Source organism: Actinia tenebrosa, unplaced genomic scaffold, assembly GCF_029948245.1.
Source record: "Actinia tenebrosa isolate PJP-AT-01 unplaced genomic scaffold, QUT_ActTen_1.0 PGA_scaffold1__47_contigs__length_23844297, whole genome shotgun sequence".
In the NCBI taxonomy this organism is placed as follows: Eukaryota; Metazoa; Cnidaria; class Anthozoa; order Actiniaria; family Actiniidae; genus Actinia; species Actinia tenebrosa.
Window position 1 is genome coordinate 15,318,300 of NW_028292578.1, and position 143,448 is coordinate 15,461,747.

The window sequence follows — 143,448 nt, forward strand, 5'->3', positions numbered from 1 at the left end:
TGGAACCATCAACACACAACTAGGACCATTGATGTATGAAGTCAAAACAGAAGCTGGAAGTTATTGGAGAAGGCACACAGACCAAATCCAAGAAAGGAAGCATGATGAAAATCAAAGTGACCCTCAACCAAGACCAGCAGAAGATGTCTGCCCATCAGCAGTAGAACAGCCATCAGTCAGCACAACCCAGACAAGCAAGAAAATTACCCCCGCTAAGAGCAACATGACGCAAGAAGGACAAGGCAAAGGACATCGATACCCAACAAGGCACAGAAGCCCACCAAAACGTTATATGTATGAACAATATTAGGACAGTCATAATAGATATGAACATTCAGAGACATTATTATTGAGTTATTTTTTCTATCACAGTGATTCATAACTAAGAAGGGAGGAAATGTTAGATTTGCATTGATTGACATGTAATTATATATGACGATCGTACATAATAAAACACAAATACACCACAGCTAAGATCCTGCTTCGTTCTATTATTTGACACTCAAAGGTCCTTTAATTTTGGTCCAAGAAATGCTAACCAAGTTTGAAGGTGGTACTAAAGTTTCTATACACTGTGCAATTTCCACTTGCTGAAATTGCTGAAGAATTGCACAGTGTAACAGAAGTTGTCGCTTTTTTGTTTTTGTTTTGTTTTGTTTTTGCGTAGCGTTGCACGAAATAGAACTCAGTTCTACTTTTCGCAACGAATTGCAGAGACTGGCAACGACATTGCTTAGTGTATCACCTCCTTCTACAACGTTTTTTTTCTTCGCAATTTTAAGGCTCTTTTTGTGCAAGCGCACATTTCTCATTTCTTTCCGAGCAGCCAAAAAATGTTGCAAGTTGCTGAGATCGCGTTGCTGTGTAACACCTCACCTCGGCAACTTGCAACGCTACATTTTCAAGCATTGCGAGACAAGTTGCTGAGAAAATACTTCAGTTTCGAGTTCTCTGTGGCTCAGCAAATAATATTCAGCTATTCAACCAAAACCAATTTTAATCAACTCGTATTGTTCCGTAATGCATACATTCCTTTCTATACAATGGACCTTGTTAATCGAAGTATTATGATCATCCGGGTGGGTGTAGTCCTGAGAAGGACTGTTTGATGTGACTGACGTTTCGACAACCATGGACCAACAATGGACCTTATTATTATTATAATGAGTCGAACTCGATTGAAACAATGGATAACAAGGCGGTCTTCTTTGGTGTGATAAGGTTCGGCTCATCTGAAGTTCGACATTTGACCTGAGACTAAGACTGAACAAAAGGGGAACTCAAACTGAGAGTATTGCACAGTGTAACGGGACCTTACAGTCAAACCACCTCAAGCTTGAACACGTAAAGGTCATTAATGACCTTGTTTTTGGATTCTTGATTTCATTATTGATTCTTGATTTCATTATTTCGCTGTGATACGACAGCGAAAAGCTTTGTAGATTTTTTTTTAGATTCGAACATTCATTGAACTACAATATTTGCATGTCAATGGGTAATTATGGGGATTTTAATTGAGGATACTTTTGTTCTCATAAACTTTTCTAAGGCTCAGGTCGAACTTCACTGATCCCGAACCAAATTGAAACAATGGATAACAAGGCAGTACTCTTTCATGTAATTAAGTTCGGCTCATGTGAAGTTGGACGTTTGACCTGCGACTAAGATTGCGACCGCTTTTATCATGGGATCTTCAGTTTAATTTTCTTTTTCATACGTCTAAAAAGATCATTACCAAGTTTTTAACAATGTTGTTCCGCTGTCTCCGTTCACTGTCTTACATACTTTCTAACTTTTGACGACAATTTCTCGTCGTTATCGTGAAAGCCTGACTTAGCAACACAAAACAACGTGTCTGCCTCGCACGTTTATTCCCTACACAAAATATGTAGAAAGATTTATTCATTAAAGCGGTATTGTGTTCTATTATACAAGGATGTATAATCGAAACGCGGTATGGAGTATATACAAGTCACAGTTTCTAGGCAACATTTAACCGAACCAAAGAGAGTACGTGTTCAGCGCAGCCAAGGTAGGTGTTTTTCAGTTTGAATTTAAATTTTTTTAAAAATCTTTTGTGCTTTACTGGCGTCCAGCTAATTTAGTTGATTAAATCTGGAAAACGGTTTTATTCTTTAATAAACTACATGGTCAAGATCTGCAGATCAAAGGTAAAAGGTGGATAATTCAACCACGCTGAAGTTAGCAGAACATTCAGCAGCACATTCGGATTTCGCGCCTGATATCCCAAACTAAAATGCCAAATCTCAAACTAAAATGCCTTATTTTTATGGAGAATTGTCATAGGGAAGTGGAGTCCTTACTTCGTGCGCCATGCCTTCCAAGAGAGAGACGGTGGCGATTTGCCAAAGTTATTAACTCCCAACCATCGAATAAACGGAGAAAGTTTAGAAAATGGAAGGGTTATAATTTGAAGAGTTTTCGAAGATCCAATTTTCCAGTAATTGCCCCGGTTATAATATATGAATATCAATTTTCATCTGGATTTCGGTTTCGGCATATATATAGTGATCCAGATGAAAAGTTATTTGTAGAGTTCTCATCGCCTTGTTTCTATGGGGTGCCATTACCGCCAATATTCAGCTAAACCAAGTAGTTCACTAGTCTCCCTCGCATCCGTTTTTAGTGTCGGTCGTCACGCATTTTGTAAAACGGTGCTGTAAAGATATGGAGCTATTTTTATAGAGCTTTTCAGTCTTTTTATGCAGCCTTTTTTATGTAGCAGTCTGGTGACTACTTAGGCCCCGTCCACACGTATCCGGAAATTTTTGTATCCGCGAATTTTTTTAATTATAAGTGCCTCGGTCGTCTAGTATGCGGGGGAAAAACGGGGGAGTGTTCATCAAAATCGAAAACACTTTCAGATCCCTATGACAATTCTCCATAAAAATAAGGCATTTTAGTTTGAGATTTGGCCTTGATTGGGATATCAGGCGCGAAATCCGAATGTGCTGCTGAATGTTCTGTCAACTTAAGCGTGGTGATAATTCATGGCTTCTCACCTCTGGTGATTCGATTCCTGGACTCGGCATCACAAACATGTGAGTCGTAGAGTTTGTTTAGGCAAGCACTAACCCTAGAAGTAAGCTTTCCATTTTTTTTCCATGCAGTTCATGACAAGAACAAATCGAATAATGGTTAATCAACTCCTGCTCGGTTTTCTCCTGACTTTGACAGCATTTCATTCAGCAATGGGTGCTGGAGTCGGTAAGTCTCTCTCTACACTACCTCTTGCTATGGATTTTAAGGGGTTGAAAAATGTGCCTCGAAGGAGATCCAGATTATACTTAATTTAACCTAAATAAATGTTTTATTCTATAGAATACTACTTAGGCCCCGTCCACACGTATCCGGAAATTTTTGTATCCGCGAATTTTTTTTTGCGGATACGAAAATGTTTGCGTCCACACGCAGCGTATTCGAATCGTTTTCACCGTCCACACGTATCCGTTTTCGTAAAATTTGAGGATACGGACACAAAAATTTGCGGACACGTGTGACGCAACCCGTATCCGTAAGAAAATTATTGCGGATACAAAAATTTCCGGATACGTGTGGACGGGGTCTCAGATACAGAAACGCTCTTACAGAGCACTTGCATGTTACATCATTGCCGCCATCTTTGTTGACGATAACAAAGCATTCCTCATTAGCTTCTCTTGTTAGATCAACCAACATGGCGGCTGTTTCATAGTTATTCATACCTCAAGGAATTTTGAGTCACATGGTTGCACACACTCTATAGAGCTGTTAAGTGTGACGTAATTCGAACGAAAAACGACTCTCGGGTCCAAATTAATAATTACTTCTACAGACATTTTTCTGTTTTGTTTTTTTCTTTCTTCATAGCAGAATTTTCTATTCATATATATCTAATTGTTGAAGGTAGAAAATAAATCCTGGGAATAAGTTGTGGCGAGATTTTAGCGATATTTCGTGTGATTGGACCCGGAAATACGTCACCACTTAACAGGATTTTGTCGGCCAAACCCATTCGACCTGAGTTAGTTTTAGTTTCAGTGGTTTTAATGCTTTGCACTTGTTTTATTTTCAGTGTACAATTATCATTCATCTGACGTTACATACGGTAAGTATCTTACTATAGTCCCTATAAATATAAATCCGCCCTTCCTATACTTTAAGCTTCCTAGGATAATTACTCATTGTCAGCTGTCACAAATCCAAAATGGCGGACGCTTGATAGCTGACATGCGCAGCCTTGGAAAAGGCTCGGAGTTATCTTTCCAAAATAGCCGAATCGCGTTTATTTGTTTATGAATCTGTATTAAGTCGAGTGTTTTTCATTAATGCTGCTGAAAAATTACCTGGCTCGTGGACGTATTGACCATTCATCAAGTGCATGTTACGTCATAGCCACCATGTTGGTTGACGATAACAAAGCATTCCTTGTCAGCTAATTCTCTTAGATCAACCAGCATGGCGGCTGTTTTATTGTTATATATATATCTCAAGGGAATTTGAGTCATGTGGTTGCACCCTAGGAATAGATTTACCGAGGATTTGGCCAGGCTACTCGCGATCTGAGAAGCACTTGCGTGACGTCATGCCAAAAAGCGAAGAGAGTCGCCTGGGAAAAAGGCTGGAGTATCCTCAATACTCTTATCGGGACTTGAATACCACGCGCGCGTAATTGGAATCGGCGTCTCTCCTCCTATTAGCCCACTGCCGTGTTGTCTTACTTTGATCCGTATTTCTTTAGGTCCTTCTGGCTGGGATAAGACTTACCCGCAATACTGCAATGGCTCCAAACAATCACCGATCGACATCGATACTTTAAAGACCAACTATGATTCTACTCTTAGTTCTTTTACTTTGAGCGGTTTTAATAGCACACCAGCCGGAGCTCGATTCTCCGCCAGGAACAATGGTAATTCCTATGGAATTTTCTTTACACCCAATACGTTCTCAGTGTCTGGAGGAGGACTGATCGGTAGCTTCTCTACTCACAATATTCACTTTCACTGGGGTGGCGACAACAACAAGGGATCTGAACATACCGTAGATGGAAAGAAGTATCCGGCTGAGGTATGTATAATCTGAGTGACGTGATAATTACTATATCCAACCATTTTCCTTTATCATATCTAAGACGTCTCCAAACTTTTTACTTGATGTTTCTAAAAGTTTCATTTTTCACTGTTATTGTATTAAACACACACACGCAGTCCCGATACCAATCTCGTACCCACAGCCTGCTTTTTTTCTGGCCTGCGGTGAAGAACGAGGGCTCTGGCATAATCCATCTTTTGAGACCAGGATTTCTTGGACTTCCGGTATAACAGCGCACGCGTTCAAAGACTTGCCAAAAATTAAAATTATTTCCCCCTATTTTTACTATGATTTTTACTTTGATTTTGACTTCCATTTAATTATTGCTTATTTTGATTGTTTCGTATCTCACTTTCCAAAAATTGCGCATGCGCCAAGATATGGATCATGCCAGAGCTCTCGTTCTTCGCCGCAGGCCAGAAGAAACGCAGCCTCTGGGTACGAGATTGTCCCGATACTAGAGAACAACGTTTGCGCATGCGTGCATTTCAGCACGCTTTCTAAGAATTTTGAAGAGTTTGAGTGAGAAAATAAATGTCTGTTTTCTCCAAGTACACAAAAAAATTCGCGAGTGTACTTTTGTCAGACCAAGATGTTGTATTAACAAACAAGCATTGAAACGTAAATTTTGGCATTTTGTAAAGTCCAATTTATCAGGCATGTTTGAAAGTCAAATTTACAGGCAAGTTTACAACAGCATGAAAACGTTTTGACTAATTTGTTGCATACGGACTACGCAAACGTGTTTCAATCGTGTCCGCCGTCCAAACTAGTAACCACTCGTTTTCATTTAAACTTCAAATTAAACTACTGATTGTTCACTTTGATTCGAATTCCACAAGGTCTAAATGGGTTTTCAATTATTTTTAGGCTCACTTTGTTAACATCAACACCAAGTACGCAAATGTTTCAGAGGCTTTGAAACACGCAGATGGAATTGCAGTTTTGGGGACGTCGCTTCAGGTAAATATTAAACACGTTTTTAGAGTTTGGGTGCTGCCGGTTTATCCCATATTTAGTTCTATTATTATGATTATTATTTTATTATTACTAGGAATTAATGTTCAACTTTTACTTTTTAGGTCGGGGATGAAAATCCAGCTTTGACAAGCCTTTTGAAATACACGGCAAACGTGTCCATACGTAAGTCACATTGCGCATGACCAGCAATTACCAAAGGGAACCCACTTTAGAGAAAAAAGAATGAAAAAAACTGCCTTTGATTGGGTTTTTATATTTTGAGCAAAAGATTCTGTTCTACATGTTTAACAGGAAAATCAAGCACATCTTCAGCGAAAAACTCACAAAACTATGATATCTAATGTGATGGGCTCCCTGTATCTTAAGTATTTGTATCCAAATCTTTGACGGGTCAGAAAAGGAGAATACTTAACGGAGGTGCAAAACTTGCAAGTGTTTTTTCCATAGCGAGGAAGGGATGAGTAGTTAAGGTTATTAAGTAACCCTCCCGTTCCCTCGCCCTAAGAGGAGACATTTTGATTACGCATACGCAGCTCATCAAGACGTTTTTCTATTTATTTGAACAGCATCGAGACCAGATATTGAGAACATCACCTTGACTCACACACTGGCTTCTCTCTTACCACCAAACATCACGGATTTCTACCGGTACAGCGGTAGCCTCACCACACCTGCTTGCGCGGAAGTTGTCACCTGGACTGTGTTTAGGAACCCCGCTAACATCAGTGCCAATCAGGTAATAACCGATGAAACAAGTGAAACGACCTGACGAGCAAACTGGGGAGGCAGGGGACGGAATCAGGGATTGTGTAGCGATGAGGCTGGGGCTTCTAGATCTTAGGGGAGGGTCATTAGTAAACTTTTAATTATTATTTTTTGAGTTTCAAACCTTTTTATATTGATGAAAGCTGTTTCCTTGTTGACTTAATGCCAGCTAATCTGAGAGAAAATGTTAGCCAATCAGAATCAAGAAAATTTTCAAAACTGAGGTGTCACATTTTACCTTGAAATGATGGATTTCCAGGCCAACAAACGAAGTAAAAAAGTTAATAAGAGGTTGATAACAGTATCTTTATTGCAATACAGGCTTTGTGACACCTCAGTTTTGCAGTGACGTCATTTCTACGTCACTATTTCAGATCAGCCGGATAGGAAGGTCATGAATTTCTTAAGGCCGATTTAGACGGTACAATTTTCGCCTACAACTATCGTATACAACACGCTCGCGTCTGTTGTAGGCGAGTTGTAGGCTTGATTTACACGCTACGACTCGAGTTGTAGGATGGCGCGAGCGTGTTGTATACGATAGTTGTAGGCGAAAATTGTACCGTCTAAACCGGCCTTTACTGTGTGAAAGGGGAGGGCTACAACTATTTTTTAAAAAGTTGACTGAAAATCTCCAGCCCCCTTCCCCCCTCTTCAATAAAAACGTTCCTTTTCTTAGCTCGTGTGAATGCACATTGTAATTAGTTAACTTCGTAAACGGAAAGGTCCCACCCAGTAATCTTCTCAATATTTCTTTGACTGTAGTTGACTATGCTCCGAAGTCTAATGGAATCTGACAACACCACGTCTCTGGTAAACACATTCCGTGCCGTTCAACCAATCAATTCACGAGTCGTGAAGTCAAGCTTCAAGCCTTCTTTAAAAGGCCCAGATAATAGTGCTTATCACGTGACAAACACCTTGACAACCATTGTCTCTGTTGTCATGTCAATGGTTTTGTGTCTCCACAGCTTGTTTTAAGTGCTTTCGTTTGTAGGGCGTTTAGTTTTCAAATCGCAATTTTCGCATATTTTTTAAACCTGTTTAAACAATAGGACGTTTGCATGATGGCGTAATTTTACCCCCACTTCCCACTTATGAGAATACTAAGACAATTGGTGCTAATTAGAAGAAAGTGTACAAGGAAGTCTGGTAGCGGAGATCAATGACGCCATCATGCAAACATCCTATTACTTTCGCCTCTTAGGAGCTGAGCATGCGGACTAGAAAGAAAGTTGTTGAAATAAAACCTTGTTCATACTAGCGTCTCTCACTCAAAAACTACGCATATTTTTTCAAAACGTGTTAAAATGTCTTTAGCCACTTTTGGGCAAAAAGTACGGTATATAGCCCATGTTTTTCATCGACTTTGGGCCATTTCCAGACCTTTTCAAAAAATATCCATTATTCATGAAGGATGCAGATTAGGTCATTTCTGGCCATTTTTCGGCAAAAAGCATGGACTTTAGCCTATAGTTTTGATGGATTTTGGGTCATTTTCACACCTTTTCAAAACATATGCATAATTTCTGGAAGATGCAAAATAGGTCATTTTTAGCCATTTTGGGCAAAAAGCATCCACTATAGCCCATGGTTATCATCGATTTTGGGCCATTTTCACACCTTTTAAATAAATATGCATAATTTATGGTAAATGCCAAATAGGTCATTTTTAGTCATTTTTGGGCAAAAAGCATGGACTATAGCCCATGGTTTTCATCGATTTTGGGCCATTTTCACACCTTTTCAAAAAATATGAAATATTTATGAACTTTGAAAAATGGGTGTTTTTGGGAAAAAGCATAGACTATAGCCCATGGTTTTGATCGATTTTGGGTGCTTTTCACACCTTTTGAAAAAATATGCATAATTTATGGGGAATACAAAATAGGTCATTTTTAGCCACTTTTGGGCAAAAAGCATAGACTATAGCCCATGGTTTTGATCGATTTTGGGCCATTTTCACACCTTTTGAAAAAATATGCATAATTTCTGTAAGATGCAAAATAAGTCATTTTTAGCCATTTTTGAGAAAAAAGCATGGACTATAGCCCATGGTTATGATCGATTTTTGTCCATTTTCACACCATTTGAAAAAATATGCATAATTTCTGGAAGATGCCAAATAGGTCATTTTTAGCCATTTTAGAGCAAAAAGCATGGACTATAGCCCATGGTTATCATCGATTTTTGGCCATTTTCACTCCCTTTGAAGAAATATGCATAATTACTGGAAGTTGCAAAATAGGTCATTTTTAGCCACTTTTGGGCAAAAAGCATGGACTATAAGCCGATAGTTTTTATGGATTTTGAGCCATTTTCACACCTTTTAAAAAAATATGCATAATTTATGAGGAATGCAAAATAAGTCATTTTTAGCCATTTTTGTGCAAAAAGCATGGACTATAGCCTATGGTTTTGATCGATTTTGGGCCATTTTCACACCTTTTTAAAAAATATTCATATTTTATGGTGAATGCAAAATAGGTCATTTCTAGCCATTTTTGGGCAAAAAGCATGGACTATAGCCCATGGTTATGATCGATTTTTGGCCATTTTCACTCCCTTTGAAAAAATATCCATAATTACTGGAAGTAGCAAAATAGGTCATTTTTAGCCATTTTTGGGCAAAAAGCATGGACTATAGCCCACGTTTTTGATCGATTTTGGGCCATTTTCACACCTTTCAAAAAAGATATGCATAATTTCTGGAAGATGCAAAATATGTCATTTTTAGCCATTTTTGGTCAAAAAGCATGGACTATAGTCCATGGTTTTCATCGATTTTTGGCCATTTTCACTCCCTATGAAAAAATATGCATAATTACTGGAAGTTGCAAAACAGATCATTTTTAGTCACTTTTGAGCAAAAAGTATGGACTATAGCCCATGGTTTTGATCGATTTTGAGCCATTTTCACACCTTTTGAAAAAATATGCATAATTTCAGAAACATGCAAAATAGGTCATTTTTAGCCATTTTTGAGCAAAAAGCATGGACTATAGCCCATGGTTTTCATCGATTTTGGTCCATTTTCACACCTTTTGAAAAAATATGCATAATTTCTGGAGAATGCAAAAGAGTTCATTTTTAGCCACTTTTGGGGCAAAAAGCATGGCATATAGCCCAAGGTTTTTATCGATTTTGGGCCATTTTCAAACCTTTTGAAAAAATATGCATAATTTCTGGAACATGCAAAATAGGTCTTTTATAGACATTTTTGGGCAAAAAGCATGGACTATAGCCCATGGTTTTGATCGATTTTGGGCCATTTTTACACCTTTTGAAAAAATATGCATAATTTATTAGGAATGCAAAATAGGTCATTTTTAGCCATTTTTGAGCAAAAAGCATGGACTATAGCCCATGTTTTTGATCGATTTTGGGCCATTTTCACACCTTTTGAAAAAATATGCATAATTTCTGGAACATGGAAAATAGGTCATTTTTAGCCATTTTAGAGCAAAAAGCATGGACTATAGCCCATGGTTATGATCGATTTTTGGCCATTTTCACTCCCTTTGAAAAAATATCCATAATTACTGGAAGTTGCAAAATAGGTCATTTTTAGCCATTTTTGGGCAAAAAGCTTCTTCTTTATTTATTTTGCCACGGTAAAAACATCAGTCGATTGCCTAAAAATATTTAAAAGTAAAGATTTACGATTAAAAAGCTAGTTACTGTTTTACATGTTTGCCGTGGAGCCCTTAGTTACAACTTTTCTTACTGTACAAACTATCAATTTCCGTTTTAAATTTTCGTACTGACTTGACCTCTTTTATATTTAACGGTAGGTCATTCCACAATTTTGCCCCACTATAGCTGAATGATCGTTTTAGATATTCAGTGTGTGGCTTAGGTATTGACAGTTTATGATCATGATTTCGAAGGTTGTATTTAGTATGGTAGTCGGAGAAAAGGTTTTGTAAGTAAACTGGTGTACGTCCCTGCATCGTCTTAAACATTAGTAGGGCTTTTTGTTTTTTACGACGAACTGCAAGTGTATCCCAGTTTAATTGGTCAAGGAGATGGCTAGATCTTATGTCATAGTTAGATCTTGTGATAACTCTAGCCGCTCGATTTTGACGCTTTTGTAGTTGAACACATAGTTTATCACTTAATCCATCCCAAACTGCACTACAATAGTCCAGTTTGGGTAGAATTAAGGCTTCGTAGATTTGGATGGCACTATCGGTCGAAATAAATGGGCGAACACGTTTTAGAGCCCCTATACTTGAAGAGATTTTCTTCGAAATGTTGTTAACATGTTCTGACCAATTAAGGTTTTTATCGATAGTGACACCCAAAGATTTGGTGTGATCAACTTGTTTAACGCTAGCTCCATTAATCGCAATATTAATAGTGGAATCGCATTGCGCTGTGAACTTTTGGCGGGACCCAATAATCATAAATTCCGTTTTCGCTACATTCAAGCTTAGCTTATTTGCTAACAACCACTGATGTATATTAGTGAGTTCAGTGTTGATGCTTGGTTCCAAGTCTCCTACATTTTTACCATGAACGCTGATGCTGGTATCATCAGCAAACATTCTTGTTATGGCTTGCGCCAAACAATTTGGTAAGTCATTAATATACAGGAGAAATAAAAGTGGGCCTAAATTACTGCCTTGTGGTACACCGCAGCTCACAGTACAAGGCTCAGACAGACTTCCGTTAACACTGCACAGCTGAGACCTCGTCAGTAAATAAGAACGGAACCACTTGAGTGAGCCTTCATCTACACCATAATTCGATAGTTTGGACAAAAGAATTTCATGATCTATGGTGTCGAAGGCTTTTTGGAGGTCTATGAAGATTACTCCGTTAAGTAGTCCCTTGTCTATATTAACTGACCATTCGTTCGTTGCTTCGAGCAACGCGGTGACAGTGCTGTGCAGGGAGCGAAAGCCTGACTGGCATTCCGTCAATAACTGGTTTTCATTCAAATAATCGTATAGTTGATCATAAACGATCTTCTCAAATATCTTTGAAGCAGTGGGAATGACCGAGATTGGGCGATAATTGTTTAGGTCAGTTTTCTCCCCTTTTTTAAATATAGGCGTTACTTTCGCTATTTTCCACTCCCTAGGAAAAATGCCCATTTTAATAGATTGTCGAAAAATCACAGTGAGAGATGGTCCCACTGTAGAGGCGGACATTTTTAGCAATTTGTTGGGTATGTTATCTAAGCCTGCAGCTTTCTTTTCCTTTATACTTCCTAACAAGTCGCAAACAGTTTGCTCACTTGGAGGTTGGATAGCGAAAGTTTTACCAGTTGTAGGTTTCAGAAATGATTCAAATTTAATGTCAGATGGAGGTAATTTATTGGCTAGAGTCTGGCCTATACTTGTGAAATGTTCATTGAAAATCTCGGCCATCTCACTTGGTGAGGTTACTGATTTATTGGCAACTTTAATTTCGGAAACGCCGGAAAATTTGCTAGCCTTTCGAGCACTTAGATCATTAAGGAGGTGCCATGTTTTCCGAGGATCAGATTTATTTAGTGCTAAATTTTCCGTAAAGTATTTTTTCTTCGCTAATCTAATTTCGTTATTAATCCTGTTTCTCGATTCTTTGTATTTTTTCCAAAATAAATCACTGTCAGTGGAAATTGCTTTCCTTTTCAATTGGTCACGTGACCGCATTTTCTGTATTAGCTCCGTTGTGATCCATGGTGAGTTTTTCCTTCCCACACGCTTGTGGCGAACAGGCAGGTGGGAATCAATACACTCGGTTAGCAAGGTTTTCCAGCGAATCCACATATCATTCGGATCATCGTAAGACTTGATGTCTGACCATGGCAGTTGTTTGAGATCACTCAAAAATTTGTCTTGATCGAAATTTCTGAAGTTACGTACCTCAATTTTGCGAGCCTTTGACGGCTCGTAATGAATTTTTCTCGTCATGAATACTAAAGAGTGATCACTGATGCCAAGATGATACACACCTGACTTACTAATTTTGTCGGGAGTGTTTGTCACACATAAGTCAATTAATGATTTAGTGTTATGCGTTACACGTGTTGGCTCATTTAATAGCTGATAAAGCCCATAGATATCCAAAATATCAATTAAATTAGATGAAGCTAGGTTCGTTCTCGTTAGTTCTAAGAGATCGCAATTTATATCACCTAACAAATAATAATCGAGATTTGTCTTATCAATGCTATCTATGAGCTTTTCAAATGTCGTGAATAACTCGAGGGGTGAGTTGGGAGGGCGATACCAAGTACTAACTAAGAATGATTTTGATCGTGGCTTAAAGATTTCTATAGTGATGAGTTCTAAGATCCCATCATCAAAGTCGTCGCGTCTTTGATAACTCAGGTTGTTTCTCATGTAAATACATACGCCTCCTCCGTTTCTACCATTCTGAGATCGATCTTTTCTGACAATATCGAAACCCTCTATATGTAACTCAGAATCCATAATGGTAGAGTCTAATTTTGTTTCATTGATTGCCAGGACATCAATTTCAGGAGATGCGGTGAGAAACACCCGTAATTCATCAATGTGCGCAACTAAGCTATTAATATTTTAGGAAGCCATTGTTAAACCACGACCAAATATTTTGTCTAAATTACGTGACTTACCCTTGTTCCCTTTCCCTTTTTTGTTCATTTTCACACCTTTTGAAAAAATATGCATAATTACTGGAAGTTGAAAAATAGGTCATTTTTAGCCACTTTTGGGCAAAAAGCATGGACTATAGCCGATAGTTTTTATGGATTTTGGGTCATTTTCACACCTTTTGAATAAATATGCATAATTTCTGGAAGATAAAAATTAGGTCATTTCTAGCCATTTTTGGACAAAAAGCATGGACTATAGCCTATGCTTTTGATCTATTTTGGGCCATTTTCACACTCTTTGAAAAAATATGCATAATTTCTGGAACTTGCAAAATAGGTCATTTTTAGCCATTTTAGAGCAAAAAGCATGGACTATAGCCCATGGTTTTGATCTATTTTGGGCCATTTTCACACCTTTTGAATAAATATGCATAATTTCTGGAAGATAAAAATTAGGTCATTTCTAGCCATTTTTGGACAAAAAGCATGGACTATAGCCCATGGTTTTGATCGATTTTGGGCCGTTTTGAAACCTTTTGAAAAAATATGCATAATTTCTGGAACATGCAAAATAGGTCGTTTTTAGCCATTTTTGGGCAAAAAGCATGTACTATAGCCCATGGTTTTGATCGATTTTGGGCCATTTTCACACCTTTTGAAAAAATATGCATAATTTCTGGAAGATGCAAAATAAGCCATTTTTAGCCATTTTTGTGCAAAAAGCATGGACTATAGCCCATGGTTATGATCGATTTTGGTCCATTTTTACACCTTTTGAAAAAATATGCATAATTTCTGGAACATGCAAAATAGGTCATTTTTAGGCATTTTTTTAGCCATTTTAGAGTAAAAAGCATGGACTATAGCCTATGGTTATCATCGATTTTTGGCCATTTTCACTCCCTTTGAAAAAATATCCATAATTACTGGAAGTTGAAAAATAGGTCATTTTTAGCCACTTTTGGGCAAAAAGCATGGCATATAGCCCATGGTTTTGATCGATTTTGGGACATTTTCACACCTTTTGATAAAATATGCATAATTTCTGGGGAATGCAAAATAGGTCATTCTTAGCCATTTTTGAGCAAAAAGCATGGACTATAGCCCATGGTTTTCATCGATTTTGGGCCATTTTCACACCTTTTGAAAAAATATGCATAATTTCTGGAAGATGCAAAATAGGTCTTTTTTAGCCATTTTAGAGCAAAAAGCATGGACTATAGCCCATGGTTATGATCGATTTTGTTCCATTTTCGCACCTTTTGAAAAAATATCCATAATTACTGGAAGATGCAAAATAGGTCATTTCTAGCCATTTTAGAGCAAAAAGCATGGACTATAGCCCATGGTTATCATCGATTTTTGGCCATTTTCACTCCTTTTAATAAAATATGCATAATTACTGGAAGTTGCAAAATAGGTCATTTTTAGCCATTTTTGTGCAAAAAGCATGGACTATAGCCCATGGTTTTCATCGAATATTTCACACCTTTTAATAAAATATGCATAATTTATGGTGAATGCAAAATAGGTCATTTTTGGCCATTTTCGGGCAAAAAGCATGGACAATAGACCATGGTTTTGATCGCTTTTGGGCCATTTTCACACCTTTTGAAAAAATATGCATAATTTGTGTACTATAAAAATAGGTTATTTTTAGCCATTTTTGGGCAAAAAGCATGGACTATAGCCCATGGTTTTCATCGAGTTTGGGGCATTTTCATACCTTTTGAAAAAATATGCATAATTCATGGGGAATGCAAAATAGGTCATTTTTAGCCATTTTTGGGCAAAAAGCATAGACTATAGCCCATGGTTTTGATCGATTTTGGTCCATTTTCACACCTTATGAAAAAATATGCATAATTTCTGGAAGTGGCAAAATAGGTCATTTTTAGCTATTTTTGGGTAAAAAGCATGGACTATAGCCCATGGTTTTGATCGATTGTTGTCCATTTTCAGACTTTTTGAAAAAATATGCATAATTTCTGGAAGTTGCAAAATAGGTCATTTTTAGCCATTTTTGGGCAAAAATCATGGACTATGGCCCATAGTTTTGATGGATTTTGGGTCATTTTCACACCTTTTGAGAAAATATGCATAATTTCTGGAAGATAAAAATAGGTTATTTTTAGCCATTTTTGGGCAAAGAGCATGGACTATAGCCCATAGTTTTGATCGATTTTAGGCCATTTTCACACCTTTTGAAAGAATATAGACAATTTATGGGGGATGCAAAGAAGGTTATTTTTGGGCATAAGAAATAGAATTAAACGATGATTATTTTTCTATTAGTTTATGAAATCGCACGATCTCGAGTACAATTTAGGGCGAGTGCAATTATGGAACTTTCAAAACATTACGAGTGTCTATTAATTCCAAATTGTACGAGAAGATCGTGCGATTTTTTGTATATAGTTCACTCAACAAAATTTCAGTAAAAAATGCGAAGCGACGCCGTTTATCTTTGTCTATTTGGCGGCCGATTTTCAGTCCATGCATCGCGCAACTGAAATGCATAAAAAAGATTAGTTCTTACGGCTTTAAAAATTTATTTATATGTTTTTTAAGTACAAAATGATAGAAAATAATTGTTTTGATTTTGTTTTGGCCGTGTTGCCATAGCGACTTAATTCGGTACTCTTACGGAGTACAATTAACGCTATAATTGTACTCCTCTCGACCAATCAGAGTCGAGTAATTTTGTTGAGTGTACTATAAGATGTGAATTAAAATGAGTTTGAGAAACATACCGTATAATTATGCGCGGTCCACACTTGAACCAATACTCCATTTTACAGTTCCGTTCCGAGCCGAGGCTGGAGTTTCCGCGCATGATAAAAAGTATAGTTTTGCTATGCGCGGAAACTGCAGCCTCGACTTGCAACTATTATTCGTGGTCACTCGAATGGTACTGTAAAATGGAGTATTGGTAACAAGTTTGTTTAGATAAGTGAATAAACAGTTAACATTCTGCTTAGGCCTAGGGCAAACGTCGAACTTTCCATGCGCCGAACTTAATTACATCAAAGAATGCCGCCTCATTATCACGTTTGCCCTAGGCCTTACATTGCGTAGGGATTGTTTAATCGCAGTGCGATCTCAGTAAATTTGTATTCGATTGTTGCGAACAGGTAACAAATTGTCTTACAAAGTTAGAACATTCCCGAAATTTGGTTCAAGTTCAACACGGGCCTTATTGCTTCGTGTTCAACGGGGCGGTTCCAAACATTTTTATTAATGTAATAATATAATGAATGCAATAATATAATTAATAGGATAATATAATAAATATAATAATGTTATTATTTAATATATAGAGGATATTACATGGGCGCGCGGAGATACGAAATTTATCTTCGAGTGTTGAAAAGATCTCTCACAAGTGAGCGACGCGAACGAGTGAGAGATTTTCAACACGAGAAAATAAATTTCGTATCTCCAAGCGCCCATGTAATATTCTGTTTATTATATAATTATCCATAAAATCAACTTAACAAGCTTTTTATTGTTATAAAAAGTTTTTATTTATAAACTAATAGCTTAAATACACATGGTAATGATATTTTCACATGTGAAAATATCAGTTTTTCGAAAAGGAGAAATATAGGTATTTTATGGATAATTATATGATAAAACGATATAATTAGTATAGGAAATCGCACGATCTCGAGTACAATTTGGAAATTAATAGACACGAGTAATGTTTTGAAAGTTCTTGTAATTGCACGAGCCTTTAGGCGAGTGCAATTAAAGAACTTTCAAAACATTACGAGTGTCTATTGATTCCAAATTGTACGAGAAGATCGTGCGATTTTTTGTTTATAGTTCACTCAACAAAATTTCAGTAAAAAATGCGCATCGACGCCGTTCACCTTTGTCTATTCAGTCCATCGCGCAACTGAAATGCATAATAAAGATTAGTTCTTACGGCTTTAACATTTTATTTATGTTTTTTAAGTACAAAATGATAGAAAATAAATGTTTTGACATTGTTTTGGCCGTGTTGCCATAGCAACTTAATTCGGTACTCCTACGGAGTACAATTAACGCTATAATTGTACTTCTCTCGACCAATCAGAGTCGAGTAATTTTGTTGAGTGTACTATAAATATAATAATATCTTTATTTCTATAGCGCTTTTACATCAGATGCGCAAAGCCCTTTACAACAACTAATCGGCTACATTAAGAAATATTTAAAATTAGTAGTTAAATAAAGATATCGATTACTAACATCTCTTTGGTATTATGAATAACTTGATTTAAACAAAATAAATAAATAATTAATACAAAAACTTAAAAACTAATTATAACATATAGTGTTAGAAAAAAAATGATGATAATAATAATAATAATTATTATTATTATATGACCGTGAATCTTAGAGCCTGGACACTAGCAAATCGAGCAATCTGATTGGATAGATCGCATCGCGGACTGGTCTAGATTCTCCGGTATTAACCGGTCCGATCGCATATTAATCTTACGGTGAAAACATTTTGTCCTTTTCAATGAAAAGTGATCATATAATAAAACTCTTATCAACCGAGCTTGGTCGGTCTGTACGGGATAATCTTCACCTCGATCGGGTACGGACCTCAGTCAAGATTATCCCGTACAGACCTCCCGCTCGGTTAATAAGATCTGATTATTGATAATAATTATAATAAAAATTGTCCTAGATTTTCTAGCGGGTTATAAGAAACAACTTGTACATGATATGGAAAGTGTAGGCATAGATGATGGACAAAACTTGATAAGACAATGCCAAAAATGGGTGATATCGCAAAACTGCGAAATAGTTAAGGCATTCTACACCTTTGAATAGACATTTGTTAGTGGCACACTAAGGATATAGCCTAGAACTATAAAAGTTCTGCTTTATTCTTGTAAAGTATTACGCATACTGAAAGTTTAAATAAACGAAGATAATAATAATAATAATAAATCAAATATATATCGCGATTCACTAATTAGTCTCTTAGTATTGTCGTTTCTGATTGGCTAGCTAACGCGCGACGAAAAGGAAAGCTTGAGCGCGCGCGCGCCAAATTATTACGCTTGTTGCTTGCGCCATAGCTCGCGCTCGTAAGGAGAATTTCGCTTTTAATCCGTCGCTTAGCAACTCCGCCCAATACCGAATATATTTTCTCCCAACTAGCCGTCAATATTTCATGGTATTGTCGTCTCAAAATCGTAATTAGTTTTATAATATATATGTATCATATACGGTATGAGTGGCCGTGTTGTATACGATATACATACAATACGGACATGAATATTGTATATTGTAACAAACGTTTAAGTTAGTTCCTTTGTGTTTCAATAAAATTTTCAAGATAAAAGTGAATCTGTCCAAGAAAATCCAAGTTAAAGTTTATGCAAACAAACATGACTCTGTATCAGATTTACAACACTCTTTGCGGTCATGATTTCTATTGTGTTTTCCTCATGAATTATTAATGAGCTTATTAGATATATATTATAACAACTAGTAATAAGCTTCTCTTCTCTTAAAACAATCCAAACTAGTAAACTGCCTTACATCCTGAGGGAGTATTCCAGAAAATGTTCCATCACGTTCCTTACGATCAATGTCTCAGAATCTTTTAGTAAAGCAATCTTACAACCTGAAACAGTATGGTAGAAGAGTCTTCTCTAATGCGGCCCCTGAACTATGGAACAATCTACCACAGAACATAAGATCCTCTGTTTCAATATCACAGTTCAAGCAAAGGGTCAAAACCTGGCTTTTTCAACAAGCCTTTTATTAGTAGTTTTATCCAGATTTGTTTTTACTTTTCAACAAACTTTAAAAATGATTATTATTATGTATAATAGCCAATTAATGTTGAAAGTTATTTCAGTCATCGATTCAAATTTCTATCAAATATGTATGTATTTATAAAGTTGTTTGTAATTATTGTTTAAAGATTTTAATGTATACCTCTAAACCACAACTAAATACCTATATAGTTATATTTTTAATGTTTTTTATCTGATCTTTTTGTAAGGCGCCGTTGAACCATGGGGATATTAGCGCTATATAAATCATAAGTTATTATAATATATTATTATTATTATTATTATAAAAAATGGCCCACAAATAGAAAAGGCTTCAGCGCCATATGTTCGTAATTTAAACTTAGTATACTATTAAGCAATCTTTTAGAAGATGAACGTAATGTGATGGAACGTAAGGAGAAATTAGATCAATAACACAAGTAGGCGCAATGCATTGTTCGGGAAGTTTCGCCCGTGGCGATTCATTGTTGGTGCTGCCATTTTTTTACTCTGATTTGCATACCCTACAAGCATTTCTCAAGCGCAGTCGTCCTGAGAGGTTCTGATATAAATAATTGGTTTAAGGGATCTGAGGTGAGTTAACTCTAATTTTTGTATATGACTATCAGCGTCACCTTTAACCAAAGTAAGAGAGGATACTAAATATATATTTCAATATTACACATTTAGAGTTGAATAATATTCGGGCGTGTGTTTAGCCGTGAAAAGAAAAGCCCCCATCAGTGAAGTGAATACGATAGGACTTCACAGCAAAATAGAAACCGTCCTTTTTGTTATTTTATCGACTCTAAATGTGTAATACACAAATTAATATACTACAAGATCTTGATATCTCAAAAAAGTATCTCAAAAAACAACAATCAACTTTTATAACGTAGCATCATAAACGGTTTGTATTACATGTAAGATATCGCGTACGGGAGCTCAAAATATTCGAAGTGTGGTTAAGCAGGAACAATGATGTTTGCGAAATAAGGAATAAGAAAATGATAAGTAAACTACGAAGAGAGAAACCTCGTACAGTGTTTTCTTAATTAACTAGCGAAACGAATTAGAATATTTTGCATTTTTTAAAACCAAATAGAGTTGTCCGTTTTAACGGATCAACGGCCCAGTTTAGCACATATTAATCTTCCGCATTGTTTTATTATTTTTATTAAGTCACTAATATAACAATTAATGTAGCACATGATTAAAGCAAAACGGTCTACCTGAAACCAGGTAGTAATCACTAGCTATAGCATATTTAACTGCACGGTTAAATAACGCATTATCACTTTGCCATTTCTTGTACCAATGCCGCTAAAACAGACAACTCTATTAGGAGAGTGAAGAGTGAGAGTGAATCTATTTCACGGTTTAATTAATTAACTCCCTAACGCTAACTAAACAATAAAAAACAAGAGGAATTAGCATAATTTAGACTGAACTATTTATGTTACATGCTTTTAGTGTTTGAACTTTTGCGTTTTTAAGGAAATAACTTACACGATATAGCCTCGTAGAGTGCATACAGTACATAACTGTGAAACACTTTGTAAGTAATTGCAGAACTTTGCACAAATTAGTAAGTTCAGTACACTTCAGTATGCCGCAGACCTGAAAAGCGTTACACTAATTAGTACAATTTTGTGAGTTAACTTTTTCACAGATGTATAGTATGCACTCTACCAGGCTTACACATGTAATAAGACAAACACTTTAGGGGCGATCAAATTAAATATTAAGAGAAAAGAAAAAAAATCAAAGGAAAAAAATGAGCACGAATATTTGCCACATTGTCTGTACACTGGTCATCCATCATTGCGCGTATGTACTTCTACTAATTTCAACAAAGATAGTTTTCAAAAACATGCAACGTCAGATTGCGGTGAAGATAATGGAAAACTTTGAATGTTCAGCCCAGAAGAGTTTTCCTAAGACAATAAGTTAAATGCAGCTTGATGATGCTTTCAGAAGGTGAAATTAAGTGCCGATAGAATTCGAGATTCATGATCAATAGTTATTGTATTTGATTACAATCGTAATGCAAATGTAAAGATTACTAGCTGACAAGACTCTGTCGCTAGTCCGTAACGGAGCTTTATTATTTATGCATGCATGGTTGGTTTTGTTTGGCCGGCACTCCAATCAAAATCATTACAAATGGCTATTTTATATATTGAAGGTGCATTTAACACTGACTACGCGCCTTTTTATGTAGTTTTTTTCAGCAGAACGGTATCGCAGTTAAGGATGTCAAGCACACTCTTCATTTTCCTATCAGCAGCACTTTTTCAAGTCTCGCTGAGTATTGGTAAGTCTAAAGGCGCGATTACACGAAGCGATTTTCAATGATGCACCATGGAACTTTGTATGGAGCATTGCAGCGTGTAACATACAGCGAAATTTAAAGAAATGTTGCCAGACAAGTTGCAGCAGTCGTTGCGAAAAGTAAAAAGTACCTAAAGAGCTCAACCCACTAAAAATAACTAATGCAATATCGGTGGACAACAATGCTCTCGGACATTCCACAAGGTTAACTTCGGGATAGGTTGGGCAGAATATCTGCATAAACACAATGACATTGAAGGTGCATTTGTCGTTATGCAAATATTCTCCCGAACGTAACCTTGTGGAACAAATTTTCCGATACTGGAAATGGAATACAATATTGTTTCATAAATTATGGTGGCTGAAAATATGGCACGTTAATTGGCTGAAAATATGGCACGTTAATCTTTATGTTAGTTCATTTATCGGGGGATGAATGGCGTCCCAAGCATTAGCTGCGGTGACATCACAGGCGTGACGCCGATATATGGGAGCAGTTGAATGACACACTTTATACAGTTAGGTGCAACATCTCATGCCCGTCCATTCCCTATGGCAGGGATAAACCATCAGCTTCAAAATTCAACATCTTATGTCGATACTCGTTTTCTTATTTCTAGAGTACAATTATAACTTTTCAGACACCACCAATGGTAAGTAGAATGATATAAGCAATATTGACATAACTTAGAGAATATATACGAAAGGAACTCCAACACAGGTCGTGTTTACTCGGCAGGCCTATCGTTGGTGGCAATTTAATACAACGTTGTCATCGCAAAGGCGATAGGCGATAGGCAATAGTTAATAGGTCATTCCAATTTGCAAGATCCAAGAATAGCTGAAATGACTTGTGTTTCTACTTTTCATTCTCGTCAAGAACGTGGACCTTAGTGTTGAAAGTGACTTAATGTTGTTTGTAGACGCCGACGAAACCATTTCCATGTCGCAATGTCCTATCACCTTTGGCGATGACAACGGTTTTTGAAATAGGTCTATACGGAATATATACAGCTTTTTCAAAGAATGTTGTTTGTGAAGGTTGGGTTTATGTCAGATACCAATCCCGCAATGCATTGTGGACGATGTGAATCCAATCGGCAAAATATGAAATTCTCATAAACTTTGTCTACACGTTATTTAGACATGAATTTAACACGAATAACTCAAGCTTCGAGTATGCAGCATGCAAAAGAACCTTTACCAATGTTTTTTTCGCACTGTTATCCAATGAATTTATCCACTGGATAAGATCTAACCGTCGGATAGCGCTATCCACCCTTCGTACAACCGGGCCCTGGCCGGCAAATAACGTCTATGTATATTCGTGCACATTGTAGGTACTGATATTATTTATTATTTATAAAACTACTTCTAGGTCCTCTTGGTTGGGCCAATACCTTCCCGGTTTCTTGTAAAGGCTCCAGACAATCACCAATTGACATTAAGGCTTCAGAAGCTAGCTATGATGACTCCTTGGGTAAACTGACCTTCACCAACTATGACAACGTTCCTTCAGGATCCATGCTCAAGCTCGGTAACAATGGCAAATCCTACAGGGTGTTTTTTGAACCCAACACGTTCTTGGTGTCCGAAGGAGGTCTGCCTGGCAAGTTCTACACTCACAACATTCATTTCCACTGGGGGGCGGATAACACCAATGGATCCGAGCATACGATTAATGGAAAGAAGTTTCCGCTTGAGGTACTCAGTGTTCAGACTAATTTGATTTAGCTTTGTCAGGTATACACTTATTTCAATAAAGTTAGTCACCTGAACAGCTATAAAGCTGAGGCAGACAAGGATTATGGGTAGATTCATTTTACACGTTCAACCGCTTGATAACTGTTCATGGACTTGCGAATCTTTTACCGGTTACAGTCTCACCTCTTCTCAACATCATCGGGCTGCAGTTTGTATCAAAAAACCTTTGTATATATCTGCTTTTTTGATATGAAAAGTTTCCCATGATGCTCAGTGATCTCAGCTTTCTAGGTTTTTGGTGACTAACTTTATTGAAATAAGTGTATAAAGACTTTGCACCATCACGTGATGGCTACCATGACATGAGGCACAACAGCCTTTGTCTTGAACTAGAGGCACTGTGCATGAGGGATAGGAGTTTTGTTCGGTAAGCACCGACAACCGCTCGACTCCTTAGCGGGTCTCCAAGTGCACAGGATTCAATTCGATTCTTCGCGAATTCCTGCGTGATTACTAACAATGTCTTAAAATTGTAATTCATGAATTCAGCTCCATTTTGTTAATGTGAACACAAAGTATCCAAACGTGTCAGAGGCGTTAAAAAACGAAGATGGACTTGCAGCACTTGGCGTCCTTTATGAGGTAAACAGACCAGGATTATCAAGGATGTAGACCTTTCTGAGATAGCGATAATGGTGCATTGTGGTCTAGCTTAGGCATAAATTTTTTCCCCCATCATGGCTTATATGGTGTTGTTAGTAGGACCGAACTTAGACCACAATGCATCCTGTTTATCGAACTCAGAAAAGGCCTATGGAATAGACCTACTTACCTCGGGCGTAATGTTTTGTCCATCAGTTCAGACCACGTGTCATTTCCTTGAGCATCATTTCTATGTTTGGATGCAAATGGGACAAAGAAACCTATTCTCAAAAGGAATGACACATGGTCTGAAATGGGCAAAACATTACGCCCGAGGTAAGTAAGCTAAAAAGGTATTTTGTTAAAGGAAATCCGTGGCTGCTATTTTTTCTCTCAGACTGATTATATATGTATTTGTTTCCCACGCTGCAACGGTTGCGCGCAACATGCTAGCGACACGAATTGCTTCGTGTGAATAAACCGAAATCGCTTACGACTGTGAATCGCAACTGAAACTTGGCGTAAACATGTTGCGCGCGACACTGAAGGAAAATCGTACCGCTTAAATCGGCCTTATCTTTTCTTCTCCCTAAACTACATAACTCAAAATGCCTTTGTTTGAATTATACTTTGCTATCTTCAGGTTGGAGACGAAAATCTGGCGCTTAAACCTTTCTTACAATACACAGCTAATGTGACTTACAGTAAGTAGAACGAATAATAATAATAATAATAATAATAATAATAATAAAGAATTAATGTCTCATTTAGTGAAGTACTATACTTATTTACTGCAACCGGCACGCCCGTGAATGGGAAATATAATGGTGTAGCCCCTATCAATGTCTTATCGTTATCATACACAGCTGTTTCAAAACGGTTCGTGAAGGTTTTGTTACATGTTGCATACCAGGTCCGCACTGCACCATGGACAATGTGAATATCACCAGCAAAAGATCGCAACAATAGAGGTTTTGCACCATCACGTGCCGACGCTTATACTACAGCTTGGGCTGCCTGTGGTTAGATGGCACAACAATAAAATCCCTTTGCTCTTGGGATTTGAATTCTTTCTCATATAAAGCAATTGTATTGTTTCTGCCATCTAACATGGCTGCCGTCACGTGATGGTACAAAACCTTTATAGTCATGAAATTTCCAACAACAAAAAAAGTCATGAAATTTTCCTAAACTTTGTCTACACGTTTTTCCGATATAATTTCTTGTGCGCTGATATATAGCATTATACCTACGAATGCTGCGTGCCTCAGTAATTATCTAGTATAATTATTGTTCTTATCAAAATCCAATTGTTTTCTTTCTAGCTTGTTTATCATAGAAACAAAGCCAATAATGAATGAACTAAATATGTCTGATTTTCCTCTATGCATTCGTTGGGATAATGCAGACTGAAAACAATGGATTTTGATAAGATCAGTAATTATATATTATTTACACAATACAGTCCAAGTTTGGTAAACAACATGCAGCATGCAAGCTTTTTTAAATTAGCTGTATAAATCCATATCTTATAAGAATTTGAATGGGAGAAATATTTGGCTTTCAATAGGCCCATATTTACACTTCTTTTTTTATCTTTTTACTAGAAGGCCCAGATATCTCGAACGTGACCATGACCCAAGCTTTGCACTCCCTTCTTCCCCCAAACACTAGTGACTTCTATAGATATGATGGCTCTCTGACTACACCAAGCTGCCAAGAAGTAGTCACATGGACTGTGTTTAAGAACTATCTAACAATCTCCCAAGCACAGGTATCGTACTTATCAAATAGTCGACCTCTTATATATGGCACTTCACGCGAGGATTTTAGTGTGAAGTTACTGGTTTTTTGAGATTGTGTACTCACGCCCCTGCTTCTATTCTTCGCAGTGCATGCTAATAAATTGAAATTTTAAATTGTAAATATCTCCCATCAACGAAGACCTTTTATTGACGGAGATTTTCTCTCTTTTCTGTTTTAGCTGAACATGCTTCGAAGCCTTAGAGCAGACAACACCACTATGCTGGTGGACACATTTCGCCCTGTTCAACCTCTAGGTTCTCGTGTTGTTAAGAAAACATTTAAAACTGCGACCAACAGCCATGGAGAAGCGTCTCACGTGACTAACGCCATGACGATAATTATGTCCATTGTCATGGCAACGGTTTTGTCCAAGTAGTGTACCACATTTTCTGTTCAGTTTTTTGAAATAGTGTGCAAGCTTTTACAAGGCTTTTTTAGTATTAATACATAAGTATTTCAAGCGTTCTTAAAATTTTTTAAGCCAAAACGTTTTACGTTTGCAGAAATAAGCACAATTTCAGCACTTCCATTTAGCCACGAAGCCTAATCATTTTTTTAAATAAAATAGACTGCGTGATGATGAGCTATGCTAAGCGAAATACTGATCGTGAATAATTGATAAAAACATACCCACCTTTGCAATAAAATATGTAACTCATTAATAATGGCGTCACTTATCAAAAGCTTATCAGCAACGCTGCTCCCCCCTCCCCCCCTAACGTGATGGCCTGAAAATCAATAATTTTAAGACTAAGGAAAATTGAGAAAGAGTCTTGCAATTTTTCTCGATTCTGATTGGCTAACATTGTTTTTCTCAGATCAGCTTGAAGTGCAGGATGTATAGAAGGGGAGGGACTGGTAATCCATTTGTAAGGACAATGAACCGTTTCGAGCATGGATATAAGGATATTAGCTATTCAAAAGCTGAGGACCAAACTGTGTCGAGTTGACATTGCAGTGCATTATGGGACTCACCTACAATATTCCCATGATGCACTGCAATGCCAACTCGACCCAGTCTAATCCTCAGCCTCGGAATGGCAGATAGGCCGAATGGAAAGTAATGAGTTTATGATATTTTCCATCAGTATTGTACGATTCCGATTTGATTAGTATAGAACAAATTCTCCCCATGGGCACCAATGATAGTCAGAACAAGCATTAGCCTAACCATTCTCAGTATATAGACCCTTTAAGAAATTTATTGGGTGAGCGAACAGGAAAATACAAAAACGAAAAGATCAAATTCCATTGTTCTTCATTTCTTTTGTATTTCCTGTTAGACTTGCATCCATGAAAATTTTAAAAGCGGTCATGGTGCTCAATAGCTAGATCTAGCGAAAGTTATCAAGTACATTTCTGACTTATGGTATGACTGGCATGGTTCGACAGAAAACTTTATTCTATAAAAAAAAAAACGAAAAAAAAAATAAACAACTACACATGCAATATATGCACGAAACATTGACATTGGCATAAAAAGAGCAATAATTATCCACATTCATTGTCCACCGCCCCATTTGTACGAGAAATGCTTTGCCATTAAAAAACTTAAAAAACAATAACAAAAAAGTCGACCGTTACATTTGAATGGTAAGATGAAGAAAAAAACCAACTTTTTTTATATATTGTCGTATCACAATGAATTAAGTTCCAAAAGTGCCAGCTCAAAGATCGAATTTGGATGATTCGAATATCTCTCGAATAACCGGATAGAACTCAAGTATTAAACTCAATGAAATCGAATAGACCGGTGAATATCAATTAGCGTTGAGTGACGACGATGAGAACAGCTAAAAGTGGCTGTACCGTGAACACGATCGGTGTTTCAGTCATAACTCATCAGTTATTTATACGTAGATTTCCTTAGTTACAGTTTGTCACATCTCATCATCCACTCCAATAAGTGCGTAAACGTGTTTGAGCAGACTAATCATGAAAGTGTGATACACAAGTGGGATTAAAGGGATATTCATCAGCCTGAAAGTCTATGACAGATTTAACCTTTTCTTCCCTATTTATCCATCGAACAAATGTGCCAGACATGGACCGATTTTTAACACGGATTTTGGTCCACTTGGGGCTGAAAACGATTTGCCCGTGGTCGACACACCCATCTGCAAATATACCAACATGAGGGTTCTTCATAAACGGGTTCAAAGCCATTAGAGTTTGCTGTCTGAAGTTCTTGACTGCCTTCATTTCTTTTCTGTCGCATTTGTCAGGTTTGTAGGCGCAATGAATACCTACAACATTTGCTAACTGCCATGAATCATGAAGGGGGTTGACAATAAACAGAGGAGTTTGGATATATTCACCAAAATAATAAGGAAAAAGACACTTCCACGCACTCTTCTCGCCTTGGTGGGCTTTACATTTAGGATTAATGCTTCCAGACGACTGGTGCAACTCGTAAACGGCTTTCATTGAATCAGCAAACAGGGACTTGCCTTTCATGTCGTTTACATCGAGAAAGACTCCAGAATCCGCCAGCGAGTACACATTCACCTTTGTGGGAATGCGGCTACGAACATAGTCTGCGTTTAAGAGTACTGCTAGCCCTCCTGCAGAAGTACCTGAGAAGACTACTTTCTTTGAATGACTTAATCCATGAGCCAGTAAGTCATCTAACAGAGCACTTAGAATTCGCTTGCCTCTGAAATAGATCATTCTTTCTTTGACAACGATTGGGTGTGACCGATTCCCAGTGTACGATGCTCCATCGCAGTAAGGCACATACACTGCATTCCAATTGTAAAAGTCTTGATTTTTTGCTTCGTCTCGGGAAAGGAGGCCTTCGGCATTGTGTAGATGGGTGAATTTCAATGAAGAACCAAGGTTGGATTTACTTCTCTCATAGCAGTCCTCCTTGCTATCGCACCAAGCGCCTCCCTGCAGGTAAATGATCCATTTTCTTTCGCCACTTCCAACTCCTCTTCTATAAAAGTAGCCCGGGGTTGAGCCATCCAGACATACGGCACCCTTCTTTTCAGCATCTTTGATACTTACGTATATGTATTGCGGTGCTGTGTATTGTGGCATGTTATACTGGATCGGTACACCGTATGGATATTGGACGACATACGAGGAATGTTTATGGGTTTTTTTAAGATGAGACTTATTGCGCCACAGTTCATCGTTTTGGTCTCCTCTGTAGGTGAGTTTCTCTTTAGATTGTATTCCATTGCTGCTACTTTCCTGGGACAAATCTTCCTCTAGACCTTCTAAGATTGTTTGTGTCTTAGAAGAACGAAGCATGTCTTCACCGGAAGCCTCGTCTTCAGGGCTGTTGTCCCGCACGACTGTCTCGCTAATATCCGCATTCTCGTCACCGTCATAAGCAACAGCCTCTCCACTTAAGCTTCCCGATGCTTCAGCTTTATCATTAAAAGAGGCAGCAGAAGCTTCTTCGTGATCGTCATGGTTTTTGTTCATCGCTATTTTGTGTCTGTAAGATCCCATTACTTGGTCTCCTTGAGCGTCAATGTATGAAGAAACTGAATCCTTGTCCATCTTGGATGGTACTTTGTCTTTTACTTCGCTTGCGGCCGCCGTTATGTAAGAATCCACCGAATCTCTCCGATCTGAATTTGTAGTCGAACTGTGTTCATCTTCGCTCTCCTCTATTGTGTCTCTAAGGTTTCCTTTTCGTTCTTGCTTGCCATTCCATCCAGTGTATGACTCAACTGGATCCCGTTCATCAGACATCTTGTCGGGTTTGATGACATCTCTTGTTGTGCCACTTATTGAATCAGTCTTCTTGAATGCAGCAACTGGATCCCGTTCATCAGACATCCTGTCGGGTTTGATGACATCTCTTGTTGTGCCACTTACTGAATCAGTCTTCTTGAATGCAGCAACTGGATCCCGTTCATCAGACATCTTGTCGGGTTTGATGACATCTCTTGTTGTGCCACTTACTGAATCAATGTGCATGAATGCAGCAACTGGATCCTGTTCATCAGACATCTTGTCGGCTTTGATGACATCTCTTGTTGTGCCACTTACTGAATCAGTGTGCATGAATGCAGCAACTGGATCTCGTTCATCAGACATCTTGTCGGCTTTGATGACATCTCTTGTTGTGCCACTTACTGAATCAAACTTCTTGAATACAGCAACTGGATCTCGTTCCTCAGACATCTTGTTCACTTTGATGACATCTCTTGTTGTGCCACTTACTGAATCAGGCTTCATGAATGCAGCAACGGAATCTCCACTAGAACTAGAAATCTTTGGTTCATCAGGCGCGTCTTCATCTCCACTTGTACTTTGCTCTTCACCTTGATAATTACCAGTAATATCATCAGTACTTTTAATATCCTTGGTATCTTCTGATGAACCACTACCATCAGAGCCATCAATCATGTACTTCGAGTATTTTCCACTTGCATTGTTTTCGTGTCTACCTGTTTTGTCATTACCTTGGACGTCTTTGCTGGTATCTTCGTGTAGAGAGATGTCAGGTTCATTTCCGTGTTTGTGTAATTTTTGTTCGATTTTTACCCCCGATGCTGGAGTTAAGTTTCGGACAAGTTCTAAAACATTTTCCCGCCGATGGCCTGGTTGGTTTGTAAAGAGATTTTCTACATCCATCGATAGTGGCTTTGATTCCTCATTCTCCGACGTTGTACCGATGTTGCTACGTCGAGCCAACTGCCGTGGAGCTTGTTGCGAAAGACCACATAACAAAAACAACACCAAAAAGCAGGCAATCTCCATTTAAACAGACGGAGGCAAACCTACCACAGTAACAGTTGGATAGGCAAGGTGGCAATTCTGTTTGGTAACTAGCTTGCTAGTTGAACAGTTCTCGAGTAGCTAACATTGACATAATTTGATCTCATGAATATACCTGTTGCAATGTTTTCAAAACTTGGCCATCTGTGTCGGGCTATCCTGCTGTCAAGTACAATTTTGTATCCCTAAAATATTGCAGAACGTATCCCTATCTAATGTAGTAGGAATAGAAAAATGACCAAAATAAGGTTTTCTAACTTAGTTTTTGAAAAGATTTTGGTTTGAAATTAATTTTTAAGGCTTGGGCCAAACCAATCAAATATTTCACATGGGTGAACACGGCAATTTCTGAAGCCTGCTTTGTTTATACAAAAGAAACTGGTACTTTTCATATGGATCACTTACGGGTGGGTGGGTGACTGCAAAGTTTATTTAGACCTCTAGTTTGGATAGAAGTATTTCAGTATAGTCTGTGGCCATGCACCTTCATCACTCAGTTCGTGTTTTAAATTTCCAGTAGAAGCTAGTTTGAAATTCCAATCGAGATGGCTCTTTAATAGGAAACTCGGTCTCATTTCAATATTTTTTTAAAATATTGTTTTCAAAGTATCAAGATGATAATCTTACATTTCATTAAATACCGGTGGGTCATAAGCCTAACCCATGGTGTTGCGTTCATGGCGTTGATGTCATAAAAGACTACAACGTTTTGTCAAAGGTACCGCAAGGATAACGAGGCAATTTCTGAGGACGTTTACTCATGTTATCCGCTAAATCGAGTATTTGAAATGTGAAATCGAGCGAAATACTTCGAATCCTTCGAATGTCAACAAGCATAAGAAGGGCACAGGGAGCCCGATCTCTGAAAAGTGCAATTAGTATCCACGAGTTCGCCAAAGGCTGTTTGATTCTACCTCATACTGCAGTAAGATGCCCAACTCCCTCTCTGCCGCACCGACTTTTTATTAGTCAAAGTATTAATTAATTTGTAGAGTAGATTTATGTTTTGATAAGTATAATAGTAAGTATAATAAGAGAAAAGATAACTAGCTAAAAACTAGTGTGAGCTGCGTCGGTGTTTCTAATGAAACAGTAATGATGAAAAGGTAAATTATACACCGTGAAATGATGAAAAAACTTACTGACGTTTCGGACGCTAGTCCTTCGTCGGAGTAAAAGAGCGACGAAGGACTAGCGTCCGAAACGTCAGTAAGTTTTTTCATCTTTTCATGGTGTATAATTTACCTTTTCATCATTACAGTAAGTATAATAGTAAGTTTAATAAGTATAATAGTTTACCGTGTTTAAATAAAGCATCAATCTATCTCTCTACGTAAGTCGATTGTAATTGAATTTAAAAACTTTACTGAGCGAGTGAGTATCCAAAGTCCTCACAAGTGATTCGTTACCCCGCTTCGAGTTAAAAAAACACTCATTGATTGTTTGAAATAAAGCTGTTAAAAAATGGTTGGACATAAATCAAGATTATCAGGCCGACAACTGTCATGTCATCACCCTTTTAGTTTTTTAATAAAAGTGATAATAATAGCATAATCCTTTAGTTAATGCCAGCAATTATGACGGTTGAAATCGGTTCAAGTGGCCATCTTTGTCGCCTGAACCACATTCAAACGATAACATACTGACTGTATTGATCAGACTAAGAATTGGTGAGAAAGCTGTTTATTTAGAGTCTAAACTTTTCAAATAACATTAAAGTCAGCCACAAAAAGAGTTTTGAGACGATAACGAACACAAATATTTTTCGAAACAAAAAGAAGAAAATAACTAGTTACATTTTAATTAAGAGTTTGTTTTTTTAGTCAGCTTTGTACTTTGTACACTCCGTCGCTTTGGCAATGCACAGATGCTCAGTAAAAGTGCTCTTTATAAACTAGAAATATTATCTTAGAAATATTCATAGAATATTCCTAGTCCTTCAGGACATGGGGTTGGTGGTGCAACTTGAAAGAAAAGTTTGAAATAAGTACCAAAAAATAACTATCAGTACTACCCGACATTTTGAGAAAAATCGAAAGGTCGATTTACAAGGTACGATTTTCCCTTGCAACTGTCGTGTGCAACATGATGACGATACAAATTACTTCGTGCAAATCGACCGTGCAACTTGGTTACGATCGTAAACGGCAGCTACAACTTCGCATAAACATTTTGCGCGCGACAGTTGTAAGGAAAAAATCGTCGTGTTTGCGCAAATACTTTTGAAGGCTATTCAAAAATTACCTTTCCAACAAGGCACACCTTTGGCGGTTTATCACACCTACACTCACAATGATCGCTATCCCATCGATTTCCTTCAGGACATGGGGACACACCTACACTCTTCTGGTTTCCAAACCTGAACCGCTGTACAGTCACTAGGTTTAGCAACACACTGACATCCACATTGTGTATGGTTGACCAATTGAATTGTACGTTGGATGCTTTTTTTCAAGTCGAAGACAGTAATCGTTACGTTTTTAGTTTCTGTTGCTACGCAACTCTTGATGCTGGGTTGAATGAATTGACACGATCCGCCACAGCGATGCAGTTTTACAAAGTACGGGAAATATCCGTAATTAGGATGGTCAATAGGTACAAGTGTTGGGTGTGGGTTACAGAATTGTGCTTCAAGAACAGCGTCTATTAAAAAAAAAGAACAAATCGTATAAGAGTTAATTACTAAATCATTCAAAATCTCTTCCACAGTTAGAGGGATTTCATTTATAGGGGAGGGGGGTTCGGCAAAATCACCGCCCCTACATTCCTCCATGGTAGAGACAAACATTGCATAACCCCCTTTTCAATATCCTGCAATAGTTGTCAACCCCCCTCGATATGTGATAACCCCCCTAACCACTTTCATGCGTTAATTGATGCGCGCACAATCGAACGTTCAAAAGTAGGCAGTCACCTTAATCGCCGCCTACAAATGTTGCGGTTTATTGAGTTGTTCAACTTTCCGGTGGAAGTGATTCATTTCGTAACATTTCCAGCCTTACTTAGAATTCTATTGTACGGCACTCAGTCTTAAGGGAACACAACGAAGCATAGTATAGCGGCTATTTTCCAATACCATACCCAGAAAAACTAAAAAAGGATCTTAGAAAAGTTTTTCTTAGCTTTAAAAAATCCTGATATGATTTTGTTAGGTTACTAATAGATAGATAATAATAGATATTATATAGCGCCATATCTAAGACTCTATGGCGCTTCACAAAATACTTGTTTAAATACATGCAAAACATTAAAAAAAAACTAATCCAAAAACATCTAAAGATAAAACTAGAGGATATAAGTTAAGAAAAGAATAAATAAGATAATAAAAACAACTTATATATAGTTATAGTGGGTGGAGAAATTAGCGATCATTACGTAACGAAAAATATATTTCATTGAATTGTTTGTCAGTTTCCAGCGTTTTGCCTTGCCACATAGCTACGAAAATAACGTTTGATGTTGGAGCTAATTACTTCATTAGAGAGTTTTAGATTGACTTTTTTTTCTCCCCGCAAACGGCAAACGTGACCACGTTTTCATAGTTTTCCTTTATTTTACTTTACCTTTTACAAACCTTCTCACCAAGCGCAAATACTCTTTCGTTTGTCTAATACTTGGACTTTTTGCGATTCTTTTTCAGTAATTTAAAATAATTTTTTATTGGTCAACTGACGTTTCACGTTTGCCGTGAACGTAAATCTAAAACTCTCTATTATCACCTTTTCACGTCAAGAAGGCGGTTAGATAGGAAACACGGCCCCTTCCGGGCTTAAGAATGTCCTTGCTAAAACAATAACGCACCCAAACCATGCTTACTACACTTCCTCTCCCAGGAGATTAGTAATTCGATAACTGAACATTTAGTGGTAACTCGTAACCTCCTAGAGTGAATCCAAGATACTTCACATACATGTGTTTAGCAACTGGTGAACTATTACTTTGAAAAAAAATATACGACTTGCTCTTGGGGAATTATTAGCCTGTGACTTAGCCAATACCCTTTGATTTACCTCCACAGTGATTGTATTTGTACTTGTCTAATAGTCTCCGCATCGAACTTTACTTTATATATTCTCACTATAATCTTGTATTGGGTATTATCGGTTAGTGACTTGAGGCAGTGCCTACTGACTGACATCATTTATAACAGTTATTTCATGATATATAAACAAAGAATTACCTGATCCACAAAAGAGGGGAACCAAGAGCAGCAAGACCAAATGGTATTTCATATTTAGACAAGAAACTGTTTCCTTTAAGGAAGAACCAACTATATTCCCTTCTAGAACACTGTAGAAATACAGACTAATGCGATTTGATATGGTACAAGGGTTCCTAAAAAAAACATAAAAAGAATAATGTCAGCTTTACAAAAAGGGGAAAAAACAATATCATTTAGTGACAATAGAGATTGTAGTAATAAGAGAGTCATACTCACCAACTCAGTAAATAAAGTCAGGATATCAACGCCAATAGAACTGACTTTTCTAGTACCTCTGGACGATATTGCTACCTATTAATGACTTTTGCTTTGTCTTGGCTTAATACCCAAGCTGATAACAAGTTTTGTATATGTCAAATAATTCGATCGAGACTCGGTAGTTTAGTTACCATCAAGCATGACACGCTTTATAGTTGTCCTGAACTGCTGGATCATGTTGGCCTGTTATACGTACAACCAAGTCGCACCCTGTCGCCATGACGTCACAAAATATGCAGACAGCATGTAGAAAGAACACATGGATGTGACGTATCTACAAAACACTCCTCGCTCCCCATTGTAATCCCGCGCGTTCATGGATGACCAGAGCAGTCTCTAAGAATGTTTCTTTATTCGTCCAGGACTCTAGGCGCGCGGTCATGTTAGGGATTGATATTTTTTCAAGTCAGAAAATCATGCATTGCGCGCTTTACGAGATCACCTGGAATGCATGAGTCAACGAAAACCCCGACCCCTCCCCCCTCCCACACCGAGACAATGTGGGGCTTAGAGGGGGATAGAAGGGGAATAGACTGCCAATCGCCCCCCGAGGTGGGGCATTTTTAGTAATAAAACTGGCCCGTGGGGGTTGGGCATAGGTGGGGTATTTATACTGAGTCTGCAATATCGAAGTCAGCGGCTGTGTACAAGAAAGATAATTCACGTAGTTTTTGATCGTAAAGATGACAGCTTTTGTTATTCAAATTGTTTTTTTTTTATTGAAATTAAAAGCCGTCCTTGCTCTATAAGCATGTAAAACATCAAAAGAATATTGATGTACAATGTATGATGAATTTTTTCTTTTTTTTTTTCCTGTGGTCTTGGTCGGTCTTATATCAGTGCCCAAATAGCAATATACTCAGTTTGTGGGATTGTCGTGATTTTGTTGTTATATTAGAAACACATCTGGTTTTGACAACTCTCCATTTCCTATAGCTTTTTATTCTATCATGGACTAGAAAATCTTTGCCGAAAAATGCAAGATTCCACAAGACTTTTCAGAGGGCCAACATTTTTTTTCTAATCCCCACCTTGCCCCGGGGTGGGGGAAGGGAGGGGTCGGGGTTTTCGTTGACTCATGCGCGAATCTACACTATAGATTTCGCTCGAGACAACTAACTCCAAATAAATAAACAGTAATTTACAGACTTGAATGAAGACAAATTAAATAGCATTTCTAAAAAAATTTCTACAAAATTTTCGCTTAGTTTACAGTGTAAATAAATAGTTTCATGTGAAAACTTCAGGCAACAAATCGATCGTAAGCGCCGTGACCCTTGAAGGTCAAGATAAGTAGTAACGTAAATTAACGAAATACGCATAACGCAACGAGTTTTGCTCGCTTACGGGAAAAGTTGCATCGCAAAAGAGTTTTAAATTTACCTTACAGGACGAAGGAAAAATTGGAGTAAAATTTTGATATTTCTTTCCCTGTCGGGGTGCCGGAATGAATCATTTTTAAAAGGTCGTCATTAACCCTAGGAATGAAAACGTTTTTGTTTTTTTTTGCCGGGAAGGACAGCAAAAGACAAATAACCACTGGGGTCGTCCTAACTTACTAAAAATAAATGAATGTGATATATTAATGTCTGGCTCGTTTGCTTGTCAGACAGAGGAAACGGAAAGATTGTTTGCCCAGGTCACTTAACAGAATGTTATGTCAGTAAGGAATATAGTAATAACTAAATAAAAAGAAAATGCTTGATTTGAGTACCTATCTGTTTGATCAGGGACATGACGTGCTCAGGCTTAAATATTCAAAAGGATTGCCACGTTACAGAAAATTCGCAACATTTAAAATGAAGAGAGACCATCTAGTTGTACGTGATAACTTATTTTCATCTTTTTTTTTCAATATAATAATAATAATGTTGATGATGATGATAATAATAATAAAAAATTTTTGTAATTGTATATGGATGGATGTGATCGTTTATTTTAGTTGAACATAGGTGGAATGTATGGACTAATTCTCGATTATTTGACGCGATGAACAAACGTCAATCTACAGGTCTTTCTCAAAATAATGCTACTCACTCAGGCAATCACATTATCACATCTATCGTGTAAATTTAAACTTTCATGTTTCTAGGAGACCTGTACTAATTCTTATCAATTACACCTTTTACAAAGCTTTCTGATAAAGCTCCCCCCCCCCCCCCCCCCAGATTTTAGAAACCCCATCCCCTGTTCACACAGCGGTTCCCATAAATCAATGCAGATTTCTATCAACTCTAGTTTCTTTTTAAAAAGCACACTTTTGCAAAGCAAGCATGAGAAAGATGAGAGTTTGGATTCTGTTAATCATTTTGGGATTAGTTTTGTCAGGGAACACCAACAGTGTTACTGAGAAACTTAATAAGAAACGGGTACAGAGAAGCAATTCGCGAGCGCTTACCACGATGATTCAACAAGACCAGACAAGTTTAAAAAGTGAAGAAATTGATATAGTAACAGAACTATTCAACGTCAATAAGAAATCTGCTGATTTGATTCTGGGAAATTTGTTAGCGAAGCATAGACGAACCGCATACAAACCACGGGAGAGAAGAGAAAATATGAAAGAAAATGGGTTTGGAAAAAAACGCGGAAATGGATTTCAAGATTTTTCAAGACGTACGAGCTCGATCTATTATAAAGAGGCACGTGTTGACGAAGCAAGGAAAATCTGTAGGAGTGATGCTAACACAGATTTATATACTTTGAAAAGATACCCGAAACCTCTGGAATATGAGCGGATCATTTTAAAGGATGCCCGCTCAAGTAAAGCCCTGTGCTTAGATGGTACACCGGCAGTGTATTTTCTCAGAAAAAGCAAAGCCAGAAATCAAGGAAAACGATGGATCATTTTTTTCCCCGGTGGTGCGTGGTGCTCAAGCAAAGAACCATGTTTTACTCGCTCACAAACAGATCTTGGATCAAGCAAATATTTTCCTTCTCTCGCCAAGCAAGGTGGCATTTTATCAAGCAACCGTTCCAAAAATCCCTATTTTTACGACTGGAATGTTTTATATTTGCAGTACTGTGATGGTAGTTCGTTTATGGGGAACGTTGAACAGCCTGTATTGCATGGAAAGGTTTATCTTTACTCTAGGGGATTTACAATTCTGAATGCTTTCCTGGACGAAATTATTCCCAAATATTTATCCAAAGCCCGTGAAGTAGTCGTGGTTGGCATATCTGCTGGAGCTCTTGGTGTTTTGGCAAATGCAGATTTGATTTCGTCTCGCATTCCACAAGCCATAAAGGTACATTTCGTATCAGATGGTGGGTTCTTTGTAGACGTCCGTTGTAGAGACAAACAGTATGTATTTAGTCGCTGGATGAAAAGCTTGCATGTTTTTCACAATATCACAAGTGCTCTTCTTCAAGATTGCATGGTAAGCTTTAAAAGACAAGAATGGATGTGTCTAATGCCAGAGAACATTCTACGTTTTACAAAATCTTCAATAGCGATCATCAACTCCATGACTGACGCTTGGCAGCTCGTAAATCTTAAAGGTGCTGAATGTGGTTATGCGCCGCGTTCTTGCGACAACTACGAATTAGGCTTAGCTCAGCAGCTGCGTAATTCTATGACGAAGTCACTAAATCCAATTACGGGCATGGAAAACATTTCTTTATTTCTGTATTCTTGTATAAGGCATTGTATGATTCACCAGTACAAGTCATGGCGGTTTTTGAAGGTTGGGTCCATGACGTTAGAAAAATTTGTTTATGATTTTGTTAGCGGTGAAAAAAATGTTCAACTAATTGAAGATCGTAATGGCAATCCAGTTTGTACATTGTAAGACCTGTCTATTTACTTGTTTAAAGCCCGGTGCTCGCTAGCCGACGCAACTACAAGCCGCCGCCGTCGGCTAGTGCATGTCAGTTCTCACTATAAAAAGAAGCGAAGCAAGCGCAAACGCTAGAGCAAGAGAACGGAAGATCATTACTACCCACTGCCACCAAGACTAGATTAATTATGGCCCTAAAAAACACCACTATTACTTTTAATAGTATCATTATATTATCAAAGAAACGGAGCTGAATAGGTTAAAGGACGACGCCGTTTAAAAAAAGAAAATAAACGAAACTCGTGAAACAACCTTTCTACCAACGATACTACGAAGATTTATTAATAACACGTCATGGCGGTTACTTTTGAGAAGTTTGAAGAAAGACTTCGGTTATCGAAAACGAATAACGGCTCGACAAATCACGTTGCTAGACATCGAAGTATCATCAAAGGATAAATGGATTAAAATGGTTTTTAAATGGAATTTTAACGCGACCTTTAAGTAAACAGGGAAAATGGTTAAATCCACAACGATTCTGTACATTTAAAAATAAGTTTACATATCATGACAAAATAAAAGGGTTTTAGTAAAACAGAATGACAGGTCTACTTTCTGTTTTTTTTTTACAGACTGTAACTAAACGCCACCACCATCGATCTTAATCCAGACCCCCCGCTAGTTATTTTCTTCTTTTTGTTTCGATTTTTTTAAAAAATATACGTGTTCGTTATCGTCTCAAAACTCTTTTTGTGGCTGACTTTAATGTTATTTGAAAAGTTTAGACTCTAAATAAACAGCTTTCTCACCAATTCTCAGTCTGATCACTACGGTAAGTATGTTATCTTATGAATGTGGTTCAGGTGACAAAGATGGCCACTTGAACCGATTTCAACCGTCATAATTGCTGGCATTAACTAAAGGATTATGCTATTATTATCACTTTTATTAAAAAACTAAAAGGGTGATGCTAGTATGACAGTTGTCGGCCTGGTAATCTTGATTTATGTTCAACCATTTTTTACTAGCTTTATTTAGCTTTTTTTTTAACTCGAAGCGTAGTAACGAATCACTTGTGAGGGCTTTGTATACTCACTCGCTCAGTAAAGTTTAAAAAAATATTAAATGATTTTAACTGTGATTTAAACAATTACAATCGACTTACGTAGAGAGATAGATAGATGCTTTATTTTAACACGGTAAACTCTTCAATATTTACAATTAGTAATAATAATGATAATAATAATAATAATAACAAACTTACTATTATACTTATTAAAACATAAATCTACTCTACGAATTAATTAATACTTTGACTAATAATACGTCAGTGCGGCAGAGAGGGAGATGGGCATCTTAGTCAGTATGAGGAGTAGAAAAATGACCTACTGCCTAAAGAACAGTAAAGTAAACCAGAGTGAGGGAAGAGAGTAACTTTTTATTGATGTACTAATAGTTGGTTATCTTGGTTATTTAAGAAAACTCTTGGTGATCGTGCTTTCTAACGCGCTGCGCTTAAGGATGGAGCCTACTATTGTCAGAGCGCACACTTACTGCGCATCTGCATCGAGGGATTCCCGCGGGTTTCAAAAGCAAAACACTCAAAGGTACAGAAAATGACGTCGGCCTTGGAAAAAATTAAGACCAAGAACAACAGCAATAACTATTATTTATGTAGTCAAAGATGGATCACAGAGTAATCTTCAGTAATTCAGGTGTTTTTGGCGAAAAAACATGTTTTTACTTTCTAGAAAAAGCAGTTTCGATGGCCTCAGATTGGTGAATGATAAAATAACTTTTTCAATATTTCCATACAGATAAGCTTAGTTTGTTTTAAAGTTAAATGAAAATTGAAAAGGAATTACACATTACACCAAATAGCAGCCATTTATTTAGCTTTTCCTGCGAGTACAACTACATAGAATAAGCTTTTGTCGTTAGAAGGCCTCGTATTTACATAAACTGTCTCACTAAAAAGTATATTCAAAAACGTTCACGCAAAGAGCATACTGACAAAGAAAATTATTATTTTGATTTATTAAATCTGTCTCTTGCACTTGTGAAGTTAAACTAAATGTAGGTTTGTATTTTACGAAAGTTTTTGCCTGGTTCTTGCTTTGCATGCACTGCCGTGAAACATTCATGAAAAGCAGTCCTTTTTCCGACTTCAAAAAAAATTTTACATACCATTTGCTTAAGAAAATTTTTTCTTCTACACAGGAAATAATTACAGTATTTGTTATTGCTCTTCGAATTGGATAAGTTTTCTGGTACTTTGATGGCTTGAAATATCGCTTTTTTCAGTTTTCCTCCTGCTTGTAAAACCACGAAGAGATGAAGGAGCTGCTGCAAACACGCCAAAAACAGAGCGAGTCACGCTGTTTCGTAACGCCGCGTCACGCTTTTAGCACCCTATTTATCCTCAAAAAAATATTTAAAAAATCATATCTTTTTTAAAACGCGTGAGTAACCCCCATTTTTATTCGTTCAAAGTGTAACAGAAAATTATTTTGTATAATAGAATTTTTAAAATTAAAATGGTTTTGGATGCAAATGTAAGCAAAAGTGTAGCATCCCTTTAGAACCAAATTTTACACTTTTGAAGACAAAGTTTGGTTAAAAAAATGGTTTCTTATATGATACATAAAAGTTTATATATTTGATATAAAGAGCACAAATAGTCGTTTATTTGAAACAAGTTTCAGATAAAATCGATCAAAACAACTTCATAATATGATTTTTTCCCCTTGCGTAAAAAAGTGCTTACGTCATCGGTGTTTAACGTCAATTATCTCGCTTAGATGCGTGGGTACCCCCAATTTTTTTTCGGATTCCAGTGGCCTCTTGGGTGATTTAAATGACTGGCACAATTTGAAAAATATAAAAATGGTTCGCAATAAGTAGGCACCATCCTTAAGTTATGGAAAAAATCTTCCTCTTGAAATTAGAAGTTCCAATTCTGTTTCATATCTTAAGGTGCCTGACTACTCATTTGAACGTTCGGTTTGATCCCACGATGTGCGCTTGCTCAAAAACCGCTGAATAATTTTCATGATTTTATTGAAGAACCATACACGTTTTGAACTTCAAGATGGCAAAACCCTCAAATTTTGCACGGGACTCTATACTTTTTTTGTTATTTTCCGGAATAACAGGTAATATCCCATTATTTTTCAAAGTTTAATACAATTCTGTTGATTAGAACAATGTAAAAAATCGTTTTGTTTTGTGCTCAATTTTTACGATAACTTGCACACCGTGGAACCTGTACAAAAAAAGGTTTTTTCATTGTCTTCAATAGTTTATTAAAACAACTTTTATCAGTATTTTATAAATACAGCGTAAGTTACGTGTTCGGAGAAAAATACTCATGTTTCTTCCTTAGTTTCGGTTTTGTAATTTTTTTTGTATAGAGCTTGATTTTTTCGCTATTTTTCTTCGAAAATTGTACAAACTCATGTCATTCCGGAGTGATTATCTCAAGAATGAGCTCGGGACACCCCATGTTTCTTTGCATTTTGGAAATCAGCATTAAATTTCAGATTAAAGAAGTTTCAATTTTCTGTTCATTATTTACCAAAGTAGTCAGCCACCTTAAATCTCAGCTTAAGACATTTTTATAAGTGCTTATAAGCCTTTACACAATATTTTCAGAATTGATTCTTTAGATAGTAGATAGTTGATTGTGAAAATATTTCGTCATTTGAATGTCGAGTCTTTAAGATACGAAGGTTTTTATTCCCAATATGTTAATGACTATGACGTAACATAAGGGATCATTTAATATACAACACTGCACTCGTTCTGGAATACAGTATTTTAAAAGCATCACCCTTTTACTCGTGACTCACGTAAAGGTTCTTACAAATTTGTTTTCAAAAAATGTCCAGCGTTCAATATTAAAAGTTGCCACAAAATAACTCAAATCCCTTATGTTACGTCATAGTCATTAACATATTGGAAATATAAACCTTCGTATCTCAAAGACCCAACATTCAAATGACGAATTATTTTAACAATCAACTATTCACTATTTAAAGACTCAATTTTGAAAATATTGTGTAAAGGTTTATCGATATATACACCTACTTGCAAGAACGTTGACATACGAAAATAGAACATTAGTGATTTAGTGGGATAGGAATTATATTAAAAAACAAAAGATCACAGAAGCTGAACTTTTTCCTTTGTCTTTTAATGTCTTCCTTTCTCACTAAATTACTAATGTTCTATTTTCGTATGTCAACGTTCTTGCAAGTAGGTGTATATATATATATATATATATAAATATAAAATGATTTAGTTTATTGTCTGTGATGCGTATTTGAATATGTGTATGTAGATTTATTATTATTATTATTATTATTATTATTATCTTTCCCTTCGGTATTAAGAAAGCCAATGCCACATAATGTTTTTGAGGGGAAATTGAAATAAATATTTCAAGATTAGAATCTTAATCAGTTTTATCATTCATAGCCTTAGAATTTCCTCGATTATATAGAATTTTAGCTTGTGAAGTTCAGTAGATATCTTTGCTGGGCTCATCCTCCGCAAAAAAGCTTTTATTATCAGTATTTTTGTCATTATTATTATCGTCAGCATCGTCATTATATAACAATTATTCGCTGAAGGCGAAGTGAATAATATTAAATTAGTGGTAAATATTCTCCGATATTCACTGAGGCTGAGGCAAATAATTGTTTTAGGGTATTCTTTCAAAAAAAAAAAAAAAAAAAAGGAACAAAAAGAAGATAAAAGACATTTTTTCCCGGTAACAGCAACGAAGCGGCTGGCCGCCATTTTGGATTATCGCTGGAGGTGATTATCGTGTGATAATGTGAGTTTCTCGACCAATCAACCCGCGAGATTTTCAATAATCACCTGTGTATTTTTACTTATACACATTATTACTCACCATCTCCCTTCTCATTAGCCAAGAGCTCTCAGCCAATCCATGATATCGTGTGAACTCGACATGATGATAAATGTGTTTTATTATATAGATATCGATGAAATACCAGGTTTTCTCTAGTGTCGAAAACTTGATATCTTTCACCAGTGGAAGATACCATATCTTTCACACGTGAAGATATCGCTGTTGACATAGTAACGTATTTTAATAAAGAATTTTTGAGCTTTTGTTTTATTTAAGTTTCATCGATATCTATATAATAAACAGAACATTACATGGCCGCTTGGAGATACGAATTTCATCTTCTCGTGTTCAATTTAGATATCTTACTCGTTCGCTGCGCTCACTCGTGAGATATCAATTGAACACTCGAAGATAAAATTCGTATCTCCGCGCGCCCATGTAATATCCTCTATTTATTACATGACCGTGAATCTTAGAGCCTGGACACTAGCAAATCGAGCAATCTGATTGGATAGATCGCATCGCGGACTGGTCTAGATTCTCCGGTCCGATCGCATATTAATCTTACGGCGAAAACATTTTGTCCTTTTCAATGAATAGTGGTCATATAATAAAACTCTTATCAACCGAGCTTGGTCGGTCTGTACGGAATAATCTTGACCTCGGTCGGGTACAGACCTCGCTGCGCTCCGTCTGTACATTCCGACCTCGGTCAAGATTATCCCGTACAGACCTCCCGCTCGGTTAAGAAGATCTAAATCTGTGATGATGATAATATTTTAGGTATATCCGCAGATAATACGTTTATCATGTCAAGTTCATGCAAAGTCGCCGAATGGAGATTAAAAATTCGTTTGCTATTTCTTTAAAATCAGAATTAAATCTTTAATCTTAGTTTACAAAATATATAATAAAACAATTCTGGAATTCGGTTTTCGCATGATATCGTAAATTATCAAGACCTCTGCTGTTTTATCGCATTCCCTTCAGCCTATGGCTTCGGCAGTTAACATGGCCTTGGTCTTGAGAATTTACGATATCACGCTCAGCCTCATCCAATAATTGTTTATCTGCATCATCATCATCATTTTTCAGTATTATTATTAATATCATCGATAACAACAAAATCGCATGAGAACTATGAGAATAAATAGGGAAAAGTTGTAGTATGAAAGTGTAAAATAAGAAGTCGCTATATAAGGAACTCCTGGCAGAGTGCAACAAAAGCCAAGAACCAACAACTCTTTCGATCTATTGTTAGTGGGAGAACAGTTGCGTAATTCCATGAATTGTCCTGGAACTGAATTATCTGGAAAAGGCCCGGAGAGCTTTCTGGAATTTCAAGTAACTCACTAGACTCCCTCGCAATCGTTTTTAGTCTCGCTCCATTCCCCAACGGTTTACTTCTCTCCGGGAGAGAGACTGTAGAGACAGTAGGATTAATTTACCTGACTTCGTGGATACACTATGAGAATCAGTAAAACGTTTTGACAGTTATTAAATGTTCAGACGATGAATGTTGTTTTCCGCGCGTACAAGCAAATACACAAAAACACACGCAGCGACATTATACGAATTCTACAGCCCCCGCGAATAATTTTCAACACCACAGTATTTTAAGCTTGTGGTAAAAATAGCATCGAAAGGAAGATAACCTTTTGTGTATTAAGCGAAGAATTTCCACTAATAGCATGAAAAACACATTTCTTCTAGAATAAAGTAACATTCTTCGAATAGCAATGAAAGCATATCCGCTGAGCGGTGAAAGAAAATGACAACATTTTGATACATATGACGTATTTCCGGTATTAAGGAGCTCGCATCTCAAGTCGAATTATAGCTAAAAAAGTGAAGATAAATATTATTTTAATACTATTTTGCAGTACATTTTTGATATTTTCATTGGCGTATTTGATTTGATCTTAGAAAGAATGCTCTGGTCATCCATGACGGCGCGGGATTACAATGGGGAGCGAGGAGTGTTTTGTAGATACGTCACATCCATGTGTTCTGTCTACATGCTGTCTACATATTTTGTGACGTCATGGCGACAGGGTGCGACTTAGTTGTACGTATAACAGGCCAACACGATCCAGCAGTTCAGGACAACTATAAAGCGTGTCATGCTTGATGGTAACTAAACTACCGAGTCTCGATCGAATTATTTGACATATACAAAACTTGTTATCAGCTTGGGTATTAAGCCAAGACAAAGCAAAAGTTATTAATAGGAAGCAATATCGTCCAGAGGTACTAGAAAAGTCGGTTCTATTGGTGTTGATATCCTGACTTTATTTACTGAGTTGGTGAGTATGACTCTCTTATTACTACAATCTCTACTTGTCACTAAATGATATTGTTTTTTCCCCTTTTTGTAAAGCTGACATTATTCTTTTTATGTTTTTTTTAGGAACCCTTGTACCATATCAAATCGCATTAGTCTGTATTTCTACAGTGTTCTAGAAGGGAATATAGTTGGTTCTTCCTTAAAGGAAACAATTTCTTGTCTAAATATGAAATACCATTTGGTCTTGCTGCTCTTGGTTCCCCTCTTTTGTGGATCAGGTAATTCTTTGTTTATATATCATGAAATAACTGTTATAAATGATGTCAGTCAGTAGGCACTGCCTCAAGTCACTAACCGATAATACCCAATACTAGATTATAGTGAGAATATATCTAGTAAAGTTCGATGCGGAGACTATTAGACAAGTAAAAATACAATCACTGTGGAGGAAAATCAAAGGGTATTGGCTTAAGTCTCAGGCTAATAATTCCCCAAGAGCAAGTCGTATATTTTTTCAAAGTAATAGTTCACCAGTTGCTAAACACATGTATGTGAAGTATCTTGGATTCACTCTAGGAGGTTACGAGTTACCACTAAATGTTCAGTTATCGAATTACTAATCTCCTGGGAGAGGAAGTGTAGTAAGCATTGTGTGGGTGCGTTATTGTTTTAGCAAGGACATTCTTAAGCCCGGAAGAGGCCGTTCTTCCTATCTAACCGCCTTCTTGACGTGAAAAGGTGATAATGAAGTAATTAGTTCCAACATCAAAATTTATTTTCGTACCATTTAATCTACCCGCAATATGTAAAGAAGCTTTGTGGCAAGGCAAGTGGCTGGAAGCTGACAAACAATTAAATGAAATATATTTTTAGTTACGTAATGATCGCTAATTTATCCATCTGCTATAATCTAACAAAATCATATCAGGATTTTTTAAAGCTTAAAAAACTTTTCTAAGATCCTTTTTTTCTTTTTTTCTTGGTATGGTATTGGAAAATAGCCGTTATACTATACTTCGTCGTGTTCCCTTAAGACTGAGCACGTACAATAGAATTCTAAGTAAGACTGGAAATGTTACGAAATGAATCACTTCCACCGGAAAGTTGAACAACTCAATGAACCGCAACATTTGTCGGCGGCGATGAACAGGAAGACCATCGATAAACACATAGCTTGTAAAACATGAATACCAAACAGGAATTAGGATTTAAAATGTTCAAACGACAAAAAGAACAATAGAAAAAGCCATAACATATAAAATTAATCTATGAATACACTGTTCTGAATAATTTTTTCTTTGACCGGCGATGCTTTGTTCGAGCACATGGCAAACTGAAACTCAGGAAATATTTTCTTGTCGAAGCGCCAGCTTTTATGTTTGATAAAATTTTGGAAATCGTTAACAGGTACGTCGTTTTCTAATGTGAATTTTTGGCAACAACTAGAGTCATTCGTTTACATGAGCAACAAAGACTTGGCAAATAGATTGAATCCGAATATTAGGAGGCATTCCGAGGTAGGGACTATCTTAGGGGAGAAAACCGACATTATTTTGAAGATATGTCCCATAAAAGCGTCCCACAATGCACTGCAATGCCAACTTCACCCAGTTTTATCTTCAACCTCGGAGCGGCTTCTTTTTTGAAGAATACATACTTTTACACTTGATTTTCAGTGTTAATTGATATTCTAGATAAGAGAAATAACGTTCATAAGAGATTAATGCGTAGCGTATTTGACCCCCATTGATAAGTGTCCACTTAATCGCTCGACTGTGAGTCACACCCATGTACATCAAACCACTCGTAAGATAATAAGAATACTAATTAATCAAATATAGATTATATATACACGGCTATAGTAATCCCTACTTATAGAAAATATGCTAATAAATAAGTAAAAAAAAATTCTATGACTCACAAAAATCTAATGTAGAGCAATAACAGCGCGAACAAGCGTTTACACGGATGTTTTACTTATGTGAAAAAAGTAAGATTTTAAAGCAGAATTAATGTGATGAAACCAGTTGTCCTATCTTAATAAATGATACCTTTCTATAATTGACTGAAGACAAACACTTCTAATCCTTTAACCTCTCACTAGATTATCAATCCGTGGTCCATTTTCTCTCTTAGTGTGCACTTACTCTACTAAGGGGGCTTTTATTAATTAACGCATGAAAGTGGTTAGGGGGGTTATCACATATCGAGGGGGGTGACAACTATTGCAGGATATTGAAAAGGGGGTTATGCAATGTTTGTCTATGCCATGGAGGAATGTAGGGGCGGTGATTTTGCCGAACCTCCCCCCCCTAAAAATGGTCCACATAACTATACATTTGTAATATAATTACGACATAGACCCCTTCGATGAGCGTTACGCTCTTGGGGTTAATGTAACTACAAAATATGTTTAAATAAAAATGAAATCCCTCTAGCTATGGAAGAGATTTTGAATGATTGGGAAAAGTTTTTTAAGACTTGACCTTTCGGTCCCGTTAATCCAAAAAAAGCTAATTTAATAATTACCTTTTACACGATTTGTTATATTTTTTAAATAGATGCTGTTGTCGACGCACAATTCTGTAACCCACACCCAACACTTGTACCTATTGACCATCCTAATTACGGATATTTCCCGTACTTTGTAAAACTGCATCGCTGTGGCGGATCGTGTCATATAATTCAACCCAGCATCAAGAGTTGCGTAGCAACAGAAACTAAAAACGTAACAGTTGATCTCTTCGACATAACAAAAAAAAGCCAACGTACAATTCAACTGGTCAACCATACACAATGTGGATGTCAATGTGTTGCTAAACCTAGTGACTGTACATCGGATCAAGTTTGGAAAGCAGAAGAGTGTAGCTGTGTGTGTAAATACACTCATAGGCCACCACCAACCTCATGTCCTGAAGGTCATCGATGGGATAGCGGTCATTGTGAGTGTAGGTGTGATAAACCGCCAAAGGTGTGCCCTGTTGGAAAGGTAATTTTTGAAAAGCCTTCAAAAGTATTTGCGCAAACACGACGATTTTTTCCTCACAAATGTCGCTAGCAAAAAATTGTACGGTCGATTTGCACGAAGTAATTCGTATTGTCACCATGTTTCGCACGACAGTTGCAAGGAAAAATCGTACCTTGTAAATCGACCTTTCGAATTTTCTCAAAATGTCGGGTAGTACTTATAGTTATTTTTCTGTACTTATTTCAAACTTTTCTTTCAAGTTTCTGAGTTTCCAGAAACAATCGTCGCGGAATACGTATTTGACCAATGCATTCGATTTTCACATCCCCCCAGCCCGCACCCTTATTGAGGATTATATTTTTGTCATCATCGCCCTCTAGATTTCCACTTGAATTTTTATCCCCTGGAAAAGAAACACCTCTAGTAGTATTCCCTGGAGTACGCAAGTTAGGGGTACGAGCTCTTATTAGCTTAGCATGAGATCTCAATATGTTCAAAACGACCAACACGAAAACATGCCAAGGTTATATGTTGATTTATGCATGCATTGCCTTGACTACAGAGAAAAACTTAATCTCATAAAAAAGTCAATTGAATCCAAATACGTTATATCGATATATGGAGTACATTTCTCTGGGCAAAGATTAGACAGATTCCATTTAAACTCAAACTAGATTATATGTTGACCTGTTTGGCTAGATGAGATTAATGTAACGGTTGGGTCAACGCAATTAAATAATTTTTATGCACATTCATCTGAGTTGGGATAAATATATTTTTTACTTTTGATTCAAGGCAAGTAATTCTTGTTCGTGATCTCTAATAACTATTACCTCTTTTGACAGCATTGGAGTCCACGGGCCTGTGGGTGTGTCTGTAGTAGTGACATCGAAAGGTCATGCCGATCAAAAGGGATGATTACCGACGATGAGTGTGAATGTAAAGTCATAGACCTAGAAGCAAAAAAAGGAGACGAGCCAAAAGGTAAATACGAATTAATTCTGCATAAAGAAAGTAAAAATCGTTTTGTATCTGTACTGTCTTATACTGTTAAATCTTTTCCCTCCTAACTCAGTTGAGTCTTTTTTTCCCTGTTTTGGAAGCGTGGAAAGTGGGGGTGAGTTTGAAGCGACACGCCGAGTACTCGCCAATCTCCACAGGAATCCTGGGGGAAAAAAACTCGTCTTTAATGATTCTGGAGGGAAAAGTGGGACTGCTTGCAATCTAACTGTGTCTTAAAAGATCATCCTTGTTCCTCTAATATTTAGTACCAAATCAGAATACTTAAAATGATTAAAAATCCTTCTGTATGTAAAAAGCTTGAACAAGTATTGGCCTAGCCTGCGTGCAGCCGAACTGACTAACTATTAAGTCCGACGGACTATACGAGAGAAAAGTCCGGCTGCACGCAGACTAGTACTGGCCGTGCTTTGTTATTTTCCAAGTTTAGCACTTTCAAGATGGCGCCCAGGCGTAGACGGTGAAGTGTTCTACTTATCCTCGTACTTAATTTCATTTTCGTCTTTTTTCTACAGATGAGTTTAAGATTAACAAACTGATGCTTGTTTTGATGATCGGGGAATTTGCTTTGATGTTTTTCGTATTTGATGCTATTCTATACCATAAGAAGGCTGGCTTGATGCACAGTATCGTAAAAAGATGTAAAGGTAAGATGTCTGATACACTGTTCTTCTATTATGACTAGTATAAATCCCCCACCAGTCTTCCCCCTTTCCCAGACCAAGGGATAGACATCCTCTCAAGAACCTCTCCCTGCCTTAAATTGATCCTCAGATACACAAGAGCGGATCTGCGGGAGATGAATAAAGCATTTGGAATGCCTAAGATTAGAACGAGTGTATAACCTAGAGATATTGAACACCACTTGCGAGCCCCACTTTCGTGGATCTGCCCTCTCGAAGTTAAACCAAAGTGAAGCTAGCGTATAGGATTGGCAGCGTCGGATTCAGATTGATTGAGATTCAAAATCATTTCCGGGGGAGGTCAAACAGGACATGCTATGAAAATCCTCTCTTTTCCTTAAGTAGACATGCAGCTCCTTATTCACTTAGTGCGCCTTTGAGTAAATCTTTGTTTAAGATTATCATTCAATGGACTGTTGTCAGACGGCGCTATGTTTATTTTAATGAGAATCTGAATCGCTTCAATGCGAGGCCAAGCGGGGAAATCTATTATTCTAGTCAACATGGCTGCCGCTTGATAAAGGTCCAACCCATTTAGAAAAGCGCGGGAACATTTTAAAACAGTTTTCTTGTAAATTGCAGGTCAAACAAAAGATGAAGCAGAAGAACAAAAAAGCAATATTAGAAATAGCTACGAAGTATCTTCTGTATCAACGAAGGAAGACTTCGTAGAAAACGTATAAAGGGTAGCAATACTATCTCCGATGTTAGTTTCCACTCAAATACAGCAAGAAAGAATATAAAGACGTCTATAGGTCTTGGTAAAGTCGCTTAAAAAAAGGAACCGTTTACCGCCAAGAAATAAAACAAGACAAATTTCAACAGTAAGACAGACGGGCGCCCGAGTCTGCGGGCGACCATGACGAGGCTAAGATTTTAATAACTCGTGACGATAAAGAAAGCGTTATTTATTTTGACCAGATGAAAGAAAATAGATAGACATTATATATTGAGGTCATTTTTAATCAAAAATAGATTGTAAATATTCAGTTAAATCAAGATATGATGTACATTTTTTTATTCAATCGTACTTCGTTTTGCATTGAAAACAAAGATAATAAAATTTGCTTCAGTACGTTCAGTCACGGTCGTAGCTTATTTAGTTTACTGGATGGGATTTGAAATGGGAATATAAATGACGCGCGAAGAGAGAGTCTAAGAAAATACGGGAAGGATAGAAAACTATCCATCTACTTTGGGTCTTTATTATATTCTATTTTAAGAATCTATAATCTATAATATAATATGAATATATAATAATATATAATAGATCTAATAATCTATAATAATTCTAGTACGATACCGAGGCTCTCCGGAATAAGATTTTCAAAATTGCATTAAACCTCAAAAGGATCAGGGCATGGCTAACTCACAGATCAAACCTGAAACAACCTCTTGGCTGATCTAAGTCAGGGAACGGCTGACTCGCAGATCGAACCCTGAAACAACCTCCGGGCTGACCAAAGTCAGGGCACGGCTAACTCACAGATCAAACCTTTGGGCTGATCAAAGTCAGAGTTTCACTTTACAAGACAATGAGATTCCAGACGCCAACAGCTTTTTTTATTGACATAGTTAGCCATTAATTTATCGTTTCTTGTGGCTAGCGTTAACGACCAGAAAGATGTTCAACTCGACCAGTTGCGTTCAGTCGTAGGTTGCGGTCAGTGACTGAAATCATCACGTAATTATAACCAACGACCGCAACATAAATGAGTTTGTTCCGGTCTGTACAACCAAGAGACGTCCATTGAAATGGACTAAAGGCCGGTTTAGACGGTACGATTTTTGCCTACAACTATCCTATATAACACGCTCTCGTCTGTCGTAGGCGAGTTGTAGGCTTGATTTACACGCTACGACTCGAGTTGTAGGATGGCGCGAGCGTGTTGTATACAACAAAATACGAAATACGGTTTACCACAGGGAGCCTAAGCTGGATCTAAGAGGCTGGGTGATATTTGTATAATTCTGGTAGATGTATTTATTTTTTTTGGCAACGATGTCTTGTTTTTTTTTTCGCTTTCGTCGTGGTAGTCGAGTGTCAGCGCTATTGCAGCGTTTTCTAACGAAAATACCCCTGAAAGGGAAAGAAGGTCACCAGTTTGTGGAAACTCTTGGCTTCAAACAGCAAAGATGAAACATGGGCAACCATTCATGTCCACTCAACTCATGCATACACAAGGGTGTATCCAAGGGGGGGGGGATAATTTAATTGGGTGACTAGTTCCCTCTCCTTGGAGTTGAAAGGTTATAAATAATAAGAATAAAGGATAAGGCAAGACCTAAAAAGGACGCTATGTGATGCATTCTTAGGTAACAGTCAGCCCCCTTGAAATCGTTGTATCCACTGCTGTTGCTTTTTAACGGGGAGCACCATTCGTCGTCAATATTTAGAGATGGATTGCTTATTTCCTTTGCAGTTTTCTGCCTTTTGCGACAAATCGACGAAAGTTTTTAATTTGGTCTAACGTAGACGACTCGTAGTGGCTTTTTTAGTTATTCGATCAAGGCTACAAAGACTTGATGACGTTTGTATCAAATAAGGGTGAGATCCAGGATGAAGGTTGTGGAGGTTGCAACCTTTCTATGAGAATTTCGATTACCTTTTAACCGAATGTACTGTTTTTTGTTGTTTTCTTTGTTTTTGTTCGGTGTCCTTTACAGGTGAATTAGCTTCGAATGGAAAACCCAGTAAAAAAAAATCTTGGAACCGCCACTGTAAATTATAGTAATATCGCACAATACTGTTAATTGTGATAACTACATATGGCCATGTTCAAAATAAAATGAATAAGGAAAGAATAGAAGCACACCGGAAGCAATGGGGAAAAAGGGGGAGGGGGAGTAAAAGAAAAATAGAAAAAAGAAATAAAGAAATAAAATATTTGAAAAGCTTCAGCGAATTTTAATTTAGAGGCCCTTATCCAGGAAGTATAGTCTGAGTATAGGAAGTATAGTAATTCATGACAGAAGTTTGGATCGATTGCGTCAGTTTGTTTCACTTATACATTGATCATGTGAGATGACATAAACACACACATCAGACGAAATTCAAATATTACCTAGGCCTACGTAGCCAGATGGTAAAGTATCATGGTTAACCAATATTCACTGATTCAGTAGAACTAAATTATTCTGGGCAAGAAAACTGAAATCATGACAGAAATTTAGTAATCTTACGTCAACTTGTTTAGCTGAACAGGAAGACGCTTGAAGCGCAAACAAAAGCAACTCATTTAAACCTTCCTCGAAACATTCTGCAGATCTACTGATAAGCACCGGGGACCAAAGATTATATTAATAGAAGGTTGAATAGCAAAGGAAGCGCTCAAAGGTGTCGCCAAGATAACAAAAATATTTGGTAAGTATTTGGTGGTGTGTGATACATACGACTGTTTTTTTGTTTTTTGTTTTTCGTTTATTTACTCTATTTACTCTATTAAATTTTACTTCATTTTTTTGGTTATTTTTTGTTTATTTTTTCTTTCCGTTTATATTCTCCTATAAAAGCAGTTGGAAATTGCTCTTTTACAGCCGGATCCTACTTTTCTTTTTTATTTCGGGCGCACGCCCAATCTACATAATGATTTTTTATTTTTTTTGGAGCAGATCATCCAATGCAAATCACTCTCAGATCGTAATTAATTTATTCCATAATTTCATCAATTTCTCAGTCTTAATCATTAGATAAACTGATACTATTAATTGAGTAAAGACCGAGGACTGAAATTACAAATGTCAAGGAATATCCACCCGACATAAGGTAGCATAAATGTATAAATGTATCCGAAACTATGCAGGATTTTATAAGTAACTTAATTAAAACAAGTTGTTACTAAACTCTGTAATTTTCGAGCATTTTTAATTCCTCTCCAAGCTAAACATTTGCACTTGTGTTCATTGTGTACATTATAAAAGAACTGTTGCCAATAATTACTATTGCTGCACGAGTAAGCCTCCATTCTTTTTCTAGAAATAGAGTGAAGTCATTAAACCCGTGAAATAGATATTAGACTAATACACATTAGAGTGAAGTCATTAAACCCGAGAAATAGATATTAGACTAATACACTTTAGTAGACCCTAATTCCATTGTCTTCTTTTGTGTCTATTTGACTCAGTATTACACGTTAACTAGTATTTTTTATTTCACGGGTTATATGCCTTCACTCTACTAACGATTGCTAATTATCGAGGCAAGGTTCGTGTTTCATGATCAGATCCCTCACAGCTCAAAACTAAAACAGTTTTTTTTATTACGAGGAATGTTATCCGAAACTAGATATAAAATCTGCCAGGACATATCTGGAATTTTTCATATTGTCCTCTTAATGAAATGAAAATGAAATTACAAAATATTCAAAGCTGTTTACTTTTAATAAGACAGTTATTTCTAAGGCTGTCTTGTCGTCAAATGATTGATCTATGAATGAGTGTACATAGTGGAATGCGACGTACAGAAAGGACAGTTGACCTACGATATTTGATGAAAATATGTTATCTTAGGCTTAATGTTTATTTTTCAACCCCTGACAACTCCCTCATGAACAAAGTTATTTCGCCCAACACATTCCAAACTATATAAACATTAGTAAAAACTGTTAACACCTATACTAAATTAGGTTGGGAAACAAACAAAAACAGTATACGTACAATACAGTATACGTACAACACAGTGTTCCGGTCATTCCACATCTATTCTTCATGCACCACAACCATTCTAAACATGGTTCAAAAGGCGCCCGACATAAAGCATTAATCATTTTTGCTCATTGTTAATGAATGAAATTCTTGAAGTTATATTAAAGGAAGTCATTTTCTTTGTTCCTTTTTTGTGAACAAATTAAAATAACCACATACACCGCCTACGTAGTCGCCTAATTATCGTCAAGTTTTCAATTCCAATTGATCGAATGTTGATCTCACAAACAATAGTTTAATTCTATAGGCGTTTATCATTGGCAATCAAGCAGATAAAGACTATCACAGGTTAAGAGCTTGATATCGTTTTTATTCACGAGTTTTTTCTATCATATCGCAAACGAGCCGAGTCCTTGAGCGCTACGTAAGCGATGTTATGGAAAACGAGTAAAAAAGAAAACAGGCTGGCTCTTATAAACAGGTAATAATTTGATTAGTGCCAATATTATAACGATAGTTACAGTTTTAAGTTTACTGTGAAGTGATATCGTATCACTTCACTGATATGGTTCATTATTTACGAGTTTAAACACGGATATCGACTTTAAATGTGTAATAAATTACTTATTCCTAAATCTGGGTAACAAGTATTATATAAAGTCGTTACGCGCATCATAATTCTTCATAAAGCTCTAAATCTGGGTAACAAGTTGCAATAAAATAGAACATCATATTATTATTGTAAGAAGTCGTTACGCGCAAGTCTCATGATGTAACGCACAATTTTCTTTGGAACACTCTTGCATCACTTATTTTACTTTCGATATTAAGCGTGTCTCGTTTGATTGAAAACGTGAAGCCAGGCATCTACGCCCTGTAATTAATGCGTGTTAATAAATATCGGAAAACCAGTAATTAGAAAACATGAAACGTCTCTCCCACTCAACACAAACAATGTCTATTTATCCCGAAAACAATGGCTTAATAAGTAAAGGAAATGAAAAATTATTCACAAATTAAACCATTCAAAGGAATTATCGCAATTAAGGCGGATAATAGAGTCGGTAATGGGATAGGTCGTTTGGGTCTTCGAGACTCTTCGTCACTCCCCGGCCTAGCATCGGGTGTGATCGGAATCCTTCGGCTTTCCGAAGTTTTGCAAGAGAGAAGTGACGTCTCTTTTGTAGTCAGTAGTGTATTGATGGGACCGGAAATGTAGGCAGGAGGTCAATAATAGGGAATTTCGAGCAAAGTTGTTTTGAACCATCTAGAAAGCTGCATATATAAAAAAAGAAGCGTGGCTACCAAAATCCAATTGACATTGCAAAAAATAGCCTCTAAAGCAATAAAATAGGCGTTTTTAGCCCGAGGTGGTAGGCATAAGCTAATCGAAGATTCCGGACACAGTTCTTCGACTCTGATTAATTGTTTCCGTCTTGTTTGATATGACGTAAGAGTGCGTCTTTATTGCGTTACCAGGCACGGGATAGAACTGTTTATCAGTTTCTCAGGTGTATAGCCGTCGCCCGGAGAATGTAGATGATGGGCATTTAATGTAATCTGAATAGACCTGGGAAATGTTTTCGGAAAATTAGTAAAAATTAAAAAATAAAAATTCAGGTTTCTATTTACGTTCATAAGAATGGCTTTCATGGGTAGCGAGTAGTGACCACCACGCCGTGTTAAAGGAAGTCATGCAAGTAGGCGTTGAGGTCCAACCATTCTTCAGATTTTTAAATTTTACTATATATCTGAGTACTAAAGGTTTTCTTTATTTTCTCTATATCAAAGATATCAAAGAATTAAAAAAACAACAACATATTTTGCAAGTGCAATCACCAGTTAAGATAACGTGTGTTTTGGACGGATATACCTTGGACTGTTCTGAATATATCAGTTTGTTCGTCCGATAGTACACGGTTGACGCGCTAAAATCAATGAATGACACGGGATGAATGAAGACAACACATTTTGGGCCTATGATAATATGTGAGGAGCTACTTTTAGCAGGAGAGTGTACGTGGACTTTCTATTAATTATTGTCTTGGTAATATGTAGGACTTTTGACTTTACTCGAAATAAACAAATATTTTGATCGAGAAACATATTATAGGGTCGGTAAGGGTATATGTTATTAGAAAGATAGTAACATAGGTTTCAATTTGATCTGTGAGTTAGCCTATGATCGGCTCAGAGGTTGTTTAATGGTATCGATAAAAACTGAATGATTTTTTGCAAGAAAAATAGAGAAAACTGATTAAGTTATTTGAATATTTACTTGATCTTTCAAGCTCAATAGATAAAAGGTTACGCACGAGTACTTGAAGACCTATAATTTACCATTTTTCGCATATTTCCTTATTTCCTTTATTTATTTGTTCAGTACGTCAGCTAGACTGCCATTCATATTGATATAGCTGCAAAATATCATATCATGGCCAAAGTCGCAATTTGGTTTTCGCGCCATTTTCACGTTGTGTGGTTGATAGCGATGAAAAACAACTTGGTCGTTTTTATCAATTAATACAGGAAATAACAGATTCCTGGCTTGGAAGGGTCGTGTTACAGATTTGCTTTGGTATCTTTTATCTCAAGTAGTTAGTAGGTCAAGCTCTCACTAAAAATGCAACCCAACAGAGGAATATTTCCAATATCTTTAGCGACAGCAGGGAGACTGACTTCCATTATAATCACTGCTGAAATTTTCATTGTCACGAGCAGGGCAGCAAGAAATCATAGAATGATTATTAAAGTAGTTCGTTAAGATAGGAAAACCATTGGTGTCATTCAGCAGTATGCACTTGAGCGACAAGTTCCAAACGAACATGCACCTAGGCACACATAAGATGAAGTTTACCGATGAAAAAGAAAGAAAGACAGCAAAGATTTTTCCAGCTGCACACACACACCTTGTGACTACCGGGCTTCAAGCAGAGATCATTGTGCAGTAAGGCTAGCACTGACTCTCATTTTCAATATATCAATTTATAGACATATGAATGCCTAAGATAATTGGGTAGGCTGGAAATGCGATTAATTTTACTAGACAACCCTGAACACTGTCAAACTCTCGGCAGCAAAGTTGTTTCATCACGCTAACTTATCATACATCTATAGGCGTTTGTCTTCAGGGACGTTTTTGCAAGGAAAACATCACGAGTTTCTTCGAAAACCAGTACGACGTAATTTAATAGATTTCCTAATGGTGCTAATGGATGAACGATAATGCTAACGTGAACGATACTTTTTATATGCCCTTAGGGTCTAAGTAAAAATAGAAAGGAAAAACCCGGAATAGCATCCAATTTATATTCTGTAATTCATAAAGAAAAAAAAGTATTTTGAAGACATGGCTTGTATGTTTAAAGCATTATCATTTACAAAGCCGATCCCTGGGAGGTCAATGCTAGGTCTATTTCCTGTGGACGATATACGTTATAAGAAGTTTGTTTGTAAATGACTGTTGAGGTGTGACTAGCTAGCCTACATTTGACATGATTTTAATCCTGTAGCATAGTAAGGCCATACTCAGGTTTTATACCCTACTAAACCTTGAATCACACAAGAAACGTATTTAACTCTAGATATTTAAATGGGTTAAAATATATTTGCATATAACGATTGAATACTTTTAAAGAACAGATGAAAAGTATTTCTAATATTCATTAAATATGACACAAAATGAAATGATTCTGTATAGTTTTGGATTTCAAAACTTCTTAATTTCATTTTTTTCTTTTTCGTTAAAAATTGAGTTAATATTTACGAAGTAAACTTGTCTTAAATCTGGAAGTACTTTTGTTCCTCATCGTTATGCTATTCAGTGATTGGCTATTACGTAGATCAGAGGCGTGATCACGTCAAGAACAATCACACGTGTTGACATTTATTGTAAGTTCCGTAATCTAAGTACATTTTGAAATTTTGTCTTAGCAGTGGAAGTCATACATACTGACTTGTCTGGAATAACTGTACAGCAAGTTTCAAGATGAAGAATATTTTCAACCAAGATGCAAGAATCGTCAAAGTCTTGACAAAGCCGATCAACTTATTAGCCGTGATTCTCTTTCTATCGAGTAAGTACATCATTATTTAGTAAGCTATCCCGAAGCAATCTTCTTGGTCACAATTAAACAAAATCCAAGCAACTTCAAAACAATCTCATATTACTCTCGCTTTGTCGTAAACCATAAACATGTACCGTCAGAATTTTGATTTTAAATTGTATTCTTAACATAAATCCAAAAGTTTGGGAAGTTTGTATGATATACGAGTTATCATTCCGTACAGCTTTATTATTCTAAATCACGAGACTTAAACAAACTTCTGAAAGTTAATTGCAACTTGTATAAATATTATTACTTTATAGGAAGTTTTTTCCTCTTAAAGAGTTCTCTCATTGAATGAATGAAGTCAATTGGTTATTTTTACTACCCAGCAATCGGTAGTACGGAAGAGCAGGCATATATGTTGGGTGTAGTTTAGGTATTATCATAGGAATGAAAATGTTTCGTAACTTGAATTATTTTCCGCAATAATTGACGCGTAGGAGTCTTAGGTGACGAATGTGTTCTAGAGCCGGGTAAAATGTCAGTCGGTAACACCTTTTTCGCGAAAATTTATAAAGATTGTACTTAATAGTATGTTAGCTTGTAATACATTATTCATGATATTGATGTTTGCATGCCTTAACTTCCGAAGTCAAGGCAATATATTATTTAAACGATGCATCTGGGAGAAAAAATTAAAGAAAAAAAAAAGATAATAATAATAATTAATAAATAAAATATAATAATAAAGCAATAAAACAAAGAAATTGTAATAAAGTCATTGATTTGTAACAAAATTTGTAATTTTAAGAAATTCGTTCTAATATTGACATACTCAATCATGCATGCATATTCTCTACTTATTATACACCCATATATTATGTCTAGTGTAATCATCCCTTTGTCAGTAATAATCATAAATTTTCACTTTTTCTATTTGAAGTCCTGTTTCTGGCAATTGTTTTCTTACTTTGGAGAGGAGAGAAGAGGAGAGGAGAGGAGAGGAGAGGAGAGGAGAGGAGAGGAGAGGAGAGGAGAGGAGAGGAGAGGAGAGGAGAGGAGAGGAGAGGAGAGGAGAGGAGAGGAGAGGAGAGGAGAGGTGAGGTGAGGAGAGGAGAGGAGAGAGGAGAGGAAGATTTTTTAACACTATGCTTTGCTGCTTCCAGAAGCACCCACAGTATATATAAACAGCAGTTATATTTTGCACGTAAATTATGAATCACATGAATCTCTACTTTTCAGTTTCTTTAGGTTTTAATAAATCGAATTTTAAAACTTTTCTTACCTTGCACAGGCTCATTAGTAAATACACAAGCAAAGAGAATGGATGAAGCTACTTGTAGCCCAAGACCAGTTGCAGTCGCAGTGACTAAAGGCCATGAAGTGCTTCCTTATCATGTCCTACTACACCGCTGTTCTGGAACATGTCATAATACTTCTCCCCATGTCAAAGCTTGCAACGTCAAGGATTCTGTGGAGATTGACCTTGAAGTCACGGATATCAACAACCAGAAAAAGATTGTTAAAGTGACTAACCATACCTCATGTCAGTGTAGCTGTAACTGCAAACCCAATGAGATAACTTTGAATTCTGACTCCTGCAAATGTCAGTGCATTGAGAACTGCGTGCCAGATCTTAAAGAACCTGTTTCAGCTGGAGCAAGAAAAAATGGTATGTTATTTTATAAAATATGCAAAGGATAGATGCATGGATAAGCTTAACTATTATGAATTGAGACTAACAATATGGTGGGGGGAGGGGAGGGGGTGAATAGGTCTGCAGATGTACAGATTTTGAAAATAATTGAAACCACATTACAGATCCAAAGTAAAATCACAGATCCAAATAGTCTTCAAAAATGAAGAGGCAAATATCAAATTCTGTTTGCACATTGGATCTTTTAAAAAATTCTCTCTGATGGACGGATTTGTGCATTAATCTTAATGGTTAATGATTTTGCATACTATTCTCAATCCTAATATGGTTCATGTTTCAAAATCAAAATAATAATCACCATGGGTTAATGTTTTCCTTTCATTGCAGTTTTCAATATTCTGCTAATTACAAGCTGTATGCTCAAATCTGGTTTTTGGCTGCTGTCAATCAAAAATTATCAGTCAGTACCTTTTATGTTCTTGACTGGCGGCAGTGAAAAAACAATTTCACAACAAACTATTTAAATGTCTGAGTTCACAGAATATGGAAAACAACAGTAATGTTGAATACTTAGACAAATTAAAAAAATCACCTTTCAAATTTCTACAGGATTATGATTTCATTTGCGTTTTCTCAATGAAAATACTTGTAATAATTCATAAAGCAGAAAACAAACCGGTCTATATCTACGTATTTATATATATGTATGTGTATACAGCCATTTGCAAAAATTATGGCCACTTCCATTAAATATACAAGTATATCAAAAGCATATCAAAAGTTATCGAATATCACCCCTGATTTTTTTTTTTGAGTTGTCATAACTAGGGCTTTCTGAAAAAAATATCAAGAAAGATATCCCCCTGTGTCTGATATACTTTCGATATACCTGTATGTATATTTGAAACAGCCATAATTTTTGCAAATAGCTGTATGTATATATATATGTATGCATTACTTTACTTTTGATTACTTACTAATTGAAATATTTTCTTTTTTTTCAGACGAGCAAAAAGCACCCATACCATACTTGATTGCAATAGTCGGTGTTGGTACTTTTGCTATAATTGTTTTTCTCTTTGATGCCATAATGTATTTCAAGGGGAAAGGATTCTTCCACTCCATTAGACATCATAACTGTTGCATCAGTAATCAGGAAAAGAATGAAGGTTCAATGCTTGAACAACAAGGTAAATTCTCATCTTTTTTTCCAGATGTTCAAAACCTGAGAATTAAGAAAATATATAAAATAAATAAATAAATAACATAAATAAATTGATTTGTCATTTTTACAAATCAGCTCTTCATCCACTGCGTTTACCACTCCTGGGTGGACGGCTTAATGAATTCCAAATGAAATTGATAAAATACACATATGAATGAAGGAACGAACGAACGAATGGATGAACAAACATAAGAATGAATGAACCAATTTTTACAAAGTAGATTTTCATCCACTGAATTCCAAATGAAATTTAGAATTCGATTTTTGTGGAGGGAGGAAAACTGGGAGAAAACCCATTAACCAACAAGTACACTGTATCTCTCCTCAAACATGACAATGAGTCGGGGAGTAAACCTGGGTCACCTAGTTGGGAGGTGAGCACTAGCACTGTTATGCCACCCGTGCTTGCTTCATAAAAGGTACAATCTTGCAACCCCACCCTTTTCCAACATTGAAGCATTGAAGCCCCCCCCCCCCCCCCCTCCCCCCGGGCCATTGGTTTTGCTTCGTTCACTTAACAGATTTCTTAATCTTAAATAAAGTCCATAAAAATTCTCAGCGTATTTGGTTGAATTGACCTATAACATTATGACGTCACAGCTTGTTTACATGGGCAAGAATGATAGGAATTTAGGCAAAATTTTCTTTCATTCGGGATATTTAGTACAACATATATCTGTTATCACCTTTTCCCGTCTATTTAACCATTTCTTATTGTGATTTAATTCGTTTTGCTGCTATTTTGCCCCCTTTGTTTTGATGTGACGTCATAGTGTTATAGGGCAACTAAAACTCTAGTTTGAACTATCAGCGTGTCTACATCACAGGAAGCCCAAGCTCTGTATCTGTACGTTATAAAAGAGAATGTATGGGGATACAGTTAATAAAATCAATAAGATAATAAAGATAACATAACATTGTCTATAAAATCATCTATATCATTTTCAGTCATTCCTTTTTTATCTGTGAAGATAAGAAGCAATTTGGTCAAGAATTGAGTGATTTATAGCTATTGCAAAATTAACCCTTTCCCTCCCCTCATGACATTCTCTTATAATAACGTGTCTACAGATTAAAAGCGATGATTTAATTTTGTTATTTCAATCACTATAGTCCTCTCATGCCCAAGCTGTAATGGTAATTGCAAGCATACAGAGGTTTGAAAGTAAAGAATTGCCTACTATCTTCCCACACGTACCAGTAGTACTTATTTAAGCAAATGGTTAACAAGTCCCAGGCAAATTGGTGCACACTAATATGGGATTCCCGGACAGCATATCAATCTCAGGTGTCTAAACTTTAGAGTTCTTTATTAGCTAGAGTTTATAGCCTTAAAACGGGGGGTACTCCCTTTGTTTAGGTGGTAGGGGTGATCGGCAGTCAATTTTTAAAATGGCCCCTAAAAGGTAGGCATGATTAACCAGCCTGATTTCAAAACCTAAAAGGTACAGCTTTATTTCAGTAATTTACTATTAACCCCGGCTATCAATGCCAGTTTAAGGAAATGACAGGACAGCGTATAATAAGATCATAACGATGATCAGCGGCATAGCATGGATAATGCGCATAATAAATGACCCCAAAAGGTACAGAGTTATGTTACATGATTGACTTTTGAGCTGAAACCCCTAAAAGGTCCACATAGGGAAGATTTTCAACCCTTAAAGGAGCGCCGATCACCCTTACCACCTGAACAAAGGGAGTACCCCTCCGGGCCTTAAAATAACCTGCCAGTAATTTGCTGTTTATGATCACAGGACAAATTAGTTTAGCTTAGTTATACTAATACCTCATTTCTGTCTTTACATTACTGGTCAAAGTGACCGGCTAGGCAAAGATTTGACCAGACAAGTCCCACTTCTGGGCAGACATTGTCCAATGTCCAGCTGCTATTTTAAGCCCTGGATTATATACTTGTTTTTTATAAAGTTATTCATAGCACGGCATAGCAATTTACATCCCGGAGAATTATTGCACATGCTCTGATCCTTGTTGGTCTCACCTAGCTATTGGCTTGTTTCTTGGTGACTGATACCAACTTTATTGAAATAAGTATATATTATTTACTAGATGTATATATATTTTTAATACCTATTCTGAATTACTATCAAACCCGGTCTTCACTGGCAAGACAAGCATGAGCATAATATGATCAAATTTTAGATATTATCTCAGGTAAACTGAATGTTTTGTTTTATAGAAATTATTTCAATTGTAAGTTAGCAATATTAAATAGTGTTTGCATGATAGCGTCATTTTACTACAACTACCAAAATGCTTTGCAATTTTCTTTCTTATTCAAATTTGTATTGGGGAAAAACAATTGATGCTAATAGTCCAGCTTCGAATTCCAAATTACCGCTGTGTTCCTTGATTACAGACTCATTTCCACAGGGTAGCCTCGTATCAGTGTTTAAATATTCACAAATACCAACAGTAAAGTAAAGAATGCACAACTTCAACAATACAAACACTTTGAAACTCGACGGACCTTGACTGGAACACGTGAATATTCTGAACAAACTCGAGGCTAACCCTGTGCAAATGAGTCTGTAATCAAGAAACACAGTAGTAATTTGGAATTTGAAACGGGTCTATTAACTAAACGAAAGAAAGTGTGCAAGGGGTACTTTTAGTTGTAGTTAAAATGACACCATATTGCAAATGTCCTATTAAATTGTGAGATCTGACAGTGTGCTTGCGGCTTGCATATGCTATTACTTAACTTGCCTGTGAAAACTACATTAATGAGTTCATTTATTTGTGTAGTTGATAGAGACTCCCTCAAAAGGGAGCAATTCTGAAGGACTAATATACTTTATGAAAAGTATGTTTCAATATATAAGACATTCTTACATACGTACATGTTTATTAATCGTGCAAATTGTCTAAGAAACCTTCAGTTGAAGATTTCTACTTTCATTTTCTGCAACATACTTGCAAAATGTGTCTGCCCAAGGCTATGTAGAGTAGTTATAATTAATGTTTTACGATTTTTTCAATGAGACAAACTCCATGACATAAAACCACATGTAACAGCAAATGCAGCTTAAACATATATTCAATAATTGCAAAATCATTGTTGGGTTAAAAAAACATAAAACATCATAGATGAAACTGAAATGGTACATGGGAAGCATATTAAGAGATGTATCTAGTGAAAACAACGTGTCGAATGTTCATAAATGGTTGCACTGACAGAAAACATGTATTTAAAATGAATACATGTACATCAAAGGAACATTATGTTTCCCAGCATACGTTTTTATGTCCTATGTTTCTAACCTGAGTGATTTTATGATTTAGTTTAGATAAGAATTATTTTCCCAAAAATATGAAAATCTTGTGTGTGTTTGATCTCGCATAAAGCAGACACTAGTTTTTTTTTAACATTTTGTTAACTATTTATAATTTAATAATGTCTAGTTCCAAAAATTATCCATACCCCCTCACAGAGGAATTTTTTAAAGACACCCCCCTACCCCCCAGAAATTCCAATTTTCTTCCATACAAACTCTGTAATTTTTGATCTTTCTCTAACCCCCCTACTCTTCGGAAATTCCAAATTCCTCTGTGGGGTGGGTATGGATGATTTCTGGAACTACACAATTTTTAGTATGTACTGAATAATATATAAATATATAGAATAATTGTATGAAAATATTTGATCATACAAAAAATAGGGACAATCTCCTGTGCGTGCATTATAGAGAAAAATAAATGGTTCTATTTGTAGGTTGTAGAACAATATCCTAAGATACAAAAATTTATTATATAAAATGACTGTATTTTCAACTTGGAAAGTTTAAACAATGAAAATTTATTAACGAGTATAAACTATAAATTATGAGTGCTCTTGAATTAATAATCATTATATAGGAGGCACGTGCAAGATGGACATTACCAGTACTAGTTGGCAAACAATGTAAGAGTGCAACCATATATCCGTGAAATAGTATGTCTAACTATTTAGTACAGAATAGCACCATGAAACAATGGAAAATAAAAGAAATAGATGTGTTTAGTGCTATTTAGTTTTCTTTTCTATTTCATGGATATATGGTTTGCAATCTATACGGTATACATTAATGAGACATATCTTTCCATTAGATTATTTGAATACAATAAAAAAATTAAACATTACTTGTTAATTTGTACAGGTAACATAGAGTTTTCTTAAAACCACGCTTAAATATTAATTGCAACTGATCATGATGAATAAAAATCATATATTTACAGTGAGGAAATCCTGAACACTTCTGTTTTTTTTTTTTTTTTTTTTTTTTTTTTTTGTCACCTTTTTAAAATGCATACTTTAAATCATTGACCCAATTAATCGGAAATAATATTTATTTTGATCACTAGGCCACTTCCAACTTGTAGCTTTAATTTAGAGGGTTTGAAAGAGTAGAAAAACTAAAAAAAAGCTCAAAGTGTTCATGGTTTGATTGTCCTGACTGTAAAAAATTATTGACCTAAAGATATAATGGCATTTGGATACAGAAAAATGGAGAAAAAATTAAACCAATAAACCTCCTGTATGTTTTCATGTTTAAACCTGTACGCAAACTAGAAAACTTAACAGTTATTTTAACCCCCAGGCTCGTCTTTTTTCGAATTGTAATTTTTGAATCAAAATTGTTAACATAATTGATTTTAGAAAATGTCATGTCTCAAATATACTAGAGAGCAATAAACTATATTGTATTGTATTGTACGAATCTTCTTTCTCCTTCCTTTTTCTCTTTCCTGGTTCTTCTCTCCCTATTCTAGCTTTTTCAATTTTTTTTCCTCTGTTCTACCTCTTTTTTTTTTTTGCTATTTCAAGTATCCCCGATTCGTCCCTTTTCGCTCTGTTCAAAAAGCTGGAAGATTTCTGGGGCAAATATTGATTGATAACACAGAAGAATATCAATCAAATTTAACTGAGCACCCTAAGGTGCTGACACACGTTGCAATATTGCAACATTGCAAGCAACAAATTTGAATCGGGGTGACACACATTGCAACAAAATCACACAACATGGCTTGTGTCAGCCTGCTGTGTTAAGATAATTATTTGGTCATCAGTTATAAATTTGGTGCAAGCTGATTGGCTGGAAATTTTTAAAATGTTGCAGGTAATGTTGCAGCCATGTTCACATGATGAAATTTGTTTCGCGCAATGCTGTAAAAGTAGAGCACAGTTCAACTTCAAATTTGTTGCATGCAACTTTGCGTGCAACAAGTTTGGGGAAGACACACACTACAACAGTCCTGTTGCATGCAATGTTGCACATATGTCAGCACCTTAAGTGGAAATACAGGGCTCAAATTAAGCTAGTGCTTTTCTTTACTTGAAAAAATATCTACTAGCAAGCATTTGCAAGTAAATGTTTCCCACATCTGTCCATTTATTCATTAAGAAACAGAACTTCAAATGTTTGCTAGAAGACAGAAAGGTTAAGATCAAGCCCTAAACCTATCATTTAAGGCCTACAGGTGTTTGGTCATTTTGATAGGGTTATGGCTCCCTGACCTTCCTTTGTGCCACCCCTGGAAATAACACACACACACACAAAGCTGCTGCTCAATTAATATTCGGACAAATTGATCAAAAATAAATTACTTCCATGTAAATTATGTCAAAGAACCTCAATTTGGACAAAACAAAAGAATTTCAATCTCTTGAGAATTCTCCAAATTAAGCTGCATTACGACGTATATAATAGATTTAGATTGAAAGACACTTAAGGAAGAAGCTTATATAAAGTACTTTTCAGCTCGGTTTTACAAGTTAGCTAAATTTTTTTTTACCTCTATTCGATTCATGGCTTGGCTCCATTTTGCAGCGATGAATTTGTTGGGGAAATTCCAGCAGGAACTCGTATGTTTGGACATTCTTCAATATGTTCTGTGGCGAATAGCGACCTCAAAACTATAACTTTTCAAACAAAAAATAATATATAGTAAGAGGCCTTATTAGTACATGTTAAATTTCGTATAATCAACTTATTATAAGTCATTATATCATTATATAAATATTAAATAATACTCACACTTTATAACGTTCTGCCTCCAGGTTGTGCGTGTGCGTGCGTGCGCAGACTTGGAACTTGGCGCCAAAAATTATAAATAACGCTGATCATATGCAGGGAGGGGCTCAAGGCTTTAGGGGTGGGAAGACAGCCAGGAAAAACGGAAAAAAGCGTAAAAGGTATTTTGTTTTTATTTTTAAATTTAATTTGGTTTGTTTTGATAAGCCCGGCAAACATTGTACGTCTTAGATGTTATTTTTTATTTGTTTCTACCGGTTGTAATTCTATCTTTATATATATCGCCCTAATTGGCAATAGGTTCAAAGTTTATCTCAATCAAAGTAGCGCTGGCATGGCGAGTATCGATACTATGTGCCAAGAGATAAAACAATGTACCATTTGACATATAATGATGGCAAGGGAAGGGAGAATATATATTAAATCAAAGGGCGGGATTTGAAAGAAAAAAATTCGAATCATTTATGCATAAGTTGGATGGGAATGGAGGGGGTGTCACTTTTGTTTGAACTGTTATGGGAGATAACAAACGTCTTTTCTATCTTCCTTCTTGTGCTTTCCTTATGTGAAATACGAAGCACACGTCTAGCATTAAAAGGCAACTAAACATGCAATATATCGCGTTAAAATCTGCAATAGAGTGGAGTCATTAAACTCGTGAAATGATCTCTTTTGTGTCTATTTCACTATTAAATGTTGACTAATAGTTTTTATTTCACGGGTTAAATGCCTTCACTCTATAATACAGTTGTACGATCATATACCACCAATGAAACTTAGCTGGTTAGTATAAGGGAGCGTTCATAATTTATGGGTTGGGTTGGCCATGGGAATTTGGAGGGAGCAACTTTATCCGGTAACAATTTGAGAAAGAGGGGGGAGAGGAGGGGGATATCGGTACTCTGAAAATATATTGTGTATATATTGATAATATATTGAGTACGAGTGCAAGGAGGGGAGGGTTGGGGGCGCACCCTAAAATACAATTTCAAAATGTTAATTCCCCGTAGCTTCATAACCCCATAAATTATGGCTGCTCCATCAGAGACAATGTACGGTCCATAGGAGGGAGGGCCTGAGCATGTCGAGAATGACTGAGACCCGCAATGACATGAGGGGACATGAAATATATACTTTAAATATTTACAGGAGCAAAACCAGAAATCGAAGAATTTCGATTTCTGGGACTACGACGTCAAAGGAATCTCTAGAAGACGCTATAAGGGGTATTTACTCAATGCTTATATCATCAAGATATTTACTTTCAGTTGACTTTGACGATAATGTTTATTAAAATAAAGAATTGCCGCGATGCACTCAGGTGATGGTCTTTTCTCGGTGGCCATAAGTTTTTGCAAACGGTTTTCTTATATATCCTACAACATTGAAAATACAGCCAAAGCGGGAAAACCAATTAATATTCAGCGGCATTTTTCACCGTTACGTCCCTTCAGGCATTGCGGTGTTTTTAAATTCTTGACAATAGAATTGTCCTATTTCACTATGACGTCACATCAAAACAATCTATTGTTTAAGCGCAAAGGATTATGGTCGTCGGAGGGGGTCAAATCAACGCAAATTCACCGAAAATTGTTCTAAAACCTGTATCAATCCACGAAGAGAAGTAGAATAGCCAGCAAACGCTCAGAATATTTTTTGGTACATATTAACACATATTATATCTGAAAACCAGGCCATTTTAGATTAAACGGTTTCGCTAGGAGCAAATTTCGTTGAATTTTCTATTGGATTTGGCGATTCTATCCCCCACATAAACAAGCAGTGACGTCATAGTGAAATAGGGCAATTGCGTTACTCCACACATAGAGTAAGATAGTTCTACAATGCTTACTCATGATACACTATGGAATATCTCACTTATCACTTGTTATTTTATTAGTATACTACAAAACACAAGTGCCTTGCGGGATATTCCAGGGTTATCCACTCAAAACAATTGTAAAACTTCTCTCCCTCCTATTCAAATAACAAAGGGATCGTAAGAACTTTGTAAAAAAATACATCGTGGAATTGAACCAATGAAATAAAATCTCCAAATTCATTTTTCTGTCATCGACAGTTCGAGAACACGTTGCAATTCTTCCTCTTCTTGCCGCCTTCTTCTTTCATCTTCAGCAAGTTGCTGCTGAGAGAGCGCCATCACGAGTTTCAGCTGATCTTCAGCATTGTTGTCATCATTTTCTTGGTTATTTTCACTTGGAGGAGTGTTAGAGGGCCCTTCTGCTATCCCACACTCCTTCATACTTTCTCTGATTGCTCTATAAGTTAATACATTTATGAAAAAAACTTGTTATCGCTATTTTCCACGGCAAGTACAGCAGTTGAGCAGGTCAACAGGGTCGAACTGCGGCAATGTAAAGGCGCCTCTGACAGCCGATTTACAGATTGGACATGTTTTGTTTGGAAATCAGGTGAGAGGTATAAAGAGGTACAGAAAACGTAAGGCGGTCTAGGGAACTGAAATGAAAAAAAAGGAATATAAAGACTGACCTTTGCAGCATCTTGTCCTCATCCTCGTTGTCTACCAGAGACTTAACAGCAGCTTTATCCCCAGGGCTGACATTGCTGTACTCAAGGAGGCTTTGCTGAATGGCAAGCTGTAGAAGTTCGTCTTCTTCATCTCGTACGGGAACTATTAACGAAAACACAGAGATTTCAAATAGATATTTTAAACAGTTTCTTGCAACACTTGAAATAAACAGGGACAAACAAAGGTGGTTTAAAACTTTGGCAGATGCAGTTATAAAAGCATTAATATATAAATAAATGTTTGCAATTCTAAATGAAATATCTCTGGCTTGGAATCAGTATCGTAAGATGGCAAAATTGTGTCAGTTTGGCTCCGCCACAGGTAGCCCAATCAAAGACTAAGACATACCAGGATGTTCCCCGGCCCTTAGCAGTCGGTACCCCGATGGTGCTTCGAAACACTGTGAATCGATGGTGCAGCTTTGAATAACAGGTCTACTCGCTGTTTCTCCTTCCTCTTCCTTCCCGCCTTCATTTGAAGCAGCATCAGGGGGAACGTATAAACAGTGAACTCCAGTTACCGTCTTGTCTCTTGAATCGATGTTGCCAAAGGTGATCTTGGCATTCAGCACATGGAAAAGTGGGATCTCTGGAAAATAGTTAGAATGATGAGATACTATAACTACTTAACTTTCAGGTGGGATTCTGTATCGGTCTTACACGCCTGTTTTCACTACTTAGATTTTATGTACCTTCAGCTTTATCACTCAGTGTTTTCATTGCTATGCGTTGATTGAATTGAGACAGCGCACAGTCGCGACAGGGAAATCAGGCAATACACTGCCGTCAATCAGAGTATGTAAAGGTACCAAAAAATTTCATTTCATTGATGGCAATCTACTGCCAAAATTTCCATGTCTTGACCTTTGAGTGGTCTTGATCAGCGTGTAGTATTAAAAACAGTGGCATATTCTATTTATTGTCTCTCCGAGTTCGGGTGAGTGAGCGCGGAAATGAGACCCTGTTGAGTCCTTCCGCAATCCTTTCCGCAGTATCTGGGCCTATGACGGCACCATGGCTGAAAGCATTGGCGGTTTGCAGTGCCTGCATTGCCTCTCGTCATGGGTTCGATTCCAGAACTCAATGTTGCTTGTCTGCTTCAAGGTTTTTTCTCCGGGTTTTCCAGTTTCATCCCTCCGCAAAATTTCCACTGAAAATTCCAATTCCAACATTTCAAATTCCAATTCTATCTGTCGTTGAAAGCTTAAACCCAAAAATCCCTGGTCATAGAATATAAATGATAGGTTTCTTTTATCAAAGGTTGTAAGTTAAAATACAGATTAGTATTATTACCTATTTTGACCGGGAATCCAGCTGGCAGATGCAGCGCAATAAAATCTCTCAGCTTTGCAAAGTGTGCATTACTTATTGCCTAAAAGTAAAAAGGTGTCAGTAGTTTACACTAAATTCATTGTTAACTATGGACTGGATAAAGGTCCGCGTCCGCTCAATAGCGGTGTCCGCTTAATAGAGGTGTCTCCTTAAAAGAGGCGTCTGCTTAATAGTGGTGTCCACTTAATAGAGGTGTCCACTTAATAGAGGGTGTCCGCTTAATAGAGGTGTCCACTTAATAGAGGTGTTCGCTTAATAGAGGTGTCTCCTTAAAAGAGGTGTCCGCTTAATTGAGGTGTCCACTTAATAGTTGTCCACTTAATAGATGTGTCCACTTAATAGAGGTGTCCACTTAATAGAGGTGTCCACTTAATAGAGGTGTCCACTTAATAGAGGTGTCCACTTAATAGAGGTGTCCGCTTAATAGAGGTGTCCACTTAATAGAGGTGTCCACTTAATAGAGGTGTCCACTTAATAGAGGTGTCTCCTTAAAAGAGGTGTCCACTTAAAAGAGGTGTCCACTTAATAGAGGTGTCCGCTTAATAGGTGTCCACTTAATAGAGGTGTCCACTTAATAGAGGTATCTCCTTAAAAGAGGTGTCCGCTTAATAGAGGTGTCCGCTGAATAGAGGTGTCCAATCAATAAAGGTGTCTGCTGAATAGAGGTGTCTGTTTAATAGAGGTGCCCGCTGAATAGAGACGTCCACTGAATAGAGGTTTGTTTTACAGTAAATATGGGGAGAAAATTTTGGAACCTGAGCTAGTGTCCGCTTAATAGAGGTACTATACTACAAATGCTCTTTCTCTCTTCTTGTTGCAATGCTTAGACAATGCTTCCAACAAACTTTTCAGCAACAGTGATTGCATGGGAAAGAGATCAAACTCTGGAAATCACATTTCTGATGGGTTTTCAAAAACAAAATATTTTGTTGCATGTCGCTGAACCCCCTAAACTGCCTCTGCTTTTGCTGTCCATTTGCCTCAGTAAACAATTCCGTCTGGCTATGGCCCTGGAGATAATGATTTCCTTATAGTACAAGCATCAACTCACCAACAGTTTAATAATGGGTAGAACTTGCTGCTGTAGGGAAAGAGGGTGAGGATCGGCCATCGAAATTGTGGCTCTAAATTTTTGCCTTTTGGTTGACATTTCTTTTAATCGTCCAATATCTTAAAGAAAAAATGACAAACAAAACAAATTAACGATTTTAAGCTCTAAGCTCTGAAAAAAATAACGATACAGTGGAAGGTTCCTCTCTCCTCTCTATGGTACGGACCCGAAAGGCCAGAGAAAAGTGTCTGCAATATAGAGGTATCTATAATATAGAAGTTATGTTTACAAAGAAGGTATGGAGATTTTGCAATGACGTAAAGACCTGTCTGTGATATGGAGGTATCTGAAATATATGTAAGTAATGTAAACAAAGAATGTATGGCATTTAATATGCCGGGACCTAAAGAGCTGTCCGTAATATGGAGGTGTCCATATCATAGAGGTGTCGGGAGGTCCCACTCAGTGGCGGATCTAGGGGTGGGTTTTGGGGGTTGCAACCCCCCTATGAGAGCCATCATGATTTTTTTATTTATTCATGACAACACCAACAGCATCGCGAGTTTTATTAAAACAGGGGTGCCGAACACATTTAGCTCACTTTCTTTTTCTATACGCCGTGTGTGGGACCTGAAACGCAACCATGGTCACCTTCAGCAAATAATCGTCTCCCTAACCCTTTGGTCTGCTATATCTCTCCACCACCTCAATCAATGCTACAACCCCCCCTTTGAAAAAATCATGGATCCGCCCCTGCCACTGTACATGCAATATGATTAGGACAGAGAAAATGTAACACACAGGAAAAAAACAACATTAATAAAACAAACACAGAAGTACAAATATAAGAAGAAAATAAAAGACTGAATAAAAAAAAGATTAAAAGTTGTCTTGATTGTTAGTACCTCGACCTTGTTTCGATAAAGATGGATTGAAATATTCTTCAACAGTCATTCTATATGGATTGGTAGATGTTGGATCAACCAGGTCCTGCTTGTCTTCATCCTGTGCATGATAATGATAAACATATTTAATTATATAACACTCTAATAGTAATAACAGTACTGTGTTTTTAAACTCGGGGGAGGGTTGGGAGGGGGGGGGGGGGGGGGGGGTCACAGGAAGCCCAACATAAACTTTATTCATTGTTTAATAAAGTGGTTATTTTTCGATAAGAAAACGAAATCAAATGGACCAACTCCACTTGCGTGTAATGTTTTGCTCATTTCAGACCACGTGTCATTCTCTTGAGACTCAGATTCTTTGTTTGATTTGTACCCATATTCATGTGTCTTCTCATGTGCAACCATTAAATAAAGAAATAATATTTACAACTATAATTCAATTTATTGCATATAACTCCGATGTAAATTTATTTACATAGAGGCAATAAAATATCTTGTATCTTGTATCTATCTAATACTCTAAGGGATGGTCTGTAATGGGAAAACAGTGGATTAGGTCTATTCAAACACACATGGCTAGAAGTTTGAACACATGAATAAATATCAATGAATCAAATAAGCTCAAAAAGTATTTGTTTTCATATATTTTGAAAATAAGAATAAAAATAAGTAATAATATCAAGAATCCTTTACCTCAAGGGGGTTGGTGGTTTCATCTTCTATGCCAAGCAAAGTATGTAAGCCACTGCCTGCAATTCCTTGGGGTACTGGGAATGCTGCAAGCAAGTATTCAGTAATAAATAAATAAATGTAATATTCAGAAGTAGGTAACAAATCATCAGATACTGCACAGGGTTTTTGTCAAGTTTCCGGGATCAGAGAATCAATCACTTCGGTAACTAATACTAATATTTTATGAAATGTGCTCACTTGGTCACAAGGACTTTCCGGTAGTTCATGATCTTCTCCAGTTATTTCAAAACTTAATGAAAATCCTGTACTGCGTATAAAACATGATATATGTAGGTAATGTTTCAAATGTTTTTGTAGCATACTTTCAACATTCTTTTTGTCATCTTCAGCCAAATGTTCCACTCTTGTTTTGGTTACCACTTCTACTCCACTTCCCGTATATACTTTACATTCCAAATTATCTATTGTCTCTGTTTTATCTCCTCCCCAACCCCACATCGTCTTGTGCCTGAAAACATAAAAATACTGGTCTTTAAAAATAAACTGGAGATAGATTCATTTTGCCTGTAAGGTTGAACGCTGTGTAAGCTGCTTGATTGTGCCTCACATATATTGTTGCACATCAAAATAATAAATTAGAATTAAAATTATTCTTAAAGAAAAAATCAGAGACAAAAATATTGGATGTTTCGACGACCTTATTTCTTTATTCTCAACAAAATTTATTATTAGAATGATAAAGGAGGTCGTCAAAAAAAACAATATTTTGTCTCGATATTGTATGTCTGGAACTTTGTTTTTGCAGGAGTTATCATTTGGTTTACTCATTTCTTTGGGAATATACTCTGTAAATGTTCTTTTGGATAAACGTTTTGATCATACTTTGTTAGTCTTCATCAGCATTTGGTGTTCTTGAATATCTTTTTCAATATTGCTTTCCAAGGTTCAAAATTTGCGCAGGTGTTTAGTTGAATATTTTCGTTATTAATTAATCTCATTGTCTCTATTTTCTCTAAGAATTTTCTTTTTCAAAATGATATTACCTGGTAAAAGCTATATTATCTGTGTCCAGATAAGTTGTAACAATAGGTGCAGACATTCTTTGGTTCAAAACATCTTCAGATACCTTAGTGGATGATACATCACGAACATCATCCCTGAAAAATATAATCATTTATAGATTCTAGTAATCCAGATAAATATATTATATATTATTTATAAGTTTACAGTGGACAAGAAATCTATATTCAATAATAATCATAATTATAATAATTATGATGATGATAATGATGATGATGATATTATTAATTTATTATTATTATTACTATTATTGTATTTAGCATTTGATCATATCATGTTGCATGTTAATCTACACAAAATAAATAATAATCTTTTGAATGATGATGATAATTATTTTACAAAATGCATAAAAAACTTTTCAATTTCCACTGTGACCGTCAGCGAACTTGTCATGACAAATGTATCATCTTCAGAAAAACCTCCAGAACAATACATTTATCATGTCAAGTTTGAAAATGATATCAGGGATTACCTTATACTAAGTGTCTCTTTCCAGACTCTACCTCTGTCATGGTCAATTTCAAGAAATACCCCTCCATTTTCTGTACGATAAAAGATGTAGTTGGTTTATAAAGTATTAATAACATGAAAACGGTCCTATAAAACTTTAAAGGTTAGGACACAGAATGAGATTCTTCAGAGATCACACAGTGTGACCACCCATGTGATTTTGTCCACACATGATGAGATTCGTCGCAAGTAGAAAAGTATAACTCTTTTCCTTTTTTTATTTTTGCAACATCATCAGCGACATTGCATGCAGCGTTTCACAGGTGGGCACAAAGCGTGATCTCTAATTTTTGGGACATTACATGAAAAATTGCAAATCTGCACCTTAAGACATGTATAATATAATGATTTGAAAGCCATCTCCAAAAGAATTCATGACTTTATCTTTTGATTGACTGTCTCACTAACCTTCCCCCTTGAACACATATGTTCTGTTTCCTCTCTGCCAATCATTTTGATCAAAACCCAAGAGTGTAGTGTCCACCCTCACAGCAGCTCCTACACAATAACGATAGTAAGAACGTAATTAATAAATAGTTCTAACCATGATCAATCTATAGACCTAATTCGTCTTGGTGTAATATTTTCCCATTTCTGACCACGTGTCATTTTCTCGAGAATAAGATTCTTTGTTTAGGATCCATATTCATGTGTCTTCTCATGTACAACTGTTAAACAAAGAAATGATACTCTAGGGAATGACTTGAGGTCTGAAATGGGAAAACATCATACCAAGAAGAATAAGGTCTATCAGGTAAGGATTCATGAATAGAAGGTATCGGGGGGACTTGAAAGTGGAGAGGCGAGATAAATAGTTTAATGAACCTTTGAAAAAGTTGTCAATGAAAGAGTTAAGGTTTGAAAAAGTTACAAGTCAAGCATCTTACCACCAAGCCATCCTTACAGTACTCCATTGTCTAATTAACTGTGGTAATTGGCTGTGGTATGGCTGTACTATAAGTTTTTTTGTTTTTACAGTTTAGTATATGGAGTATTTTGGTCTAGGTACATTTATCAACTTACCGCTTTTGTATATCTTGTAAGTGTCACTTGGACACATTCTTGACATGAATGGCACTATAACCATGAAAAATCAAACATTCATGAATAAGCAAAATGTACTAGAGCAGTTTTTGTATGACTTTGGAACGCTCATGACACAAATGAGGTCATGGGTCACCATAAGGTATATATATACCAGACCAATCACACTGCACAAGAATTTACTCTCCATCCAATCAATTACCTGAAACAGGGCATATTATTAAACAAGGCACAGGGTCTACATGGTCATGCCGATATGAAAAATTCAGCCAATCAAAATTCATGAAAACATTATGGTCATGGCATGGCAAACATGTTCACCATTTTCAATACATCGGTTCACTGGTCAAACACAAAGCGCACAAGCGAGGTGCCAAGGTACTTTCAAAGGATTATTCAAATTTGAGCCTTGCAACCTCAACTGAATGCTTTGTGTTTGACCAGTGAACCAATTTATGGAAAATGGTGAATGGTACCGAGCTTTTCACAGTTATATGAAAACAGCAACTCTAAAACCCTCTTGCCAAGAATTTAAATAAAATAAGACATTGAACTTACCCCAACTGGTGAACTCCCACTTCATTTCCACATAAAAATCAGGTGCCTTAGAATTTGAAAATTTGAAAATATTATAATGAAATGGAGAAAATAAGTGGAAGAAATTGCTAGGTTATTGACCTGGCGTTATCAATTCAATGATTCAGAAATCAAATTTAATGGAACCAATCATATGAATGGATTGGATTGCATTCAGCAATAGACCTCCTCGGCTCTGGAGCGCTCGAGCGTAATGTTGTCCCATTTCAGACCACGTGTCATTCCCTTGAGAATAAGATTCTTTGTTTGAGTTGTATCCATATTCATGTGTCTTCTCATGTGCAGCCGAGCGCAAACTTTAAACAAAGAAATGATACTCTAGGGAATGACACGTGGTCTGAAATGGGAAAACATTACATCAGAGTAAACTATTATTATTTATATCTGTAAACTATTGAGCACAATAAAGATTGATTGATTGATTGATTGGAGAATTGAATGCTAAAAAAACAGTGAATTTGATTGCATTCAATTTCAATCAAATGTAATTGAATGCACAATCTAAGGTAATCGAATGTTTGATTGCACTTGAATGACTCCAATTTTTTTATATTCAATTTCATTAAATCGCCTAATGTAATCGAATCCAATCATTTGATTCGATTGGATGTAATTGTTTGATTTCATTCAATTGATTATGCCAGGCATTGACGACGACAAATTCTTACAGCTTTCAGATCTTCCAGTAGTTCTGGGATGCCAGCCAGCCTTTGATTTCCTCTTTGAAAATCTCTGTGCTGTAAAACTAGTGAGGTAATTTCTGGATTACCTGTACTGATTGCCTCTTGCAATACTAAAAATGCATTAAAAAACATTATTAACAAAACACTCATTTATCAAATTGTAACAAATAAATAAAAATAGAAAAATATAAATACATGTATAAATATAAATATATATAGAGGATATTACATGGGCGCACGGAGATACGAATTTTACTTTCGAGTGTTGAAAAGATCTATAAATCTAGATATTTTCAACACGAGAAGATAAAATTCATATCTCCAAGCGGCCATGTAATATTCTGTTTATTATATGATTATCAATGAAGTATGTTTTGGCTTTTTCAGGCAATTCATGTATTTTTGAATAGCCATCGCAATGGTGTTATTTTCACACGTGAAAATAACATGTTATTTTCACATGTGAAGCTATCAATTTTCCGAAATAGAGAAAAATAGATATTTCATTGGTAATTATATGATAAATATAAATAAATAATATAATGTAATATATTAATAGAAAATTTCTTTTAGCCACCATGGCCAAGCAAGCAATTTCAGCTTTACTTCAATCAGATGCAAGAATTACAAATGTCATATGAAAAAGTACAACGTTCTAATCTAGCAAGCAATTTTTTTCAGAATGAAACTAAAAGTATTTTCGTGTGTGATCTGAAAAATACTTAACATACCAAACGATGATGTAATGAGACGGATTCAGACTGAACATTGAATTTCTTTGCTTCATTTCAGTTCGTATTTCTTTCATACTCCATAAGTCTAAGGACAGATATTTATAAATAGGATAGAAATACTATATACATAAAGAATACCATTCCATCCATCCTTGTTGATAGCATTAGCATCACATCCTCCATGGAGAAGAGCCTTCACACAGTCAACGTAACCCAATGAAACCGCTAAATGAATGGCTGTTCTGCCTCTGGTATCTGTCTTTTCCTTGTCGTTCTGTATTCGGTGAAGATCATGAAAGATAATAAGGGAGAAACTAGAGAAAAATGTTATTATATTCTTACAGCTGAGAGAGCAATCGATCAAATGCGTGGACACTGGGAGTGACAACTTTTCGACTTCTCTTTTATATCGGGATAATAAGCACAACTTCTCACCCTGGCTAAAGCGAGTTCTTCTTCGATGGATGAAGCGTCTTTGTTCCATACGAACCAGTGAAAAGGATACTCAGAGAGGATTTGATCACAGGTGATTTGCGACGGTGGAGCGACCAACACATCTTTTCCCACCGTCGCCATTTTTTTTGCTGTATTAGTGTTATTTTTTGGGAACTACCGCTGACCGGACAGGGTGTGAGTAGGACCGAGAGGACTGGGCGCTATAAACAAATATTAAGGTCGCTCTTAGATAATCCCCGTGAAAGAAATTTTGCCAATAACTTTGTCCTGAAACTTTGCATGGACATTTATTATACTATGGACATTTATAAACTGCATTAAAAAGATGGGGTCGACATTCTCGTTTTTTCGTTAGATGCTTTCCAAATATGTCAAATTATGAGTTTCTTAGTGAAATGCGGTAGCAACCACGGAAGCTGTAATCAAGAATCTGTATTCACAATTAAAAGTGGGCCACAAGAGGGCCAGGGGGGCCAGGGGGGCCAAAGGAGCCAGGAGGGCCAGGGAGTGCCAGGGGCAAGGGGGGCAAGGTGGGCAGGCCAAGGATGGCTAGGGGTGGTAGAGATAAATCGCCACAGGAATTCCAACTAGTACGTAGCCACGTAGCCATACAGCCTACCTTATTATCAATGGCTACTTGGCTACTTGCCTTGAAATCGCCACAGGACGCCCAATCAGTTAAATCGCCAGAAGAATCCCAACCAGGTACGTAGCCACGTACGCAGCCGTCCATGTAATCTAGATCAAACACAAATTCGCCAGTAGTGTTCATAAGGAAAAAAATCTTTATTTTCATTCTACTTTTGGAGAATATATACGAGCAATCTATGAATTGGAGCAAACATCTAGCTCAGTAGAAAGCCATTAAAATCGCCACAGCAAGCCTACTTTTGAAGAATATTCGAAAATCTGTGAATTTGGAGCAAAAATGACTCAGCAGGAAGCGATTACAATCGCCAGAGGAAGCCCAACCCACTCACACAAAAAAGTTTATTGTAGGCTACGCAGTAGATATCTAACACCAGGGTCATAGTATGGTTGTTCCGGTCTTAACCGCACCACCTTTTACCTTAAGAGCCATTTTTTTCCCTCTCATAAAAAATATTAGTTACATTATAAATAATAAAAAAATTACAAAAGTAAAAAAAAAGGACCACCCATTTTTAAAAACCAGACCTCTTTTACCCATCAATGATACCCATCAATGAAATTGAAATTACAAAGAAAGAAATTCAGCATTGCAAGCCAAAAACAAAAATAAGCATCAGTATGATGGAAATGTTTCCTCAAGAAACAATTTTAATCGATGTATACTCAAAGAATTAAAGAATGAAAAAAATATTTATATATATATTGTATAAAGAATACACAGGGGTGGATCTACGATTAAGAATTATAGGGGTTCAACTCAGAATCAACCAAAGTCTTTTAAAAGGTTCTGGTCTCTTTTACATCCTGTTTCAGTGTTGTCACGCCATGCAGTCCCTCACTGTGACAACACTTTAAAAATCAACCACACCCTAAATCCATTGTTTGATGTAGGTTCTTAATTCTTTGGAAAACCCAGATTCTTAAAGCCGGGGGCGGAACTGATATCAACAGGGGAGAACGGGGCCAAAATATAAACCCAGGATAAGTTTTTAATTACATGGATATATTGTAAGCACTCTATTTCCAAAAGAACAAAGCAACAGTAATCTACCTCTCTGAATTCAATATAATTTAGTATTTCATGTTTTGCATCGAAACAATGGAATTTAGGGCTTAGTTGATATTTTAAACCAGTTCAAATGCATGGGCTCAGTTTTGCATTACGATTCAAAACCTTGCCCTAGTGTTTAAAACTTTATAATATATAACACTATTTTCAAAATTTCCTGTTTTCATGTTGTGCTTTTGAACCTTTTTAGTAGTATGGAAGTAAAAGAGTTTCTGGGTAACAGGGAGGTGCACAGGTACCCAGTGAACCTACCCTCTAGATCCACTTCTGATAATAGACCCCTTGCATGTGACATCAAAGGAGCTCAATTTGCTGGACAAAAGAAAATAATCTCCTAAGAATTGGAAACCTATTGTTCTGCCTTCCAAATAGACCTCTTTAGCTTTGTATGCAAATTTCCCATTTCAGATCACATGACATTCCCTTGAGAATTGTTCTTTTATGACAAACATACTAAAGTATTTACACATGAAAGAATCAACTCGGACCAAGGCATCTCGTGAACTGAAATGTGCACAACGAACAACGAAGCTAAAGAGGTCTATTGAGCTGCGTTCCGACGTACTGCATCATGCATGCCAACTGTGTGTACATTATTGGTTGTCCACTGTGTTCACAGGGTTACCAAAGAACAATAATTCAAATAGGGTTCAGATAAAAAGCCACGCTCCTCATGATCATTTGTCATGTGATTTTGCAGTATCTATTTGTTAGATCATAATATCATGATACTCAAAATAATCCTAAATATCTTTGTTTAGCTCTATGTTTACTGTTTTTATGTATACTTTGTTTATAATATAACATCTATAGATATCCTAATGATTAAAAAAACAGACTCTAGTTCATAAGAAGCATTGACAAACAATGGAATACTAGAATCAAGCATCCATCATACGTGTGAGTTACTTCTAGAGCTGCTTCAACGAATTTTTCCCACATGGACTTCCTAAGACTAGACATGTTAAGACTAGTCGAAGTAAGATAAATGGGTTTGTGATAAATGTTCTATAAATCCTTTTTGGTTACTAATATAATCCGTGTTTAGTTGAGATATCTCCCTTATCTTGATAATAGATAAGCAATTGATGGTTATCACGTCCGCCATGTTGGATGAAGTTAACAAAAGATTCGTCATTAGTCTCTTGTGTTATATCATCCAACATGGCCAGCGTGTCTTTTGTATTTACATTCTCTTGGGAATGATTGAAAACCAGCAATATCTCCTATTACCTTTACCCTTGATTAATGGAGATCAGAAGACTTATGAAATCAAGCCTAGATTAATATACATATGGTTTGAAATGGGTTAACTTCATGCGCAAGTTATTCACCTTTTCAAAGTTCAAATGGTTATAATGATGTTGTGGAAAGACAGAACTAGACGAGTAAACATTCAACAACTAAACCATGGCAAGGTTGATTACTTATCTTATTTTGCTTCCAGTCAGATATGTCATGTAAAAGTATTCAGGAAATTCGAATTCTGTGTGCAAATGGGAAACACTCATGTGTCTAGTTGTACTCAACAACTCTTTGGATCTATCAATTATTCAGGTTCTCCAGAACTACGTAATACCAAAGCCATGTTTACTCAACAGAGAATGTAGTTACGAGTTGTTTGGCAGCCTTGGCTATGTCATATGCACACTGGATAACTTGTTGTGTAAGGAATGCCATGTCTACGGTGTTTCCAGGAAGGACTGCACTTTTGCATTCCACAGACAATCGCGATGCACTGTTGGCCATTAATTGTAACGAAACCCTTACAGCATCAGCATCTGGATTCTGACAGGCAAAAATAACATGGTTGATAAATTTTAGTATTAAGGACAGTTAGGATGGAGCAGGCGAAGGGGCTAGAATATGTATATACTGTATTAGAATATACATGTATTTGAGACATATGAGGAATTAGCATATACCAACTTGTGTACTTCCTAAGAACGCGCATGCTCATTGGTTAATTGTAGGTGAATATTGTACTGATATTCACCTCTGAATCTCGGAATATTGAGTCCGCAACAAAATAGGAAATTTGCCATAGGAAATTGAAAAAATGAAAGTTAATGCCATTCCTATCAATACTAAAAATGCAATGAAGTATGGCCTAAAAGTTTTGCTAAAAGTTTTGTGTGAATTTGTCATGCAGACTGCAAGTTTCTGTTTGTTTGTTTTTATTGAATTATTGTATATAAAAATAAGTTACTCTGTACACAAATTGGTATATACTATCTAAATATTCAGTACACACTATCCAGACTGTCCCATTTGTGTTATTTCTCATAATAATCTTACAAGCTTACCTCTGGAAATAACGAGGCCATGTCATTCACAGCAGAGTTTATTTTATTCGAGCAAGGAATAAAACTAAGAATAAACAACAGAGTGATTCATTGTTAGTATTCTCAACTGTGTCCTTGAAATTATCAAAAACCTCAATCCCACATGGAGCTTTTTCATTTTCGTAAAAGAAATTCTCACTAACCAGCTATGTTTCCCTGCTTGAGCTGCTAATAAGAGTTCTTGGATTTTCTTGGTGATTTGTTCGGTACATCTCACCACATCTTCTTGGGAGGGTTCAAATTCCCTGGCGGCAGCTTGAACTATTCCTTCTGCCTCACTCAGAACTCGTTCGGCTTCTTCGTCGATTTGTTGGTCAGACAGTCCTGTTATTGGGAAGGAAATAGAACAGAGTTCACTCATTAGTCAAAATTGTAAGAAACAAATTAAATTAAGATTACACTACAAGTACCACAAAAAAGGACAACAACAACAACACAACTACATGACAAGGAAAACAATGAGTGAATATGCAGAGTGTCTGGGCTTAAGATAACGACTGATCATCGGACAATGTCTGGCCACAATAATATTGTAACTTGTCCGGTCAAATCTTTGGGCCTTGCCAGTCATTTTGCCCAGTAATGTTAAGCCACAGAAATGAAATATAACTGAGCAAAACCTAATTTTCCTGGTCATCAGGGCCGACAACTGACCAGCCATTGCAAGCCCTGGGTGTATATTAAAAGATTTCAAGTTTTAATTAAAAAATCATGCAAACAAATGATCAAATAGCAAGTGGCAAGATTATCTTTCTCACCATTTTTATACGCCTTTTCATCTTCACCCCTATCAGGTTCCTCCTCATCTGGTACATTATCGTAAGGATTGACCTTTTTCTTCTTTATCTCACCATACATCTGGCTTGTACCTAAGGCGCTCTGATTCTGTTTAGCCCTATTCTTTAGTAGCTCTCCTGGACTTGCATATGGAGTGATTTCATCAATATCAACATGATCATCATCGTCTTCATCATCTCCAGCAGCCATGTTGTTCATTCTAAGCATTTCAGCATTCATGTATTCATGGGGACCATTTTCAAATGAAAACACTGAATCTGACATTTGTTCCTCTTCTATTCCTAATTGTTTTTGAAGATTATATTTGTCAATTCTCAGTCGTTGTACCTGAAATGACCAATAACACTGTTAAAACTTTTTGGTAGCACTGCATTGTAGTGATCAAGCTGCTAGCCTTGCCTAATACAATTGCGCATCATGGGGTTGAAATGCGGACAAGCCAAGCTAAGTGCACAGTGTCAGATCCAGGATTTTTCAAAGGGGGGTTCCGTTTCTTAAACTGTGTATAATTCTCTTTTGTTCAGTCGATGTTTGACAAAAAAATTGGTTCTAATCACCTAATTTACTATCTAGTGACGGAACTTAAAGGTAAATTAAACATTATAAAAGCAAATATCTATCATTTCGTGTTCAACATTATCTTTGTGGATACTTTTAAGCAAAATTTATATAAGACATATTTCTATTACCTAAAAGATCAAACCTTCAAGGGGGGTTCCGTGGACCCCTTCGACCCCCCTGGATCAGCCAATGGCGCACATGCTAACAGGTTGCAACGGTTTTTTGTTATCTTGTTGTTTTCAATATGTGGAAAAACTATCCGGTTTTACAACTGTATGATATTGATCTAATTTTTCTTGTAACTGAAGCGTTTGTTTACAAGTTTTGTCTGCAAATCAATCCCACAAGGCTTTGCGACATCTATTTTAAGTAACAGTGGAAAATGCTTTTCATAATAACCATGAACCTTGCCCCTAGAATAATAATAAAATCTGCCCCTCTCCCTGAACAAATAGTTGATATAAAATAATAATTACCACTGATTGAAGTTCTTGTATTCCTTGGTTCATTGATGCATTAACTTGTAACAACTGTTGTATTCTTGCCTGCAGTAATGCAAACACAACAGGCTTTAGACAGGTTTGCAAATAATTAGAAAGTGCCATCATATCATGGCAAATGAGCTCTAGTCATTCTGTGGTCATCCACATCCTATATCACGGTATTAACTAAAGCAGTTTTCATATGACTGTGAAAAGCTCACAGCATGCACACGGTCGTGCCATGACAAGGGATACGCCAGATCAATCACATTGCTCAAGAATTTACTTCACCCAATCAAATACCTGGGACACGGTCACACCAAAGTCACAGCACTGACAGGCCAATCACATTGCATGCGAAAAAAATCAGCCAAATAATATTCTAGAAGAGATCAGGGTCACGGAACGGCATGCTTACGACACTATATTATATACCACATGTCATTCACTAAAGAATAAGATTACTTTTCTTCGTTTGAGTTGTATTCATATTTATGTGTTGTGCAACTATTAAACAAAGAAATGATACTCTGGGGAATGACACATGGTTTGAAATGGAGAACATTTACGCCCAAGCTAGAAAGGTCTGTTTAGTGTTAAGGGACACCATACCCTGTACATATAGTGCTACTATTATTTTATGCTGATTACAAAATTCTTACCTCTGCAGACGCTAATGCACACTTTAATTCTAAATAATTCTCCGTAGGTATTGTATCTTCTAAAACAAAACTTGTAGAAGTACTCTAGAAAGAGAATTAAACAGAATTAGTCATATCTTACGAAAAGGAAGGATAGATGGATAAAAGATTTGATGAATGAAGAAATGAATAATTTTAAGAATTGGGGTAGTTATTCAGTAATGAGAAAATGAGAAAAAAGTTTATCAATGAATAGATGGATGGATGAAAGATTTGATGAATGAATATAACAATCTGGATAGCTATTTAGTAATGAGAAAATGAGAAAAAAGTTTATCAATGAATAGATAGATGGGTGAAAGATTTGATGAATGAAGAAATGAATATAACAATCTGGATAGCTATTTAGTAATGAGAAAATGAGAAAAAAGTTTATCAATGAATAGACGGATGGATGGACGAAAGCTTTAATGCATGAAGGATCAGAATAGTCATCAGGTAATGAGCTGCTTCTAATGAGCAAATGAAAAAAAGAAAAAATCCAAACCTTTTCTGTGGAGCCTTTGGTTGATCTCAACATTGGTTCCTGTACAAAAGACCAAATTAGACGTTAATAAAGTTATCATCATCATCATTATTATTATTAAATGCTCAGCTCTTCATAACCTTAGTACTAAGGAATCAAGTGGCATAACCTTATTGCACTTATTCACACTTCAGAGATAGTTTTGCCTTGACTTTTATCAGCTCTGAGGATGTTTTATTTTATTTGAAAGTTGTAAAGTCATTATATTCATAAATTTTACTTATCAAAGGAGGTATGGTAGTTTAACTACCCTTCAGCAAGGCTGATAGGCAGGCAAACACTTTTTCATTTCATTTCTCAAAAGGAAAAAGTCCTGGTGCTCTTAACATGGACAATGATAATGCCGGTGGGGTCGGTAAGAGTTGAAGTCTAAATACTGAACCTTTTGTGTAGTATTCTCCAGCTCATCATCTGAAGCAACCTCATCATAATCATGTGACATACGCTTGTCTTCCTCTATTGGAAACATGCCAGAGTCCATTACACTACCTGCCCAAAACAAACACCAAATATTGTGATAAGAATAATATATTATGCATTATTAAGTATGTGTTTTTTGTTCTTGGTAAATTATTTTTTTAACTCTTATGTGTCAATGTTTCTCCATCTGGAGCTCTGAATTTTTTTCCTGGAGAGAAATTAGCTTGAGAAAACATAATTTAGATCTTTTATATATTTTAGGTCCTTCTGCAAGTACCGCAAACCCATTGTATTATTGATGCCTTGAATCCAGGAGTTGCTTGTTTCGTTATTCTAATTTCCTCTTTTGTTTACCATCCTGAGCAATGAGTTTAAGCCCGCATACACTGGAGTTTTAAGAGTCATCAGTTTGTGAGCTCCGCATTTTAACGTATAACTTAAAATCTTTTTTTGAATCTATTGAATTACATTTTTCTGATGTTTTTCTTGATGAAGTGTGCAAATAATGCAAAGCTTTCGTTATATCTACACTGTACCTGGACCAAGGTCAGGATTGGAATCTTGTTCCCTTCTTCTGGCATCATTTAAAATATCCAAGATAAGAGTTGCAAGTTCTTGTGCATTGAACAAGGCTAGCTTTTGTCTTCCCTGAAGTTAAACAAGATAAACATATTATCAGCCAGGTAGCAGGGTTTTCTCCAAGGGTCAGAGATCGGATAATCCTTGGGTAACTGAGCAATAGCTAAACCCACAAGGGTTTGTCTCTGGGTTCTCCACATTTCCTAATTCAATTAAAATATTCAATGTAAAAATTAATAAACATTCAATGTGCTGTAAGTAAAAACACAGTACAGTGTTTGGATATTCTTTTTTTTTTTGTTCATTTACACAGACTTCGAAGGGAAGCATGGGTGGCACAGCCGTGAGAGTGCTCGCCTCTCACCAATGCAACCCAGGTTCGAGCCCTGCCCGTCTCAGTGTCATATGTGAGTTGTTTTTTGGTTCTCTCCTGTGCTTCAAGGGTTTTCCAGGTTCCCCGGTTGTCCTCCCTCCGTAAAAATCAACTTCCAAATTTTAATTGGAATCCAGCGGAAGAAGAGCCAATCCACTGTTAATCCCATTATTTATTATTATTTAATTAATTATTAACTTCTGTACAAGTATATTTATTTAATAACAGTTTTCACACAATTAACCAAAATTTCCCATTTTATTCAAAAAAATCTTCTTTGGGTCTTTTTTTAATTTCTCACCTGATTTCTTGTTGATGTAAAGGCAGGATTAACAGGCAAAAATGGCACAGTGGTTGTATCATTAACAAGAGCACTATGGTTCTGATTAGCCAGCCATACTGGAATGAATTAAATAAAAAAATAAATCTATAAATAATAATGATAAAAATAACGATAAAATTAATATAAACACAATAAGAAAGCATGAATGTTTACTGAAAATACACTGTGCATAATGACTCCATTGTGAAGCCATCATGGAACTTTTGGCGATACAACAAAAATGCTTCTGATTGGTTAATGGTAACAAGAAGTGTGTGCGCGCGATCTCCTGGAAATGTCAAGACTGAGACTTACTTGCATCACATTCCCTTCTGTCTACTTCGTCGTACACATCAGCAGCAAGCTCTTCAAACAAATGATTGCTTAACTGAATAGGAAAAACAGCATTGATCAAAATCTGAATTACACTGTAAGATACAATGTGTGGTTCTTCAAAAAATGTCCATACACCACCATGGAGAAACTTCGAAACCCCCCACCCCTCTGGAATATCCAATTTTCTTCCATACAAACCTTCTAATTTTGTATTTCCTTTAACCCCCTCCCAGGGAATTTCCGATTTCCTCCATGGTAGGCATATGGATAATTTCTAAAACTACACAATATTTGTAAAAATGTTGTTTGGGGTATCTCGAGCCAAAGGCCACTTATATTGTATCTAAGTATTTAATACTACTTTACTTTTCAGCATGACAGTCAAGGGATAAAGTACTTGTACTTAAAAAAAAACAGTATAAAGAGGAAATTTTATAGAACTTACTGCTTTTAACTTTAATTTTGCTTTTTGGGCATCTTGTGATAAATCTAAACAACTAAAATCATGAAAAACAAAATTTAGGACAACTTTTTAGTTATTAGTATTTATCTATTCTGAGGTTGAGGGAAGAAAATGGTTGAAAACTTTGGCATCTTGGCAGCTAGTGCATTGTTGAACTGTTCTACAAGAAGAAATAAACACCATCTTGGAAATAATTATGTCCCCTTAGACAGTCCCATCATGCAATACAATGGTAACTCAAGTTTTCCTCAACCTCAGAATGGCTGATGACACCATCTTGGAAATATGTCCCCTCAAATGGTTCCACAATGCACTCAATGGCAACTGGATCCAGTTTTTTCCTTGACTTTGAAATGGCTAATTGATGGTTGAGAGAATATCACAGTTACTATGCATGGCAGTCCATCAGATTCAGCGTACATCCATATTAACTAGGTAGGATTATCTGGCTATCTCTTACCTATTTGCCATGGTTGGGATGAGATATCTCACACCTGTAGGATGATCTAAGAAAAAGCACAAATTATTGAGCAATATCAATCTCCATCGTCATCACTAACATCATGTGATCATCATCATTATTATCATCTGATCATCATCCGCATCTTATCATCATCATCATCTCATCATCAACATAATGATAATAATAATAATAATCTAATAATTAAATCAATTCAATAGGCTCTTACCTGGTTTTCTTCCACATAAGTAAAAAGACAGCCTATCAGTCAATTCATACTGCATCTCAAACAGTCTCTGTGCTAAATCTCTGTTCCCTGCTTCACTGTAGAATTGTTGAACATTACATTCAATTTGTAACATAGTTAAAGTTAAAAAAAAAGGAAATTGGATGGATGGATGGTTGGGTGGGCTGATGGGTTGATGGGTAGATGGGATACAGGGATGGGTGGGCTGATGGGTAGATGGGATACAGGGATGGGTGGGCTGATGGGTAGATGGGATACAGGGATGGGTGGGCTGATGGGTAGATGGGATACAGGGATGGGTGGGCTGATGGGTGGATGGGTAGATGGGATACAGGGATGGGTGGGTTGACGGGTGGATGCGTAGATGGGATACAGGGTTGGGTGGGTTGATGGATGGATTGATGAGTGGGTGGGTTGATGGATAAATGTATAAATGGATAGATGAATCGATCGATGATTGATTTATTAGGTGGATGGATGGATGGATAGATTGGTGGGTAGCTGGGTGGCTGGCTGGCTGAAATGATAGATTGGTACAGGAAGGTGGTTGGATTGGTATGTAGATGGATGACTGGGAGGATCAGTGAGCAGATGGCTAGATAAGTCAGTGAGTGAAAGAAGGATGGATGTGTACGTAGGTGGCTGGGTGAAAGGAGGGAAGGATGGGTGAGTAGGTAATAAGGTGGGCAGATAGGTGGCTGGATGGGTAGGTGAAAGGATTTGAATTGAAATCAGATTTGAAAACCTTAAGGATCTGCTTCATTTTATTTTGTTTAACTAAACATTTTAATCTATCAGAAGTAAGAGAGTCTACCTACATTGCATAATCCATGGGTGTTTTTCCATTAACATCTAGTATTGTAGGATCTGCTCCATGTACTACTAGCAATTCAACCTGTAAAGCTTGTCCTGCGCTGGTAGCTATGTGTAATGGTGTGTTACCCTTTTCCTGGTGAGATAAGAGAAAAGCAAAACTATGGTTATCAATTAATTAATTAATTGATTGATTAATTAATTGATAATAACAATAATAATAATATTTCATATAGTGTCAATTCCAAGAGTTCAACAAAGCTTCAATTTTAATACATTATATCCACATAGTAATTGAATACTTCATTCAATGAATTCAAATGGCCCCATCCACACTATGCCAGATAAATATGAATCCAAAATTTTCACACCGAAACCGTTTCGCGTCCACACTAGTCCGATCAGAGGCAGCAAAAACGTTCCATTGCACATCTGAGCATGTGCATTGAAGCTGAAATTGAGTCTGCTGTGAATTTTTAGCCTTCCCGCCATGTTCCCATGACAATCATGACATCATTGTATCCTCGGATAGGAAATGTTCTCCGTCCACATTAATACAGTTAGCTGGTGTTTTCAAATTGTTCCATGGAGACCATATCCGAAAAAAATTGTTTTCAGTGAAGAATTGTTCAGGATTCGCCCGGACTAGTGTAGACGGTAGGCCTAACCGAATAAATAAAAATTTGGATTCAAATTTATCTGGCATAGTGTGGATGAGGTCTTAGTATTTTAAGATAAGTTTTTTTTTTATAAAATTTTATTGACAAGCAATAATTATTATTTACTAAAGTATTTTAAGATAAATAAAAAAATTAGTATATATATATAATAATATATTAATAATACAGTTTACATGTACATTCATTTAAATTGAAAAATTTGAAATAACAACTTACTATTAACTAATAAAATTCAAATAAATACAGTGGACCTCAATGAAACTATCGATATTTTCTCCAATATTTCCAAGGGTAATGCCTGGACTTGAATATAAATAAAAAAAAGTACTTACAGGGTGTATGTAGTTTGGCTGTGCTCCATTTGATAAAAGTCGAAGACTTGTCTCCAGGTTTGATGTTCGAACACAAGAATGAAGTTGCTGAAATGAAAACAATAGATAGTTTCTGATACAGACGAACTTTATGTGAATAATGGGTATTATTAATGTGGTTTATTCTGCACCAATAGAGGCTTTGCACCATCACGTGGTGGCAGCCATGACAGGAGGCAGGAACAATGGAACCTGGTCTCATGTGATTTACATGAGAAAGAATTCAGTCTTCCAGTGGGAAAAGATTCTATTGTTGTGCCTCTTGTCATGGCTGCCATCATGTGATGGTGCAAAGCCTCTATTCTGCAAACTCCTTAGTTATGAGCTGCACCCTGAAATTTGGTTTTTCACTGCCATCAATCAAAAATATTCAGTTGGTACCTTTTATGTTCTTGACTGGCGGCAGTAAAAACCAATTTAATAATAAGCCCTTGAAATGTCTGAGTTTGTAGAATATCAAAAAATGCAGTAAAGATTTTTTTTTGTAACTTACAAGAGTATAATCTATAGTAGCAGCATCATCATCTTTACTTGCAAGCCGATGAACGAACTGAAGAGCTTGGTATTTGGCCTTGATAAAGTTATATTTTGTTGGGCTGTAATTCAATCAGTGGGAAAAAAACTTTAGTTGAAGCAAGCAATAAAAATGAAGAGACAGACTGTGTTTTGCGAGCCTGGTTTATACCAGTGGCTAACGAATCTGTGTCCCCATTTCTTGCACAAAACAACATTTAATGGAAAAATGTTCTTAGAGAAAAAAGTTTGATATTTAGATACTGGGAAGTGGGATTTGTAACAAAAACAGGTGGGAAATGGGATAAGCACCCCCTACCCCTCCCCCTCAGGAGTACCATAATTTAAACCCACAACTTCAGTGACAAGAGGAGAAATTTAGCAGTGCACATCAACCCTGTTTCCTTTTAATGATTTTTAAAAAGTCAAATGTAGGATTTCTAAGGCATCTTACTGTACGATATCTTTAGGATTTGGTTTTCTGATCCCTCCTCTGCTTTGTCCATGTTCTATAGAAGGCGCAGTATAGTTATGTTCCCAGATAGAATTAGCTCCATTATTAACCAACTGAATTACCATCTGAAAAGAAAATATTTATATATTTGGAGTCATTTTGAAACAAAGTATATAATGTCCTCGTTTAGGGAGGGTGACACGTGACCGTAGCCAACTAAGCACTGATAAATTTGTGGCCCTCCATGTTTACAGTTGATTTCATAAAACCTTGGCCACTCTGTGTCTGAAGTTCGTTTGCAAGTTCACAACTTTGTAATCAATTTCACTATGAGGTTCCGACGGTTGTCGGCAATCTTTCAAACTGATAATACAGTAGCTTCTAAAACTCATTAAATCTACTGTTCAAAATCAATAATCGAAGTGCATTTTATTGCAACAAAAGGAATTTGACTCTGTACATTGTCTAGAATACAATTTTCATAAAGTATATGGTTTAAAGAAGCAATTCCGGTAAATATTTGAATTCTAGACATAAACAAGTCACGGTTGATTGAACCAATTTCACAAAAATTTCCAAGTTCAGGACCAACTTGGAGAACTTGGGAACTAACTTCAGAATTAAAGCGTCCGAAGTTTTGTGAAACCAACTGTAACGTCTCTGAGATGAAACCACATTTTTAGGTGGTTATCAGAGCCGTAGCAAAGGTATAACCATTTGCAGATATTTTTTGAGCAGGGGGCACAACTTCAGAATACCTGGCCTAATGATATGCACACATTAATCCCCTATTATTATTCTATTGTTATATCTTTTTTAAAAGATTTGCTTCATACTAAAAAAAGTGCATGGCTGGGTATTCTGAAGTTGCTTCTTTTTGATGAATTCTATTCGTTATCCAGATGATGAGGCAGTAAGCCGTGTGTCATCTATTAATTTATCTAGACAGTAATAATCCACTAGAACAAGGAAAACCTTATAAAGCAAATTCCAATTAAAGTGACAAAATTAATTCTTATTGTCATTAGTTTTAATCCCACATTAAGCTACATATTTTCTCCTATGACCTAACGTTTTAGATATAGGTTAATAACATTTAAGTACAGCATTAAGTGATATTTTTACAGAAGAACTTGAATCGCAGTTATGATTCGAAACTGTTTTCGTCAAAAGTTCCGTTTCAGCTGAATGTATTTATTGAAGCGAACATAGAAAACCCAAAATGGGCAGTGAAGATGATTTCCGTGATAGATGGACGCCGTCCATTCAACATAGTACATTCCATAACTAAATAAACAAAGAACTAGGACAAGAATTTCGCTAAACAAAAATAAAACAAATATTAATTAACTGAGTTGATGAGAGTGAATCACGCATGCTGTTACATTTGATAACAACAAACGCTTTCTATAATTCATTAAGCATGACTTTAAAAACGAGGGGGCGAATAATTGTGCGAATAATTGTGCTTTAAGAGAAAACTATAAGCTTAAAATTTATAAATTGGTCTAGAAAATTCATCGAATCAAACCTTCACCCTTGACCTCATATCTTTAGAAGTTTTCACATTGTTTTATATTAAAATATTGGCATAAGCTTATGCTCGACGACAACTCCAAATGTAATCACACACTTCCTCCTACGCCGTCGCCATTCCAGTTACAAAGAACTACCTCTGTTGCTCGTCAGCTTATTTAGACAAAGCCTTGTGAGTGATATTTTTTATCTTACCGTAAGAAGATTCGGATGCCATACTGAGTGTCGAAGGTGTTTGACTTGTGAAACATGTCGTCCAAGACTTCTGTGTACGCTACAACACTCATCGCAAATCAACACACAGCGATTCAGAGATGCCCATTCTGGTCCTAAAAACCAAATAACAATAGGCTCTCAGTATCACGAAAATATTTTTGAATAAGCGACGAGGAAGCACAGTAGAAATGTAGTAAGTTGAACATCCGTGTTTTCCAGTGACAAGACAGTTCGAGGATTAGACTTGGTTTTCTCACCTGGGGCGCTACAGTCAGCACAGATATCGGTCAAAGCTCGTAACTTCGGCCTCGATGTCATCTCCTTCTACATCAAACCCCACTTTTTTGGACAATTCAGTATTTTTTCTTCTTCTTAAAGCGGTATTTTTTGACCAACTTCCATTGCAAAATATTTGATTTGCCTCACTGAGGCCTGTGATGTTTTTGATCAGCAAAGAAACAACCTGTCATGCGCAATGGTTATGACTATCATGCTTAGCGGCCTAACAGGAAGTATTGCGGCAGGAAGTGACGTCATTTAAACAATACTCCTTTAAAACACTTTTTTTTCTTTTTGCTCTCTTTTTTCCTCTCTTTTTTATCATTCAACGATTCCTTTCGCTACCTCTCGTTCTGAGCTAGGCCTGCGGGTTTTATATGTAAAGAGCTATGTCCCTAACGCGATTATCAGCTTTTTTGGTGAAATTCTTTAAATGGGAGTGGCATGAGAATGACGTCATTTTAAGCTTTACTTCTCTCTTGCTCGATATGCCGGATAGATTTAATGGAAATAAAACCGAGAATCGATTGAGATTTAATGCTGTTGCTTCTGGTCAGATTGATCTACATTTCCTTGATCGGCAATGAGTTGTAAAATAAATCGCTAAAAACTGGAAATTGGGAGGGTTGTCGGTTAGGTTGAGTTTGGGTTTATTCACACGCAGTTGGCTTCTATCAGTCCTTTTCTGTGATATGACAGTTCCGGCTGAGGTTAAGTAACGACTATTCAATCAAAGCATTATTATTGCAACAGTAATGACAAAAGGGTAAATTTTACACCGTGAAAATATGAAAAAGCTTACTGACGTTTCGGACGCTAGTCCTTCGTCGGAGTAGTTGCAAGTAGTTCAATTGCCAGCAAATAGAGCGAAGACTGGTACATGCATGTTGAGCAGCGTGATGTTGACGGCACGCAGTCGGCGATGACAAGGAGTGAAGAGCGATGAGCCTCGCCTCGACAACTGCAAACCAGGATCCATCCCAAACTCGCATTTCTGATGAGGTGTCAGTTCCTTGTGCTCCTAGAGTCTTCCAGCCGCCGGCTCATTTTAAGTTTGCTGGACAAAAGAATCAACACTTGAATTGCTCTATTTCAAAATTAATCGTCTATGAGAACATGATTTTAGGATTTTTACTTTTTCATTTATTAAAACAGGACCACACTTCCAGACATCGAGTGCTGAACCGTCGTATGGCAGCGCGAAGCATTTACGACTACGCCGGAGATTTCGGCCCCGACAAAGCTATCCGAAGAATTACAGACTGATCAGGAAGTTCGACCGAAGCCTAAGGGAGAGGCTAGTCGGCCCCTAGACCGTAGATGATTAACCCATTGCTATAATTAGCAAACTCAAACTTTTGATTGTGACGCTGATGGCTTTGAACGCATACTCGATCTTTTCCATGTGGGATGCGAAACTGCGCACTGACTTAATTGTAATCTCGCTATATAGCTATCTGTCTTCTTTTCTCCTTTTATTTAAGAGTTATTTTCTGTAATTCATAATGTAAACTTAGCTTGTGAATATGTGTGCAGAATAAATTCAAGCTCTGCACTGCACTGCACTGTAACATGAAGTACTCGCGCAGGGAAGGAACAACCGTTGAACCAATCACCGTGCGCAACCAATATCATCCAATCAGGATGCTGGGATACTGCAGCACACTAGATCGTTCCACCGTCGCAGACGACACTGCGCACAAACCGTGAAATGCTATACAGACGGCAATGACATGCGGTTACCAAAAAAAACTCTAAGAATTATCGAGGTGGGAGCGGAATACTTTTTGCTCATTAATTCCAGTATTTATTATTGATTATCAAAAAAAAAAAAAAAAAAAAGGAAAAGAAAAAGAAAACGTTTTAAACATTCTGCATTATTTATGAATCTTTTTAGAAAATCCTTAATTGTTGCACTCAGGTTTGAATCATGTAAAACGGCAGTAACCTCGAGAACCTGAGAACCTATATTACATACACCGAATCGAAATGTATGTGGCGAACAATTTGAATAACAATTGTATTGCACTGACTTACGACTGACTATAGCCTCTCATACACGTGAAAACGTTTCTATTATATTGAAGAGGCTAGTCAGTCACTAGTCAGTGCAGAACAATAGTTATTCAAATTGGTCGCCATAGGCAATTAATTCGGTGATATTCTCATAGGCGTATCCAGAAATTGTTTTAATTGGAAAGTATGGTTATGAGGCTTGTTGAAAAAAAGAGGCAATTTTTGCACGGATTTAGTTATGCCTAGATTTTGAACTTTCTTTATCGCACACGGGGAGGGGAGGGGGGGGGGGGTTGCAAACTGTTATCGCGGCACTTGCATATACGAACCGGGTTTGTCCCCGCCCAGGCTGATTTTTAGATGATTAAAACCGCTCATTACCCCAATAAGATTGTGAGCCAAAGAATATACAACGTTCAAATTAATAAGAGAAAATACGCCACGGAATTTTCGTTAAAAATGCCAAATTTTTGCCTGTATATTTACTTATTTTCAAGTTACACCAATATGATTTTTTATTTACACGAACAAAGTTAGAAAAGGATAAATACAGCAAACAAATGTATCGATCTAGAAGAGCATCGAAACCAGCGATTGCAATTAGCGTGTGTAACCATAGTTAACTATGGTGTAACAAGCCGGTCTAACCACGGCTTTAATAAGCAATTATATAAAACACACTAGAATTAAGTTAGTATTTTTATTACGTTACCGTTTCGTTATCCTAAAACCCTACGTTCCGCCACTAAGCGCTGTATAAATCATTCATGCCGGTCGGTTCGTAGGTCAATTAAGATTCAACCTATGTCATTAACATTTCTCAAACTGTTCTTTCTAATCTGTTAAAACTTGTCGAGGTTATTCGATGATTTAAAAAACAAATAGAGGAAAAAGAACAACAAGAAAATGAAAATGACAAAATATTGCCGGCACTGAACTAAAGTGGGAATAGAATACACTAATTAAACCTCTTTACGTCAAAAGAATATTTTTAGTTTACCAATGATTAGAGTTAATTGCGAAGGGCAATTCAAGGGCTAAATTAGATCGTTGAAGTATGATATATAAAGCATCTCTCGATGAAGCGATGACATGGGCGGCAGTTGGTCTGAGAAAATGTATCATTTCACTCTTTTATTGCTCTAAAGCATCACGATCTTATCACGTACAGCTACTGTAAGGAATGCATCATCATTTTTCCTCGCTCTATTCCGCCTTATACACTGTAACTTCGATTTAAAATCTCAAGGCTTATCCCTGACTTATCTTATGGGATTTAATCATAGCTAGGTTGCTAAATTGTGGCGGTAGTTTCAGCTGGAAGTGAAGCTAGAATTTTTAAACACTCAAGTCGACGACCGCATTTGAAAGGTGAGTATCCGTCTTTTTAATCTTAAGTGTATCATGCTTGAAGTTGACGAGCGTATACGAAAATATTTTTTTCTTTCTAAGTCCCAAAAGAATTTGTTCATTAAAGGCCAGAATGCATAGTACACGATCAACAATGCAAAAAGGGTCTTTCATGTAGAATAGCCATTTCATGTTAATTTAAGCAGAGATGCCGCCGTACGACGTAAACTCGATCTTATACAGACGAATTAATGACTCATACACACAGGCAAGAAAACTGTTGGGGATTTAAACTTTATTTATATATACATTTTTTTCTTCGGCAAACGACTAAATGAATAGACATACAGTATTATATATTAAATATCATGTATTAAATTTAAATTCAAAATTTAAATGTATTTAAAGATTTAATTTTTATCATTATTATTATTATTATTATAACACATGACATAGAAGAAAGTTTAAGCTAAAAAACATTTAAGTCTCGTTGAAACTAAAGCAATATCAATAGTAAATAAAAAGCTCTTAATAAAGCTGATTTTACAATTTTTATGGCTCAATAACACATTGAAAAGCGTGTTGGAAAGAATACACCGTTTTCTCAAGGTTGCGTGCGCATCCAACTTGAAGGGCCACAAAACTGAAAAACGCAAATTCAGTAAAATTGAGAAGACAGTTTTACATTTAAAGAGGAGAAAGTCAGCTTTATGAACTCTTATCGAAAAATATTCTTAGCAATGCCTGATAATACTCATGTTCTGGTTTCGTTGACGTCAAGTTCCATAAATTTGGATGCGCACGCAACCTTGAGAAATGGGTCTATTCCATTTACAACCATGTTTGAGATATCAAAATTTTAGCACAGTATCCAGGCTCTCCAGAATAAATTTATTGTTGTTAAGTAGTAAACTGAATAGAGTTTCTACCAAAATGTTCTTATTATTGTCGAAAGGTAGGAACGTTGTATACACTGTACATTTTTTTAGTTTTACTAACTATATGTATTTGCATTGGAGATCCACGTGTTTGTACCATATACATAAAGTACCATACGACTAAAGACTCGCAATTAAGTCTGAATTTAAAAAAATATCGAACTTGGGTCTGAGTAGGGCCAGGATGTCGTATTTTATTTCTTGCTTATGTTATTCCTTCACCAGCTGCGGCGGGCAGTGATGGTGTGAAAGCCGGATTAACTATTGTTTATGGTAATATTTTGTTGCTTTCAGCAGGTGGGAAAATTATTGCCAAAACATCTCAATTAAACAAGTCAGTCCTCTAGAAACTATGGATCCTTAAATTAAAAAGATTAGAACGGAAATTGAAGAAATTGTGTTCTTGGGTATGACAAGCGAAATTCTTCTGTTAAACCATCAGTTCAGATTATCTATGTGTCGGGGGATTTTTGTTTTTCATTCCAGATTATCTATTTTATTTGTCTAGGGTCATTTTCCTCCGCTACACACTTAAGATACATGGGGAAAATTAGCAATACTGAATTTTGCGGTTAGAAGAACAGGTGAAGGTTGCAATTGAGATGATGAGATTAATAGGAAAAAAGCTATATTTTCTATCGACAATCGTGGTACTCAACTGAGCAGAATAATCAAGTTTTACCTTTTTTCAAATTAGTTTCCAGTTTAAAAAAGACTTGAGATCGGCAGGTGGTGTCGAGAGTTAATTTTTTCGAGCTAGCTCAGTAATCAAGATACTTATGAATAACTCAAAAATCGCCTCACAAATAAACGCCGATATAATCTATCGTATGTAGAATTTTCAATTTAAGGCCCATGAAAATCATTAGTTGTGTCTACAGTCTCAGGAAATTATAGGTTGACGACCCAGAGCCGCCAAATATTTTGCTGGGCTTGTCGCTATATCATCCAATTATTAATGCCATGTTTGTAAGCACACCCAAATTGCTTTGTATCCCAGAAAAAAAGTGGTAGTTTTTCCTCATTACGAGCAGCTAAAATGCCGATCGATTTTTTCCATCAGCTATCAGTTTAATAGTTTGTCGTCGTTGCAAAGGGTATCTTGCCAACCCGTAAGCATGCATCATACAATACAATCGGTCATTTGAGGTCCGTTTTCCTGAGGTTGTCCAGCCTTGAAACACTTTCCAATATAATATGCTTGAAAAAACGCCAACACTCCGACGAGTCCAATGACAAAAGCTACAAAAACAACAGTCGCCGCTCCTGCAGTCATCCCTTTGCGATCCTGATTCAAATTTTACTCCAAGTTCCTATCACATGCACTAGCTGAGGCTTGACTGAACAACGCTAATGAAAAGAAATTACGTCAGTAATAAAATGATTATCTTTTAATAAACTTTATATAGGAGTTCTGAATTAACAAAAAGCGTCATTCAATGAGTAATCCGGCAGGTCGTTTTTGGTATTTATTGATATCAGCTGACTATGAATATTTAGAATTGTACCATATCATCACGTGGACTTGAACTGCGAGCGTGTGGTGCATCGTGGGATTAATTGGCCTTACAACAAACTTTTTCTGAGCAAATTGTCATAAAAGCTCGTCATTCAGTTTCTTCTAAAATAAAAAACTACCTTAAAAATTCTGAAGAAACGTTGTCCAACAGATTCCATTGTTACCAACTATGTTAGAAACTATTACACTTGGGTCCCCTTTATCATTTGGCTTTCATTAAATTCATCCTATTTTTCGCGATAAAAGCTGAAAACATTTCATTGAAAAAGCAAAATTGTATTTAGTAGTATTCACCGACCTAGACCTGGGTTTATTACTTAACGGGTTTTTTTTCAAATGGTTATAGGTACGTATCAAGAACCAGCAGATTCCCCACCTTATCCCCCACCCCTTCCCCCTCTCCACCGGTACACCGTGCTGAATGAATAAAAACGAAATGTCGTTAATCGAGCACAAAGTAGAACTCTGAAAACCTTAGTAATTGAAAAAAGATTCAGTTACAAACTTAAAAGTAAATCATATAAAAATTTACCGAAATGGAGTAAAACCTACGTATAAGAACCTAGATTTTTCCAAGTCAGCCTCAACAGGTTCTTATATAAATGATGCTTAACTTGAAATCAGGCTATCTAGGTTTTTAAATGGGTTCTTAATTTTTGGTAAGAAAAAGAGTGCTTGTATTGGTGGGCGTGGCATTTTGTACATTAAAGATTTCACACATTTTCATGCTATTTTATTATATGTATTTTATTATTTACAAGAAAATAAAACAGATTGACCGTTTATATTTGGAAATTATGAACCTACTTTGAGATTTCAGCCTGAAATGGTTCTTATGTGAAGGGTGCTTAAAATGAAACTTTCAGCCTGACAGGTTCTTAGATTGTGGTTTCTTATTTTTTTACTGTAGTAGAAAACTAACCTCTGCCTCCCCTCCCTACCCTTCTTCAGCTCTATTAATGAAATAACTTAACTGTGATTGGTCAGTGAGGGGGATTGCATTCAATGTCGTACCCAGAGCCCATTCCTCTTGGTCATCACTAAGCAACGAGTTTCTCGGTGCTGACCAAGAGGAACGTGGTCTCTGGAAACGATATTGGTTTATATTTTCAAACGCAGTCAAGATATTATGGTCAAAATCTACAAAACAAAAAAAGTCAATTAACTTTTTGACAGCAAGTTCTTGGAGATTGTTTCCCAGACAAAAGATGATATTTCAAAACGAATTTCTGTCCGGCCTGGAGGACAAGCTGTGAATGAAGATGTTCCGAAGAATGCTTCAGTCATGAGAAAGCTTACACCCGGTTTATTATTATCATTATTGGGCATTAATTATTTCTTGAGGGTCTATAAAAGTGTCATTCCTTTTTTCTTGTCTCTTCAGACTGAAATCATATTTCTCCTAAGAGACACTGCCTTTGTTAATTTGACATGCTATCAAGCCTTGTCAACACTATTCTTTATCATTTCTCGGTCCTTCTGTTTCACTTACTGCTAATGACTCCGTTTCCAAGAGAAACATTGATCGTTACTAAAGACAGCAGCGCCGAGCCGATGATAGAGTTCGAAGATTAGGAAATCCCCAATCAAAAGGTAAAGAAATAACGTACGATTGAAATATAGTCCTATTAGGTAGAAGTAGATACAATCGAAAATTCAATTTCCATTTTTTAATTAACGAGCCAGTGAATACAAAGTCGAAGTAATGAAGATTGTGTCCCTACGAGTAAAGATGATTTTTCACCAGTAAGATCAATATCATGTCTGGGGAAAAAATATTTAGTTTTCTATTTCGTAATCTCTTCGATGTAAAATAGCATAGAAGGAAAGTCAACATAAGATCTTGTGATATCAATATAGAGAGTTAACAGGATCTTTGTAATAATTCCTCTTAGTAGGAAGTATTATAGCATTATTTGTTCATTTTTTAAATATTTGGGTTTTGAAGTACCTTCAGTTTCCATAACGCTAATTTAATTTAAAAGTTTAAAAAAAAAAACAATTCTATAGTTAAGTTTCAGTTTAGTTAAAAATGTAAAAAGCGGAGTTGATTCAATTCTGTGAATTCAGTACCTAAATTTTTTAGTTTTCGTACTTGTTTCTCATAGAACACTTTGCGTTGGAGCAGTACATGTATAACGATTAAAGCAAAATCTTTTCCTTCGGTTCTGAAAACCCAAAAAGTTACATTCTACAGACTGACGCACTGACTGATCCTGGGTATATATTGCCACTGAAATTTTAACGAAAGCTGCAGCTGTATGTAAGCTAAGGCTAAGAAAATCACTGCATATTCATCCAGTCAGTGGATTGTATACAGAGCGCCGGATTCACACTCCTACCGTAATAAACTTGTATGTGAGGTTTCTAGTCATGCCGAGGACATGAAAATATAGACTCTGTAAGTAAATCTAAAAATCAATTACTTAAAACGATTTGGGTAATTTTTCTATTATTGAAAAACAGTTATACTCCAACTATCACTCAAGAGTCATTGCTTGCTTCTTTTGTCATGTGTTGTGCCGAGGTTGTTTTAATGACATCTTGATGGAATTGAAATTTATCTTTGAGCTTTTAAATAAAATAAATAAATAAATAACATGACTGCTTCGGCAAACAACAATATTTGTCTATAAATATCCATAAGTATTCAGTTGTGATTGGCAACGAACGATGGCGAATATATCGAGATCTTTATTTTGCGCAATACAACACTACAACAAAAAGACTATATATATTGTTTTTCTTTATATAATTATGCGGCCTAAATTGATATGAAATAATTACATGAAAAGGCTGTGTGAAAAATGAAGTTTTTTGAAGGTTGTTATGGCAACAGGACGGTGAAGTCGGTGTTTGACATTCAAATGACGGGGCTTTTAGCAGCTGCGCCAGCGAGTCATTCTCATTTGAAACCTTTTTACTTATATAAATTTATCTTGTCCTATATATAACTTATTTTCACACACACAAAAAAGCATTTTCTTTTTAATACTGAAATTAGTCTCTTTTGGATGAACTAACGACGAGCGTTTTAACGGAGAACTCTATTAATATTTATTTCAATTCAATATTTCCTGACATCGCGTCTGCAAAATGAATATGGAAATTCAAAAAAATTAGGCCTTCAATGCGTTATTGATATTTGCAAAACTTGAAATTCCAATCCAACGTTTAATTTGAATGAAATTATTGCTTTTTAAATAACCCTTTGGCAGATTCTTAATGGTTCCTGATAAATCCACACCTATTTTTGTCCTTTTATTTCGCTGTATTTTGCATTTGAAATATAAAAACTCCACAACTCTAGGGTCGTCATGGAAACGCTTTGGTGATGTGTATAACTGTCTTCCTGTTCATGCGAACGAGGTTGTGCTGGTTCGTACACTGTGGTACTTTTCTGAGATACCATTTCGCTGGCACAGATGTCGAAAGTTCAATAAAGGCTTCGAAAAAGGAAGACTGTAGGGGTAGTTGAGTTTCCCCTAGGAATATATCTGGGTTCAGAAGGAATGGATTAAGGGACATAGTGAACATACAACGCGCAAATGGAATGATACTCGTCTAGGACAGGCGAAAATTCAAGGTCTGTATAGAACGTTATCTTATTCTGTAAATAGATGTACATTTTATACCTTCAAGGCTTTCATCTATCTTAAGGGTCATAACAGTTCTAAGTTTTTTTTAATAGATTGACTGATTCGTTTTGAGACGGAAACGACATATCTTTTTTACTCCATTCTAGATCAATGTTGTACTAAAAATGATTCGTCCGTTGATCGAGTTGATTGCATTACTGAAATCGAAAGCGTACAACGAAAGATATATATATATATATTCCTTATTATTGCGAATAGACTTTAGCGATGGATTTGAAGTCGTCTTATTTGATAATAACATTTTTTTATAATATTGTGGTAAAATCTAAAGCGGGGAAAGTTCATTGATACACATACAAGGTCGCAATGAGAGCCTTATAAATTTGAAATAGTTTTCTTGCTTATCGATGGCGAAACTAGGCAGCTTTTAGTTTTAATTTTTAGATTGTATCCAACAATTATCTTACTTAATCAACAACACCATTTTGAACTCCCAAAATCTCCGAGTAGGGTGGTTGGATGTAATGTTATTGAAATGAAAAACGTGAATGAATCAATGAATGAAAAACACAGAACTGAGCCTTCTCACCGGCTCAAGAGGACGACAGAATTGAGCAAACAGTTGCACAATGTTTAAAAATACGCTTAAGAAAACGAAGTGTTTTTCAGTTTGTTCGACGTTAAAAACGAATGAAAGTCAACTCGTGGTTCTAACGAGGGTTTAAGATTCCTAAATCTCGTGGTTTGTTTGAATTTAGAGGAAGACTGTCGCCTAGCTGCAGATAAACTACAAATAGTGTTTACAAAGCAAGTCCGTAGATTAAAAATACGACTCTTCTTAGAGTCCCTTGCTATATTTTCTTCATTGCTCGAAGTTAGTCATCAGCTTTATTTTATTGGTTAACTTACAAGTTACCCGAATATAATGCCTTTTGGGAGGCATTTTCAGCAGATCGGACCGAGCGCGCTTTTCGATGCCTTCTAACTTACATGTCAGGAATATATTTTCCATTAAACATTTATGACAAAGCTTAGGCTCTGAATAATGAGTTTGGTGGCAGTTTATAATGAAGGAAAGCAACTTTGTTTGCCTAGGGATTTGCATGAATTTTTCTTTGCATGGAAATAGAATAGTGGTAATCTCAGTTGAAGTAAATCTCGATGGTCTGTTGTTGAATGAAATAAATTCTTCTGTCTCTGACCATCTACTTTTCAATTCTAATCATTTGCCGAGATAAAATAAGGTGCCAAGTAGAATAAATAATAATTTAACTATTCTAAATGTATTTTTGAATAAATAAAAAAAATCCCTGCTTCACACTGATTTGATAGCGCTTTCAAAAATTCGAAGTTTTGCGACTTTTTTTCAAGGACTAAACAATCGTCTACAGCCTAGCTAGGTAAGTTGAACACCTTTTCTTCCTGATAATTGTTGATCTTGTATTTATGGTTTTTGAACCTAGTCAAAAGTTTTTGTTTGGCAAAGCAGAGAAACATTCTCAGCCGCTTATATATAACTTACGAAACGAATCTCTATATTTAGTAAAACGTGGGACTAATTGAAACCGAATCATAAGAAAATAATGGCGCGACTAAAGATATAGCAAGATTGAAATGCGATTTAGCGATACTGGGATTTCTTATCGAGTTTTCAAATGCATGCACAAAAACAAACAAGAAGAAGGAAAAAACTGAAAGAAAAGAAAAACAACTGGCTAACTTGTAAAACTATACTTATAAGCTATGAATTAAAATAACATATCTGACTGTCTGAATACGAACTTATAGCACTGTAAGCATTGGGACGGATATAGTACACTTCAACCACGAACGAAACTGTTTTTAGACGGAAGTGATTATAAAAATTTAACTCCTGTAGGGAAAAAGGCCATAAATTCTGAGCAGTATTAATGTATTAAGGATTCAAATGCTTAATTTGTTTACTATATCAGATGGTTTTTCTTGGATCAAAGAATCGCCTAATTTGGCACAAATGTTGAAAATATCTGCACATGCGCAATCATATCTCAACTCAATTAAAAGAGGCTTATGCAGTAAAAATATAATTGGTAATAATTGGATTGCTAGTACAGCTCGATCAGTAGGACTAGCTGTGAAACCTCCATTGCATTGTATTATTAAAGGCCGGCGGTAGAAGAAAACGTGGGATGTTGAACGTATTCATTAGATAATCGTATTGAATTTCTATTTTTGAAGCCAGGATTTCATTTTCAAGTTCTCAGACACTTAAATGGCTTCTTGTCATTATATATATAGCAGTTGAATGGTATTTTAATGAGATAACAGAAACAGCATCCGCGCTTTAATGAGAAAACGTAGTTCTAGCAATTTTAATTTTAAAATGTTAAAAGTAGATATATCGCAGTCCGGTTTCTTCATATTATTTCACCGTGTCGAAGGGAGTGACGTAATGAAGAACCACTGAGGACGTGAAGAAACTCTGGCGGTAACCAACCTTAGTGTCTGGCCTTTAGCAATGATTTCTTAATGGGTTGATTGTGGAATGGTTTTAAAGGGGTTGATTTAAAATTTGTGCAATGTACCTTGAAGGGGACCATGAGTACGTTGTGAAGCACCAGCCTGGGAGCAAAATCTCAAATAAATACGGTTACCGTTTCTTAGCTAGCACTCCCTTTGGTAGTGAACTTATTCACTTATGACTAGCTACAAGAGGTTTGTAAATTCTTGGCCATGGAAGGGTGCATATTTCATCACAGCCGCCATGTCCAGTTGACTATACAAAGCATTCTACATTAGCTTCTCTTGTTAGATTAATCAATATGGCGGCTGTTTCATTTCTCGTGGTTTAAAGGATTTCAGATGTTTTCCCCTCTCCTTTATAACCCCCTTCATTGATTATCGACTTTCAGTGATGTGATTGAGCTCCAAGCTAAGACTCGTCTATTTCGTTTCAGCCAATGGGTGGGTGCTCGTCCCAGGTCGTGCCAGAAGAAGTGGCCGTTCAACAGCAACCAAGAAAACAAAACTGGCTTGTATGTTGTAGACACAGGTGAGACCTACTTCCTAATAACTCTTTAACTCCCCATAGATCTTTCTCACGCGTCCTGAACCATGTTCACTGGAATAATAGATGGCACGCATCTCCAATGTGTGCAATCTCGAGGGCAGGGTCGTTTTGGTGAGCGCTGACTACGAAGCAAGAAGACGCTGGAGGACTCTGGGCACGTATGGGGAGTGCCCGCGAGAATCTGGTACCGAAACTAATGACATCTGCGAATCTTTTGCACATATTTCCTATCTCCTCCCTTCCGGCTTTTAATTCCACGTTTTTCCGAGCACTGAGGAACGTAGACTACATTATTATTCTCGAATGGTGGTTTACCGTAACGTGATCTTTTTCTATGTGGTCACACTTTTCCGAGCACAGAGGAACGTAGTCTATATTGACCTTCGTTATTCTCGAATGGTAGTTTACCGTAACGTGATCTTTTTCTATTTGGTCACACTTTTCCGAGCACAAAGGAACGTAGTCTATATTGACCTTCGTTATTCTCGAATGGTGGTTTACCGTAACGTGATCTTTTTCTATGTGGTCACACTTTTCCGAGCACAGAGAATCGTGGTTTGCCGTATCATGATCTTCCGGTATTTGGTCACTCTGACTGTTCAACCACAAACCAGAATAATCACGTCACAAAACGAGAGGAAATTTGTGACAAAAATAGATCTCTAAAAGAACCATCATCTGTACTTATCTCAAGACAAGTGATTCTTCATTTCACTGTGAACTAACAGAGAACTGAAAGACTGTCAGCTGCTGTCGTCGTGTAGTTCGAACACTTCTTGAATGGGAATGTAAGAGAAACTCAGTGATATTAATCCGTGAATGTAAGATAAAGTTCGAAAGTGAAGGGTCGGCAAGGAAAAGTAAAATTATTTACAGAGCAAAATTAGTATAGTCAAAGCTTCGAACATTACAAGACTTAGAGAGTATAGTACAGAGTCGGAATATACAGTGATTTATAGTGTAGACAACCAGGGAAGTGTATGGTTAAATTAGTGTCGGATAGTATAAGTTATCGTGTTGTAAACACGATTGCATGATACTGAGCATAGCCGAGATAGCAACCTGCTATTGAATACATAGTTTGCCAAATGCTGAACACGAGATGTTTGTAGAACGAACTCTAATTAAGGAAATCGTATATGCTAAGACGTTCGTTTCTTTCTCTTGCAGAAAACAAAGTTCTACGACTAAGTTGTTGTGTAGCAAAGACAAAGACAACGAAGCCGTCAAGTAAGTCAATAGACATAGCCGTATTATTTCCTGTTACAGCAATTGGAATTGATCGATTTTGTCCCGATGGGTTATTCGGTCAGTCTATTCGGATACCGCATTGATTCATACAAGACTAAGACATTCTTGAATTTGCTGTTAATGCTAATTATTGCTTTCACAGAAAGAGAAACCACATATTACATGCCTCGATGCGTATAAATGATACGCTTTAAAACACGTCAGCAATGAGAAATCCGAATCCCATCGATCTCAATTGGGATTGGTTACAAATCTTGAACAAAAACCGAGGGTCTTAAAGGCGCGATTACACGGAGCAATTTTCTCTGCAACTTGTCTTGCAACAGCGAAGCGACACAAGTTGAAGAGATCACACGGTGCAACGGAGATGCAATCGTTGCCAAAAGTATAAACAAATTCTACTTTTCGCAACGATTGCTGCAATTCATCTCGCAACATTTTTCAAATTGCGCTGTAGGTTACACGCTGCAATGCTCCATGCAACTTGTGTCAACGACGGCGTTCCTGAGAAAATTGCTCCGTGTCATCGCGCCTTTCCGATAGAACTTTTTGGCTTTGGAATAGTTTGAGCGTAAATAAATGCTTTCCAACTACAGACCACGTGTCATTCTCTTGAGAATAAGATTTGGTTGAGTTGTATTTAGATTCATCAGCGTGTTTTCTCTTGCAAAACTTTTAAACAAAGAAATGATATTCAAGGGAATAACACGTGGTCTGAAATGAGGAAACATTACGCATTAATAACATAACATTAGGTAAAGAGGTCTATTCCGCTTTCATTTGGCCAAAACATTTTCGTTTGCGCAAAAATTTCAATACAGATTTTGTGGTTTTCTTCTATGTACAAAGCAAATAAATATTAATGAATATCGCCATTCCCCTGTTGTCGGCTCAGAATTATCGCGCGACGGGATAACCACGATGACAAAACTTTTGTCCGTTTTGTGGTCGCTAAAGGACCTTTATCACTCGTCGACCATGCTTTTATTCTCATGAGAATGAAAATATTTTTTAACCCGTATGAATTTATTCTCGAGCACTTGAATGCGAGGCTACGCGTGATGGAATCTATAGCCCACTTTCGAGATATGCTTTGCTTGTCGCGCACAAATGTTTCAGTGCGAGGTTTCAGTGCTAAATTAAATTTATTCTTTTCTCCTGTCACGAATCACTGAGCATTATGCACGAAGCCTCACATTGAAACCTTTGTGCGTGACAAGCGAAGCATGTCTCGGAAGTAGGCTATTTTTGAAAACAACATGGCTGCCGCGTGAAAAAGGCCCATACGGTTTTCTATCGACGTCGTTTGGGGAAAAACATATATTCCGTTCTGCTTTGAGACTACGGCGCATATAAAGTTATGCTCTCTTGCCCATACGGAAAACTGTATATTTTCAACCAAACTAGCCGACAAAGACGCAATATTACCTATAAATAATATGCAAATGGTATCAATTAATTTCAGGCCAACTCCAGAGGAGGCAAAGACATGGGAAACAGACTTCTCTGCTCTACTCCATAATAAATACGGCATTAATATTTTTCAAGAATTTCTTCGAACACAATACGGAGACGAAAATTTAAATTTCTGGATTGCTGTGGAAGAGTATCGCAATATTAGCGATGTAAATACAAGGAATGAAATGGCTCGCATGATTTATGAAGACTACGTGTCAACACTTTCTCCAACTGAGGTACGTGATAATGTTTCAAATGGGAAAAGATTAATTATCACTAAGAAAAGAGAAGTCATTTCTAAAGGATGCGGGAGGTTGGTTAACATGTCGATAATATTAATGCCAACAGACCAACGCCACGTCTTTTGAATATTAGAACATTATTCGATTTTCCTCACGCCGTGAAATAGTTCGTAGACTAATAAAAGTTAGAAGATCTTATTTTCATTGTTTTCTTTAGTGCCTTCTTGACTATTATACTCTAACTACTAGAGACTGTTTCACCGTCTGAGGAAAATTGCTCTAAATAGCGAAGTAGACACAAGTAGAAGGATTTCCTTGGTAGACAAGTAGAGTTAATAGATTTCACGGTTTTAGGAAAATTACTCTAGTTATGTTTTTAACGGGTAACAGCTAGTCTATCACTAGTCCGTATACAGCCGCTCTCCACCTCTCCTCCCTACGGGGAAAAAAGATTCCCCTAAGGAGGGAGGGGTGAGAAGCCGCTGTACACAGACAGTTTCGCAGACACAGAGTCTGGGGATGCACAACCTTTTCTGAAGACATTTTACAACTCATTTTGATGCGCGCGATATTTCAACTACTTCCCCAAAATTCGCAGCCATTTTAATAGGCCACGTTTGATACCCTTAAATTCTGTTAAATTCTGGTTTGAAGTAATGTTTCAAATACGAGTTGCTGTATTCTATTGGGGTTTCAAAATCCCTCGTGAAATTCCACGAGGATTTTGAAACCCCAATAGAATACAGCAACTCGTATTTGACACAAAGTACTAGAACTCTGAAATGGGTGCGGTCGTATTTGATGGGGGATTCAAACTACTGCACGTGGTACAAATAAGAAACCCTGGTTGGATGATGTACGCATGAATAATTTATAAGTATAAGATATGGGCTTCTAATGGTCTGCCCCTCTCGTTGAATATTCTATTTAATATTCTTACAGATAAGCCTGGATGCGAAGATTCGAGCGGCAGTCGACAAGCAAATGTCAAGCCCAGATGAAAACACCTTTCGTCCTGCACAACAACATATTTATAACCTTATGTACAGAGACTGTTTCCCAAGATTTGTTAAATCAAAGACGTACCAACAACTCACCGAGAGTTAAGGACATACAATAAATAATCTATAAATAACTTTCTTTATATTCTAAACTAAAGAAAAGACTGGGCGCATGAGAATGGTTGGAGTTTCTAAGTCTTCTCATTCCAGTTTTTTTTTATTACAGAAAAAAGACTTTTTTGTATGTTCGTTATGTGAACGCTAAGCGTAAGTTAATGAAAAGTTAAGCCTGGCGCTTCAATAGCGACGCAAGCCGACGCAAGCATAAGCACAAGCGCAAGCCAACGAAGGAAAAACAACATCTTTCGTTCTCTTGCGCTTGCGTCGCTTCTTTTCATACTGAGAACATGGAGTTACGTCTGCTTTGTGTAGCTAGTGAGAACCAGTCTTAACCCAATTGTGGGTCAACGAAAGAATCTAGTCTACAGTGCTCACCCACACGTGCACACTAATCGGTGTGAAGCATTCAAGGGAAAAAGTGGGCTAGGGGTGCTTACCATTCACCCAAAAAAATTACCTTTAATCCGGTTGAAAAACCAAATGGTTTGCGTCATTTCGATCGGAAAGTTACGGGAAACACGGTCTCTCGATTGAGGTAATCTACTTTTCCCGCTCTTTTCGGTTCTTTCGGTAGACGCGTGTACCATTTGTCGTAAGTCAAATTTTCTCGCTCTTTTCTTAGCACTAGCAAACGAATTTCCAACCGGTTGGATTGGTTTAAATGGTAAGCACCCTAGGTCTTCTCTAGTGCAAATGTGAATTTTAATATATTATCGATATATTTAGAAAATAAGACTAGGTGTTGGTTAGATCTTACCATTGGGGCATTGTCAATCAACAAATTTGAATTTAATGCAGATATTTTTTTGTTGAAGTTGTTTGCTAGCTCATCAAATCAAAATAGGCGAGTCCGCCTTAAATATTGGGATGGAGATTTCGTTTTTATAAAAGAAATCACCATTTTCGCATTTTCATATTGGAAAAATTTCCAAAATATCGATCTTGCCAATGAATGGTATTCTAAAAATTTGGGACAGTTTAAGCTTTGTGCCCCGTCTTGTTTCTTAGGCCCTGGCTAAAAGAGGAAACATGCTTCCCTAAATGTTTCCTAAGGTGGCAAAACTGTCAGGAAACATCGGGAAACAATGTTTTCATGCGCCTTGGAAACATGAAATGTTTCTGCCGCACAGCAAAAACAGTTTTTTGCATCTTGGAAGCAAAATTTGTTGCGCGCAGCAATGTTTCGCATGTGGCTAAACAGGGAAACATCGAGGAAACATGCGCGCGGTAAACATGTTTCCTCGTTTAGCTAGGGCCTTAGGTTTGAATGAGTGAGCAACGCTGAGAAAAAAGTCTAGAAACCGCAACTTCATTCTATCGTTGTTATTCTAACTATGAATCCATGGATATTGGCGAAATAGATGTTTAGCTGGGCTATTACATTTTGTCTCATGGGTTAAGTGAAATAACTTAAGTATAATTTAAAATGAAACAAGCAAACGAGCAAAAAAAATTTTTAGAAAGTAAAGTCTAATATCAAAGACGTGAACAGATGTAAATATGCTGACAATTGATTCAGGTCCAATCAGTAACAAAGGATTAATAGTTGATAGATCAAGTATCACAGCTGTTATAATGACTAAAAGATAACCGTTGGTGTAACTATTCATTACAAGGCTGACATTAGTCTCCCCCACAGCCGCTTTCAGTGTCGTCACGCAACGCTTTCTCCCCTACTCAGGGGAGAAAGCGTTGCGTGACGACACTGAAAGCGGCTGTGGGGGAGGCTAGGCTGACATAGCCTCCTACTCATTCAATCACTTTCTTTTTCTAGCTCTTTCGTTTTCTCATCCATCTTTTGAATTACTCTGTCACTTCTGGTGACGTATTTCGGGTCCAACTGTTCACAAAAACCAATAAATAAACCTTAAAATTCGATCTTAATGACATGACTTCCACTTGAAGCAGTCAGAACTTTGGACAACAAATCTTGCCACGAAGAAAAGAAAGAAAAATCTTTACGACTGTTTTTAGTTTTGGATCCCGAATTCTTTTATCTATCTTTTCTTTCTAGCTTCTTAACTCTCTGACTTACTAATCTTCTCTCTGATTAAAAGAAATACTTTTCTTTTAACCATCCAGCATCCTTTCTTTCTAGCCTCTTAACTCTCTGACTTACTAATCTTCTCTCTGATTAAAAAAAATACTTTTCTTTTAACCATCCAGCATCCTTTCTTTCTAGCCTCTTAACTCACTGACTTACTAATCTTCTCTCTGATTTAAAAAGAATTTTTTTATACATCCTTTCTTTCTAGCTTCTTAACTCTCTGACTTACTAATCTTCTCTCTGCTTTAAAAAATACTTTTCTTGTCTTTTCGTGCTTATTATTTCTCACTCACTGTCATACCTCTTTATTTGATTTTTGTACTCTTAATTTTTTCTGTATAAAATCTTCAAACAAATAAATATAAAATAATCAAACAGCAGACATTTCACATTAATATACATACCATAGAGTATACAGTTGCTATTAGCATAATTAATAATAAATGAGATCTATTAATGATCAACAATTCTTCTTTTTTGAAGGATAATAAATTATCAATCTAATTTTAGATTGCTGTCAGACTATACGCTTTGATCATCTCTTTCTCAAGGGTTTTTTGGGCTATTGATGTATTTATCTACAAGTGTCTGACCATATAGAAAAAATTTAACTTTACCCTTGGTTTCGATAACATTAGAGACTTTTTATCGAAACGATGTTATTGTTGTTACCATGTGATTTGATATCTAGGCGAGCAATGCGTTTTTTTGTCCCAGCGAAGGTTTCCAAGTGTTTTTTATTATCTCTTGATAAAAGGAAATAGAGTGCAAACAATATAACTGTCTTAAGAATTTCTTGCAAATTCTATTGTTTTCTATTGTTTAATTAGCACTATTTTGTACTCTTTAGTAATTAGTGTTTCACGGATTAATTGTTTGCACTCTACTTTCCACCATCGGCGACAAATTCTAAAACTATTTGGTAAATCTTTCCACGGATGTGTTTTATTTTCTATATTTTCGAGTCAAATACGTTTTTTTCCAAGCCGAAACAATTTCAACTTTCTGCTCGAAAAAAAAATTTAACTCGAAAATATAGAAAATAAAACACATCCGTGGAAAGATTTACCAAATAATTTGAGGAAATCGTGAACCAAGAACAAGGCGTTAGTAAAAGATGGAATCTAATTGTAAATAACAAATATCTAGAGATAGAGGAAATAAATTAATATTGAAGTAAGAGTTTTGGTTTTATGGTAAAAATGCCAGAGTAAGAATATTTATTTGGCCTGCGTTTTGATTCATGATTTTAGGCAATCATATAGTAGCACACAACGTTGTCAAGATGATCTGTTGAGCCAATCACATCAGACCTGATTGCTCTTTCAATCAGAATTATTAGGCTGCGTTCATAATGTATGGCGGGGGGGGGGGGGGGGGGGGGGAAGGGACAGGTGAAAATTTGAAATGTCCAGAATAATTCTTAACATCCCCCCTTAAAGTCACACAAAAAAATACGCTCCCCCCTAAGCAAGGCTTGTAGCTTCTTCCAAAAATTGTGCATCCCCCCATTTTTTTGATTAATTTTCCCGATCCACCCTCAATTGTACCTGCCCCCTCCCCCTCTGCCATACATTATGAACGCAGCCTTAAGAGAAGTCCTTAACAACCGTGAATAACTATTCTGCTAACTGGGTTATTAAATACAACACAGACAACTCATCTGCTTTTTTATGCCTTAATGTCTCCTCTGCCTTTCAGAGGTGGAATGAATTCAAGCATGCAATAAATGATTGTGAAATCAATTTGAGCACATGCATAAAGCTCTTAAATGCATGTGCCTGCTCTCGTTTGCTCTATAGCACTCAGGCATATATGGTATATATTCATTAATTACAGAAGCTAAAAGTAGTGAGGAATGGTTTCCTGATGAAAATAGTGTCTGATGGATATGCAAAGATAGACAGAAGCCTGGTTAACCCAGCAACACAAGTTGAAGGCAAGCTAAAGTGCCAGGTTGTAAATGACATCAAATGAATAGTGAAATGTGAGATTACTAACTCTCAGCCCATCCAAGACTTTTGCCACTTACAATTTCTTAAATATTTGGTGGATGATTGCAGAATGGAGAATGAAGCACTGCAGAAAAAAGTGGTGTATGACTGAACGCACAACAAACAAGAGGCCTTATGGCATTATGCAACTCATTGCGCTGCAAGTACTGTGGAAGATATTTTGGGAGTGGATCAATGATAGGCTCCAAATATGATGAACAAAAAGAACTTTGAGTGTCAATAAATTGGAACATTGTTTTCCAATACTGGCACAGGCCGAGGCCAATCACATGCCATGTAAGAAGAAATGAAGATGATGGGGGTGATCAGCCAATATATTGTTTCACATTAATCATAAGTGGACAGTGCATAGAAAAGCTCTATATCGTTAATTTATAATTTTCTGTAGGTTAATTTTTATTAGTCTTTAAACCAAAGACATCATCAGAGAGTCCTTTTACATCAATTACTATTAATAAAGGGGTTATTGTGTCTTAAGACTGCAATTAAGCCAAATTGCTCTTAACAGCAAAACTCATACGATATGTATATGTCACAAATTAGATAGAAAACGGAAAAACAAAACCATGATATATACAAACACACACAAAATAATAGACCTTTTTAACTTGACTGGACGTTTTCGCATTTCAGACCAAATGTCATTCTCTAGAGTATCATTTCTTTGTTTAACGGTTGTGCATGAGAGGATGTGTAAATATGGATACAACTCAAACAAAGAATCTTATTCCTAAGAGAATAATAACATGTGTTCTGAAATAGGTAAACGTTACTCCTAAGGTAAGGAGTTCAATTGTTGAAATTAAGATGGTGTTTCTGTGACTTTGACAAAAAAGTACCAAGTGGAAATGAGCCATTGCATTTTAGGTTGGGTAAGATTAATAGTGACAGGGTTAGATAATACCTATGTCTAAGCCATAAAAGCCTATTGTTTCCTTTGAGAAGATTATCTCCTCTTTCCTTCCCTTCTTTAGGGGAAGCGGAGGGAGACTCTGTAGAATGTAGAATGTTTCTTTTGAAAAATCTTCCAAAATGCAATGGCCCATAGCATGTCTTGGCATAACATAAATTTCTGAAAATATATTATCACTTTCTATTTTTAATATCTTACAAAACAAAGAGAGCACATTATTTATATCACTACAAATGAAAAATCAACTGCTTAATCCTAAATGATCCTAAAAAGCTTGTTGTCATAAATTCGGAAATACGCTTACAGAAGAATTAGAAAGATGGAACCAAAATAGCAAAGCAACTGGAGATGGAAGATACAATCAAGTGTATATCAAGTTGACTGACAGGGGTTTCCAAGGGTTATAGTAGAGAGAAATACACTTGGCGTATTGTCACACCATATATAACAGCTATACCTTCAATACTAGTTGCTGCCAGATGCATTGACATCAGAACATATGTGAAACACATACCACTACTATATTCTTCACTTGTCTATTAACAGAACTGTAGGGAGAAGCAAAACGATCATTTGTAGTGAACTACAATAAGTAAATAATCAAAACGGTAATAGTAAATGATAAAACCCCTAAATAGGTGTCAATAGGGTATCTGTGGTGTATCAATACTTTGTTGGTAGGATGTCAGTAGGTTGTGAACAGTAGGTTGTAAGTTAAAAGTAACAGCAGGTTGATGGTAGATTGTCAGTTATTACAGCGTTGTTGTTGTATGGTGGAAGGTGCAGTATGTCGTTGATGTGGTTAATGCAAGTATCAGTAGGTCGTCCAGAAGCCAGGGCCCAGTTGTACATAGCCTGGATAGCTTTATCCAATGGATAAATCTTATCCAGTGGATAAATTTATTGGATAACAGCAGTCGACTTATCCACTGGATAAGGATTCATCCGCAAGATAGCGCTATCCAGGCTTCGTACAACCGGGCTCAGTAGGAATGTCTTCTATGATAGCCGAGAAGTTCTCATAAACCTTTCCACAAATGTTTTTAGGTTTATCTTAGATTCCATTCACCCTAAGCTTTTGAACTTTCCCTTAACTGTAATTCTTATTCCCGCAGGAAGAACACACGGTTTAAAGCGCTTTATAACCACAATTGGCTGAGGTTTAACATGTTCAATCAAACTAATATCTTTAACATATGTATGCTCTTCTCAACTTTTATTTTAATGATTATTAATAATTAATTTATTATTATTTATAATTATTATCAAGTCTTCTGACAATAAAACATTATTTTTGTATCAAATCCAATCAATAGAATATACAGTTCCAGGGTGCAGAATTCTTTGGGCCTGTGGCCCTGAAATATTTCAGAATTTCAAAAGGCAAAGGCAAGTTGGATGGGAGGGGTGGTGGGGGGAGGGTAAGAGAATGTTGATGCCACCCATGGCAGGGTTATGGATATAGCAAACTGTACTTCAAGTCTAACGTTAATGTGGTATTAAGTATACATACCTTCCATCTGTTCCCACAATGCAAACATGATACAAATGTTGTCATTGGTTCATCAGCACTTCGTGTTTGTAGCTATTTTACAAAAAAGAAAAGGCCAAATAACTTAATAGACTCCAACATAATATATATACTGTACTTGTATGCTTTTTTTGCAATCAAATTTAGCAAATCTTGAATGAATTTACCAAAATTAAAAATATGTTTTTACATATAGTCCCTTTTACAGTTCTCTGTGCCATCTTAAAAGGAAGCCATGCTTTGGCATGGAAGCGAGACAAACAGTCCAAGGTTACCTTTCGAGATGGTGCAGGGAACTGTGAAAGGGACTATTGTTTCATGTGTCCAGCCTGATAAAGACACTCACTGGGCATGTAATGCCCATTCATTTCTTTGCAAAAATGCTTAGTTTTAAAATTCCATATCTTTGTCAGTTGAAGGGCAATCTTTAAAACACTTTGTAATTTTACTATCATTGAGACAAATTTTATAGCAAACTCTGTTTTCCGATAAATCAAATATATCGTATTAGTCAAATCCAACTAGTGGTCTATTACCAATGCTGCAACCTGATTGGATGAGCTACTATTAGGCTATGAGTTATATCCTACTAATAGCTGAAAATTGCAGGCTTTGAAAACCAAAACACTACATTATAAATTTAACTTTAATTCAAAACTTGTTTACAGTTATACTGTATATTTGACCGACTATTGGATTCAACTACATAAAACAATAAGTCCTCTCGCCCTCATGAAGGAGAACATTTTCAAATTTAATGTGGCCAGTCTGCTGTAGTTCAGTGTTTGACTGAGATAGCTCCTAGATGTTAGCTTTACCTGATTATAAGTAGTTTTTCTTAGACCACATTTGCTACATTTAAATAAAGCGGTCACTGTTCCTGATTGTTTAGCCATTTGAGCTTCTCTTATTCCTTCTTTTGTGAACTTCTGGCGGATCTCTTTCATCTCTTCAGTGGCCATTTCCTAAAATAAATACAAAATTAACTTCCAGTAAATCATAACCGTTAAACTAGGTTTGAGATTTTTGAAAAGCTCTATCAAACAATTATTTTTAAAGGTAAACAACTTCTAAATGTCTGGATTTGACATGAAACTTTCTAGCATAGCGTCTTCAAAGGGTCTTTTTAAGCTGTCTTATACAGGGCTACAGGGTGAAGACAGATGGGCCAGGGCCTAAACTATATGGTTTTAAGTCCTTGTTCGGATAATAGAAATTCTGCTATGATTTTGACTAGCATTTAGGATTGATTTAAAGAATGAGGAATTCATATTTCATGGGTTCTCTTGGCAGAATCTGGAGAAAAACTTTAAAGCAAGGGAGAGAATGAACAATCACGACTCACGACACCTAGTACAGGAATAAAACTCAGGTCAGAGTGGTGAAGGGCGAGTGTTCTCACCACTATGTCACCACTGTTTCCCTAGAAACATTAAAGGCCATTCTCGTAAAGAAAGCCTTCACAGCTTTCTAACAAAAGATCGAAGGCTCTAGTAACACACAAATCAACCATTAATTTGATTGGTGTAAATTTTTTGCATAATCATCTGTTTCCAGTTTGCTGATTTTACAGCCAACAGTTGAAATTTGAATACTACAATGTAAGTTACATGTAACGGAAGTCAGAATATGTGGAGCATGTGTGTATCTGACGACCTAGAATCTGGGTCTTCCAGTTTGTGTGTTACCAGAGCCTTTAATTTTTTGGTGAGAAGGATCTGGATATGATAATGCATTAAAAGCATTCTAGCCTGGTATAAAGCATACCTCTGAAGACATGACGGCAAATCTTTCAGGGGGTATTTCTCCACCCAATACTCTTGCCTTTAACATTGGGTTTTTAGGATCACGCAAATTGTTGACCCTGCTTCGTATTCTCTGCTTATACTTTACATTGGTATCTTTGAATTCATCAAATATACCTTTATAACAGTTAAAAATCATAACTTTGTTATCATCATATGAATTACATATTATTTTGTCCACTTTTCCTTGAAAAAAATGTCCTTAAATAAGATTAGTATTGATCAGCCTTTTTATTAAAATACAGTAACTGCCAATTATCGTACATTGTCCAGCCAGAATGGGAACTTGTCTGGTTAAACCAATGCCTCGTTGGTCATTTTGGCCAATATCGTTGAGCCGACTTGATTGCCTCAAGGGATGATTATCATTAAGCATTTAAAAAAGTGACAAAAAACTCAAAGTGTTTATGGTTCAAGTGTTCTCACAGTGACTATAAATCTAGTGAAATACTATATTTTTGAGAAACTAAAGAGTTTTAAAGGATACACTGCTCGATTCTTGAGGCAACAACTTCAGGACCTTAAACATAAAAATAAAATCTTATTAAGTTAAGGTAAACATATTTTCTGATTGGGTAACAGGATGTATAGCATATTCATTGACACTCAGGCATGTATTCATGCATGTTCACTCTTTGGCCATTTTGTTAAAGTAAACATTTTAGTCCTTGACCAAAATGAGCCAGGGCTTTTAGAATGCTTTGGAGTGGGTAGTCATACAGCTGTAAGTCTGAAGTAGCTGGCTGTGATCCAATACAAGGAACAGACGGTTAACTTCGAACCAATCGCTGTAGCTCAGGCAGCTGCCAGCTTATTCCAAAAGCCCTACCAGTAGGCCCTGACCATTGGCTATTGTATGGCTATTGAAACACTAGTTATTCCAGCTTATTGCCTATTGCCTTTGGTTGGGACAACTTTTTTGAATAAATAAATAAAACAGCTTTTTCCGTACTCCATTCCGTAATAATAAAAAAAGGGGTAAAGGGATGAATTTATATTGCACCATTTCCAGGAGCTCAATAGCGCTTTACAAGATTAGTGGAGGACTTTACAGGCTGCACATTGAAGCGCTAGTAGCAGCCGTGAAGCTTACAATCATGAGTGATTTGTTAGTATGTTAGTATTATGCCTCCAGATTGGGATAGGCTGTTGAACCGGGAGACAATCCCCTACTCTTATACGAATAATTCAACAGGTTCTTTTATGTCCCCTATTTTACTGCAGGTTAGGAAGGGTTGGGAGACAGGGCCTACGGTTTTAAGTCCTTATCTGAGAAGACTTGAAGGTCTAACCATTTGCAGATATTATTACAAAAGGCAGCACCTTCTCCTCAGCTATTTTAAGACCCTGAGTGTTGGTCTGGCTGAGGCTTCACCCATGAACCTCCCGCACAACAGACCAACGCTCTTACCAACTGAGCTACCGGGTGGCGGTATACGGGTGACGTAATAAAAGACGCAGGATGTGATGTAAGCACAAAAGAAAAGTAAGGAGAAACACGAGCTGTAGGCGAGTGCTTCTCACACTTCTTGAGTGCTTACGGCCCTTCCTAAGTGCTTTATTGCTGAATGGAGCACAGAAAAAGCTGTTTCATTTGTTTTATTATATAGTTACTATTTTTTCAGTATCGAATTTATTTATGCAAAAAAGAAGACCATTGCGGGATCTAGCAGCACTTTGCACAAGCGGATAGTGTCAGCACTGTGCTCCGTTCACCAATAAAACACAGTTTTAACCAATCAGCGCACATGTACAATACTATCCTAACTATATAATAAATAGGTATATAATATACATTATGCTGTAATATACAAGAGCTCATTACACAAACTTACTAGCTTCAAAGCCTTCTACAACTTTCAATGAATTCTGGATCATTTCTTTGCATTTATCTCTGACAGAATTGTTGGTGGCAGCTGCTTGGGGAAATGACACTATTTTCTTGTCCATAGATGATGCTTCTGATGAATCAGACTTAGTACTAAGGGCTGGCGAGGTACTACGACTTGATTTTTCACTCTGTAGTAGCTTGTTGTTGTCTCCTTTGCTGTCCTGATCATTTGACTTCTCTATAAATATAATTATGACAATGAACTCGTGATTTTAACAATCTTGATATTATGAATGCACTTAGGCTTGTTCACAATAGCACCAGAATTAGAATCAGAATACGTGAGTACAGTTGTTTGGTTCTCTCCTGTGCTTTGAGGGTTTTCCCCCCAGGTTCTCCAGTTTTGCTCCCTCCTCAAAAATCAACTTTTAAACTCCAATTTGAATTCAGTGGATTCATATGAAGAGCCACTGTAGAAATGTCATTGTTAAATCTTGTTCAAAACTAATGAGCTAACCACTGTTGTCTTAAATCAGCATTATCTTTTTTTCAATCTGCCTAACTGTTTCAAATCTTGCTTTCCAATATTGCTTGGGGACATGATTGCTTTATTAGAGCACATACTGCAACACATTCAATGCTTTTCTATTTATCATTAATATCCAAAATAAAGGCTATTATTCCCAATGTGTATTTTTTTAAAGAATGGCAGAATACTTTAGAGGTGTTGAAACAAACTGCTGCTAACCATACTTCTCCTAAAACTTCTTTTGTCTACTAATCTCCATCTGCTTTATATCAACACACAGCACATACCATGTGCAAATAATACTTATTCATTTGTCTCCTGAATGTGGCAGTTGGAGGGCTGCGACATTTTGACTGCTATGTGCTACTGCTAGTCTTCATAAGGCAATGGTGTAGACCTGAAGGTTATGTAGACTTATGAAGATCACCTTCCAGTCTACACCATCCCCTGATGAAGACTGGCAGTGGCATTCAAAACATCACAGTCCTCCCAACTGCTACAGTTGTGAGACAATAGCCCACTTCTGAGATATGCTTTGCTTGTCACGCACAAATGTTTCAGTATGAGGCTACATGCTAAATTAAATTAATTCTTACCGACTGTCACGAATGACTGAGCATTTAGCATGTAGCCTCATACTGAAACAATTGTGCTTGACAAGCGAAGCATATCTCAAAAGTGGGCTATTGAATAGTTATAATCTTTTGATTTCTATCCACAATGAATAATCCTTTCCATTTTATTGTTTTCTTTCTGTTCAGTAAATGACATACCAGGAAGAAGCTTTTTCCAAGACTTGATGAGAGACTTTGCCATGACTTGAACATCCGAGTTATCACTCTTTTTTCGTAAAGTGTTCACAGACATTCCAATCCTTGTTTTCTGTGAATGAAAATGAAAGTAATAAAGTTAAATCCTATCCATGCAAGCATGGAAGAATAGCAATAGAGAAAGAAAACAAAGAAAATATAGGACCATAATATAATACCAGTATTGGACCCTAGCTCTTGGAGAGAACACAGAGAGTTAATATGTTTAAATAAGATGTAAAAAAATACCAGTATTTATGAGCAGGTTCATCGTCATATGTGTCTAAAATAATGGCTACTCTAATTTGCATTTCATAAAAGAAATGTAATAGTAAAATAAATTGCTGTTATGTGTGAAGTCACAAATGCACTTAGGAATTGGCTAGGCCTTGTGCTTCTCCTAATATTTCTTCCGGGGGGGAGGGTACTCTTGCCCGTTTAGGGTAGGGATGTGCTGCTGAGCCCTCTGAACCATGATCCTGTTCCAAAGTAAAATCACTGAAATTCATACCCTGTTCCAGAGCAAGATCGATTAAAACCATACCCTTTTCCGGTAGTGTGAAAATAGATATCCTGTTCCAGAGAGGAGAGATCATGATTTCATATACCCTGTCCCAGAGTGAGCGTGATTTTATATACCCTGTTCCAGAGTAGAATCACTGAAAACCATACCCTGTTTGGCAGCACATACCTGTATAGCGAATATAGGGGAGCACCCCCACCCCCGGGCGGCACAAGTTTCATATTTCTTAATTATTACTATTGATTGCATATGTGTACCTGCAAGCACTCTAATGTTATGGGTAGGTCTTTAAGATTTTTTAACAAATCTCTCGCAGCAAGCTGGTCCATTGCCTAAGGAAAAAAAGATCAAAACTTTACATTCGTAAAGTGTCCCTGGGTTTGAGACTTGTGTACTAAGAATGGAAATTTCAATTTCATCAGTGCTCTGGGGGTGGAGAATTTTTAAATTTCAAAATCAAAATGTCATATTCCCCTGGAGTCCCCCAACTCCCCCCAGCTGGGCTTAACATGGGTGCATAAACTAAAAAGAACTTGAATTATTAAGTTAGGCTTTGCATTAACAATTTGGTTGACACGTCGCCCTTGCTTGGATAATTTTCGTTTGGTCAACCGGTATCAAAATCATAAATGTGTAAACACTAATAAAGCAACTTTTTTCTAGTTCATCAACTACAGTAAGAAACCGCTTTTCCTTACGATATACACACACACACACAAAAAAAGAGTCTTATTTTGCAATATTTGATTTCAAAGTCAGTTTCAGTTCTTTTGAATGAAATGCTGGATGTATTTCTGTGAGTTTGGCGCTATTTTTATGATCATAAACACATGGTCGAGCGCTGATTCCTGGCAATGGGAAAACTTACGTCTTTTTCTTGAGACACGATCTTTTCCAGCTGTTTCCCAATCCTGAAAACCTCGTCTTCCAAAGACATGGCTGTGTATTTTTGGTGTTTTTACTAAAGATTTGCTAAACAGCTAACAAAACACTATGCTGTGTTTCATTTCATGGAGTCGCTCTCGGGGAAAATGAAGTGCCCGCGGAATTTGAAAGCAGCGGTAGAAACACAGGAGGCCCATAACAATGATATCAAAAGAGGGTCCTGAAGCTTAAGGAGGAAAGGGAGTGTCCTAGCGATTATGTGCATTGTAGATTCGGTACAAACATCTTTTTGCCATCATGCCTTATATGGTGTTGTTTGTACTGAGCCTACACCGCAATGCATCCTGTTTATCGAACTCAGAAAAGGCCTATTTTCCAGTCCCCATTTAGAACAAATCCCATAGTTCCTATCAGTTTTGCTCAAATCTCAATGCCATTATACATTTCCAAACTCCAACGTATCCAAAACTCTGCTGCTCGTCTTGTCACTAAAATTAGGATGACATATCACTTTTTCACACCTATTTTACGCAATCTTCATTGGCTCCCTGTACGCAAGCGCATCCGACAAGATCCTGCTGATTACTTACAAGGTCTTAAATGGCATGGCACCTGGCTACCTGATTGATTTGCTCACCCTACTCAAGCCAAACAGAGTCCTACGGTCTAATACTAACGACCACTTACGCCTATCAAGACCAAAGTTCAGAACTAAGAACTACGGATCTCGCGCTTTTTCTAGCCTATATTGTGGAACGATCTGCCGCTATCCATAAGGAACGCTACATCCACTGAATCTTTTAAAGGAAAACTTAAGACATTCCTAATTGACGCATAAATAATTATATTTTTAATAGTTAATTAAAAATTATATTTTAATAGCTAATTATTATTATTATTATTGCAGTGTACATATATATATATATATATATATTTATTCATTTATTCACTATTTATTGATTTATTCTATATTGTAAGAGCATTGAGATATTATGTAATGCGCTAGAATAAAATTATTATTATTATTTCGTTTGTGAATCCCATTCCCAGTGTATAAAATCCCATAGTTTCCAGCCCAAAAAAAGACAATATCTCAGCTCCCATTTTACCCCTTCGAGACCATCGTAAGATCACCATCCGTTAAATCATCCCAAATTTATGATGAAAAAAAAAACACACTTGGAGAATAATTTTTAAAAATCACAACCACTTTTCGTGATCTTTAAATTTATGTTTAAATGGAAAATCAAATGGCTGAAGTAAATGTACATCGAGTTTTTACATTTTGTTCGTTGTCATGGAAACCGTATACGGCTATACACGATTGGCTTTTGATTGGCAGTACAATAATTAGCGCTAATTGATTGTATATTACTATATTCATCTGGAAGAAAGCGGATTATTCGGTCTGTGCCTCTGTTATTCCCTCATTCGAGGGCTCCTATACTAGTAATATGGAGCAAAAAGCAACTCCTCAAGAAGCAATGATAAATGAGCAATTTACAACCTCATTCGAGACTGATTTACCTCGTGACGCAGGAAAGGTGGTCAAACAACCGAATGATTGTTTCGCACAGGGCGCCGATAAAAATCAAACCAAACATCTAAATGAATTTGTCGTTAACGACGATAACAAGCAAATCAAAGAGAAAAGTATGGATTCCGCGCAAGAAACTAGTTTTCAGTTAAGTGTTTCAGAAGCAAATCAAGAAAATCGGGAGGATAACATTGTGGCTGGAGAGACATCAGAGATCCAAGAAATAACTATGGCAATCAAAACGCTAACCCCAAGGAAAGCCAAGAAGAGGGGTATATTTGTGAGCTATTCTCCCAATGCAAGCTACGAGGAGAAGAGGTTTATTTGCTATACGGTGAAAGAACTTAAAAATCTCGGTTATGCAGATGACATTTGGTTCGATAAAGACGAAGGGGTAATAGAGAGCCCCGCGAGCTTGCAACAGCGATTGGAAATAGTCGAGAAATGTCGCGCAGCGTTAGTTTTCCTTTCCACTTCATATCTTAATTGTAAGTCTTGTAAGCACGAGAGCACAGTCCTTTTTAGAAGAAACGAAGAATCAATCAGTACCGATTTGTCTGATGATCATCCTCGTCCCGTTAGGTTGTTTTGCATTAACTATGATGTAGTTCACGTCCCTCCTAACTTCTGCAAGCTGGAGGACATTGTCTTCTTGAACTCAGAGGCTTTGGCTTTTGCCAGTGTTGCTGAAAAATCTTCAGCTGTCGTGGGAGCATTTAGCGAAGAATTAGAAAAATACGCATTGTTGTTTGGCGCCAGTGCTTCCGCCTTAAGCGAACACGAGGGAAATTTCAGAGCGAAAAAAGTTTATTCTTGGGACGTTGATGACGTCCAGGAATGGCTAGCCTCTCTGCAAGTTCACCAGAGGTTCGGATTATCATTTGAGGAAAACCAAATTGATGGGTTTCTGCTACTTTCTCTAAGCGAGAGCGACTTACAGAACCATTTGATGATCGAAAGTAAGGTTGTGCGTCGAAAGCTTCTGCAGCATTTGAAGGGTATCCTCGAGAAGGAAAACCTCGAGAAGGACCGCTGGTTCGTGAAACTCCGGAAAACAAAGACAAAAAGTGAATCAGTTTACATAATCTATGATCCTACCGACATGAAATTCACAGATCGATTGAGAAAAGAGCTTGTTAAGAAAGGTTTACAGGTGAGCCGGGGTCCTTTTGTTATTAATATGGTGAAGCATTCATAGTTTACTTATTTAGCATCATCTTCATAGCAACAGACTACATCTACAAACTTTAATACAGTAAGGGAGCATTATTCCAAATGGTGCCAGAATTTCAAACCATATTGTAATCGTGCCATCTAAAAAGCAATTTATTTAATAGACAATAAAGTACACAATTTGAAAGGATTTCAAAAGAAAACCCCAAATACAATGCAACGAAAGTGCTATCTTTTGATAAATTTCATTCAAGCGATCAAAACCGTACATATTTCATGTTTACGTTTGTGAGGTTAAATAGTGTATTTAGAATAAATTAACGTGACATTGGAAAACTGGAAATGGAATGAAGTGAGTTGTGGAACCATTTCCACTGTCTTTTGAGGAAGCTCGCTACTTCTTTTTAGGTAAAAAAGAATGTTACTAATGTTCAACTTTTTTGAACTATGTACTTGGTATTGCTACAGCAGTCTTTTCAAATAAGCATACATTATAAGGGCTACTAAGCTCAGCCTTTTTCATATAATTTTTTTTCTTCTCCTTTCAGTCTTACTAATAGGATAGTACATCAATTGCAAGTGCAATTTTTTAAATCGAAGTCAATAAAAGTACCAAGCATTTTTATTAGAAATGTAAAAATATTATATATAGAAAAATATATATGTATATATTTGTAGATTTGAATTTCAAGTTGCTTATCAGTTAACTTTAAGCTCCATCTGATCTAGATATCAGCATTTAAGGTGGCTCGAACTTCATTTCAACCAAAGTTACCACAGCAACAGTGACGTCATGGTGTTTTTTCATACTATAGCATGACTCTATCTTTGCACAAGTATAAGAGCATGGGCTTTAATTTCTGTTGTACATTAACTTTTACAAATATTTACTTTTCTATCTTCCTATCTTCAGGTTCACCTGCAAAAATCAACATCCCTAATTTTTCTAATTTGGCAAATATTGAATGAAGCACCAATATATTTATTGTTATATTATGCTTATACTGACAGGTATTCCATCATGAGAGGCTAGGACAATCAAAAGAGGAATTCCTTCAGCTAAATGGTGCTCAATTAGCAGCAGCCAGTCAAGTTGTTCTCATCATGTCTAGTGAATCAGCCACTTCATTGTTTGTCTATAATGAGCTACAATTTGCAGCATGGCTAGATAAGCCATGCATTGTTGCTATGGTGAAGAACTCTTGGAGCAAAATGAGGCTGAACATGCAAGCACTTTTAGGGAGTTTTCCAGCAGTGGATTTTGAGACTCAACCATTTCATGAGAGTCTTGATGTGCTACTTTATCATGTAAAGCCTTTACGGAATATGCCTGCTGTGATCCTTGAACAAGAATTCTTAGATCGCATGGTGGATGGCATTAAACCACTACAAGTATTAGTGAACAATACAAGTATGTTACAGTGTTTTTAATTTATTTCTTTCACTCTTAAAATATATACTGTATATTATTCATGATAGGGGCAGATTGAGGGAGCTAAGGCAAATCAATCAAGCCTTAGCAAGGAATTTTGCAGAAAACATGGCAGGTAGCCAAATTTAAACTTTATCAATGGGTCTTATGCAGCAGCCATGTTTATTCTCATGAGAATAATAATAACCTTTGTTTAACCTATACAAATTTAATCTCAAGCACTTGAATGCAAAACTATGTGTGAGAAAATCTATTGTTCCATTCAACATGGCTGATTGAGAAAATCTATTGTTCCAGTAAACATGGCATTGTTCAGTCAATTTTTTGGGAAAACCAATTGTTCTAGTCAACATTACTGCTGCATGAGAAAAGCCCATAAGCATGTCTGCCCCTATTTCTGTTTCTTGAGAACACCTTTTCCAGCCAGTGCATATACACTGTAGGATGTTTCCAAGGGCTGAAAAGCCAGTAAATAGCTTCCATATTAGATTCCCAATTCCCCCTGGACCCCCCGGACCTGGACCAAGTTGGACCCACCCCTGCCCAAATCCCTGTAGTGTGCATTCCATATCATATGCTGATCCTTTTTTAATTTCTAAATAGGTAGTTCCATTGAAGCACCACTCCCATCTTCCCAATCAAAAATCTTTTTAAGTTACCATTGGGATGTCCAATCTAAAGTTGAGCGACTCGTTCAGTATCTTGACAGTCAAGGATTTGAATGCCAGACAGATGTAAATGCTGTTTCAAAGAGATCATCACTCACTCCTAAATCACCTCTGGGTATTGGTAACGAAAACTTGCAGTCTCAGGTTCAGCGAAACATGAAGTCATCCTATGTTGTACTATGCTGTGTAACTCAAAAGTATATTTGCTCTGAAAATTGCTCAAATGACTTGAGCCTTGCAGATTCTTTGTCCAAACCAATCATCCCACTGATGTTTCAGTGGATGTCCTGGCCTCCAGAGGGTGTTGCCATAAAGGCACGGAAAATCCTAGCACCTCTACATTATATTGACTTAAGCAATGAAAAATTATTCAAGAAAAACTTGCACTCAGTTGTTTTACAATTAAACAAGCAACTGAGTGTTAGGAGTCCAAGAGATGGTAAAAGGGACAGAAACAAATAGAAAGTTTTAAGAGATAATTTGTTGTACAATAATAATTAACGATTAAGTCTTATTAACCTAAGCTTACCTAAGAATTAAGTCTACAGTACATCATTTAGATGGAATAAATATGTTGCTTTTCCTTCATGGAAGCTAAGCTTAAAGATTCGTGAAGTCTTTACTAGGAAAGGGCTAGTCTAGGTTTTAGGGATCGTACTACTAAAAGAGAATTACGCGTGACCAACGCCTTACCTCTAGTTCCTTGCTGATTTGAACCATCACTTGGTCATATTATTCATCTCTTGCATCTTATTTATACGAAACATGAAGAACCTTTCCTCAAAATAGCCCCAAATATAACAACGATAGCCAGCAACGCATATCCCATCGATCTCTGTGAAAAAGCTAATTTCGCGCCAAAACGCTCAATTTAGGGCATTTCCATTGGTCAATAATTTTTGCCGCGCTTTTTCACGCGGCTGCGTCAGAAAGGTTTGAATTTGCATTCATATTATAATTTATTTAGATTCCTTTTCACTATCTTATAATTTTATTTCAATTGAGTTCTACTATCTAGCTCTTTAGTTCCTTTTTACCCTGGCCGTACCTAGCAAAAGAAGAACCGTGCGCGAACTTGCAAATCTTCCAATAAGTTTAGATGATCCTCCGGATGTCGTAAGCCAACTGTAAGCCAAAAAAAGTGCAGCCATTGGTCGACCGTTGACATAAAAATCAAAACACATCCTGTAGCTTTCACAAAAGCAGAACTGCAAAAGTGCTTAAGTTTTGAAATGTTTTAGCGCTATGCCTTTGAATGTAAGAAATTGTTTTAGACACGAAGTGGATGGTGGATGGGCATGGATCGTGTGTGCTGCTTCTTTTGTTATTCAGTTCGTTGTGTTTGGGATAATTCAGTCGTACGGCATTATTTTCATCGCACTTCTGGATGAATTCAAGTCTGGAGAATATGAAACCGGTAAGAAATTTTGTATTACAAATCTTCATTGGAATACTACGTTGCTTTAAACAGTTTAAATTGTAGGTATTTTAGCTCATTTTTGGATGCAAACGAAACCTTACTATGCATCTTCATCTACAGATTTCCTAAGACAGAACCCTCATTTTTTCGGGACGAAGCAAAGTTCTTGCTTTCATATAAAAAAAGACTTTTTCATGTAGTTTTAACATTTCCAGGCATAATCTAGTTTAAAGTTGAATGAAAATGCTATATATATTTAAGGCTACTTAGTCTCAGCATCGATAAAAGAATAATTATCATAGTTTGGAGAGATTTGAAGGTTTGTATGAAAATGAATTCGTTGGTAGGCAAGAGATGACCCAAACTTCATAGTTTTCAGTATAAATTTTAACATGCAATTTCTCTCTTTAGTAATTAATTTCCTGCCTTACTATTAGTTATTATTTTCCTAATGGAATAAGTTTCTGTTCTGTTGAACAAAAATATCGATTCTTTTTTCAGTTTTTTCCCGGCCCGTGAAATTAAAAGCACTTCTTTTTTAATCTTTAGCTTGGATTGGATCTCTGGCTTATGGTATGCAATTTCTAATTGCACCAATCACAACCACATTGTGCGAACATTTTGGATGCAGAAAGATGGTGTTCTTTGGAACTGGAATTTCGATGTTGGCACTGTTTGCTTCCTCTTTTTCACCAAATATATCAATGTTATACTTCACATTTGGAATTCTCTGGGGTATTGGCGCAAGTTTCACCTACTTTCCCTGCATACTTGTCCTTCGCTTTTACTTTTCGGAACGAATCTCTCTAGCAAATGGCATTTCCATGTCCGGGGCAGGGATTGGTACCATCGTAATTAATGTTGTTCTGAATCGAGTCATTCAGGATTATGGCTGGAGAGTGGGACTACGAATGCTCGGTGGAATAGTTACTTTTATGTTTGTCTGTGGGAGTGTCTATCTTCCGCCACCTCCAGATTTTTACGCTATCCGTGAATGGACAAACTATAAGAAGGTAGGGGCTAATTAGCACCTGTATTAGTATTCAATCATTTTAATGATTTTTTTCTTCTATCATATATTCAATCATTTTAATCAGTTCTTTAGCTATTCATATATCTATAAAAAAAGACCACCTTTCAAGTCCCAAAGCCCTCTTCGGTACCCCCTTCGATCCCCAACATTTTTATCCCCCCTATTCTCGGCATATTAAATGACTTTCCCTTAGCCAGAAAGCACAAATATTACGTTTAGTCTCAGATCTCCGACCGACGTTTTTTTAAATAGATGTGTTATATCAAAATGTATAGTCTAGCCCCCAAAGCTAGGAATAAAACTTTCCTACCAATGCCTTCAAATAATATTTGCTTTTTAATTCTCAGGTGAAATTTACAGCCAAGCTTTCACGTATACTAGATGTTCGTCCTTGGAAACAGAAGGCATTTGTTGTCTATGTATTGGGCATTTCACTTGTGCTGTTTGGATACGTTGTTCCTTATGTGCTTCTGGTGAGTGGGCTGTTTTATTATATGTCGCTTTTTCTTTATGTTAACGGGGGCAGATCCAGGATTTTTAAGAGGGGGTGACGGTTATAGGATACCTCGCGCCATTACCACAGGAAACCAATAAAAAGCGGGAAAATTATGTAAATACTTCGTCTCAAATTGACGGGAATGAAATTTGAAAGCTTCAAGTAAACTGTAAAAGCTTTTCCAGATAACATGTTTTCAGTGTATTAAGAAAGGTACGTTTTTTTATTAAGGGGAGGGGCTGTGGGGCTTCAAAAGGGAGAGTCATCAGTAAATAATTTGTGCAAGGAGTTGGGGGGGGGGGGGGTGACTGGTCACCACCTCACCACCCCTGGATCCGCCCCTGTTTAATTTGCAGTTTTCTCTGCCTGTTCTATTATCTTCAGGTTCGTTATGGTGAAACCCTTGGAGTTCCCTCGTCACAAGGTGCTCTGTTAGTTGGATACATGTCAATTTCAAATATAATTGCTAAACTTTGCTGTGGACGCCTAGCTGACATGAAAATAATTAAACGGTTGATCATCATGGAGTTATCAATCCTCGGTTTTGCAATTTGCAACTTGGCAGTTACAGCAGCCAAAGGCTACAACGGCCTTTTAGCCTACGCTCTCTGCATTGGATTCTTTGATGGATTCTTTGTTGTCGTGCTACCTATTCTAATCTGTGACATTGTTGGTAAAGACTTAATGGCTACTGCTATAGGGGGCTTCTACGGAGTCGTTGCTACACCAATGATGTTGGGCCCTCCTATATTTGGTAAGTAATGTTCAGTCAGATAAACGACCAGTAACCTTTTTTTTCACAGGACCACGGTGCCATGAAATTAGCATAACATTTGCTACGAAGAAAATAAACTCGACTAGACTTTTCAACATCAAGATGCAAGAATTCTTTCCCTTGCAAGCCATATGATATATATAATATGATTGATGCTAGTAGGGAATTGATCAGAATTTTTAACTGATTTCAACCCTTATGCGAAATCATAGAACATTGGGAGGATGCCTCACCTGAAAATGTTTTTTTTTTTGTAAAATTTCAACAGGACAGTTATACGATGCATTTAACTCCTACGACGCCGCCTTTTTTGTAGCTTCCTCTTTGATGATTTTTGGAGCATCAATGATGTATGTGGTATATAGATTGAAACCAGAGTTGATAAAAACAGAATTGCAATTTCCCACGGAGCTTGAGATTGATGCAGAAGATATGTTCACTAGCAACTTGTTTGCGTGCCCCAGTATCCATTCACATACCGTTGATGCATTGAGTGGGATGTTCATGTCCGAACGATACTCTATGGCCAATCTTGACAGACCAAGCCAGATAACGTTTAACCCTCTCTATAATTTAAGCTACGGCACCAAAAGCAGAGCAGCATCTTCTGCTAGTCGACAAACATACTTTCCTTCTTTTGCTACCCTGACCGATGATCGCAGCGAAGGACGATCTGAAATTCTTTTGCAAAGGCTCCGTGGGTTCTCGACCGCAACTGAAACTGGATCACCGCGTCTGAATGAACTGAATGAACGTAATGATGTTACAAGGGCGCAAAATATTGATGATGGATTTTCAACTTCTACTCCCAAGGAGTTAAGCCTTGACAACCTGTTTATTAGGGAGAAATCAGAAGCCGCTTTGGTTGAAACAACAAGTTTTCCTCAAAACATTGGAACTCCTGACGTTAAGAATGAAGTCGAAACCACAGGACAAGATGTTGACACAGGGGAACAAAGCTGCGTCGATAAAATCACGCCTTTAGAAGATAATGCAAGTACTGCGACATTAGTAAACCTCGATGACCAGTCAGAATCACAAACCAATAATAAGGATATAGAAGAAAGTGAAATATCCTTTCTTGAACTCGACAATCGGACGAATATCAATCAAACGAAAGAAAGTAATGATCTGCAAACAATAGTCTTGCAATCTGGTGCAAATCAACTTCAAGTACAAGATCCTTGTGCAAATGGAGTAGATAAAGTACCAGTGAGACTTGGTGTCTCAAACGTTGAGGGATTGCAGCATTCTTTACCCGTCATTCCCGAAGGCATAGAAGCAGATCCAGTTAATCTACAGAATGAAGAACTCTACAATGAAGAAAGCCTACTTACCGATCTTTCTACAACTACAGAAACTCCTTCGACTAACCTTGAAACCCCCACAGATGTCGATCCTATGGTCGAGACAGCAACCCTGGTGGAAATCGATGATGCTAATCTAGATGACAGTGATACTATAGTTCCTGAGGACACGGACGTGTCTTCGGAAACGGTTAAAAATGAAGGGTTTGAGCCAGAATTTGGACAAAACGTTGCAGAAAATTATGAAGACGATGTATTAATAAAGCTTCCTCCACCACCGAACGTTATACGAAAGAATCAAGAAAAGAGTCCCAGTCCCCTTGTGGATCTCGAAGAAGACAAAGAAGATTTGCAGGAACTAGATGATCAGAACATTCTAGTTAACATTTTAGAAGAAGTAAACGAAATTGGAAGAGAAGTTGAAAATATTCAGTCAACAAACTATGCCGGCGACAGAAATAAGATCAGCGTAAGACCTCATCCAGCTGCTGTTCAAGGAGAAATATTTGCCCAAGGAAATACCGAGGAGCTTATGAGTGCAAATTTTAGCGAAGCTCAAGATTTCAGCACACCAGTCACGACCGAAGTGGTTAACTCAACACATTTTGACTTATTAAGTAGGAGATTGGAAGCAGTGGCTGCCGAGCAGATGAAAGGAGAATTTATATCCAGATTTCCGACAGACGAAATGACGCTCTTTGCAGCTAGTCGTAGCATGGCCCAAACTCCTTTTGAGAATCAAGGTACACCAGTTTATCAAAATATAACTTGTTCATCACAACAATCAAAAAATCCGAGTGCTCAACGAACGCCAGGGGATACCATCTGTAGCGCAGCTTTTGACTTACAGCCAGATGGGACTTCTTGTATGCGTGCAACAGGCCCGATCCCCATCGACGCACCAATTCAAGATCTGATCACATCAAACTCCACAGGGACTTGTCAACAACCCTCACATATCCCTCCCTTGCCCGAGAGACCACCAGAACCATTGTTAAGCCCCATTTGTAGACCTGAAGTAACTGACTACCAAGAAAGCACAAAGGGATTGGAAAGTAACCAGGAAAACGACATAATTAAAATACCGCCTCCTCCAGACTTCGAAAGACGCCGCCCGTCAATCTTTGATATACAGGAAGCAGCAACAATACAGGTTCAAAGCCAGGATAGTTTGGAATCAGATGCAGTTAATAACTGTTTTGAAATGGAAGATAGGCCAAGAGGTTTCTTTGATCTAGAGAATTCTAAAGATGATACATATCAAGCCCCTGGTAGTGTTCAATCACCGTTCCGTTCTTCGAAAGTCGATAAAGAAGAAGACATGACGAATAATGTGTCTTCTTTAGTTCCCAGAGAAGATATGGTATCACCAGTATTTGTAGAATCGTACACAGATGAAACAGGTGCTGATCAAATCGAAAGTGCACAGGAATTCTATACACCAGCCTCTAACATAGATAAGGATTCAATACGTCTTCATCTATTAAGTGAGAGGGTAGAAGACGTTGCAAACAAACAGTTACAAGGAGAATCAACGATGAGACTCCTAAAAGATGATATGACACTTTTTGCGCCAAGTCGCAGCATGAATCCTAATCCATTTGATAGTCAAGGAACGCCTACAACTGAAAGTGAAGCACTTACGTCGATACAACCAGTAACAACAGCAAGTATCATCACAGATGAAACCTCAAACGTTTGTTCGACAAATCCTTTTGAGATGACAGCACAAAACGGTCACTGGCCTAGCAGTCCCTCGTCAAATGCCGCTTTGCAATCAGAAGTCATATCTGGAAACCCAGAAAATCAACTTCTGAGTTCTGACGTTGTGAACGCTGGAAGTAATTTGGTTACTCAACATCAGCATGGACAGAATGTACAGAAAACTTTTGAGGATGCTAACATCAGCATGCCGGCGAACAGTCTTTTGGACAACGAGAGGCCTAGCATGCCGTCTAATCCATTTATTTCTCCAGTTCAAGTACTTGCGTGTATTAAAAACGATAAAACCGACTTGCTGCCTGCCCAAGGACATCCTGAAAAATCCCATCCAATAAGCGTACCTTTGAGGCCTGAAAGGAAAAGATCTAGCAGAAAATCTTTAACGATTGAAGACGGCTTAGAATGTTCTTTGTCTGGTAGCAGTAACAGTATGGTACACGTTTTCGAAATAGAACTTGATGAAGACTTAAAAGACAGAGGGAGTGTGACGGGAAATCTCGCGCCAACAACTAATCAAGTTGCTCAATTTGAAAACTTTAATGTTGGTTCTTCCACTAATCCATTTATTGTTGAAATGCAAGAACGTTTTCCTTTGGATGAAAGTTTTCAAACGAAAGACTGCCAAAAATTTCAACGACCTACTGTTAATAAAATAGTACCTTTAGCAGATGGAGACTCGTCATCTCAGTTTGACACAAGGGATCATTTCGACCAGGATCAGGATGATACTCATTTTGCAATACATGACATAGCACCAAGAGAATTGCCAGCAGAGAAGGAATTAGATGAAATAACTAGCATAAAGAAAATAAAATCCATATCGAACTTAGAAAACAAAGATCAGAATAAAGACGTTTGTGGAGAGGAAGGTTATAAGGAAACCGCCAGCAATTACTCGTGGTCAGCGGCAAACTGTAACGAATCTCAGGAATGCTTTTCTACGGCCACCAATAAAGAGGACGACTACAAAGGATCTCAATTTGAATTTCTGGATAAAGAGATAGCTAATCAGCTAGTATCTCTTATTAAAGAGAATATAGATAGCTATCCAGAAGATGAACTGGTCAGCGGTTGCATTGATGGGAAAGAATCCTGATGCTTTTATGTCAAAGCAAAACGACTAAGCATGGAAATACTTTGGTGGCACGTGACTTATCTGATCTGCAAGAAGTCTACGATCGTAAGTGACGCTTTTCATGATCTAATTTGGTAGGGTGCATACCATATATCCGTGAAAAAGGTAACTAACGAAATTGTAAAAATTAGTATAAAGTTTGGTAAGTCTGCGGTCTACTGAGGTTTACTGAACTTAATAATTTGTGCAAATTCTTACAAAGGTTTTCATGGATCAGGGCGAAAGGAGCCCCCTTCTTCCGCCTTGCATGGATGTATGTATGCACTCTAACGCGCGTTCAGCCGTTTTTCAAGGAGAACCACTGATTTGAAAGAAAAATATTTAATTAACAAATAAAATAGCTTTTTCCGTGCACCGTTCAGTAATAAAGCACTTAGGGAGTGACGTAAGCACGAAAGAAGTGTAATGAGAAGCATGAGCCGTAGGCGAGTCCTTCTCACACTTCTTGAGTCACGGCACTGTCAGACCAATAGCAATGCACGAGAAAAAAATCAGTCAATTTTAAGTCTATGAAATATCACGGTCACAGCACGACACGGCACGTCATGCTTAGGGAAACGAGCTTTTCAGTAATGCGAAAACTTGCTCTATTTTATAAGCAGATTAAGTATCACGTTTTTCCCCCCCGCAAACGGCAGACATAAACACGTTAGCATCGTTTTCTCTGCATTTGATTTTATCTTTCGTAAAGACAAATGTTTTTTTATCTAGTATCTATAACTTGGAGACTTTTTTTAGATTCTCTTTACTAATTCTAATTCTAAAGCCTTTCTTGCTTGTCAACTGACGTTTCACGTTCGCCATGCAGCGCCTTATTGTGCCAGCCATTTTGATTTTGTTTGCCGATTTCAAAGGCTTATTATAGTGTGACTGACTATAGCGATAGAAAGACTTGGGATGGAAATGTCACAATTTTACAACAAAAATGTCTAGAGCAAATTGATAGGTTAATTGAATTCTACGGTGTCCGAGAGGATTCACTCAAAGTCTAAATGTCGCACTGCAAAAATTGATGAAATGGTAACACGCCAGGGAAAAACTGACGAGCTCTTCTCATTGCAAATTTCTCTGCAAATTTCTCCCTCGCTACGCCCCTGAAACCAACGCTGAACCTACACACATTTAATCTTCACTGCTAGGTCATTACTGCTATTTTCATAAACATGCGAACTCACTAGCTGTGGGCTGCACGCTGAAATTTGGCTTTTGCTCCCGGTTGCCGTTAATCAAAACTAATCAGTCGGTGCCTTTCATATTTTTGATTGACGGCACCAAAAACAAAAACAACAACAACAACAACAAAAAAACAACAACAAAAAAAACAACAAAAAAACAAACAACAACAAAATTTCAGCGTGCAGCTCGCAGCTAGAGAGTTCGGATGTTTATGAAAATAAGCAGTCGAAGTGACTGAAGCGATCAGAAATTTTCGAAGAGCAACTTTTTAGTTTTTTGGTAGCATGTCTCCATTTTCAACAGTACGTACAGTTTTTGCAGCCTGGCATTTCAACGGACTTATAAGACCTCTGGCACCCATAGAAATCGAATAATACATGTAACGTTTTCTTTGCCACATGCCAATTTAGTTTTTATCTAAAAACATATATTAAATTTTATCATACAATATAAAAATAGTAAAAAATAGTCGATCAAATTTAGATCAAACTTGTGATGTTTCCAGTGGTGTCCTCTGTTCTTGCAAACAAGAAATTTCGGTTCTAATTGGACCAATATTTTGCGGTTGCTGTCTTGAATTAAGTAACAGTGGAACAAGAAACATTACGCTAACTCCCAAGGTAGACAAACCACCAGAAATAAAGAATGCAATGCTGTATTCCCCGAAGATATCATAAATCAAACCTGCAAATATACGATATGCAACGCGGTTAATGACTTTTTAATAAAAAATCTTTATTTAAGTGTCTAGTCGTACTAGCGCTTTCACACTAATTGAACACACTTTTCACTCACACACACTACCACAATATTCAATATTCTATGCACACAACGCTCAACTCGTATGTTGATTTAGTTACGGACTTAGCATAGGAAAGAACAACACATCAAACAAACTCAATTCACGTGGCGAACCGACCCCGTTGGAATCACAGCGGTGAAAGACGACGCATAAGGAGCGTTCGCCACCCGTGCCACCATACTACTACTTCACAGTTAGACAAGTAGACCGAATGGTTTACGAGAGGTCTAATCGTTTTAGTCTATAAACCAACTAATCAGTCAGCAAAAGGATACAAACAATTTTGAAAATAATTCGAAAACGCGAGTTGGTGTTGTGTGTGAGGTATCTAACAGCCTTCAAAAGCGCGCGAGTCGCAAGAAAAACAGCCTCGCGTAACAAGATGTTTATTCGACCAGAGTTGAGATATCAACCCCATGCATACCTGCAAGAGGCGTTCCTACGGCTTGTACTAGTGCCACAATACAGCACACATTGCCGAATGCTCGAGGCATATCCTTATCACCTACGATCAGATGTGTTCCCATGCTAAACATCACTGCAAAGCAACCATCACAAATACCAAAGACAATCACGAATACCAAAAAACATGCGTAGTTATAGGCCAGTGGACACAGAGTTGTATTAACTGCACTAATGAGAGCAAATATCTGCAGAATGGTGATGCGGGAAGTCGCCTCGACGTCACCAACCTGGCCAAAGATAATCTTAGAAATAGCTTGACTGATAGCTATGTAGCCAATCAGAAGTGCGCTTTGAGGTTGGGTATTCCTACGTCACTAGCCATGCGTACCTTAGAGAGGCAAAAGAAAGATATATTTGATCATGAATTGATATCTGAAGTTTCAGTTGGGTGTGCAGTTACATATGTGTGCAATATATGGCAAAGCTATAAAATGCTTACAGTCAAACCAACTCGTTCGTTCCTATCAAGGTTTGAAGATTCATTTTATTATTCGAAGTTTGATTTCCACCCTGCTTTGAAGCTTGCATTAATGGAACGAACGTTGCGAATTTGAATAATGGGCTCGGATTAAAAGTTTATTTAGTTCTTCACAGATTCGTGCAAAGCTAAAATTATTTTAACAATCAATGTAGCTACCATCTTAAAGTTATTTGTTTGGTGTGCAGTTTTGTTCAAAAAATCCTTTCACAAATGAACATTTTGATGTTTCGAGGCAAAGATTAAAATTTACGAACGTTCGTTTCATTACTGCAAGCCTCAAAGCAAAATGGAAATCAAACTTCCAATAATAAAACGAATCGTTGAACCTTGATAGGAACGCATGAGCTGGTTTGACTGTAAATGTCACTTTCGACTTACCAAAAATACAAAAGGGACGAAATAACCCGAGAGGATCAAACTCAAAGACAACGTCCATACAGATAAAGCCCTGCTTCTTGTAAACAATTCATAGTCAAAAAAAAGTTTTATCCCGTTCCGTGTAAATATAAGACAGCGTTTGTACCAGGATCTTCTACTAGTAAAAACGTTCACCACCTTTTTCCCCAATGGTTCTTTGGTCCCTTTAGGTAAACTTGAAGTAGGAATAGCAAAAATGCATCCACATAAGAATAAAACAATGCCTGAGCTAGAAAAGACTCGTAAAGAAAACCTCCAGCCGTGTTTCAATATTATCATACTCTGAAGCTTAGAGATGACTGGAAGTCCAAACCCTGCGCCCGCCATTGCTAAACCGTAAGCAAGGGACAAGCGTCTCTTGAAGTGATTATTCAAAGTGACAAGTGAGCTATAAAAACACATGCTCGTACCCACTCCCCAGCAGATTCCATAGGTAATAAACAGAAGACCGAAGTCTGTTACGAAGGAGGATGTTAAGAGGCTAACGCTGGCAAGACATGAACCTACTAACGCAACGGAATGACACCCGAAACGCTGGCAAAGCACAGTCATAATCGGACCAAGAAAGTACATTAATGTGAAAGCCAGCGTACCAAGCCAAGCTGAAAAGACAAACAGAAAAAAAATCAAACCGCCCTTTGGCGAACTCGTGGATACTAGTTGCACTTTCCAGATTGGGCTCCCAATCACCAAAGATCGAGTTTGTATACTGATGTACCGACAATCTCAAAACCGTTCTAATGGAGCTTAAATTTACCAAACCACACTGAACTTTCAAACAACGGCACGAACAATAATTTCTTAGTTTTCAGGGTAAATTTCATGGCAATCTTTACGAAAATCCTTAATCCTGCGTTGATTCGGGAAGCGTGATTTTCGCATGTATTCAACAGGTTTCTATGCAGTCAGAATTAATTTCCCCAAATCAATCTTTAAAGTTTGAAAAGGTCTATTCTTCCTCAACTTGCAGCAAAAATATGATTTCAATCAGAGATCTTGCCCATAGTTAAATCTTCTTTTTCTTTTGAGGCAACTAATTAGCCTATGTAAACACGGGCTTCCTATTTTCCCTCGCCAGAAATTCGTGCCTTCCCAATAAGCTTTAAATCCAGTCCAATGAACGAAAATGGGTGATTCATTAAGAAGAAATGATTTTCACTCCTCTTGAGCGCCTCTTGCTTGGGCTTCTGTCGAACCCTTTCTGTGGCCGTTTTCTCGAAAATAAAATAATATTTTCGAAAACTAACTACGCAGGGATTCATATCTAATAATGGCTATCTAATTTAAAAGAAGAGCGAATTTGATTTTTTGACCCTTGCCACCATTTGTTCGATTCTTGTGGACATTTTTATCACCGGAAGGAAATTTCAGTTAGCATGACAGCTTATAAGTAGGATATTTCGTTACAATCAAAGCGTGTAGTCCACTTTGACCTTGTCAGTCCCTGTCTGTTGTGGACATTGCTTGTCTACCGTTTTTATATCAGAGGACAGAGACAACTAGCGCAAATTGTTCAAAAATACTTCATTAAGGTGGCTCGACCCCCTCACGCTTGACCGCTACCTTCCACTTTTGGAACGCTAGTGCATAAACGTCTTTTATCCGATTGCAAATCGTTTTTGCACATAAGTCACATAAAGATTGAATTAATGTTTGATGCAGTTTTTTATGAGATCGGACGTCATAACACGTGATTATGATGAAATATTTGTTTTCGTTTAGAAAATAAATTTAGCCTTGCAGAGCGTTCAACGCTAAAATGCTTCGTACCACATAATTATATACTGGATGCCTCCATTTGTGGGGATTTTTGAAAAAATCTATCTAGCTAATTATGAGATATTTGAGATTATTTAAATATAGTGCATAATCTACTTTAAAACTAAACAATGGATTTCATACGGCCGAAATTAATATTTCAGAGCTATATATTCACAAAAGTCATTGCTCATTTAGTTTTACTCTGTATCTAGTTTTAAAAGGAACATTTTGAAGGTAATCGACTTATGCGATTTTGTGAAAACGTATAGTGCAGAAGACGGGGTAAACATTTGATGCGCACTTTTCATCGCAGTTTTCTAGTCAATCTTACTAGATCTTCCATTATTCTAAAATTCGCTGATCATTTCTCTCAAAATTACGTCAGGATACAAATTTGAACTTAAACTAATATTACACAAAATTGCAAGACTATTGAACTCATTTAAAGCGATCTAAAGCGAACGAGAAATACAGAAAACATTGATCGTTTCCCAACGATTTGATGCTCTGGGAATTCTATTGTTTGCTAATGATTATAACATCAAATTCTTTCGCACCATGCACGGTCTGATCTCGCTTGGCTGCTTTCCGATTTACTCCCGAAGTATGGTTCTTTATCTAAACTCAAAGGTCTTGCTCGCTTCTTTCTTGAAGTTTTAATTTGAGGCATGTTCGCCGATTCTATTCACTCACACTGACAAAGTACATCATGACAAACGTCCCACGTTTGAATAAAAAAAACAACTGTTTGTTACCAAATATTAGTTTAAGTTCAAATTTGTATCCTGACGTAATTTTGAGAGAAATGATCAGCGAATTTTAGAATAATGGAAGATCTAGTAAGATTGACTAGAAAACTGCGATGAAAAGTGCGCATCAAATGTTTACCCCGTCTTCTGCACTATACGTTTTCACAAAATCGCATAAGTCGATTACCTTCAAAATGTTCCTTTTAAAACTAGATACAGAGTAAAACTAAATGAGCAATGACTTTTGTGAATATATAGCTCTGAAATATTAATTTCGGCCGTATGAAATCCATTGTTTAGTTTTAAAGTAGATTATGCACTATATTTAAATAATCTCAAATATCTCATAATTAGCTAGATAGATTTTTTCAAAAATCCCCACAAATGGAGGCATCCAGTATATAATTATGTGGTACGAAGCATTTTAGCGTTGAACGCTCTGCAAGGCTAAATTTATTTTCTAAACGAAAACAAATATTTCATCATAATCACGTGTTATGACGTCCGATCTC

General features: G+C 36.8%; 13 protein-coding genes across 19 annotated transcripts in view; 7 read left to right on the forward strand and 6 right to left on the reverse strand.

Annotated features, from left to right (window-relative positions):
* The first annotated feature begins 3,212 nt into the window (after positions 1-3,212).
* LOC148909953 (carbonic anhydrase 2-like) lies at positions 3,213-8,786 on the forward strand. Its single transcript, XM_089032481.1, has 7 exons — positions 3,213-3,228; positions 4,076-4,108; positions 4,742-5,067; positions 5,962-6,054; positions 6,174-6,234; positions 6,639-6,808; positions 7,603-8,786. Exons 1-7 carry the CDS (start codon positions 3,213-3,215, stop codon positions 7,816-7,818), a joined length of 915 nt encoding a protein of 304 aa, XP_088888607.1. The 3' UTR covers positions 7,819-8,786.
* A 10,906-nt stretch (positions 8,787-19,692) lies between these two features.
* LOC116297796 (carbonic anhydrase) lies at positions 19,693-26,794 on the forward strand. The gene is made up of 8 exons (XM_089033180.1): positions 19,693-19,788; positions 21,419-21,511; positions 22,149-22,181; positions 22,907-23,232; positions 23,782-23,874; positions 24,518-24,578; positions 25,482-25,648; positions 25,859-26,794. The coding sequence occupies exons 2-8, from the start codon at positions 21,451-21,453 to the stop codon at positions 26,054-26,056; spliced, it is 939 nt and encodes a 312-aa protein (XP_088889306.1). The 5' UTR covers positions 19,693-19,788; positions 21,419-21,450; the 3' UTR covers positions 26,057-26,794.
* A 70-nt stretch (positions 26,795-26,864) lies between these two features.
* Positions 26,865-30,482, reverse strand: LOC116297794 (uncharacterized). The gene has a single exon (XM_031706091.1). It carries the CDS (start codon positions 30,400-30,402, stop codon positions 27,610-27,612), a length of 2,793 nt encoding a protein of 930 aa, XP_031561951.1. The 5' UTR covers positions 30,403-30,482; the 3' UTR covers positions 26,865-27,609.
* A 1,448-nt stretch (positions 30,483-31,930) lies between these two features.
* LOC148909954 (vascular endothelial growth factor A-A-like) lies at positions 31,931-35,077 on the reverse strand. Its single transcript, XM_089032146.1, is given in 4 exon segments — positions 31,931-32,752; positions 32,754-33,063; positions 34,601-34,755; positions 34,859-35,077. Coding segments are annotated over 3 exon segments (465 nt in total). The 5' UTR covers positions 34,653-34,755; positions 34,859-35,077; the 3' UTR covers positions 31,931-32,649.
* A 2,062-nt stretch (positions 35,078-37,139) lies between these two features.
* Positions 37,140-39,288, forward strand: LOC116297799 (uncharacterized). Its single transcript, XM_031706096.1, has one exon. It carries the CDS (start codon positions 37,174-37,176, stop codon positions 38,689-38,691), a length of 1,518 nt encoding a protein of 505 aa, XP_031561956.1. The 5' UTR covers positions 37,140-37,173; the 3' UTR covers positions 38,692-39,288.
* A 6,356-nt stretch (positions 39,289-45,644) lies between these two features.
* On the forward strand, positions 45,645-51,597 carry LOC116297792 (uncharacterized). Its single transcript, XM_031706087.2, has 6 exons — positions 45,645-45,864; positions 45,969-46,123; positions 48,407-48,834; positions 49,659-49,797; positions 50,349-50,480; positions 51,099-51,597. Exons 2-6 carry the CDS (start codon positions 46,072-46,074, stop codon positions 51,197-51,199), a joined length of 852 nt encoding a protein of 283 aa, XP_031561947.1. The 5' UTR covers positions 45,645-45,864; positions 45,969-46,071; the 3' UTR covers positions 51,200-51,597.
* A 2,109-nt stretch (positions 51,598-53,706) lies between these two features.
* Positions 53,707-66,803, forward strand: LOC148909955 (uncharacterized). Of its 4 annotated transcripts, none has more exons than XM_089033087.1 (5): positions 53,707-53,880; positions 59,097-59,236; positions 60,504-60,881; positions 61,871-62,056; positions 63,205-66,803. In XM_089033087.1, exons 2-5 carry the CDS (start codon positions 59,149-59,151, stop codon positions 63,252-63,254), a joined length of 702 nt encoding a protein of 233 aa, XP_088889213.1. In that variant the 5' UTR covers positions 53,707-53,880; positions 59,097-59,148; the 3' UTR covers positions 63,255-66,803. The 4 variants fall into 4 exon arrangements, with proteins under 4 accessions (XP_088889213.1, XP_088889212.1, XP_088889214.1 ...); XM_089033086.1 differs by having other exon boundaries at positions 53,708-53,880; positions 59,094-59,236; XM_089033088.1 differs by lacking the exon at positions 53,707-53,880 and adding an exon at positions 55,582-55,641 and having other exon boundaries at positions 59,094-59,236.
* Positions 66,804-68,281: 1,478 nt separating this feature from the next.
* On the reverse strand, positions 68,282-79,890 carry LOC116297790 (ankyrin repeat domain-containing protein 13D). The gene is made up of 16 exons (XM_031706085.2): positions 79,741-79,890; positions 79,444-79,579; positions 78,557-78,681; positions 77,850-77,895; positions 77,271-77,324; positions 76,656-76,745; positions 76,210-76,279; positions 75,701-75,814; positions 75,020-75,165; positions 74,658-74,740; positions 73,965-74,064; positions 73,060-73,178; positions 71,970-72,048; positions 71,026-71,265; positions 70,638-70,779; positions 68,282-70,405 (listed from the first exon to the last, which is right to left on the reverse strand). The coding sequence occupies exons 1-16, from the start codon at positions 79,879-79,881 to the stop codon at positions 70,186-70,188; spliced, it is 1,905 nt and encodes a 634-aa protein (XP_031561945.1). The 5' UTR covers positions 79,882-79,890; the 3' UTR covers positions 68,282-70,185.
* Positions 79,891-80,523: 633 nt separating this feature from the next.
* On the reverse strand, positions 80,524-95,127 carry LOC116297786 (ARF GTPase-activating protein GIT2). Its single transcript, XM_031706078.2, has 20 exons — positions 94,935-95,127; positions 94,657-94,790; positions 92,926-93,050; positions 92,452-92,554; positions 91,920-92,006; positions 90,913-91,043; positions 90,077-90,171; positions 89,848-89,893; positions 89,370-89,421; positions 88,904-88,976; positions 88,568-88,665; positions 87,851-87,962; positions 87,277-87,383; positions 86,856-86,894; positions 86,330-86,413; positions 85,662-85,730; positions 84,585-84,951; positions 83,970-84,150; positions 83,788-83,851; positions 80,524-83,269 (listed from the first exon to the last, which is right to left on the reverse strand). Exons 1-20 carry the CDS (start codon positions 94,993-94,995, stop codon positions 83,072-83,074), a joined length of 2,226 nt encoding a protein of 741 aa, XP_031561938.1. The 5' UTR covers positions 94,996-95,127; the 3' UTR covers positions 80,524-83,071.
* A 3,023-nt stretch (positions 95,128-98,150) lies between these two features.
* LOC116297788 (regulator of G protein signaling 19) lies at positions 98,151-114,728 on the forward strand. Of its 4 annotated transcripts, none has more exons than XM_031706081.2 (5): positions 98,151-98,343; positions 107,315-107,409; positions 108,598-108,657; positions 110,144-110,372; positions 111,321-114,728. In XM_031706081.2, the coding sequence occupies exons 2-5, from the start codon at positions 107,318-107,320 to the stop codon at positions 111,483-111,485; spliced, it is 546 nt and encodes a 181-aa protein (XP_031561941.1). In that variant the 5' UTR covers positions 98,151-98,343; positions 107,315-107,317; the 3' UTR covers positions 111,486-114,728. The 4 variants fall into 4 exon arrangements, with proteins under 4 accessions (XP_031561941.1, XP_031561940.1, XP_031561939.1 ...); XM_031706080.2 differs by lacking the exon at positions 98,151-98,343 and adding an exon at positions 102,232-102,372; XM_031706079.2 differs by lacking the exon at positions 98,151-98,343 and adding an exon at positions 104,141-104,365.
* Positions 114,729-115,928: 1,200 nt separating this feature from the next.
* LOC116297797 (transcription elongation factor A protein 1) lies at positions 115,929-124,557 on the reverse strand. The gene is made up of 9 exons (XM_031706094.2): positions 124,371-124,557; positions 123,760-123,834; positions 122,944-123,052; positions 121,646-121,879; positions 120,298-120,330; positions 119,773-119,927; positions 118,824-118,970; positions 117,988-118,059; positions 115,929-117,022 (listed from the first exon to the last, which is right to left on the reverse strand). Exons 1-9 carry the CDS (start codon positions 124,437-124,439, stop codon positions 117,014-117,016), a joined length of 903 nt encoding a protein of 300 aa, XP_031561954.2. The 5' UTR covers positions 124,440-124,557; the 3' UTR covers positions 115,929-117,013.
* Positions 124,558-125,740: 1,183 nt separating this feature from the next.
* LOC116297798 (uncharacterized) lies at positions 125,741-129,802 on the forward strand. The gene is made up of 3 exons (XM_031706095.2): positions 125,741-127,077; positions 128,109-128,508; positions 129,133-129,802. Exons 1-3 carry the CDS (start codon positions 125,842-125,844, stop codon positions 129,657-129,659), a joined length of 2,163 nt encoding a protein of 720 aa, XP_031561955.2. The 5' UTR covers positions 125,741-125,841; the 3' UTR covers positions 129,660-129,802.
* An 8,606-nt stretch (positions 129,803-138,408) lies between these two features.
* The window catches only part of LOC116297789 (uncharacterized), a 14,557-nt gene continuing 9,517 nt past the window's right edge, over positions 138,409-143,448 (reverse strand). Inside the window, 4 exon segments of the mRNA XM_031706084.2 lie at positions 138,409-138,945; positions 139,488-139,826; positions 139,829-139,856; positions 140,388-141,028. Coding sequence (XP_031561944.2) covers positions 138,746-138,945; positions 139,488-139,826; positions 139,829-139,856; positions 140,388-141,028 — 1,208 coding nt within the window. The 3' untranslated portion in view covers positions 138,409-138,745.

Excerpts from the sequence above, each read along its gene's own strand:
- LOC148909953 (XM_089032481.1), top strand. Across the intron at positions 4,109-4,741 it reads TTCATCTGACGTTACATACG|GTCCTTCTGGCTGGGATAAG; the intron begins GTAAGTATCTTA and ends GTATTTCTTTAG. Across the intron at positions 5,068-5,961 it reads GAAAGAAGTATCCGGCTGAG|GCTCACTTTGTTAACATCAA; the intron begins GTATGTATAATC and ends AATTATTTTTAG.
- LOC116297796 (XM_089033180.1), top strand. The coding sequence starts at position 21,451 with ATGTCAAGCACACTCTTCATTTTCCTATCAGCAGCACTTTTTCAAGTC. Across the intron at positions 21,512-22,148 it reads TCAAGTCTCGCTGAGTATTG|AGTACAATTATAACTTTTCA; the intron begins GTAAGTCTAAAG and ends TCTTATTTCTAG. Across the intron at positions 25,649-25,858 it reads TAACAATCTCCCAAGCACAG|CTGAACATGCTTCGAAGCCT; the intron begins GTATCGTACTTA and ends TTTCTGTTTTAG.
- LOC116297794 (XM_031706091.1), bottom strand. The coding sequence starts at position 30,402 with ATGGAGATTGCCTGCTTTTTGGTGTTGTTTTTGTTATGTGGTCTTTCG.
- LOC116297799 (XM_031706096.1), top strand. The coding sequence starts at position 37,174 with ATGAGAAAGATGAGAGTTTGGATTCTGTTAATCATTTTGGGATTAGTT.
- LOC116297792 (XM_031706087.2), top strand. The coding sequence starts at position 46,072 with ATGAAATACCATTTGGTCTTGCTGCTCTTGGTTCCCCTCTTTTGTGGA. Across the intron at positions 46,124-48,406 it reads TCCCCTCTTTTGTGGATCAG|ATGCTGTTGTCGACGCACAA; the intron begins GTAATTCTTTGT and ends TTTTTTAAATAG. Across the intron at positions 49,798-50,348 it reads AAAAGGAGACGAGCCAAAAG|ATGAGTTTAAGATTAACAAA; the intron begins GTAAATACGAAT and ends TTTTTTCTACAG.
- LOC148909955 (XM_089033087.1), top strand. The coding sequence starts at position 59,149 with ATGAAGAATATTTTCAACCAAGATGCAAGAATCGTCAAAGTCTTGACA. Across the intron at positions 60,882-61,870 it reads AGCTGGAGCAAGAAAAAATG|ACGAGCAAAAAGCACCCATA; the intron begins GTATGTTATTTT and ends CTTTTTTTTCAG. Across the intron at positions 62,057-63,204 it reads TTCAATGCTTGAACAACAAG|TCCTCTCATGCCCAAGCTGT; the intron begins GTAAATTCTCAT and ends CAATCACTATAG.
- LOC116297790 (XM_031706085.2), bottom strand. The coding sequence starts at position 79,881 with ATGGCGACGGTGGGAAAAGATGTGTTGGTCGCTCCACCGTCGCAAATC. Across the intron at positions 76,280-76,655 it reads ATATGTGTTCAAGGGGGAAG|AAAATGGAGGGGTATTTCTT; the intron begins GTTAGTGAGACA and ends TTTATCGTACAG. Across the intron at positions 74,741-75,019 it reads TGACAAAAAGAATGTTGAAA|CATTCCCAGTACCCCAAGGA; the intron begins GTATGCTACAAA and ends ACTTGCTTGCAG.
- LOC116297786 (XM_031706078.2), bottom strand. The coding sequence starts at position 94,995 with ATGACATCGAGGCCGAAGTTACGAGCTTTGACCGATATCTGTGCTGAC. Across the intron at positions 87,384-87,850 it reads CAATCCTGACCTTGGTCCAG|GTAGTGTAATGGACTCTGGC; the intron begins GTACAGTGTAGA and ends TGTTTTGGGCAG. Across the intron at positions 86,895-87,276 it reads TGGAGAATACTACACAAAAG|GAACCAATGTTGAGATCAAC; the intron begins GTTCAGTATTTA and ends TCTTTTGTACAG.
- LOC116297788 (XM_031706081.2), top strand. The coding sequence starts at position 107,318 with ATGGGTGGGTGCTCGTCCCAGGTCGTGCCAGAAGAAGTGGCCGTTCAA. Across the intron at positions 107,410-108,597 it reads CTTGTATGTTGTAGACACAG|AAAACAAAGTTCTACGACTA; the intron begins GTGAGACCTACT and ends TTTCTCTTGCAG. Across the intron at positions 108,658-110,143 it reads AAAGACAACGAAGCCGTCAA|GCCAACTCCAGAGGAGGCAA; the intron begins GTAAGTCAATAG and ends AATTAATTTCAG.
- LOC116297797 (XM_031706094.2), bottom strand. The coding sequence starts at position 124,439 with ATGTCTTTGGAAGACGAGGTTTTCAGGATTGGGAAACAGCTGGAAAAG. Across the intron at positions 121,880-122,943 it reads TTGGAAAAAGCTTCTTCCTG|AGAAGTCAAATGATCAGGAC; the intron begins GTATGTCATTTA and ends TTATATTTATAG. Across the intron at positions 120,331-121,645 it reads TGTAGAAGGCTTTGAAGCTA|GTCCTGAAGTTGTTGCCTCA; the intron begins GTAAGTTTGTGT and ends TTTATGTTTAAG.
- LOC116297798 (XM_031706095.2), top strand. The coding sequence starts at position 125,842 with ATGGAGCAAAAAGCAACTCCTCAAGAAGCAATGATAAATGAGCAATTT. Across the intron at positions 127,078-128,108 it reads TTGTTAAGAAAGGTTTACAG|GTATTCCATCATGAGAGGCT; the intron begins GTGAGCCGGGGT and ends TTATACTGACAG. Across the intron at positions 128,509-129,132 it reads AGTATTAGTGAACAATACAA|GTAGTTCCATTGAAGCACCA; the intron begins GTATGTTACAGT and ends ATTTCTAAATAG.